The sequence below is a fragment of the Amblyomma americanum genome, chromosome 1, assembly GCF_052857255.1.
Source record: "Amblyomma americanum isolate KBUSLIRL-KWMA chromosome 1, ASM5285725v1, whole genome shotgun sequence".
Lineage (NCBI taxonomy): Eukaryota > Metazoa > Arthropoda > Arachnida > Ixodida > Ixodidae > Amblyomma > Amblyomma americanum.
In genome coordinates, this window is record NC_135497.1 from 260,030,488 (window position 1) to 260,174,666 (window position 144,179).

A 144,179-nucleotide genomic window follows, 5' to 3' on the forward strand; every position below is an offset into this window, starting at 1 on the left:
CATTCCTCTAAACAGAAATTTAGATAACTTTGTAGGCATGATAAACGCCTTTCAGGTCTCTTGCCGGTGTTTCGTCGTCCTTGAAAATCACCTTTGGTACTCTGTCGCTAGGAATTTCAGTTAATCTAGGACACTGCCTTCAACTTACTGTAGTTTCTGTGCTGTGAGCTGAATTGAGAGGTGGGTCACATGCTCAATCAGCGGTGGGAACACGACCTCAGCACAGTTCTCCTTCGGGATATTGTATGCCTCCAGCAAGCCTTCCACTGACCCAAATCACATGGGCACTTCACTGTCTGCAGCAAATTTGGGAATGTGCCTGATAACAGCTTGTAACACCTCAAGGGCTCATTCTTTGGAGGTGCCACATGCTGACTTATACAGTTCCAAGGCCCTTAACTTTGTCATGTAATTCGAGTTGCTTGGTGAACCTTTTGCTATATGGGGACCTCAGTGCTCCAATGCTACTACTGCCAACTTTGGTGCTTTTACTCTCCATTGCCCTTGACATCTTATCTTGGTTCAAGTAGCCAGAGTTATATAGTGACGCTAGTTGCAGCCGCATAGGAGCTATCCAGAAAAGCAAGCCAGGGAATACACTTGAATCCAATGTCAGGATCCTTGTTGGGCCGGAATGGCATTGGACTTAACACTGCAATGCTCGATACAGACCTGCACACTCACATGCGCCCTGCCAATGGCATTGCTCAGGGATCCGGCCTTCGGTCTGCTGAACTACCTTGCCTTTAATGCCTTGATACCCTTGGCGAACCTTGCTTTGGGCCAGCTGGACTTGCTTGTCTTATGTATTGGTGCCTGATGCTTGATGCACCTGCATGCCTGGAAACTTCTGGAAGCACCACTCGTAGGTCTCTCTTTGGATCCACTGGATTTGCAAGTTGTCTCGACCTCCAAGTGGTGGCTTGGTACACCACTTGGGTGAAGATGCCGGATGTTTAAGAACTTGCGATGAAACAAAGACTTCATGCATAACTATTTGCAACACTTACAAAAGCTGAGATCAGGTATGACTATCTGTGGTCAGTCCAGCCAACCACTTCGTAATTCACACATAGGATGCAGCGTCCCATACTATGTAGCCAGGCATGCCTTGCACCAAGCAACTCGCCGCAGTTGACTGGACTGGATATGTGACACCAAGCAGAAGGGCCTCGCGAGATGTGCAGCACCAAGTTTAAATAACCTTGTCACCCTCTGAAAAGAAATAAAAAAAACAGCACAAGCTGTCATGGCGCCACTTTCATCGGATGTCGGTCGTCACAAGCGGCCTCAGGACTTCGAAGTGACATAGCTTTCCCAACCAGTAAGCCGGCTCTAACCACGGGCTACTTTTGCCCGGGCATTCTGCTTTTGAGGCTATGGGCCAGACGCTTCACCATCGTGAGAGCACTGGGGCTGATGGGTCATGCTAGTTTGGTGTGTTGAGGCAGCTGTCGTGCTGATCCATGAAAGGCGTGCACCTGTGCACCCTGTCACATACACAAGTGTGCAAAGAAAGAATAAGAAAGAAATAGCGATGCCCTGAACCTTGCAACCTATTTATGTGTTACTGCTCACAAAAGCTGTGAAAGGATCACCAGTGTCCAGAGAGCCTTTCACCTTTTAATAATCACCTTAAATTTTTGTTTGCAATGTCGTACCTGCCCGATAGTATTGTCCTGCCTTGCACAACTGTATCTAATATCTCCTCCCAGTTTCCACTGTTGCAACAGTGAAAAGATTGGTTGCTTATTTGCTTGTTGTGAGCAGCTATTTAAAACAGTGTGAAGAATCAGCCTACAAGGGGCATTAAACTCCTTCTGTGGGTCAGTGAAATATGCTCAAAGTATCACTTAAAGTGGTTGAAATAGCTCTCCAAGCATCTTCTTAACTCTTGATTTTAGGCAATTTCAAGTAGTACTGCTATGTGCCTCTGTGGTGTTCTGCAGTAGAATTTTTAAGTTAATTTTTAAATTTAATAGAAGTGTGGGGCTTGAGCCCCAGTTATGTACACTGTTTTTAATTTTTCATTCAGTATTCTGTTTTAAGCACTATATACTGGGTGTTACAAGGAAGACTTTAAATAATTTTCGAAAATAGGTTTTTGAGGTACAAATATGGGTTTCACGGCATGGTAATGCCACGGTTGGCGGGCACCAGAAAACCGGTGAACCATATTAACTAGTAGGCTGGTTAACAACTTTTAATAATTAACTTTTTAACTGTTAGAGTTAGGCACCTAGTTGCAGTGAAGGTCGTGATGATTTGGATGCCTATTTGAAGCAATTTGAACATGTGGCACTGGGCAGGGTTGGCCAAAAGAAAAATGGGCTACGGCGTTGACCCTGTGCCTTGGCGGGGAAGCCCTCAGTGTATTCGGTCGGCTGTCGCCTGAGGATTCCATCGATTATGAGAAAGCTAAGCTCACTTTGCTTCAGAGATTTAGGTTTACTGCTGAGGGATATAGAGAAAAGTTTTGCCACAGCAAGCCTCAGGATGGCGAAACGTACTACGAGGCTGTTCAGCTTCTTTGACCGTTGGGTCGAGTTCAGGGAACGGGGACCGTGAGGCATCTGCATTTTTTGTACTAGCTCTGATGCGGCGCTTACGACGAATTCGCAAAGCACTTAGCGCCATCTCCTACTTCTGTTTGAGCGCTGACCAGCTTTCACATACAGCGTCGTATTTATCCTGGATTATCGCAAATATCACAAAAAAATCACCACAATGAAAACTAACATACAGAAGAATGACAGCCGCCAAATACTGCATGTAGCACATATCATGCACAGTTGGCATCTGCATCATACGTCTCAATCCCTCGTTAAAAAGAAAAAAAAATTTCCTTCAAGTGCTGTTAGCTGTACAGCTCGCAGAGAACCGATCAACTTAATTCTGGTCTTTTTCTGTGTGCTCGCGCGCCTGCACTATTTGATCTTCAAGAGGCGGAATAGCGCAGGACAAGCGCAGCATGGCTTGGATCATGAGCACTGTTGAGTATGCAGTGATTAGCTTCACCTAATCTACCAGCATACGCGCTAACACGTAAATGTGTCTTCGTCACTGTCAACAAAATCTGCATTTTCTCTCGAATTCAATGATATTTTCTATATGCTCTCGTCTTGCATGCCCATGTCACCTGCAGAAAACTAGCAAATTTGCTCGCATACTTACCACATCAATCGAGATCTTGTTTTGCCTTCATAAAAAAGAATAATTGACTTTCATCCACAGCGATATGAGGCAAGATAATACCTCAGAGAGTCCGAATAACCATCTCGGCAAGCAAACTTCCCATTGTGCTGCTGCCAGCACGCGCAAGCATGCCAGGTGAAGGGAGTAGCAGCGCTATCTATCGGCATCAGCGCGAATGGCTTCAGCGCACAGCCTTCCCTCGACCCACTACCCCTAATCTAGTACAACTATAGTGATTACCCTTGACGCTGGGGCTCGACAAAATTTGGCTTTTTCGACTAGTTACATGCACCGGAGGGTCTGCTTTGCCTACATGCTTTCGAAAGTGCATGTATTTTCGAACGATGCAGCCATATTTTGTCGAGCCACAGCAGCGAGGGTAATTTCGTTTTCAGTTTGGTTTGGTTTAATTTATGCTATGACTCAGGCTATGAGGGACACCGTAGTGAAGGGCGCCGGACATTTCGACCACCTGGTGTTCTTTAACGTGCACAGACATCGTACAGTACACGAGCCTCTGCGGTCGAATTTCCGTGGAGATGAAATTCTAGAGGTCCGTGTATTATGCGATGTCGGTGCACATTAAAGGACCCCAGGGGGTGGAAATTTCCAGAACCCTTCACTACAGTGTCCCTAATAGCCCGGAGTCACTTTGGGACATTAACCCCCATCCATGCGACGCGGTTCGGGTATCCACCGAGATGTGAGACAATTACTGCGCCATTTATTTTTTTCAAAAACCAATTTCTGTTGTATAGAAGCAAATGAACTGAAATACATTTTTTTTTTTTTGCTGCTCATCAGCTTACCGCATTTCTACGATGAAAGTGAAAGAAAACGAGCGGGGCTCCTGCGGAGTTTCTTCCGTGGGAACAGTGGTGTATAGAACTTAGTTTATGAGGCATGAGATGGCACTTCACTGTTATGTGGTTTTCAGACACCTTCAAATTTTGTCTGAAAGAGGGGTATTACTGTTTGTGCATTCTAGCTCAGTGCAGGAGTTTATAGCCGGTTTGTCGCGAATTCGTGACGTTCGAGCGCAAGAGGTTAGAGGAACATAAGACAAATTGAGGTTGGCTTGCGCCAATAGATTGCCACATTTGAATGACAAAACTTTCACTAAAAACGGAGGTTTTATAAGCAAGAAAAGGAAAAATAAAATACAGTCGTCTTCACCCCCGACTTCTCTCACAAGCTAATTGCAGTGCATCAAGGCAATTTCTTGTGTGCGGGTCCCTGAGGTTAGGCAACACGGCCACTCACTTCCATACGGTGGTCACAGAGTCCTTTTTGGCGCAGACATCACAAGTTTTAATCGAGTGGTAGGAAAAATTTCAAATCCAATTTGCTCGGCATTAAATGCATCTTTTGCTGTTGGATGAAAATCAGCTTAGCCAGGAAAGAGCCGCAGCATTAATTTTTTACTGTGGACAAAAGTCTGACGAAGTTGTCCTCGGTGTCCCTGTGATGAAAATTGAATGTGCGTAGTAGTCATTTCTACAATATTCACTTTTGCATTATCATTAACGCTATGGCCAGTGCAGCTTCAGCTGAGATGGTGTAAAGGGAAAAATGTGTCATCTGTCTCAAACAGCCATCATCTCCACATATGTGGCTACAGACCAGTGTGGACAGGGGCTGTACTACGTAACTGTCACAAATTCTGTCAAAATTTATTGCCAGTGATGTCAAAATGACGAAACAAAAAGACGCCACCGCTTGACACAACGAGGAATCAACCAATTACAGCAAGACGGTGCCCCGAGAGCCATGTTTTTCGCAGGATGAGGGGCCGTTGCTAAATTTTTGTAAAAAGGTTTAAGAAATATGCAGCGATAAAAGTAAACAATATTTTATTTTACCAAAACATTGTGTTTAAAGTCGGAAAATATTAAGAAAAAGTGTTTGAAGTTTGAAATTAAATTTGCTGGTGGGTAACTTTTGCTGCCGCGGGTATGCGCTGACGCTGGTAAAACGTTAAGCCGCTTTGTACGAAAGCAGCAGATTCCACGCCGTGTTATTGTTTGTTACGCGACGTCTGAAATCAAGCTACTGTGCGGTTGACCTAAGTGCGCAGAAAAATTTAAACGATTGCAGTGAAGGCTACGTGCCTGCCGAGCGAACTTGCATGGAGCACATAGTACGAAATCGACGAAGACAACTTGTTGAAGTCTGTGTTGTTTGGCTGTTTCGATCGATGACAAAAATGCCAAAAGGCGAGGTGTTGCAGTATGTGATGCATGGCTGTCTGTTTCTTTTCCCTTGGGAAACAGAAGACGACCACGAGGTGCAGTTTGCTGGGAAAAATAAAGTGCTTTGCCAGCATAAGCGTGTTTTATTTATGTGGCACAGAGGTGACTGCGGGAACCCACCCCTTCTGCACGCTAACTTTGCAGATTGCTTCCAACACCTGCCGCACGCATTTGCTTACCATCGGTTGTACGATGCCGACGTGCGCTTCGGTACCAACAGCAGCTTGAAAACCGCTGGTAGCAAATAACCGCAGTGCACACAGCACCTGCCGCTGCACCGACTGCACGCTCGCACGCAAATTTCCTCCCACCTCATCAGCGACTTTGTCGCACAGCCACTCCACAGTCTGCTTCTCCAGTCGAAAAAGGCGTCGAAACAGCTTGTCCGGCAAGTCAAGCATAATCAAATGTCTTTGTGCGCTCTCCTTCGCCGTTGCTCGCGCCGGCGCAGCCGCCTCAGTCGTATGGCCGCGTACACCGCCGCCATTTCCTGTTAAAAATGCAACGGTCAAATTGACCACCTCGAGGCTGTTACAAAAAACTGTCAATTAGCACTTGCATAATTGGGTGTGCAACGTCACCACTTCTGCCACATCCATGACGTAATCTGCAGCCACCCATGACGCAAAAAAGCAAAATAGCTGCCGGCCACGACCGACCAATAGGAGCGAGGCTAATTGACACCTTTTTGACAAGTTTTTGACAATTTTCTTAGTTGACAGTTGCGTAATCCGGCCCCAGGTCTACTTTGCGGACTTTTTCAAAGGCCCTGGGACTTCAGAGTGGCAGCTGTACGTTCTACTGCACCACTTTTGATCCTTCAAGATCTTTGATTTCCATTTTTTTAATGTGGTATTTAGAATGCATTTTCCTTGCACCTATTGGAATCTAGCACCTTTTGTTGGCTAGTCGCATGAGATTGTATTTGAAATAGTTTTGCTCACTAAGACAATGTAATGAACCACCCCTCTTTCAGTTTTCGGGAAAATGGAAATTGTAGTGTGCAACTGTAATATGGTTTATAGTATATGTATATATAGTGTATGTCTTGTGAATATTATGCATATGGATTTACCATTATTGTTTCAAGCTCCTCTTCTTTTTCTGTGAAATGTTTCCAGCTAGCCAAGCTGTTATCGCTGTTTTTGGGTTACTACACTTATTAGTCCGCCTTTTTTTATGCTTGTAAGGTAGTTATTTACAGCTGTTGCTGATGGTTTTGTTTGTGACTTTTTTAGAACAATGCCAGCCGTTTCTGCAAGCTGCCAAACGGTCTAAGACGAAACAAGGCATCAATGCAGAATAGTGGAGCCTTCCAAGATCCATTTGCCAGTGACGAGGAAGCCGAGAGGTCGGGTACTGGAGAGGACAGCACTTTTTTGGACGCCTTCATACCACCTCTGCAAGACTTTCATGGTGGCAACCACCCATTCTGTGATGAGGTGCTCTTCCCTCCACCTCCTCAGCCAAGACCAAGGCCTGGGAGGCCTCCAAAAAAGCTCACACTCACAGTGCCACTCAAGCCGGCTAAGCTCAAACTACGTGGCTGTCAACGGAGGCTTCAGCCTGGTACTGCTGACACAGACTGGGAAGACTGCAGCAGCATGAGCAGTACCTGCACCACCAGCACTGGCACCACAAGCAGCACCGGCACCTCAAGCAGCACTGGCGGCACAGGCGTAGACAGTAGCACTTCAGGCCAAGGGCCACTGCGGTGGAAGGAAGCACTTCAGAGCGCTGAGGCTGCAAGTGGTTCAAAAGGCCGCTTTATTGTGCTGGCCAAACGCATTTGTACGGATGGAAAAGTGCAGTACCTTGTAGACTGGGACATTTGTGGGAACAGGAGTTGATGGAAGGACTGTGTGTGGTCACATGACTTCCCCCACCCCCAATTTTTTTCTTTTTCTTCTCTGGAAGGTGTTACTGGTGTGTGCATATATGTGCGTGTCTGTCTACACCTTTCACTCGGTGGTGCATTGTGAAACTGACTGTGAATCCGAAGAAGCTGGTTTTGGTGAGACACCGTTGTACAGGCAGCTGCTGGAGTCTGCTTATGTTTTCTTCCTTCAAATGCTGCATTTCTGATGAACCACTAGATCTGCATGGATGAGTGAAAACAGTGGGAAAATGAAATGAGATACACAAAAGGATTCAGTTGTGAGAAAAGGGCATCCACTGCCAACTACGTGATTGAAAATGGGCTAAAGGAAACCAAGTGCTCAGAATTTATTTGTAAAGAAAAGACACCCCTGTTATTTGCCAGTTGTGTGGGAGTGATTTGAAGTGGAGTTTAAATGTAGAGTTTATTAATGTTGCATTATGGATGACTTCAGAACGATTCCAGAGATGTTGGTGCTTCAGTTTGTTGGTTGTTTCTCGTGGCAGCACATACTTTCATTGTCAGATAAATTGGCTTCATACAGCTGCCAATGTAAAATAGGAGGATCATTTGTTGGAGTATGTGCTAGTGACAGTAAATGTTTAAGCAAGGCCTGCCAGCTGTGGTAAAGTTAAGCGAACAACTTTTGTATGCCATTTTCTACAGCTAGTTCCTAGTTCAATGACAGGTTTGTAATAAAACTGAATTAAACCTACCAGATTTCTAGTGTCACTGCATAACTTAACATGTGTTACCTGGGAAGGATCCACTTTCTTCTCGGTGGGATACATGCATGACCTGCCATGCTTGCTTGTATGCGAGTTAACACAATATTTGTGTCAATCAGCGAATGCTTTTGAACTACTGAATGTGTGTTTTACATCTGCTGAAACACTGCCATTTTGCTTTCTAGGATTATACAGTCCTCCTAGTCTAATCTGCTCTGTAAAAAGAATTCAGAGTGGTTGTTTAGTTTTTTTTACAACTTACTCCCCTGAAACTTACTTTTTCATTTCTTCCAGTGGTCATTTTTTTTCAATGTTGATCAGTTTTCATTTACATGCATGCTTATGCTGAGGTACTAGTTACCAGATTAGGCTCACTGAAAAATTTTGGCATTGAAAATGCAGCAGCTATGAATCTTACTGTCCATCAAAGCTTCCCACAGAATTTGGCATTTCACCTAAAATGTCTTTTTGACATTTTATACTATATTGCTGTGCACTTTTGTTCTTGTCTGTGGTACAGTGTACTTAAGTGCTTTTCATTTGGTAGTGGATCTTGCAAAGTGTTGCACATGATTAATTGCGAACCAAAGAGTAAGGGACTCCATCTTATGTCGCTGGGTGTTTGCATCAAAGTGCTGTTATAGTGAAATAAAGTTATATTTACAAATTGCCTGCCCTCCAACATTCTCACAAGGCCTGTTGCGCAGTTTGCCTCACATAGCAGCTTGCTTGTTACTGATCATTGTGGTATATGGGTCCACATACAAGTACCAGTCACTCTGTGCCCAAAGTGTGTATGTGGTAACTGATAGTGAATATTATAAACACCCCATGCATGTCCTAATGTGTCGTAAGGCTTCTGTTATGGTTCTTCACCAGATATTTGTCATTTGCTGTGTACAGGCATGGCCGAAATGAGTGTGCAGCAACATTCCTCGTCTATGTCTGTTGGACAGGCAAGTTTAGTAGAGCTTGTAATTCGTGTCAAACAAGTGTCACTTGGCTGTCATGATGCCTCGCAGCAAGAATTACCATCAGTGCATGCGAATTTCCCAGTGAATTTGGTTTTTTAGATGTCAAAAGTATTCTCTTCTTTCTAACCAGCGAAAGCATTCATCATTTGTACAAGACTTCATTTTATCCATATGGAATAAAAATACACTAATTACAAATTTAATAGGAATACGTTAGAAAAATATTAACGTATATGCTTAAACGATGTATCCACCTAGCCAGATGACCATTTTTCAAAAGTGCTGCTCATCAGTGGAAATGGCAAGTGTTTCGGAGCAGGCTTTGTAGGGGGCAAAGGAGCACCCTAATATTTTGTAGCAGGATCCAAATTTTGAAAAATAAGGTAAAAACTTGGATTTGCACTGTTTAGTGTAATGATGCTTATTGCCTAGAAACACAGATACCAGTGTACAGTAAAGCCTCAAATTCAGACTTAAGGGACCAGAAAAAATGTTCGAATTATCCGAAGCCCGAGTAATCGAATGGGCCTCTAAAAAACCACCTAGGACAGTCCGCATCAAAAATTTTATTAGCTGGCAATGGTCGTCGTCTTTTGAGGTGATAACTACATATCGATGACAGTTTTTCGCAGTTCTTGAATTGCTTTCTGTATGCATACTGTCGCAAGTGTTGAAGCAGAATTGTTCCAAAATGGTATACACGGTGTTTCACCTAAGACTTTACACAATTTTTAAAAATAGGCTTTTTGTGATAGAAGAGCGCTTTTTATGGCATAGCACTGTCAGCGGTGTACTACATCAGAATACAGCTAAGACGTGCTAACTAGCAGGCTGCTTAACTAATGTTAGTTTACTTTTTAACTATTACTGTTAGGCTCCTTAATTATTGAGAGGTGTGTGGCCCACCGTAATATCCACATCAGTTTTTAGAATTTCGAAAACATGGTTACCGTCGGCGCTGTGGCCGAACAAATTTTGGCTACAGTGCACCAAAATACATGCGCTTTCAAGGATTTTGCAGGCAAAGCAAGTTCTCCAGTTCACATAACTAGTCGAAATAGCCAGAATTTGTTGGGCCATAGCGAAGAGGGTAACCGCATTTTCGAAATTTTAAAAACTGATATGGACATGAAATTCTGTGCATCGAGCTTGATGGTGGACTGGGTGCATGCTTTTTAGGAGTTGATGAACTGTTAGGAGCTTTTGGGTGGCCCCAGGGCTGGGTATGTAGGTCGGAGAGTGTTGGTTGGGCTAAGGCCTAGGTTCTTAATGATGCTGCGGCCTGTGGGGGTGGAGGAAAGGTGTTCAAGTTGTGCCGTGTGGCGAGCTTCTGTAAGCTCGGCTAGTGTGTTATGCATGCCTATGAGTAAGAGCCATTCGTTGAAGGTGTGTCGATGGAGGTTGAGTGCGGTCTTGTATGCTTGGCGAATCAGGGCGTTGATTTTCTCTTCTGCTCTCGTGAGGAAGCGATAGGGGAGCGAGTACACTATGCGGCTGACAACGAATGCTTGGACTAGGCGACAGAGGTCACGTTCTCTCATGCCCCTGTGTCGGTTGGCAATTCGTTGTATGAGCCGCACAGTCTGATGGACGGTGTTTGTGAGTTTGGTTACCGTGGCAGTGTTCTTGCCGTTGCTCCGGAGTAAGATGTGCACCACGTTTTGGTTCCCCTGCCGCCGGCACGTACCAGAGAGGAGCGGCACTGAGTGCACCGACTTCGAGGCTACTTTCCCCCTCTCCGTGAAAACGGTGTTACCCTTAGCTCTTTAGGTCACGTGCCTGTCTTTGCTCCCCTAAAGTCGAAGAGAAAACTGCTGCTGCTGCTATTTACCATGCGTGTGGTTATAGTGCCTAGAATCTACAGTATATTCTAGGCACTACATCGTAGTTTTGTCGTGGATGCTGCAGGGTGGTGTGCGTCCGAGTCACGGCGCGCGTTCCTCTTTTTGCGTTGTGCGGGCCCGCATGCATTTTGAGTTTGGCTGTGCTCAGCGATTACTTCATCGTGCACGATTAATCGATGTGTGACGCTGCAGTGAGCGACATCTTCGTAAAAGAGTCAACGGCTGAAAAAAACAGCACACGCCAGATCGTCGCGGCGCAGCTCATCATACGGATTCTTTGCGCCAGATTTCAACCGTGCATGTAAGTGACCTTTTCGTTTGGTCATACGTGTTTTTTGCCTGCCATCAAATTATGGTGTAATGAATCTATGGTGTAATGAATGAAAAACTGGTGTTCTTTCTAAAAATTTGAATTTTTTATTAATTATTGAGCAGTGCCTGGTTTCTCTTGCCTTTTCTAAATGTTCAAACTGCCCTTACTTCACAAATAAATTTATTACAGCAAAAATATTTCAGGCTTTGATTACACAGATTAGGATAAGTTACCATGAATTTTTTTAACAGATTGGAGATGGTCGAGCGCAACGTCTGGGACATTTGGCGTGGAATGACCCTTTGTCCTATATAAAAAGCAGCGCAGGACATTGGAATCTGATAAAAAACGCCCATATTACAAGGAACAAACGGGGAAGAATGCTGAATGGTACACCTTCGTCTCTTCTTACTGGTAAAACCTTGCTTTCTGTTTGGTACCTGTGAGCAAATATTCATCATTTTGACGGGACCGGAAAACACCACTGGTACCCCACATCCCCCTCCGACCTTCAAGGCCATATGCCATTTTGTGCACATAAGGCACAACCCCAAACTTCTGAGTCTCTCGGTTCTTTTTGCTAGCTTCCACGCCCGCCTTAACCCACCTGACCAACTTGTCACATGTGGTCATTATGAAGTGTTTCGGATACGCGCTGGCCTCGAGCCTTTTCACCTGCACTGAGACACTCTCTTGCAAGGTGTCGGAGCACGATTTACTTAAAGGGACACTGAGGAGAAATTGAAGTTGGCTTGTATCGATAGAATAGCAGCTCCTGATCACAAAAACGCCACTCTTACTGAAAACAAAGCTCTTGTAATGTAGAAAATAGCAAGAACCAAAATACAGGTGTCGCCGCCACAGGCCAATCTCGCAAGTACAAGCGTGATGACTTCCTAGGACAAGAGGCGCCACCTTGGAGGAATTTTCCTTACTTCATGGAAGCCACGATTCTCTGAGGCTGGCAAAGGAAGGTTGCGCACCGCACCGCTAGCTGTCAGAAATCACGGAGTCTGCGTTTACGTCACGTATCACGTCACTCCGTTCTGAGACGTCATAAGAGTTCCCCGAGTTTGAATCAGAGCAGCGGGAAAAACTTTTTCATCTTCGAATCCAAATTTCTTTTAAATAAATGCATCTTTCGCGCCCAGACAAGTGGCAACAAAGCCATGAAATGCCGAACTATCAGATTTTGCTAATAAAAAAAAAATGATAGAGTTCTCCTCAGTGTCCCTTTAAAGTACCTTGATACAGTAAGTGGAAATACCATTCTTTATCAGTTTTGAATGCCCCGAGGTGAAATTCAGTAACCCCTTAGGGGACTGAGGACTGTACGTCCAGCATGTGTGGCCCAGCCGGCCAGTCGGGGGCAGATCCAGGAACTGCAGCTTTCCATCTTTAGGGGTTTCTGTGGTAAACTTCAACCCAGATCTGCATTACTCAAAAATCTAGATTATTTTTGGCAGGCTGCCATCGCGATCAGAGCAAGCAGAAAATACAAGGTAATCATCAACATAGCAGTAAATATTTTGTGCGAGCCCCGCAGACTTGTCCTGTATATCTCTATCTACGCGCTCAAGGAAAATATAGCTCAAAACGGGGGCAACACATGATCCAATGCCTATTAGCATGCAGCGCCTTTTCTTTCTATCTTTCCTCTCCTATCCTTTAAGTCTCCTACTTTCAGCACGCGGCAGCAAGCGTGGCTCGGCTTGAGCCAGTAGGCAGGCCCGTGCTCTTTCCTCTTCCTACTTCCTTTCAACAACATCAGTCAGTCAGTCAGTCAGTTTTATTGTGTATCACCAGGGACAACGGTGAAGTGGCCTTTGTTGACGTGTGGCGTATCTGTACAAGCACTACGTATTGTTCTTGGTTATGTTCGTGCATGACAGGAAATGAACCCTGCAGCCACTGCTGAACCATGGGATTCATGTCTTCCGCTTGTCTGAAGAATGGAACCTGTGGTTGATCAAGGCAGGCCTGGCGTTCTGAGCGACCGGTACGCTCAGTTACTTCAGGATCAAATGAGTTGAACTCTGCTCCAGTTCCTCCAGTCTTCACATCATATCCAGTGGGGTGAGGAGCAGTTGGGTCATGTCCATCTTCACAACCCTGCTGCACGTCCGCGCAAGCATCCGGGCCTTGTGACAATGGTACAGCAGAAGTATCAGTATGGCAGCCTTCGGAATGTTCAGAAGCAAGGTTTCCAGAGTCGGGGGGGAAATCTTAAAAGCCGCTCTCCTTGGTGAGGATGGCGTGCTCAAAGGTTTTCGAACCGTCATAAGGTAAGGTTCTCCGGCTTCTTGGGCTTGTGCTATTTGATGATGTGAAGTACGAGAACCACCTTCCTTTGTGGCAGCCATGGGCAAAGGCAGGGCGACTTCTGCTTTCCTCTTCTTAAGGGACCAGGAATTGTTCGGTTCTTGCATCCCTGATAATTGCCTTGAAGTAGCGCAAGAGGGTTAGTTAATCCTCTTCTCCACTCTGTCCTTGTGCCTTGCCATCAGTTTCACTTGAAGCCTACAGTGGCGATGCTTGTGTGTTTTTTTAGTGAGCCTATTGTTTTAGTGTTTTTTAGCGCAGCCTGGCTCCGGATGCACTGCACCGTCTGCTCCTAGATTTTGCTACGACGTTTCGTCCTAGATTTTCTGCGTCTCTGACATCTTGTTTCAACTTCTCCTCGGTGCACCTTGTGTTGCTTGCTGCAAGTCTCATCAAAGTAAAGGTAGTACTGCGGCAAGCTGTGCGTCTTCTTGCTTGTGCTTTCACCGCTCTTCCGTCCATTTCCAGATGACACTGGCTTCTCTACATGGCCAGCCTTGTGCGGCAGGTGGCGTTGCCGCTCATGACAACTCCCTGGGGCACTGTATGGCCTGTCCCACACGTGTGGCTGGGAAAACAGACGACATCGTCACTTTTGGGGCCGCACTGTGGTGATTGGTGAAGTGACGCGTGTGGCAAAGTCACGATGTTTTCGTAGCGCCTGTACGATCTAGAAAGATGTACGTTGCAAGTCAGCAAGGAGCTTCGTGGCCGGCGATGTCGGTCGTACGGAGCGCCTATCAACTTCTGTGACCAACCACCCCGGCTGCACGACGACTCACCAGCGAAGAACAGTTTGTATCCCCGTTCTCGTCCGAAACTGAATGGGGGCGGCACAGTGGGTCCGTCCATGAAGAAAGGCCTCCACTGTCGGGGACCGCCAGAAGACCACAGTTGCGTTGGCCATAAACTCGCCAGCCAGGACCAAATCACGGGCGGCAGCCGGCGAGGAACAGCTGCGTGGCACAGCAAGTAGACGTCGTCCAAGATAGGCCGAAGCCCTCGGAGGGTCTGACGCTGTGGTATTCGTCGAAGAAATCTCTAGGGGAGCTCAGGTAACGCTCAACCTCAGCAGGGGCCAAGGTCGCGCCATCGCCACGGTACTGACAGCCCTCTGGGATGGCCAATGGCCGCATACGAGTGGTCGCACTGCCCATGGTCATCGCCGTGGAACTTGGTTATATGTCGGCCATTGGTATGGGCCACCTTATCTGCTCTATGACGGTTCGAAAGCCTTAGAGCACGCCATCCTCACTGAAGAGAGCGGCTTTCAAGATTTCCCACTTGACTCTGGAAAACTTGCTTCTGAAGAACATTCCGAAGGCTGCCACGCTGCTACTTCTGCTGTACTATTGTCGTATGGCCCGGATGCTTGTGCGGACGTTCAACAGGGTTGTGAAGCAGATGGGCATGACCCAACTGTTCCTCACCCCACTGGAGATGATGAAGACTGGATAGCCAGATATATTCGCCCAGACCATCTGCAAAAATTTTAGAAAGAAACATCCAAATGACACAAATCAACATATTTACATATAGCCTGTTCGTTTTCCATATATCTAACTGAATATTCATGGTTCTTAGAATTGTATAATCATTTATAACATGTACCTGCAGCAGTACTGAAGATAGTCACAAATAAGCACTCATCAGGTAATGAGAATAACAACACTGTCCGGAATAAAGAACCTTGCAGAGCTACAATAGATCCTTTGCAAGTCTCCAAAAGTCAGCTTTCCTGCATAGCAAAAACCCTTTTGCCACAGTGCCTTGGGTTGTCCTAGGCAGTGCTTAAAGTCTTGCTCCATCAAATGGGGTTCTCTAATGATTTGAGCACAGCTGGAGAGGCAAATAAAGAGGGAGACAGAAAAAGCAGCTGGCCGCCTGTTTTACACATCGTTTTATACAAAGGTAAGAAATTATTTTTTAAGGTGGTTGTTTGCTCAGTTTGTCACAGACCTAAAACAAACAATTCCCATGCTCTGAAAGTGTGCTTGTTGTTGTGTAGACTTGAAGCTGAGCGGCCAGCTCTGGACTGATTTGTGGGGTGAGGGCACAGCTTTCCCTTCTTTTCTTGGCGAGACAGGAGATTTCAAGACATTTCAAAGAACACCAACGTGACTTGAAGAATTGCCTTGTGGCTTCCAACATACTATCGGAGCACCAACAAAGCGCAGGCCATATTATTCACGGGAATCCTGTGCATATTCTTGCAAAGATACTGTATCTTTATTGTGCCTCCCAATGGAATCCCTTCATACATAAGCGATGAGCCAAGCGATAAACCGGACACAGGGTAATCTGTCCGAGACGGAGGTGCACGGAGTGCACCATCTTTTTCCTTCATAAGCAGCGGCTAATCAACTGCTTCATGCACTTGTAGCGACACCGAAATGTCAATACATCTTCCTTACTTTGACATTCTTGGCGAGTGCTTGTGCAGGTGTTCTTTGCCTACAAAGCAGTGGTTCGGTAGAGCTGTGCTTAATCCCTTTATCGTGACAGCAACACATAGCTAAAGCAGGCAAGTAGGGCATGCAGCAAGTATTGATGTCACCCTGTACCCAATTCCTGCCCTCAAAACTGGTCAGGCCATCATGGTGAAGGGATTCTCCTTCTGCAGGGAAGCTGACTCATTACTTTTTCAAACAATTCACAGTTTCATAAGTAGAGTCCATTCATTGATTCTGTCATTTGTGCAGCAAATGCTCAAATAACTTGTTCAAAGAAATGCGTTCACTGATAATATGTCAAAGAGTGTCAAAGTAGAGACCCAAAAGCATTGATAGTAAGAAAACCTAAGGACATTTGCTACACTTCACAATAATAACAAGGACAACCCACACATCTGATTACGTCACATTACAGTTACTGCAGCCAGCAGCATTCACAATGGCAAGAATTCTTCTACTCGCATGTTCATAGCAAAACAGTAGCCAAGCTTTTCTGTTGCAACTACATTCAGCTGTTAGGGTTCTTTAATGTGCTACCACTGCCATCATGGGCCACCATACACTGATGCGCAGTTTTATTCTTCATTCACTTGCAACACTGGCTGCTACTAGTCGAAAAAAAACTTCTAGAGTTGTAACATTCCCCTCTGAACTGGGACACTAGTTACATTTCAATTCACAGTTCAAATTAGGTTTTTCTAATGACTGTAGTATGCATTATTGCAGCCAGTAGAGAGAAAAACTTGTTCTCTCAGTCCACTAGACTTCAAAGACCTCGCCTGAGATCGCAACTGCATCACATGAAAGGTATATGGGATATGTGGTGTCTAAAAAATTCCACAGCCATACACCAGCCATGACAGATAACATAATGCAGAACTCCGAATTAATTTTAGCAATCTGGAATCTGTTAAAATGTGTTGACAGAGCAGAAGCGTTTTTGCTTTCTGTCTCGAGCAAATGCAACCTCTGTGGCTGAGATTAAATCCAATGGCTTTGGGCTTGGCAGATGAACACCTCAGCCACTGAGCCACCACATGAAAGGATTTTAGAAGACTGTATATAGACTACTCGCCCCGGACTGCACCCAGCTTTTCTGGAGTGAGGGCAGGCTTTGCATGAGCTCCAGTTTGGTGCTTCCTATTGCAAGCTTTGCCTGTCATGCTCCTGTTTTTTATATCCTTCTCCTCCCACAGTGCTCTCATGAGTTGCTGTGCAAACATGCTGTCAGGTTTCGATTGCTACAGCCAAGCCCACCAAGGTAGACCTAAAAATAGATGAAAGCATGCATATAATGAATGTGTATTAAACTGTTCATTATGATTATCAACCCCACTTGCATCCACTACAGAACAAAGGCCTCTCCCATCCGCTTACAAATATCCTTGCCGTGTGTCACCGCTGCTTGCCACCATACACCAGCAAATTATCCCCCCTGCCCATCTGGCAGAATGCAACTGTTAAACATTTTCCAAAGACACTACTAAGCCGCTGTCAGTCACATACTTCAGCAAAATGACAAATTCTCACCGAGGCTCACCCACAAAAGTTTAGTCAACCTATGGGCTCACTCAAACTCATGAACTCGACTCATTTAGGCAGCACAACTCATGTGGACTGACTCAACTCACGGCTCATCCGGGGCCAGCCATTCATTATGACTCAGAACTCAATTCGACTCAACTCATTTGGGCTTACTCATTGGTTTCGACTCACAACTCATTTGGACTTACTCGTATTGACTCATGACTCATTTGGGCGCTCGATTCAACGCAAGACACACTGGGCTCACTGAGGTGCCTAAGTGGCACACCCCCGAACCAACTAAGACTCGCAACAAAGGGCATGAGCTCCGACTGCCAATATCAGAATTATACAGGTCTCAAAGTCTGCATGCAGTGGCCACAATAATGCTATAATGAAGCAGTATAAGTAAAACTCCACAAATGCAGCCTACCTTTCCATCAACAGCGCCAAACAGCTCAGCACTGGAACTAGCAGATGAAATGGGCTGAACAGCTGGAGCAGGCTTCTGAAATCGATTGCAAAAGCTCATTTAACAGTAACCACATTTTAAAACAACACACCTCTAAATGGAAACATAGTGTATCAGCATGCTGACTATGTGCATACAACTCTAAAGCTATGCTCTCGCAAAAACAAAATGCAGTCTTGCAAGCAAATTGTAAAAGGAAATGCACTGCATACAAGGACAGAAAGGCTGATATATACTTCAGCAGCTGGAAAAGCTACAGGCTAAGCTGATGAGCACTAGCAAACACGTATGTACAGATAAGTACACTTAAAGGAAAAATAAAAATCTGTTTCCAGGAACCCAAACAAAAAAACTTTAATAGCCACCGGAGCTATACAAGTACAGTGAGTGCCTTGATGAGTAGCACAAGTGCTGCCAATGCTTTTTCTTCACTTTTGTTTACGTTTTATTCATTTGTGCAAAATGTAAATGCTTGCTCGACCCATAACCAAAGGCTTGTTGAGGGTCAAGTCAGTAAGCAATGTTCACTATGAAGCATGCATGCAAGTGGCAACATGAAAAGCAGCGACCCAGATTCAACCTCGTCTGAAATGTTTCTTGCAGTCCGACTTCTCAGTCACATTTCAGCACTAAGGGATGGAAAACATAAGAACTCTGACGTCATACCACCAAATTTTTACAAAGTAGCAGTCTGTGTTTCTTCTCATCATTCACCTTATTCCACTTAAATGTTTCCCGAAATTCATTCCAATTAGCCAACTTCATTAACAGTTTCTTGATCCCTACAGCTAGCTATCAGTGTGATGTTGATTCCTTGGGGAACTAAGTCGAGCTATCCACCAGAACTGTATATTAAAAAAGGTTATGACTCTCTGCAGCAGTGAACTGGCTAAAACGCTTTCTTGCCGAGCACACAGTTGAGATCTGGCCTAAAGACAAGGTGTGTGTTTCATTATATTCTACAATGCTAACACATGAGGCATGATATGAACAACATAGACACCACAGCAGGAATAATCTCCTGTGTTCTCCCCTTGTGCATCTGTTTTGTGTAGATTCTCGGATAATCAATGAACTAACACCCATAGTCTAGTGACAGCATTTCAATGAAGATCAATGAATACATGCTTGCATGCAAGGAGATGTAAAATGTCCGTATGCTGTGTGTCTGCTGTATCCACGGTGCATGCAACGTTAACCCTCACATTCCACTTGAATATGTGCAATATTACAGTAAACAAAAGCGAAGCATGTTTTTAGTCTTACCCTCTATAGTCTAGGCTATAGTACCCATCATTCAGCAAAAAAGAATAAAAGCTTGGCATTTGGAAGATGCCCACAACATTACAAGAAAAGAAAATGGAGAAATTCTAAAAGTGCAGAAATCAAGTCTGTAATACCTTGGGCTGCACAATGCTGCCTGGATGCTGGGCAGATGCTGAAGGGTGTGGCACCCCTGACAGCCCAGCTGACCATGGCTCTTGTTGACCATGGCTTCCAGGTTTGGTGTCAAACGAAAGTCCTGAAAATAGCCCCGCAATCTCTTTAGTACACACATGATACAATGAGCCAGCGATTAGGATTCTTGGCAATGCAATTTTTTAGCGCAGCTGCTCCGCTATTTGAACCATCAGCCATCACAGAATACGCAATGCCAAACGGAGGAGGCTATGGGTTTCGGCTTCAGCAGTGTGCACAGTGATCTACTGCCGCTGAGCCTCTTCTCGGACAGTGCATTTCGCATAAGCTGCCGCTGCAGGTGCCACAGAGGGTAGGCTTTCACCTAATTTCACCGTACCCTCCTCCTCCACTTTAAGCTTGCACAGTAGCCTCCTCTTTCTCTGTCCTCCTCGCAATCTCTTTGCCATCACCGTACTTTCATTCCAAGCTGTGCTCCTTGTTCACTCAGCCATTAACAATAATGCCAACTGTGACACTGACACTCAACCCAGGAACGGGTGCCTAAGAGCTGCACTCCAAAACAAAATGGCAGAACCACAATAAAGTATGCTCCAGGTGCACCCACAGTATACACGCTGCTGGCACAATTATGAATGAGCCATATAGTTAACAGGAAAGCAAGCATGTCACCTGCTGTCAAAATAAATACTTTTCACTTCCATCACCCATATCAACACACTGAACAATCAGTGCACAAGCCAATGTTTAGCAAATGACTAAAAATGCTTGCAGAATTGCAGTGCAAAAGATGATGGTTATGTACAGCGTTAAAGGGACATTAAACAGAAATATCAAGCTAGGCAAGACTGGTAATTATTTCACGGCTACACTACTCACGTTTTTCTGATCAGAAAGGTGGATGCTGAAGTATGCTCAAAAGACATGATAATGTAAAGCAATGCATTAATTTCAACCATCTAGGGATCTTCAGCATTAAAGAAATCATAGGCATTTCATACATTTTCAGGTATGCCATTCCTGATCTCCATGATTCACCTTCACAACATAAAAATATAGCAAAATATAAAAATATATTAATGCACAATTCAATATATTATAGCAATAACTGTGAAAGTAAAGGAACTGAAGAAATTCTACAACTGCAGAAATACGGTCTGTGATACCTGAGGCTGCATGGTGATGCCTGGTTGCTGGGCAGGAATGGAAGGAACCATCCAGCTAGGCTGCACATCGCTCACTACACTACACATGCAGAAGGGTGTGCAACACCCTTGATGGCTGAGCAGCAAAGACAAGCTCGCTGGGAGTGGCCTCAGGGCTTGGTGGCACAAAAATGTCCTGTACAGAATGCCCTAGCAAAATGTTTATTATACACAGCAAAAACAAAGTGACATAACCACACAAAAGTGTGCTCCAGGTGTACCCATAGGAGACACACTGCCTGCACATGCGGTATGAATGACCCATGCAATAGGCCGTCGGTCATATATGACTGACGTTTTGAACCTGCGACCAAAAATTCAAGGCTGCACTCCTGGACAAGCTGCTCCATTGAGTTTGCTTCTATAACACCATTACTTTGGTTTCAGTTTTGTTTTTTCATTTTCTAACACAAGGGGGCGACATGAGAAATGAAACTTTGGGCAGATGTAGTCCACCCGTCACTGATCATGGCGTCTGTTTCACACTGAACATTTTTGTTGGTTCTTAAGCTCTTTCCTTTTTTTCTTTTTTTTAGAGCAGTAGTGGTGAGTTAGACAACCATGTGGAATGGTCAGATTTCAGTTTCGATTGCAAGACTTCGTCCCAGAGGACCGGGACATCAATGTGTGCTTGCGCGTTTCGTTTCGCTGTTCCCATGGTATTTTATGCAGTGTGTTTGATTTTTAAATTACGAGAGTGGTTTTATTTGTTGCTTTAGGGTCTTTGCAACATACTGCCAAGGTATTTTACCAAACCTGCCAGCAGGCTTTTGATTATAATGATGTCAAGGAAGGCCACGCCTTCTTTACTATCAACTAAAAATTTCAAAAATAAAGTAACAAAAGTAAACAGAAAAAAGTGGAAACTGCAGGCGCTGCTGCAAAAAAAAAAAAACTCAGAACAAGTGTAATGTGTAAAGCCACATCCCACACCTACCTCCACTTCATGTCATCACGCGACTTTCTCTAGTAGCACAAGTCATATTGCCTAACTTGAAAGGCCAGGAACGTGCAATGTATTATGTACGCAGCTGAAAAATCGCAAGAATGATAGCTAAGATGATGTGCAACATTCTGCATACTTTTAATTTTTTTTGTAATCAATTTCAGGCTCAGTGCAGCAGCTTATTTTTGTTTCACTTGTATTTTTTTTGTGTATGTGTTACCAGCATATCTAACCAATAAATTTTCACACATAACTTGAGAATTTTTTTGTTTCGAAGTATAATCAATAAGCTATAGTTTGATACACTGCAATACACAGTGAATTTATCAGTTCTTGAAGAAATAATTTTATTTTAGAGCACTAAAAATTGGTCATTTTTTCACTGAAAGGAAAGAGTTAACAGGCAAGCAGGCATGTCATACCATGCTCGCATGTCTGCCCACTGCACCTATCATAACACATCTACAACAGCGAGAATGAAATGTGCAACCTTGTGCTCAGCAGCAAAATACCAAGGTCACTCCACAACATCAGATAATTAAGAGCCCTCAGTTTTCTAAGGAGCGATTACAAAAAAACAGCTAAGCGCATGTATTTTTTTTTATGGGGTTTAACCTCCCCAAAGCAACTCGGGCTATGAAGGATGCCGCAGTGAAGGGTTCCAGATAATTTCGACCACCTGGGGTTCTTTAATGTACACTTGCATCGAACAGTACACGGGCCTTTAGCATTTCACCTCCATCGAAACGAAACCACCGTGACCAGGATCAAACCCGCATATTTCGGGTCAGCAGCTGAGCACCATAGCCACTGAGCCACCACAGCGGCGAAAGCACATGGACGTAACAGTCTCGGTCACTTCTGCCTAACAGGTCACATTCACCTAGCTTTCAAACTGGCCGCGGTGGAGCAGGCAGAAGTGCTACACCTCTGCCTGCTCATCTTGTACAGTCATCCGCACACTTGTCTAAAGCGCTCGAGCAGCACACTCTGTGTTGTGTTTATGCAAGCTGCCACTCCTTGGCAGGCCAGATATAGTTTTGAAAGATATGTGGAACTAAACACTATCCCACGAGAATGTGCAAGCATGATACGGCCAAGTTTCGAGCCCCAGGCCACTTGTAATAAAGACAAATGTACCTCCCAGAGCACCATTCCAGTGCTCTAGACAGGAGTGTGGACGAATGTACACCTTCCAAATAATAGTTCTCGTATGTCCGCTGATCCATGATAATGCAATATGTGCCCACCCTTTAATACTGTACATGCCTCATCTGTCCTAACCTCACAAGCCCTATTGACATCCCATTTAATACCTGCTAGTTCCTCGAACATCACTACTAGGCTAGCTTCATTGAATAAGGCTCTAGAAATAAACGCTGCCAGGTTCAGTTTCCGAAGACAGCCTGTCCGGAGCCTGAGATTTTTAGCACAGTGGAGGTCTGCCTGCTGCCTTGGTCAGTTGCTCCGCAGCTGTTGGGCACTGAGGGCAGAGGGTTAACAGGCATATTCGTATAGGAGGTTGTGGTACCAATTACTACACCAGGGTGGCCAAATCCTGTTCTGGTGAGAGTGCGCATTGTCTGTTCTGGTCACCGTGATCAGACCGCACTCCAAGCCTGGTAATGCAATTCCCCCGATATGCCACTTCTTTTATCCAGTGGAGAACTGCACGTCACCCAAACTCTGGACTTCTTGCAAGCTAGGTGGATGCTCTAACTGTATGCCATCACTGCATTTTCTACATTGCACAATATTTACATATTAAACATTAACAGCAGTACAGCTCTTGCATTTCTAAAGCAATGAACTGCAGAACAGCCCTCACCCATAAGGCGGCATGGTGCAAGTTTATTTCTAACCACATGCCAATTTAGTCATAACCCTAAAGCAATGTGATACTTTACAAAAAAAAATGCAATACTCAACAATACCAAAGCAGGAACTCAAAGCTTTCTGCATTAAAAATTTGTTGGCAGAATAACTATCAGCCAATACAAAATTGAACTTCTACTTTTAATAGACTATATTTACACTGCACACAAGCCTAATTTTGCTGTGGTTTCTATAGAAAAATGGCTAAGCAGCTTAATATACACATACCTCATCCTCTTCATCCAGAAATGGTGATGGTCTCCGATCCATATTACCGACATCATTCTGCAAAATATGAGACTACTGTGTTATTGTTATTGCAACTGCGACTACTTTCAATACAAACTAGCATGTGACATTGTGTCAGCAGGCTCAGTGCCACGACAGCCATTTTACAAACCATTTGGCTGCCACATGCACTTTGTGACATGCCTCAAATGTCGCACCCTGCACTATGACCAGCTTTTTTTGCATAAGAGTTCCTCCACCTCTGAGTGCAGAGCCTTTTCAAGAGGGCTTCAACATGCAGGTGACTGGTTCAGCACATGTTTGGTGAGAGGAAAAGGTACAGCAGTGCAAACAGCATAGACTACTCATGATGATCTTGTGAAGATATGAGTGCTGGTGTCGGCCAGTTTCTGAAAATTTCCATCAAACTTGGTGACACTAAAATTAAATTGTGCGAGGGCTTGCTCTCACACTTGTGAAATAAATGCAACTGAAGGCTAAAGTACTGCTACTTGGAGGGGTCAGCCCAACATTTTTTCTTCATTTTCAGGCTCTTTGAGCCGGTAGAATTTCAGGCATTAATGTAGCTCTACTCATGCATGCTGATTTTTCTTATCTTTCTCGATGGTAAAACATAGTTAACGAAAGCACTGATTCCTTCAGTCAGCTGCAGCATCACGGGAAAATTGACAAGCAGCAGTCTTGGCAATCTGTTCCTGGGCCTCAGCTAACCATTTTACGCTACGCAGCTTTTTGTTGCATGTTGCCTGCATGCACAATCTTCATACTATGCACTGTAGCCAAGGAGAAGCAATGGGAGTGTCAGTATTCATCTGGTTGTCTCCATTTCAGTAGCCAAGTATCGCATGCATGTACTCAACTGAAACAAAAGAGCTCACAAACTGCAGGAGAACTAGTGGTCCGTAAGTATGACGGACAGGATTCCTTTCATGCATAGGCTCAGTAAACTCAGCACATATGCCGTGGGATAAAAATAACAGAGGCAAGCACTTCAAAACTAACAAGCAAATTAATTCCGACTGCCTAGCTTGCCATGGAGTTTTGTGCATAAAATGTAATGTGAGAAGTTGGGCAACTTGGCAGGTGTTAATCTCAATAGAGCAAGAATAAGACTACCATCATTGTCATCAGCCCGACTATGCCCACTGCAGGGCAAAGGCCTCTCCCATGTCTCTCCAATTAACCCTGTCCATTGCCAGCTGTGCCCACCATCTCATCCACCCACCTAACTTTCTGCCGCCCCCCGCTATGCTTGCCTTCTCTTGGAATCTGCTCCGTTACCCTTGCCTTCGCATTACATGCCCTGCCCACACCCACTTCTTCCTCTTGATTTTGACTAGGATATCATTAATCCGCGTTTGTTCCCTCACCCACTCTGCCACTTCCAGTCTCTTAACGCTACACCCAAGAGCCAAAGGTCTCCGATCCAGACTGTACTACTTCTACTCGGGCTGCTTAAATTTGATCCTCAAAGAATGCAAAACGACTACATCGCCTTGTTTCTGCTCAGTAATAGAATATGTACCAACAAGCCCAATATGTCAACTTCCAACTGTGCATGCGTATGGCAGCATTTTGTAAACCACTGGTTTTTGAAGGTGGAAGCAACCAGGTAGCCCATGCCAAAAGTTCAAAGCCCAAGGTGTTTGCTTCTGGGCCATGCCATGTGGCTTGTTATGCATCGCCAGTGTTCCATATCTCGTGAAGGTGATCAGACAAAATCTCGTTCTTGCTCCCCCAAAGGCGACACTTATAAGGATTCTACAAGAGCCCTACTGCTTTATGCAAGTCTCTGGCAATCTATACAGTTCGAGACACCTAATCACCACTACAAATGACCACCAAAGATACTGCTGTTCGCTAATTCGTTTACCATCTCCCATTACACTGCAGTGCCAATAAAAGCTCATGAATACTTATGACAGGAAAACCTAAGCAAATAAAAAAAGTCTAAAATAGCTATAACCTGCAATGAACTGACACCATATTCTTGTGCTTTGTATCTTTAGTACTTAACGTTAGTACAAGCTGTTGGCGAGCCACATCCTGATGTCAATTTTCTACACAATAACAGACAGCAAAAAGCCACCTAAACATTCCACACACCACACTACGTACTTTGACAGGCCGCCTTGAACTTGCTGGCTCCTTGGCGTACACCAAGGCCTTCTCAAAGGACGCCTCCAATGCTTCTGCAGAAATCATGGGCACATATCAATGATGCACCGGTTTTAACAGAAATGTGACAAGCAACAGAATTTGCGTATATGCACATGAGGCATGCAGTATTCGGAATCAAATTTAAAGGAATACTGCATTAAATTTTAGACTGTCTAATTTTGCACTGGAATGAAGGCTGGCGTTCCTAAGTCGACTGAAACCATGTCATTTTTTGCACAAAGCCAGCGGAAAGTACTTTTTTCCCTCATTTTTTTCCTTGAGCTGGTGCACCTGGTGGTGGCATCCCGAACTACTGCTCCTTGGAAGCTGTGACGTCATGCGTCTCCTTTCCTCCGTGCCCAGCCGGGCCAAACGGCGTGCACCTGCTGCAGCTCTGTGGACGCTAGGCGCGACGACGTAGGGGACGCACGAGTGCTGCCACTTTTGTCCACAGTCCTTTGAGCCCGAATTTGATCCACGCGGCTGTCAGACCAGTGAAGAGTGGGGGGTGCAAAAGTATTATTCCGCTAGAGGTTGTAACAGTATTGTGGCGGGGGAAGGGACACACCATGTCATGTCTCCTCAAAAGATGCTACGCTGTGAAGAATGGATCCGTGTGGCGCTGCTAGCCTTCGCGACAAACCTTATAGGTCCGAATTCTTATTGCGGAAATTTAATCGACAGCGAATGCGACATAAATCTTTCTTTACTACGAATACTCATCCTGAAACGACAGTGCCTTAAACCTGATGCTTTGCCGTACATTATGTCACGTATACTTGTGAAGGAGACATTCTTGAAGACCTAGAGCCAGGCAGGAGGAAGCGTTTGTTGTCGTTTTTGTCCTCTATATGGTGGTAATGGCGGTCAATTAGCGACAGCGCAAGCACTACATAGTCGTCTTGCAGATCAGCTGTGCACAACCTCACAATAGTCGGTGGCGATATTCCCTAGGAAGTGCAAAACCGAAAGCATGACAGCCGCCCTTTAGCAAAAAGGGGACCTAAACTACATGAAAATTACACGTAACTTATAAAGAACGCTGCCTACTACAAAAAATTTGCACTTTGTAGCGCAAGTTAGTGCACATAATTACAGAGAATATGAAGGCTAAAAACGGGGCAGCATTTGTTACAGGTGTATTTTCATTGCCAAGGGACCGTTCGTAAATATTTTTGCTGGTTCCAGTTTTTTTACTGATTCAAACAACTTCCGATAGAAAATCATCTCGGATGCGACGCATAACAGAAATACACATTATAAGCACTCTCATCTCCCCTATTCCGAATTTGTAATACATTCACCAAACAAACCGTCTGCATGCCATATAGGTATATGTATGCTTGAACGAGTAGAAAAACAAATATATTGTGTAATACTGTTTTCACGCGAGCATGCGCCAATGAAGGAAAATTGAGCGGAGAGGTTCATCGCTCATACCCGAGACCATTGGAAAGTAACAACGTTGAGAATTTACAAACAGGCCAATTCCACAAGAATTGTGCACCTGTTCGTGCGAGTCACACATGCAAGTCTGGCAGTGTAGTAACAATGCTCCAATCACAAAAACTGCGTGCTGCATAATTTTTCTCTATGCGAATGCAATTATTAGCTCCTTTTTTATGTTGAGCACTCACTTCGTTGTTCCCACTGCTTGCGTGATTGTATAAGTCCTATTTCAAGTCTCCTCCCCGCCCCATCCTAGCGCCGTGGCTGCTTTTCCTGCTGCTGGAGCGACGAATGAAGGTGATGCCTTGATTTACCTTCGGCAAAGGAAATCTTTTAATATCTAATGCTGGAAAACTTGTCAGGTCATATTAAATTGGATTATAACATCCGCAGCTACCACTGCGGGGCACATGCCTGGGCGACATGTTATCCTCCAGGCTCATTTTACTCGTCGCCGCTCAATGAGGCGTCGAGGTCGTAGCCAAGGTAATTTTGACATCTTAGTGATATAATCGTTACTCCCTCTTTCGAGGCTGTAACTTTCAATCTGGTCCACATTTTCATGGCGCCAACTCTGAGCTTCCAGGCGCGATAGCTCAACCAATGCCAGCACGGTGCGATGGGAGCAGACTGCCACGAGACGTGTGACATCAGGCACTCCTCCCGTCTGGGCGGGCGGCAACCAGTGCGCGTGCACAGAACCTACTAAATAACACCATCCGCGCAAAAATACATGAAATAAAGACTGCAGCTTGAGATAATCACACCTTCTGAATCCAATTTCGGCGATTTGACAGAAAGTTGCAATTTAATGCAGTATCCCTTAAAAGGAAACTAGAAATGCTGGTGGTAAACTTTGGTACAGGCATGGCACCGGTACTCTGATTAAAAATAAATACCTAATCAAATGGAATTAAAACTTGCTGCTATGCAGAAGCCGAAAACTTTCCCCCTGCTCTAAAATGTGTATCATAAAACTACAGTTCAAAGTTATGCCAAGACGCACGGTACATATGCAGTCACCCCATTGATCTGTCTTCCTGCAGCAAGTGTGAGGCTAACGCCTGCATCTTTTCTATATCACACTACTTCCATATTGCAAATGAATACCACGGAGACCTGTCATTATGCTCCATTATTTACAGTCGTCAATGTCAACCACTCCTATTCATCCCTTGTGATGTATGTGCTCCTGAACAACATTTTACGCTGATGCAATATGTGCCCTGGCAGCAGTAAGGTCTTGCTCGTTGTCCAACATCTATGCTCCACTATCTTCTCACAGCTTCATAATGCTCCTACGACAGGTCATGCTAGCATATCCCTAATATATGACAGTGTGCCCAAGAGCTGCTTATGGCCTGGTCTCCACTTCTCTGTCTGGAACTATGTGGCCAACTGCGAGCTTTGTCAGTACTGCAAAAGCCCCCAATACTGCCTTCGAGATGCCTTCAGGTGACTGCCATCATGGAAAACCCATTTTCACGTGATGATCTCAGTCTGCTTAGGCATCTTCTAGTGTTTTAGTGGCCTAGCAGTTTGGAACCCGCTTTGCATTTAAGAGGTGCAGGGTTCAATCTCCAGAGCCCTGCGCACCGCCAGTGACACAATGGGCATGAGCTTTCCCCAGGCTTGGTGCTCACCTTCTCTAGGGTGAAATGCTTGGCGAATGAGTCTTGGGACGCCCCTTGTGTAGAAAAAATTGCTGGCTGGTTAGCATTGGTAAGCATGAAATATTGTGCGAAAGCACAGTATTTCATATGTGTCCACAACTGCCACGTACCTGAAAGCGCGACAGGTTTCCACTGACCCAGGTTGCCACTCATGCGCATCTTCAACTTTATCATCGTCAATGGCAATTTACCTAAAGTACGCCGGCGGTGTACGCTCTAGTGCCACGTTGCTGCAGCAATGTTGTTAAAGCCAACCTAGATTGTTCTAGTGCTGCATTTCTGCCACAATGCTGTCTACAGCGACACAGGCAGCACACATTTCTCTGTCACTGCCGTCACATAGGTCAAAGCGCAAATATTAGTTTCATAGCAGTATTAGTGGACGAAGAAGATGGTGTGCAATGCACACTGTGAGAGTGCGCTGCAGTTTAACACAACGCGTGTTTGGTTGCGGTGATAGCCTAGTGCTCTCGCGTAGTGGCCTGCGAAGCTGGTGTGTTCGGGACTCCCAGTCGTGGATAATGATTTCATTTCGTTTTAACTTAACACTGCATTGCTATTGCAAGGCAACGGCACAAGGTCCAAAGATGAGAAGATTCTTGGTCGGTACTGGTGAGCATATGAGTGCTTTCGCACTAAAAATTACCTTGTGCTGTGGCACTCATAGGCCAGAGCTGCCCTTGAGCAATAACCATTCAGCATTATCATCACCTTGTGTTCGCCTCGGGGGAACAAATGGATTGCAAATGTATTCAGCCACTGAAGGACGATGGAGCGACCCGAGTCGACTAAGGACATTTTTGTCTCGAAAAATGCCTCCCTCTGTAGGCAGTTCCGTGCATTATCATTACAGATTATCTCACTCACTCATTCGGCTGTCCAGGAAGTCCTGCAACCTATTGTTGCATTGCTGCTCATCCTGCCTACGTTTTTCAGCCGACTCTAGCTCCTTCTCAAGGGCTTTAATCCTTTGCTCTGCATCATGAAGCAGCCTCTTAGACACAAGCTCACAGTCATCATCACCGCCCGTGTCAGCTAGACTCAGAATACTGGGCTTTATGCTTTTTTTTCATTATCTTGGACATCACTGCCTTTTTTGTAGCTGCCAACTTCTGTTTTTTTCTTTTAGGCCAACCTAATGAGTAGGAAAAAGAAGATGAAGGAAAAAATATGTGCAGGAAAAAGAAGATGAAGGAAAAAATATGTGCAGTATCTATATACTATACCTACAGCATGCTGCACATTTCGTTTAGGAATGAATTCCCCACCTTGGAGGGTGCTGTGTGCTCGTGAGAGCTGTTGCCATCAAAAACATCATTTGGGACAGCCTTATGGTGCTTAGCCATCCTTGTTTCAAGGTCAGCTTTGGTCACTGTGAAACAGCAAAGTACAAACAAGCAAGCAAGAAAGACTTCAAGTGGGAAGTAAAAAAATAAAGACCCCCATCTTTCTGCTCTCTTTCTCATGTGGGAAAAGTATTCTTAAGCCCTTTTCACATGCAGGTGAAAATTCTTCTGATTTCTGCCGCTACAGCATAAAAACCTGTTTCAAGTGGTTGCAGCGGTTCAAGCGGCCACAGCAACGAAGTTCCAACACGTTGAAAATTTTTCACCACACCGCTCAATCGCTTGTATGTGAACTGCCTATATGCAACCCCCGGTTCAGGCGGTCCCTGCTAATGAGGTTAGGTTCAGTGTTACCACATTGCTCAGTTACTTGGCTTTTCCCCTCTTCGCGACACGAAATTCCTTCTTTTCCCACAAAATATTTCTTCCAAAATAACAGTGTTGGAGTAAGTAGCAGCAAAGAATACATTAAAAATAAATGTAAAGCCCAAAAACAATTAAGCGCCCCTCTGAGCCCACATACCCAACTCGAAGAACTACAACCAGAAGCTGAGGAAGCATCATTATTTGCAGTGAAAACTTCACCTTGCTTTTGTGCTTATGATCTATGTGACAAAGTTTATTGTGGAGAGTCTGTTTTTACTGTAATTATGAATACTGCAGATGGAACAAATATGACGAGGACATTGGATTTGGACATTTCTTGAGATTAAAAACTGTTTTTGAACTTAACAAAATATAAGCAACATTTTCAACTATATGCAAGAGGCAGAAAAGAAACATGCTTGAGAAATTTTTAAAATTACATCTCTGGGGCTTTTTACGGGCTCTCCCTAGGAGCCTGTGGCTCCTGCGAGAGAGTAAATTTTATTGAACTTATAGCTCCGTCTCTGGAGTTTTACGGTTTGCGACATGTGCACAACAGCCACAACAGTAATGACATGTGTGTACAACTGATTTCTCTTCTAAACTTCCACAGCAGTAAAGACAGTGAAGGTTCTTTAAATTTGGCGTTTAAATGTGTGCATAATTTAAATGTACTTTTTCACTTTGGTTCGGTCAAGGAACATTGGTATGTCTTCGAAATTCACGCTTTGTGCATCTCATCGAGGCACATGGAAATCAAATGCAAGCTCTCACCTAACGAAATACAGCAGCATACACTGGGTGTTTCGCCTAAAGTGTTCTGAATGTTTAAGAATAGACTTTTTTGAGTTAAAAGAGTGATTTTATCATAGCATTATTGTCAGCAGTGTAGCGCATCGGAATACAGCTAAGACTAGACGACTAGTATAGGCTGGTTAACTAATATGGAATAGTTAACTTTTTAAGTATTACTGTTAGACTCCCTATTCTGGAGAGTTGTGTTGCCCAGCGTAAGTAATATCCTTATCAATTTTTAGGATTCCGAAAACGATGTTACCCTTGGCGCTGTGGCCTAAGCGTTTTGGCTATTTCAACGAGTTACATTCACCATGCAGAGGGGTTGCTTTGCCCCCAAACTTCTTGAAAGCGCATGTATTTTGGTGCGATGTTGCCAAAATTTGTTGGACCACAGCACAGAGGGTAACTTCAGGTTCGGAAGTGTCAACTGATATTGATATTACATACAGTGGACATACCTCAATGCATAAGGAGACTAACAGTAGCAGTTAAAAGGTTTACTTAAGCAGCCTACTAGTTAGCACGACTCTGGTGAACTACAGTGCTGACAATAATGTCATGATGAAATTAATTGTTCTTCTGATTCATAAAGCCTATTATAAAAATTTAAGAACGTCTTAGGTGAAACACCCGTCATTTCGATTGCACAGATATTCTATATACAGTATTGTGCGTTTTTATCGCTGACACTTTCAAAAATTTCCCCACCTCAACCGCTGGCTCGTTTGCGGTGAAACTGCACACAGAGCTTGCGTATTATGGTAACTTTTGTATCGTAGCAAGTTTGACAATGGTACTTACTTAGTTCAGGCGCACATGATGCGAAAATGTAAGCGCCTACGAGAGATCGGCGAGCCAAAACCCGCAGACGACGCTTTTTCGCTGAGAACCGACAGTGGCGCCATCTGTTTTCGGCAGCGGAAAGCGTTACGACTAGGCCGCCGAGGCGAGCGTTGCAAGGAGCGCGGGCCCTTTGAATATGCCGTTCGGCATTTGCGTCTGCTTCAACTGAAGCGCTTACAAGATTTTCGGCTAATTGAGCGGAAAAATATCAAAACAACTGATTTAAAAAGGCGAGCCCGCGCTCCTTGCAACGCTCGCCTCGGCGGCCTAGTCGTGACGCAACAGATGGCGCCACAGCCGGTTCTCAGCGAAAAAGCGTCTTCTGCGGGTTTTGGCTCGCCGATCTCTCGTAGACGCTTACGTTTTCGCATCATGTGCGCCTGAACTAATTAAGTACCATTGTAAAACTTGCTACGATACAAATGTTACCATAATACGCAAGCTATGTGTGCAGTTTCACCGCAAATGAGCCAGCGGTTGAGGCGGGGAATTTTTTGAATGTGTCAGCGATAAAAACGCACAATACTGTATGTACTATACCACAACTAATGTTGTGTAACCAGGTTCAACGCCCGGCTGCTCTAGGATTATCTTCCGCAGCCTAACTTTTCAATTAAGAGCAGTATCCGAAATAGCAGTTTACCGTGATCGCAAAAAATTTCCACATTTGCACGTGGCATTTCCTGCTTCGGTCCAGAGCAAAACTACTTCTTTTGTTAAAACGCACGGTCGCTCAAGTGGAATGTCACTAGGTTGGAATGACTCAATCGCATTCGATCTCCGACCGAATGTGTACTCTGGACACCAGATACGCAGCACAAACAATCAACGCAAAAAAATAGCATGCGCACTGCCAAAGTTAGAGATTGTGTTTACTTAGTTCTGCTAAAGAAATATTCATTTTTGGTACGAACCTCTTGACACTAGAAGCTGTCGTGTACAGTTATTACGTTCGGTCCCAGCAGCAGCCCACGGCAGCAGCCGGCCGTGAAGTAGGGCCTTTCCCGCGACCGCCGATCATATTGGGTTGCGTGTTTCTTGTTATTTGGCGTTTCATGTTCGTTTAGCTCGCAAGTACTTAAAATGTAACTGAGCACTTCACCTTTTGAAAGTCATTTCCACGCTCCCGGTAGCTCCGCGCGTCAGCCATTTTGTTCGTTTACATTTATCAAATTTGTGGTTGACTTTGTACTTGGCTTGGCTTTTTATGACTAATGTGCTGTACAATTACCGGAAATAATATTTCAAGCTTATATTATTCTAATAATAATAATTGGTTTTAGGGGGAAAGGAAATGGCGCAGTATCTGTCTCATATATCGTTGGACACCTGAACCGCGCCGTAAGGAAAGGGATAAAGGAGGGAGTGAAAGAAGAAAGGAAGAGAGAGGTGTCGTAGTGAAGGGCTCCGGAATAATTTCGACCACCTGGGGATCTTTAACGTGCACTGACATCGCACAGCACACGGGCGCCTTAGCGTTTTTCCTCCATAAAAACGCAGCAGCCGCGGTCGGGTTCGAACCCGGGAACTCCGGATCAGTAGTCGAGCGCCCTAACCACTGAGCCACCGCGGCGGGTTTATATTATTCTACAGAAATGTATTCACCCGCTTTTGAAATGCGACATAACAGTTTCAAACATCTTTTATGCGCGCTGATGTCTGTCAATTGTACTTTTTTTTTTCGCTTACCGAATGACATTCGATGCATCGAATGACATTCGGTTGGAGGGGGGTCCGAAGGAGATGCCGAAGGTGCGGTGAAAGTCGTCTGCTTGCGTTGCTTTGCTTGACTATTATCGCAGAAAAAACAATGCGATCTCGCAAGCGGTGGCAAAAGTTTGAAGTTAGTTGAATAACTTTGCGCAACTCCACAGTTTTACAGCGAAACACCACGTGTACAGCACTAAAACATATTTATGCGAATATAGCAAGCTACTATTAAAGCGCTGCGCGCACTGCCGTCACATTATTCTGGCCAATATGAACGAAATCGGACATATGCAGGGGGTAATGAACTCTGTTATCAATACAGGAATGGTTTTCCGGGGCTTGCTAGATTGGTCTTTATACTAACGTCCGAGAATTAGGCTAGCAAAACAGTTTGGGGAATAATTTACCAGTATCGGCTGATACACATGCAAATTTTCAGATTTTTCTCGATAGCAGAACTCAATGAGTGCCTGAAAGAGATAAATCCGTCATGCTAGTATCATTCCATACAGGATCGTTTTGCTGACATTCCTGTCTGTTTTAATGCATTTCATTCTGACATGCATCTGTGTGTACGACCATGTCTATCGCAAATGTTTGTATTTTACAGTTGTGTGTTTACTCTATGTGCTCGAACTAGCCAGTGTTTTGTTAAGTAAAGGGATGAATTTTTGCCCTACGTTTCTCTCTCTCCTTCCGTGTAATAGAACAGGTGTCTAGCTAAATGTAACCACGTTTTTAACAATTGAAGGAGTGTCCTAGGCGCGTAAAATGGGTTCAGTACTGCTGAGGGTCGTGTGGCCTACTCTGCAGTATCTATTCAAGGCAAAACTTGAGTTTCAGTCCGGTGTGCTTATATATGACATTGAAGTGACCTTCGCACTTAGCGATTTCATAGCTACAGACTGAAGAAAACGAGGACAAGCGAGACAAACAAAGGCGTTTGTCTCGCTTGTCCTCGTTTTTCCGCGCCAATAACTTCTTCAGTATGCATATTGACCAACTAGCCCAACTTTCTGCTCTCATAGCAGCAGCTTTAAGTCAGATGACAAGCATATTTTGACTATGGCCAATGCGATAGTGTCTCCAAATTAGACCCGGGTCGTCCGAAATGTTGCCCATCCCACACCCGAAATTTGACCTTCATTGATTTATAATAATAATAATAATAATAATAATAATAATAATAATAATAATAATAATAATAATAATAATAATAATAATAATAATAATAATAATAATAGTAATAATAATAATTGGTTTTGGGGGAAAGGAAATGGCGCAGTATCTGTCTCATATACCGTTGGACACCTGAACCGCGCCGTAACGAAAGGGATAAGGGACGGAGTGAAAGAAGAAAGGAAGAAGGAGGTGCCTTAGTGGAGGGCTCCGGAATAATTTCGACCACCTGGGGATCTTTAACGTGCACTGACATCGCACAGCACACGGGCGCCTTAGCGTTTATGAGGGAGCATTTTTGCAGCTAAAGCTGTAATTGCTTAGTACAAGCCACTCAGCAGGATCAATTTAGGATGCACAACGGCAACCGCGTAGCGCGCGTAACGCTTTTTTGTAGGTGGGTGACCACCGCCGCGTACCTCAAAGCGCAATAGAGGTGTTCACTGACCCAGGGAGCCAGTTAAGCGCCTTCGCTGTCCTCAGAACCAACGGAGTCTGGACCTTCCGCTGGTTTTAAGAAAAGGAAAGGTGCATAACTGCCTCAATTTGTAGGTGGACACCACCGCCACCTCACAGCCAGATTGAGGTGTCCACTGATCCAGTGAGCCAGTTATGCACCTTTCCTCAATACGAACGGAGCGTTTAGACTGCGAATAAGACAACACCGGTAACCAGACTACTTGTTTCGTGCAAGCGGGCCCTGAAGCCTCGTGAAGTGTGCCGGGAACGCGATCGAACCGAAGACCGCAAGCAGAACAAGGCCCAGTATGCACGTGAGCGTAGAGGCGCCAAAACGGGCCTGTGAGACGCCCAATGGGGCGCTCACCTGTCAAACGTTAAAATTGGCCTGCCACTCCAGATCTCGCGGCCGCTAATAATACTAATAATAATAATTGGTTTTGAGGGAAAGGAAATGGCGCAGCATCTCTCTCATATATCGTTGGACACCTGAACCGCGCCGTAAGGGAAGGGATAAAGGAGGGAGTGAAAGAAGAAAGGAAGAAAGAGGTGCCGTAATGGAGGGCTCCGGAATAATTTCGACCACCTGGGGATCTTTACGTGCACTGACATCGCACAGCACACGGGCGCCTTAGCGTTTTGCCTCCATGAAAACGCAGCCAACCAGCTTTCGCTGATTAATACACTAAGCCGGTAAGGTTAGATCTAATCATTTGTACGCAATCCAAAGGATCGAGTGGAATTGGAGGGAACAAAGTTCGAGTGGAGAATCACGGGCTTCCCAACCCGATAGTAGCGAAAAGCAGAGCTCTAAAATGCATTTCCTTAGCTTCAGTGTTCGTGAACCGGTTTATTTAGGGTAATACAAATTGCAGCTAAGACGAGTATTTTAATAGTGTCCTGGAAAATTTGTATTATTGAGATTTCGCTGCGACGTTGTCTTTTTGCGCAAACTGTTTTCGGCAAACTGTTTAATTAAAATGTGCATGTATGCAGCACTACACTAACAAAGACTACTAAGTGTCGACATATTTTTCCTATTGCAGGACCGACTTGCACATTCATGTTCTAGACAAAAACGACCGTGTTATTCACACGCCGGAAGTTCTCGACGCAGTGGACTCCAACATCAAGCTTGTCCGGTTCCAAAATCCAGAGTTACAAATTCACAATGTCCTGGCAAGTACACGCTCCTAATCTTGCCCCTTTCTATGTTTTCATTTCCAGCGTGAAAGAGCGTGCAGAGCTCCACACACTTGCGAGCGGCCTAGGGCTTGAAATAATATAATATCTTATAGTGCACGCAGATTTGTGTAAATCGTGGCTTACTTCTCACTTCTCAAAAGGCTAATATCGAGCCAAGCGGGCAACGATGAATGCCACGAACGTGCAACGAAGTGCGCCGTTCGACAAGTGCGCGGACGTCTGTGCATAGCGTGTATATGAGGGGAATCCAAAATAAGAAGCGTGGAGAGACTTTTTTTTTCTGTGTGTTTGCGTGTAAGACAGTGTCCATATGTCGTAAACTGTGGCGCAGCCAGCAAGAGTTGGAATCAGCAAACAAGAGTTCGACCTGGCTTTGGCAGTTCTGATCGCAATGCTGGTGGTGATATTTGTCGGCGTTGTGACCATGATGGTCTGCTGTACCTGCCTGAAGTCGTGGTAAGCTCAGCTCAAGAATGTATTTGTTCTGCGTGAGGGGGGGGGGGGGAGTATTTTCATGAGGGGGTTCAGGCCCTCCCCCACCTGAATTCCTGCCTTGTTTACATTTTTTTTTTGCAGTAACCTAACTTACGACCTCCGCGTTCCCATGACGTCCCAGCAGGAAATTACACGTTGAAGACATCTCCAAGTCTCTAGAACAAGCATGAATTAGAGTGCTAGCCCTCATTTTGGATTTCATAGAACAGCAATTTTAATAATAAAAACACTCTGGCGCAGGTACTAATTCGCAGTAGCAGCATAAGCAGGGAGCTGGCTTCGCTTTTCCTTTGTTAAAAAGTGGCAGAGTTCATTAACGTATGCGAAGGTTTTCCGGGAGTCCCCATCACCGCCGTCTTTGTGAGTCGGGTGTGTCATCACTCAGCGGGGCGCATGAAAGGGAGGAGACCACCGGTCTTTGTCGTCGCGAAGTGGCTGGTGGGCTGTTCGGCTCTTCATTGTTCGGACCACGGGTACGGAGGGGTGAAGGGAGGAAGTTGGCGCGACGTTCAGCAGAAAATTCTAAGAAAGTTTAGTATGAGCAGAGTCCCTGCATGAGGTAGCCCGCTCCTGCCGTCACGGAAGCAAAGACCGTTTCCTTGCATTTCCTGCTTATAACCTCTACTGCGGTGCTACAGAACGTTGACAGCGGTCCCCCCTCTCTCGGGGCCATCTTGAAGTCAAATGGCGATATTCCAGAAGGGGGAAACCGACTGCACAAAGAATGCGAGAGTGTCGTCTCGGAACGGGACGTCGTGGAAAAGCACGTTCTGCGAACTCCTCTCCTATTCAAAAATTCAGTCATCAAAATTGGCGGACGAGGAGGCTTTGCGAGTCCGCAGGACGTTACTGGAAAAGTGGTTAATTACAGTGGCTATATATAAAGAAGCGCTTGGGAAGGGCCTTGGGAGTCGACCTTTAGGGAGCTTGGCGGAAGCTTGTACCGCGATCAAGGAAGGCCGGCGCCGTTTGTCAACCTCCGTGGACAGTTCCAGCCTCTTGGGGGGCTTATTCGGGTATGCACCACTCTATCTGCGCTTACATTATTATTATGTAACAGTAGCTTGGTTTGGGCTAGTTGGTAACAGTTCTTAGAAAACATAGCGCAAAAAGGACACTGACGACAGAGAAGTGGACAGGAGTATGCCTGCTTAGTCTTGCTCCTTTTGAAATAGAAAATTCGTTAGACATGCAGGTTAAATGCAATCACTGACAGCGCTGCAGGTCATCATTAACCACAGCGGTGGACTACTATGTAACAGAGAACCCGTGGTGCTTGTTTTCTTATTGCATTGGCTCCGTCTTATTTTCAGCCAAATATATTCTTTGTCAAAACACAATTCATATTTCAGGAACATTGTTTTGCAGTGCGTGCAAATAGCATAAGGCGTGCTTATCCGCAACTGCAAATATTGAGCTCAGATATCCCGTTTAAGAACCCTTGACAGTCAACATGACATGGTTCGTGCTTGAGCCGTGTGGTGGTGGTGGTGGTGGGGGGGGGGGGGGGGAATTGATGCAATCTGAGCGATGTGAAAAAGACCCTCGCCCTCACCATATATTTTGGTCTTTGGAGATGTTAAAGTTTCAATTCAAGGCTTAGGAGTAAACCATATAGTCAGATTACTATTAACCACAGCTGAACGTTACGAAGAAACCGCGCTGACGGACGGGACGGAAGAGGAGACAGACACCAGACACCAGCGCATGTGTCTGTCTCCTCTTCTGTCCCGTCCGTCAGCGCTGTTTCGTCGTACCGTTCAACATGAACCAACCAGCCAGACTCAGCCCTCTCCTTGGACCACAGCTATACACAGGCCCTAAGTTGACGTATGTACATGAAACCTGACTTGTCATACAATAAATTTCCAGAATGAAACAAAAGCACAGTTCGAATTTAAAATGTGATTAGTCGAATTTCATGGGGAAAAATCATAACTGCTAAAACTGTTTTCCATTTGGTTACGGCTGGAACCAACTGGAAATTGTTCCATAAACCAGTTGGGAACTTTCGCATACATCCATGTATATAGTTTATTTAAATCTGAAAGGCAGGTATTGTGACTCAAAGCGGCGCATGGGCTATAAGAGACGCCATAGCAAAGAACTCCGTATTAATCTTGGTCAAATGGGTACACTGTGCGCATACAACCCACAGCCCATGAGCGCTTTTGCAGTTGCTCTCCATTGAGATGCGGCCACCATGGCCTGGACTCGATACAACATCCTTGGGCTCAGCAGCCTAACGCCATAGCTAGCTAAACCACCGAGTGGAGACATGAAAATGTGAGGTTATCTCATACATCATAATCAAGTATCCTCAAGGCACATACTACCATATGTCACAGCGATAATTTTTTCAGTTAACAAGCACCACTGCATCGGTGCCCATGTTGTGCCGGCTCATCTGCATATCAAATCCAGCAACTGAAATCAGCATCTGTGACCCACTAGAGATGGTTCACAACGACAGCTCGCCGAAAACCGCGCCGTCCGCTGCAAAGCGGACAGAGTGGGCCGGTACCGCTTCCTCCCTGCACAGGACGCGAGTCGGCTGTGGAGAGTGCATCAAGGCCAAATATCTTACTGCAGCTTTGCCCAACGCGATGTACCGTTTGAGTCAAGTCGATGCGAAGATTCGTTGAGAATTACGCAGAGTCCAAGAGACACTCAAGGAGCTCTTGCAGACACCAGGTTCAGTGACCGAAAGCAGCAAGGCTATTTTTAGAGGTTACGATCGGCTTTGGCAGAAATTTGAAACCTTGTTAGGTTATCCCTTCCCTTACGGCGCGGTTCTGGTATCCAACGATATATGAGACGGATACTGCGCCATTTCCTTTCCCCCCCAAAACAATTATTATTATTATTGTTAGGTATCCACAATTCCGTAGCCTTCTTTGGGCCTTGTGAAGAATTAGGAAGGGCTCTTCAGAGCTCAGGACTGCACGGTAACCGAGGGACTCTCTTACGCTTCGCCATTGGATCTCCAGTGTAGCATGCACTAAGCAGGAAGCCAGACATTATCCTGCGACAACTCTTCGATGCGCGCTGTCCGAGAACATAGGAAATGAAGAACCTGCACAACGATGCCACAGGATTTGCAGATCTAACAACCGCCACAAACCCGCGTTTTGCTAAGCTGCTTTTCCAAATCTTCATTTCATTCAAGCAGCAGCTTTGAGTCCAACCTCGAAAGGCGCGCGAGCTGTCGCGCGCCGTGCAGCTTTGTCGAGATAAGCAAACCAAAACGTGTGTTCTTTGCCCGCGTGAGACCGCAGCCGCGAGTAAAACGTGACGAAAGTGAGCGCACTCGCCCCGCCGACCAGACACAAGTGGAAGACAAGCTGACCAGTCAAATCTAGCTGCAATCCAGCTATCATCAGCCGCCGCAAACATAACGAGACATTATCTCGGAAACAGCGCCCTACACTTCGCGGCGCTGGCGTCAGTCCAAGCAGGTCCTGGCCACGCTGCGGAGCGTTCGTGTTAAAGGGACACTGAGGAGAAATTGAAGTTGGTTTGTATCCATAGAATAGCAGCTCCTGATCACAAAAACGCCACTCTTCCTGAAAACAAAGCTCTCGTAATGTAGAAAATAGCAGGAACCAAGATACAGGTATCGCCGCCAGAGGCCAATCTCGCAAGTACAAGCGTGATGGCTTCCTAGGACAAGAGGCGCCACCTTGGAGGAATTTTCCTTACTTCATGGATACACGAATATCTGAGGCTTGCAAAGGAAGGTTGCGCACCGCACCGCTAGCCGTCGGAAATCACGGAGTCTGCGTTTACGTCACGATAACGTCACTCCGTTCTCTCACGTCATAAGAGTTGCTGTGGCATCATAAGAGTTCCCTGAGTTTGAATCAGAGGGGCGGGAAAAACTTTTTCAACTTCGAATCCAAATTTCTTTGAAATAAATGCATATTTCGCGCACGGACAAGCGGCAACAATGCCATTAAATGCCGAACTATCAGATTTTGCTAACAAAAAAAAATTGATAGAGTTCTCCTCAGTGTCCCTTTAAGGGTGCTGACGATGGTACAGCCGTGAGCAAAAGTGGAGAGACCACGGCTCCGGGCGCGGGAACGGCTGCTGGGACGCACCGCGGCGCTGCTATCACGCACCGCATAGTCACTAGAACGGGAAAAGTACCGCAACCAGCGGCCATATTTGGTCCAGCGCCGCTTGCTGTGCACGCTTATCTCGGCCCATAAGAGCAAGTGCTACGTAATGCTCCGGATTATCTGTGTGCCGGCGGCCGCGAGAAAGAAGCGAGCGGACCATTTATGGCGGGGAATGACCGCGTCACCGCGGAGAACGAATCGGGAACGCGCGCGCGCTGGCCGGCCGGCGCGGCGGCGAGAGAAAACGAATGCGGTACTTTTCCCGTTCCAGTGACTTTAGCAACGCACGCTCGCTGCGAGAGTGCCCGGGTGACTTGAAACTTCACCCTCGCTCTCGCGCGCGTGCTTATCCCGCTTGATAAATTTCTAGTGCGGCGTCCGGCTATTCTGCAGCTGACCGTCGCGACGAAGGGGAGCAAGCATCGCAAAGCTCCTGAGTTCCGTTTTCGGCGCGCCTTGACGGCTATGCGTCGATGCCGTGCCTGTATCGGCATGCTGTTGGAAGGCACGCGCGGCTTCCCCACGACTCCCGAATCACTAGGCAGAGACGAATACATCGAAGCGTAAAATGCAAGGCACTGTGGATCCTCGCTTCGAGCACCGCCTTCAAATAAGCATTAAAAATGTTCAGAGCCTCTTTATTGCAGTAAGAAATAAAGGATTTTCACGTAACATTCATCTAATGCTGTTACATGAATGCGTGTGTGCGTGCGTCTGTGTGTGTGCGTGTGTGTGCGTGTCTCCTTTCTCGTGTCCCGTGTAAGCGCGCTGTTTTTCGGTGAGATCATGTACCAACTGGCCCGGCAACTGTCCTTAATACATGGTAAAGTTGCCATTAACTGCAATTACATCAGTAGGTCGTAGGAAACGGAGGTAGAGCATCTGTAGAACACGGAGTTCTATCACACCAAGCTTTGCGATGCTTGCTCTCCTTCGTCGCAACTGTCAGCTGCAGAGTAGCCGGACGCCGCACTAGAAATTTATCAAGCGCGATAAGCACCGGCGCGAGAGCGAGGGTGAAGTATGACGTCACTCGGGGCACTCTCGCAGCGAGCCCGCGGCGCGAGATAGCAGCGCCGTGCGGCCTCGCAGCCGCTACCGCGCCCGGAGCCGTGGTCTCTCCAAATCCGCCTTGGTCTCTCCACTTTTGCTCACGGCTGTACTTCGCCCATCTTGATTGAGCGTTACTGATTTCAGACAGTCACCTTTGCTTTCGTGGCACTGGAAAGCAGGATTATGTACAGTCTTTGCCCAAAGGCAACTGAGCAGCCGTGCCAGCAGCCGGAGTAGGCTTGCAGCTGAATGGTGGTATGGTTCCCGGCGCTGGCAACTGCTTCCAGGTGCGCAGTAGCACTGCACATATGCTACCCGCTTACTCACCATCCAAGAAAGGATAGCGAGGACGTGCATATAGCTTACATCAGCCAGTTTACACTCTCAGCCAGGGAGCAGGGGCTAGTGTTGGGGGATCGCAGCACCGCCCCTCAGCTGCAAGCCCGTTTTGGCTGCCGGCATGGCTGCTCAGTTACTTTTGCCAAAAGCTGTACGTATTGATGTGGTTTTTATGAGGCGCCTCTTCAGTATAACTTTGCAACTTTGGCCGCTTATACCTTGATGGTGATTATTTCCATGACGCAAAAGCAGCTGCCAAAGAGTGCCTTAATTGGGCTTGCAGTACGTTCTTGCGAGTGGGAGTCTATGGGGACTAAACCATGCACCTCCTGCATATGAGGCGGATGCTCAAACTACTAGGGAACTGCTACGACATGTGCACATTGTTTGAACAAAAACACCTCAGGAACAGGGACAAGAAAGATGCTTGTCCCGTCTTCTTTTTTCTTGTCCCTGTTCCTGCGCTGTTTTTGTTCAAGTATGTACCAACCCGCCCAACTCGCCGTGTTACTGAAGTTCATTTCTTGTACATTGAGCCCTGTTCTATGTGTTAATCCCGCTCTATTTAACAACCAGGGCGCCTTAGCGCCCCTAATGGCACTGTTGCTTTTAAAGCGCGCAAATCCTCTTGGCATGCTAGGCGTGCTCTACAGCGCTTGTCCCGTCTTCTTCTTTCTTGTCCCTGTTATTGTGCTGTTTTTGTTCAGGTATGTACCAACTCGCTCAACTCGCCGTGTTACTGATGTGCACATTGGCCAACTTAATTGTGACTACACTGATGCTTGAAAGGAATTGATCATATTTTGTGATCCTGAAATCATGATTATGGATTGTTTATGGCTGAAGAGAATCTGTGGCCAAAGAGCGCCATATGTCACAAGGTATTTTTCTTCTACTCAAGGCGGGGTCAAAGACCCATTTCCCAAGCATTTCACCCTAAATAAGCCAAGCACCAGACCAGGGGCAAGCTTGTACCCATTGTATCACCGGCGGGTACCCGGCGGCACTGGGGTGATCCTGAAATGGAGGCATATATTGTACATGCACTATATTGAACAAGCTTCTATTCTGTGCCTTTGCATCTGCAGCTGTGACCACATGCTATCTGCCCAGTTTGATTTAGTGTACTGATTTCCAATTTTCTGTGATGCTGAAATGAAATAATATTGTAAATATTGAACTACCTTCTATTCTATCTGTTTGTTTGTGGCTCAGTGCTTGCTGTATATGTGTTTTTCCGACTTCCTTTATTTAGACTGCCTTCAAATGATTAACTCTGAAAGATTCACTCGCTAATTCTGTTTTTGAAGTGCTTGGTACTACATTAATGACACACGATGTGGCTGCAATAATGGAGGCATGCTGTAACCATGTAGTGCCTAAGCATCATAAGGACAATTGTCATTGTCTGCCATTGCACATGAAATGAAAGCCTCACCTTGTGAAAGTTATTTTTCATTCAGCACACCAATCACTAGGGTGCTGAAATCCGGCCAAGTTACATGTTGGTTAACATACTGTAGGCATCATGATGCTATAAACAATCTGGTTCAGAGAAAGTTACTGATTTACTTGCATTAATCTTGATTTAATTTACCTTCGTGATATGTCATAAGCTAATTTCGACAATATTCATGTCGCCCACCCTGCACTGACTTGGTATTTACTTGTCGTACAAGCTTCATCATACATCATCAAACTGATATCGCTCACAAGTGATATCGTGTCCGATTTTGGGATTGGTCAGCAAGATGAAGCATTCATCACAGAAGTTCTGTCATAAATCATAGATTATGCAATGATATCGTGTCTGACTGCATGATATACAATGCAATCTGAGTCGAACATCATAGATGCTTCGTCATAAGTCATATATTTTGTATGATATATCTTTCATCTTCAATGAGTTGTCATACAGTTTTATGATTAGTCATAAAAATACTGCCAAGATCATTGTTCATAGGCATAGACTTTTTTCATCAGGGTGAGGAACTGGAAAAGAGTTCATGAACTCATTAGATCCTGAAGCAGCTGCGTGTACAGGTCGCTCAGAACGCTAGGCCCGTCTTGCTCAACCACAAGTCCCATTCTTCAGACCAGCGGAAGACATGGATCCCATGGTTCAGCAGTGGCTGCAGGGTTCATTTCTTGGCAGAAGCGATGCAAGCAGCATGCACTAACGTAACCGAGAACAAAACGTAGTGCTTGCTTTCGACCCGATTGCAGAGACCAGTGGTGACGGCAGGTTGGCGGCTGCTACTCCTACTGCAGAAGAATTGGAATCCTGGCAGAGAGACAGTATTAATGCCTTCGACCACTTCTGAAGATGATGTGACAGTCGTGTCCGAGTGCTTCCCCGCTTGACGAGGTGCTTCCTGGCAAAGCAATGTCCCATGTGTGTCCGGTTCTGCAGAGTTGGTAGAGGTACTAACGGTCCGGGCGGCAGAAAACACGCAGCCGTCGCCTATTGCTTGCCTGTCCGTACCCGCCATGAACAATACTGCAGGCGGTACACACGTGGACTGCTTCACTGAACATGTATACACAGCGCTGTATATAACATGGTTGATGCGGAGACGAGGACGCCAAGAAGCAGATCATTGATCACTACAGCCTGGGAAGACTAAACAACCACCTTGTGTTGGCATGCAGCATGGAGATGCTCAGAGAAGCTCGTGCCGCTGTTGGTCGAAACAGCGCCGAGTTGAAGGGCTCGATCCGCTTGCTGCGAAAGTTAGCAAGGCTGTGCTGGGTGACACCGGGGGTGTCTGGTACTGATGTGGAGATTATGAAACTACGATTGATTGATTGACTGTAAAACATTTATTGCGTCGAGAGCAGGTTGCAGGGGACACATACGAGATGGCCGCCAGCCCATGGCTTGCGGTGGCTTGCGCTCGATTGGCCGTACTTGAATGTTAGGGTCCGAGCTGACCAGCACGGCCTCCCACCGCTCGGTAGAAGGGAGCTGTATCAACTCCGCCGGAGGCGGATCATTTGCGCAGTTCCAGAGGATGTGGTCGTATGTGGCCCTTTCACCACATTTATGGCAGTTTGGGTCGTACTGACCAGGGTAAATGAGGGTAAGCACTGCCGGATTCAGAAGGGAGCGTGTTTGCAGTCGGCGCAGGTAGCTTCCTGCGCTTTTGTTAACGATTTGTGGGGAGGGGGATACGCGCGCCTCTCCAGCCTAAAGTGATGGGTAATATCATGAAATGAGATCAGCCCGTCCCTGTGAAATTCGGGTCGGAGGATGCGCTCACTGCCCGGTCTACGAAACCTCGGGCTTGCGCGTGAGCCGCCTCGTTCCCTGGATTAGACGAGTGGGCCGGGACCCAGATCAATTCAACTTCTCTAATCGGAAGGGGGGCGTTTCGAAGGATGCAGAGTGAGGTAGATGTGATACGGCCCTCGCGATATTGCGAATGGCTGTTTTGGAGTCGCTGAATATAATATCAGCACGCGTGTTCGCTATAGCTAAGGCTATTGCCGCTTCCTCCGCCGCCTCGGAGGAGGTGGTTTCTATCGACGCGGCCGCCAACGGGGCGCCGTTCCCGTTCACAGCAACCAGTGCAAACGCTTTTCTCTGGGTTTGCCGGTATTCCGCTGCGTCCACGTACGCCACATTGTCGTTCCGGCCGTATTTGGTGTGTAGGGCACGAGCCCTCGCTGTGCGTCGGCCTTCGTGATGCGCGGGGTGCATGTTCTTGGGTAGGGGTTTAATCAAAAAAGCTTTCCTGATGTGCGTGGGTAATTGCGTTTTCTAGTCCCTCTCTGGGAGCTGTTCGCACATCTTTAGCGTGTATAGGATGACCCTTCCCGCGCTCGTACGAGTGAGTCGTCCGAGCTGGGAAACGAGGTGCGCCTCGCACAGCTCCGAGAGTGTGTTTTGTACCCCAAGGGCAGCAACCTTTCCATGGACGTATTGTGCGGGAGCCCAAGGGCCACCTTGTAGGCCTGCCGGATTGCAGCGTCGACCTTGTTCATTTCCGCGAGCTGCAGTTGCACGCAAGAGAGGGAGTAGATGATCCTGCTCAGCACGAAAGCCTGCACATGTCTACATAGATCTTTCTCTTTCATGCCTCGTCTTTTGTTGGAAATCCGTCTGATTAGCCGCACAATCTGATTGACCGTGGCCGTAAGGCTGTTGGTTGTTTCGGTGTTTTTGCGATTGCTCTGTATGTACATTCCAAGTATGCGGATGGTTTGGACCTCCTTGACCGGAAGTCCTTGCACATATACATTCAGAGGGGTCGGCGGGGCCAGGTTTGCGTTTCTTCCGCGTGGCTTCGCCCTAAGAACCAGCAGTTCCGATTTCGAGTGCGATCATTCAAGGCTCGCCCCCGACGCGTAAGTTTCAATTATGTCAACCGCCTGCTGCAGTGTATCTTCTATTTACCCGTCATTCCCAGTGGTCACCCACAGGGTGATGTCGTCCGCGTATAACGTGTGCTGCAGCCCCGGCAAGGCGGCGAGATTGGGGGGTTGTGTAATGAGTGCAAGGTTAAAGAGGAAAGGCGAGAGCACCGAGCCTTGTGGCGGGCCTCGGCTTCCCAGAGGAATGGGCTCTGATTTGAGGCCACCTAATGCAAACTCTGTGGTCCGCTCGGATAGGAATGACCGGACGTAATAGAATGTCCATTCTCCCGGGTATATTTTAGAGAACTTGTGAGCGACTGGCCGTTGTAGAGAAGGACGTTGAGCATTGTGAGAGTGTTGCTAGGGCGAGATGACTGAAGTGAAGGCCTCCGGAGTGTAATAACAGCTTTTACCCATTAAACATATAACTGCTATAAAACGTCTTCAAACAACTCCAAACATCTAGCAACGTCTAACCCTAGATTGAAACGTTTAAAAACATCTCAGCAATGGAGGTTTATCCACAAACATTTTAAAAACATACTGACAAAAGAGGTTTATTCACAACCGTTTTAAAAACTTCTCCAAATATACGTTTTCCACGCAACGTTTTAAAAATTTCTCTGACGAGAAGTTTATTCGGCAACGTATGCAGGTATGATACTGCAGGTATGAAAATTCTCAGTGTAAGAGAAATTTGGAAGGCGGCCGGCCCCTGCAAAGCAAGCATCCTGCTACTTCCAGTTTTAATGCCAAGCAAATTAGTTTTCAAGAGCGTTAGCTCTTACTCGTCACGTTTCGAGATTTCATGGCGTCAGCTACCACCATGAGATCACAGCGCCATCTGTGGGAGCAACTACTCATCAGGTTTCGATATCTCGTGCGGTCTGCTGCTACCTTGAGATCACAACGCCATCTGTGGGAGCAACCAGGAGACAGCACGTCTCGCATTGAAACTTGTAGCGCCATCTATAATAGCATTGTCGAAACAACCACCTGCCGTGTGCTAATGATGACGTCACGGTCCAATATCGAGGATAGAAGTGGACCTATGTGAGTATGACGTTGACGTCAGGGGACGAAATGGCGGCATAGTTTCTATTTCTCGAATCCAAGATGGCGGCCATTAAAATTGGTTGTGCCCTCCCATTCCTTTCCCCCCTCACGTCAGCAAAATATGACCCGCTATAATGTGAACGCGCGCAGTCCTCGGGCCAGCACGGTGGCCGGTTTACTCCATATGGGGTTTTCCGCTTTATATATATATATATATATATATATATATATACTGGTGCCACATGGGGGTCGCCATTGGGGACAAAATTGTGGCCCACCTGTTTGGCGCTGTTGGGATTCAGGTAGCGTGACTGGGCCGGAGAAGAGACGAGGACGATCGAAGGAAGACAACTTGGAAAACTTTACACAAAGACTATTTACATAATGTACAAGTAAGGGCAATTGAAAGTGCTTCACAGTAAAGAGAGCTTCTTAGCAGTCGGGAGTCTCTGGTATCTCTCAAGAGGGGGGCTCTCCTCTCGTACCAAACCAGCAGCTCGTTAAATTCTCTTCGTATTCCCGAGATCTCTAGCTGGGGAATACAGTTCGAAGAATGATGTCCCATCACATGATGGCACTGATGGTACCACCCACGGCAGGGCGGTCCTGATGTTCTCTCGTAGCTCGGTCTAGGGAAAGGGAACAGGACCCGGTCACGTTGTCGTCCGCGCGGCCTCCAGGTGGGCGCGCACGTGTGTCCGGACCGCGCCCATGTGGACCCGGAAGGCACCTGCGTGACACAGGAATGCAGGCTGTCTCCCAACAGGGGTTGAAAGATCTTGTACTGATGACCGGAACGCGGAACCTCTGTCGAAGGCGCGGCACTCGGGCAATTGTTCAACCCCAGCGTGACTGAAGAGGACAACACTGATCTTGTACTTCGTCGTCTGATGACCGGAACAAATGCGTGGGGACGCTATTATTGTCGCTGCACCCGATGACCTGTTAGAACACGTGGGGACGCTATTATCGTCGCTGCACCCGATGACCTGTTCGAACACGTGGGGACGCTACTATCGTCGCTGCTCCCGATGTTCCTGCAGCCACGTTTCTTCCAGAGGGCTCATTCACCTTCGCGGCGATTTTCAGGGAATCCTCCCCCATGTCCAACTTCGCCGAACTCAACAGCAGGAAGGGAGCACGAGCACAACAGCACCCACGCCGCCAGATATTGCGCCCGGAAGATGAACTGCTCGCACGTAGCTCGGCTGACTGGGCGTGCCAGGAACCAGATGCTCTTTGGGAGTCTTCGGATGACCTTCAGTGCCTAAGCTCGGCGTCGCTTCCCCTCATCAGATGGCCGTTTTGGGAAATTCTCTGCAATGCTGGCCAAAAGGGATCACAGACGCCAAACCACACCTGACAAAAGCAAGTGCCCTCGAAGCCCACTCATCCCGCCAGACCAAAACTCAGGGTCAAAACTGCACTTAGCTAAAAACTTCAACTAAAACTTGAAGAGATCAAATGTTTTGCCTGAATGAACACATGGTGTCTCCCGACGAGGAGTTTAGACATGGCACCTGTCCAAGGCGTGTGCTCCCGCTCGAGGTGCACACGGAAGGAAAAAAATTTCGCTAAATGAAATCAGGCTGGTGCTTAGAGGGCACGCGGTACGGGAATAAGTGACTGGTTTTGGCCGACGTGGCGTTCAATTTTGCCCGCCCCAATACTTCAGAGTCAAGGTACGTTACACCACTCGCTCTCACTTATCCTCGGCCGAAAGAAGGAAAACGTACTCCTAGGTATGTTACCTGATTATGAACAACATTACTGCAAAGAAAGTGGGAGATATCCGCTCTCCATTAGGAATTGAAGGTGAAATAAATCTCCAAAACTAAAAATTTGGGGAACATCCCTTTTTGGTAAAAATCTTTACCAGCTAAAAGGCTCGGCTTAGCCCGTCGACATTTGTGTGGAGCTTGCCTTTCTTGTAGCGAACCTCGAAGCTGTCATGCTGGAGTGCCAGGCTCCACCTCAGTGGACGACCATTTTTGGGCGACCTATTGTGCAGGCAAGTCAAAGGGCAATGGTCCGTTTCTACTGTGAAACGGGATCCGGAGACGTAGCATGCCAGTTTGTGAATAGCCAAAACGAGGCATGCGCATTCTTTTCAGACGTGCTATACGCCTCTTCCCGCGTGCTGAGCTTGCGACTCAAGTAAAGGACAGGTCGTATGTGCCTGCCATCGCTTTCCTGGCAAAGAATAGCGCATAACCCGCGGTAGCTGGCATCACATTGTATGATAAAGGGTTTCGAGAAATCTGGCGCGGCCAGTATTGGGCGCTCGCTTAGGGCCGTTTTCAGACTCTGAAGTGCCTTCTCTTTCTTTTGGTCCCAAGAAAGATTAATAATAATAATAATTGGTTTTTTGGGGAAAGGAAATGGCGCAGTATCTGTCTCATATATCTTTGGACACCTGAACCGCGCCGTAAGGGAAGGGATATAGGAGGGAGTGAAAGAAGAAAGAAAGAATAGGTGCCGTAGTGGAGGGCTCCGGAATAATTTCGACCACCTGGGGATCTTTAACGTGCACTGACATCGCACAGCACACGGGCGCCTTAGCGTTTTTCCTCCATAAAAACGCAGCCGCCGCGGTCGGGTTCGAACCCGGGAACTCCGGATCAGTAGTCGAGCGCCCTAACCACTGAGCCACCGCGGCGGGTCCAAGAAAGATTGGTAGGCTCACCTTTTCTCTGCGCGTCTGTCAGGGGGCTGGCTAAATCAGAGTAGTCCTTTACATAATGCTGATAATAGCCTGCTAGGCGAAGAAAAGCCCTGAGTTCCGATTTTGTGGTTCGGCGACGGTACTCCACCACGGCAGCCACTTTAAGTTCTGCAGGCCTGCGTTGACCTCGTCTAACCACGTGTCCAATATAGTTCACTTCGGCGCACCTCAGGTGGCATTTTCCCGCCCTTACCGTTAAACCAGCCGCAAGCTGTTGGCTCAACACAATACGCAGGTGTTCAATGTGCTCCTCCCAGTTTTGTGAGAAAACGGCCACGTCGTCAAGGTAGGGGAGAGCGAAATCTGCAAGTCACGGCAGCACTTGGTCCGTTAACTTTGAAAAACAGTACGAAGCATTTTTCAAGCCGAAGCTCAACATTACAGGGCGAAACGTGCCCGCGGGGGGACATCAATGCTGCGTACCTGCTGGCGCGCTCAGTGAGTGGCACCTGCCAGTAACCACGAAATAAATCCAGTGTGGATACTTATTCTGATTTAGCGACTGTTTCAACCCTCTCCTCGATGCTCTCGGAATGGGGTAGGTCTGGTCTACTGTGATTGAATTCAGTCTACGGTAGTCCACGCAAGGTCTCGGATCCTTGCCTGGAACCTCTACAATAATGATTGGTGACGCACAGTCACTTTCGCAGGGCACTATGACGCCAAGTTCGCACATACGGCGGATCTCCGTCTCAATGATTTCCTTTTGTCTTGGAGAGACACGGTACGGTTTTCTCCTGATCGACTGTTCTCTGGACAGCTGAATGTCGTGTTCGATGAGGGTTGTTTTTCCTGGCTTGTTTGAAAACACTGCCTCAAAGTCGCGGACGGCGTTTTTCATGTCTCCTCGCTGACTTTCCGTCAGTCGTGGCTCTCTGTCGATTGAATTTAGCAGCTCATTCGCTGCTTGCTTGTCCTCATGAGGGACATAAGGTATGTCTGAGATCTCTTCCTTTGGCATGTTCAGCGCCATGTTAACCATGGCCTGGCGCTGTACATAAGGCTTCATCAAATTACTGTGGATTATCCGATTGTGTTTGTTCTTAAATTTTACCTCATAGTTGGTGTCCGAAAGCTTGGACACCACCTTAGCTGGCCCTTCCCATTGCACCTCAAGCTTGTTTCCTTTTAACGGACGCAGCAACATCACCTGGTCGCCAGATTGAAAGGTGCGCTTGCGTGCAGATTTGTCGTAGTACACTTTAGACAGTGACTGCGCTGCTCTGACATTTGCTTCCACGATTTCTTTGGTTTTCGCAAGTCTTTCCAGTAGCTTTAGAACGTATGGCACTACGCACTGCAGGGGTCCTCTCCGTAACCCTCCCATGACTCCCTCAGCATGCGCAACGGGGTCCTCAAGTCACGCCCGTAGACTAGTTCAGCGGGGCTAAATCCTGTTCTTTCGTGGGGGACGGATCTCATTGCAAAGATTGCTGCTGGAATGCAGCCTTCCCAATCTCCCTTATGCTCAAAACACAGAGACCTAAGTGTCCGCTTTAGCACTGAGTGCATGCGCTCGGCTGGATTTGACTGAGGGTGGTGAATGGAACTGCGGATTATTTTAATCTTACACCGTTCAAAGAACGTTGTTGTCAAGCAGCTTGTGAACACGCTCCCGTTATCGCTTTGTATCTCTGCAGGGAACCCCACGCGAGAGAAAATTGACAAAAGGGCGTCTACAACACATGCGGAACTTAGCTCCTTCAAGGGAATGGCCTCGGGAAATTTGGTTGCCACACACAGTGAGGTCAGAATGTAACGACAACCAGAGTTGGAGGCTGGCAGCGGGCCGACAGTATCTATTACAAGACGCCGAAATAGCTCTGTAATGATGAGAACTAGTGCTATGGGCGCTTTCCGTTTATCCGTCGACTTGCCGACCCGCTGGCAGGTGTCGCAAGATCTAACAAGCTGTTCCACATTTTTCCAGCAGCCAGGCCAGTAATATTCGAGGGCTAATCTAGCTTTTGTTTTTTTTATGCCCAGGTGGCCCGCCCATGCTTTTCCGTGTGCGAGCTCTAGAAGCTACCGCCGGTACTTCTCAGGCACCAGGAGTTGCTCATATGCGCGTCCTTTTGAGCCGCAGTATTTCCGGTACTGAAGGCCTGATTTTTCGTGAAAGCTGATGTTCTTTCTGGCTACTCCCTCGCTCACCTTATTGCTTAGAGCTCTTAACGATGGGTCGTTTTTCTGCTCTGCAATAAGTGCTTTCCTATCAGCCTTAGTCAACTCCTCCAACAAGTCGAAGCAGGTGTTAAGGGCGAACCCTTCGCGTTGGTTCCTGTTGCCTCATTCTCTACGGAATCGGCAGTTCCTTGGATTTCATGAGCTACCGCTGGTTCGGGAACGCCTTCATGGTCATGCTCATGCGGTTTAGACGGATCAGTTTTTCTGCAAGGATCCCCCGGCTGGTCGGGAGAATGGTTCGGTGCCTGCTCATTTATCGGAGCGCAGTCGAGTTTCTTTGCGAGCTCTCGCGCTCGAGAACGTGTTAGCTCCATGCAAGCCAAGCCCGAGGTGAAATAGAGGCCTTTCTCTTTCAGCAGCTGCTCGGATTTGTTCGAAAACAAGTAGGGCAAGTGTGTCGGCAAGCTTGCGCTAACTGCCGCTTCTGTGTCTAGCTTGCCAAAAGTCCCCTCGAGTCACCTTCGCTATAGGCAAGCATGCACTCTGTTCTTCGGCGACCTGCTCAATCCAGGCGCATTCGCCGGTGTAGTCCATGGAGGAAACAAGAACGGGTGAGCAACATCCATGGTAGCCGCTGAATCCCACAGTGCTCTGAATTTCTTGCCATTTATCACCACGTCCCGCATGTATGGCTCCAGCAATTTAAGGTTTTCCTCCGACTCTCGCATGTCCGCGAACGCCATTTTTTGCTGTTTGCAGTTCAATGAGATGTGATCCTCCTTGTTGCAATTATAGCAGACGATGGGCTTTCGCGCTTCATACGCGCGAGCTGCTGGTGCCTGCTGTTACGGCGAATCGGTTGATTTGGGTGACTCAATCTTTTTTTCGCTACCTCCTCCTTTTGATCCCGCATCCTCTGTTCGGTGATCCCGGCGTGCTGGTGGCACCCTTCGGTCGGGATTCTCTTTAAATAGGTTTCTCCCTTTCCTAACCTGTTATCGTACCCTGCCTTGCTTTGGAGGTTTCGGCGAACGTAATACTCGTCTGCGAGCTGTGCCGCTTTGTCTAGGTCTACATCTGTTAGCCTATCTTGCAGCCATATGCTCAGATCTTCTGGAATCGCGCTATACTACTGCTCTAGTGCGATGCACTCCAGTACCTTGTCATGACTTCTGTGCTCCTCAGCGGTATTAAGCCACTCGTTTAAGTTGACTTTTAGCCGGTACACGAAGTCAGTATGCGACTCTCCGCCTTTCTTTGCCTGCCTGAATCGCTGCCGAAAGGCTTCAGCAGAAAGCCCGTACTTTCTAAGCAGTGCGCTCTTTACCTTCTCGTAGTCATCACACTCTTCCTGTGAGAGGTGAGCAACCACTTCGGCCGCCTTGCACGGAAGGAGAGGAAGTAACTTCTCCGACCAAGCGCTCTTGTCGATGTGCACCTTCCCGCATGCGCGTTCGAAATTTACCAAAAAGAGTGCAGCATCGCCTCCCACGTGGTATGGTGAGACGAGATCCTGCAATCTCTGCCTCCCTTGCTCCTCCACCGAAGCTACAGGGCTAAGACGCGCCATATTCCCTCCGTTCGACGCGATTTCGAGCTCCTTCATTTTTCGAGCATGTTCTCTCGCTTTTTCCTCTGCCTCACGGACCTCCAATCTCTCTGAGCCAACCGAAGCTCTTCTTTTTCTTTCTGCTCGCACAACTCCCGTCTTTTCTGCTCTTCTTTGCGTCCAACAATCGTTTCCCAAGCCTCGTCGACCTCCTCAGTAGTCACCTCCTCCGGCCACATAACCTCGAGAATTTCTTTTTTTCTTTTCGCAGAACGTGGCGAAATCCCCAGCTCCTGGCAAATTTTGAGCAGCTCCTGCACTTTTAACTTCTCCATCGTGAGTACCACCATGTGTTAGCAAGCCCACTAAAACAAAAGCCCTAGCTTGAAGTGCACAAAACAGTTTCCCTAAATCAATTTCCCAGACAACAGGAATCCGCACCTAGCATCTGCCTGTGCTAGCACGGTCTGGTGAAATGAACGGAAAACATTGGGCACTCACCCTGCCAATGCATAGCTGACGCCCGTCAGTCCCGTAGCTACCGAGGTCCGTTGGAGCCGGTAACTTCACGTGGACGTCCCACAGCTGCCATCCAGTTGTTGGGATTCAGGTAGCGTGACTGGGCCGGAGAAGAGACGAGGACGATCGGAGGAAAAAAACTTGGAAAACTTAATACAAAGACTATTTACATAATGTACAAGTAAGAGAAATTGAGAGTGCTTCTCAGTAAAGAGAGCTTCTTAGCAGTCGGGAGTCTCTCCCAGCAAAGGGTATCTCTCAAGGGGGGGGGGGGGGGGGGGGGGGGCTCTCTTCTGGTACCAAACCAGCAGCTCGTTAAATACTCTTCGTACTCCCCAGATCCCTAGCTGAGGAATACAGTTAGAAGAATGATGTCCAATCACACGATGCCACTGATCGTACCACCCACGGCAGGGCGGTCCTGATGTTCTCTCGCAGCTCGGTCGAGGGAAAGGGAACAGGACCCGGTCACGTTGTCGTCCACGCGGCCTCCAGGTGGGCGCGCACGTGTGTCCGGACCGCGTCCATGTGGACCCGGGAGGCACCTGCGTGACACAGGAATGCAGGCTGTCTCCCAGCAGGGGTTGAAAGATCTTGTACTGATGACCGGAACGCGGAACCTCTGTCGAAGGCGCGGCACTCGGGCAATTGTTCAACCCCAGCGTGACTGAAGAGGGCAACACTGATCTTGTACTTCGTCGTCTGATGACCTGTTCGAACACATGAGGACGCTATTATCGTCACTGCACCCGATGTTCCTGCAGCCACGTTTCTTCCAGAGGGCTCATTCACCTTCGCGATGGTTTTCAGGGAATCCTCCCCCATGTCCAACTTCGCCGAACTCAACAGCAGGAAGGGAGCGCGAGCACAACAGCGCAGAGGGCTCGGAGTGGCGGCAAACGAATCGGCATGATTCGGAGCACAAAGTTGTTTGTCGAGTTGAAGCCTGGTGTATGTGAGGGATTCGTACCGACAACCTTTGGTCCTCGAAACCGTAATGGGGGCGACCTCCGGAGGGCCGTGGCGGGTGAACCAGTGGTCGCCGAGGGATCCGGGTGGTACGAAACGAATCGTCGTTTCGTGATGTACACATTGGTATCTGAATTTGTCGAAAGTATAGGTGAAAACGACTTAGCTAACGCTCATTTGATTTCGCATTTGCGAATCATTCTTATTTTTTTTATTGGACACATATAATAAACAATGGCAGAGACTGATGAGGCGGGTTTTCTTGCCTCATTTGCTTGTGTATTTGTGCTGCAAAGGGCAGCTGCCTGCCTTTGAAGTTGAGCTATACTGCACATATCTGAGCAAACAAAATCTGCAGCTCTAAAAAAGCATGACCACTAAACCTAATGAAATCCCTCTGGTGTGGTTTTACAGGGTTATAAATATATAGCATACTGATCTTGAGTCTATAGGCTTCATATAAACAGCCATTTCCAGAAAATAAAAATGTCTAAATATGTTCTTAACAAGTTCTTACGAAGAAGTTTTATAGATATTTTTTGGCGGAGCATTAGCAGGCATATAACACCTCTTTATGCCTTCTGGAACGCACTGTATGCGTGCATGTTCCCTGCACTTATAGCATTTCATTGTTATCTATATGAACTGCTAAAATGAGTCAGCACGTTGTTTCTGTGTATAAAAACTAATGTACCCCGAATATATTTAGAAAAGAATGCAGTAGCGTTTACCACGACCATTGCAATAAGTGCTAAGCACTGGGTCTTCTGAATTTCATTGCTTCTAATCTCCCGCCATTTCGTGCGGTTTGCTTCATGCTCATCTGATGACGCTTTCACACGTACAGGATGGAAGATGGTGAGGACAAAAACAACAACAGCAGCTCGTACAGGCAGGATGTTAAGATTTTTCCGAAATGATTGTTCATCTGAGGGAAGTGCATACGAACTGACCGACTTTAAACTGGAGTGGCACTCCCTATTGGGTATGTGCTTAGCCTTACCTCGCCTCTATAGTGCTCTGTTGCTCTGTTTTTTTGCGATGTGTTTCGTGGCGTTTCCTAAGAGATTTGTAAATAAGTTAGTGTAAATTGAATATATTTTCAATGTAATAAATGCCATGCTTAAAAAAAGCTGTGGCGATGGCGTAGTGATCTGAAGCAGCGGCCAACGGGGCTGATTTTTAGCGCCGCCGCGGGTTCGGATCTTGATGCCCCAGCTATGATGTCTTTTTATTCCTTTAGTGTCTACCCCAGTGCGATGCCGGATTTCCGCTGCAGTGAGGCTCTTATGCTGTCGCTTAAAATAAAACATTATTCAGACCACTTGAAAATCAAACGGGTCGCTGAAATGCAGCATTTGGGCTGGATAATGGTAATCACTAACTCCCCGAGCCTGGAGTGAAAGATTCCCGCGGATGCCGTTTTAGTGCCCTAGCGCTTCCACTCCGCCGAAAAATGGTTGTCTGTCTGTCAGAAGCCTGCTTCTAGCACGTGGGCCACCTTGTTCGCGTGAAGTTCTGACGTCATCACAAGCTGCCCACCGGATTGTGAGCAAACTGCTCACCGCGGCAGTTCAATTAATGATTAGTCGCGAGATATTCCTCAGGAACAGCATGGGTCTCACAAGCCCCACCGGTGGCAGCATCTGCCATCGCAGGGCAGTGACGCGTAGCGCTTAACCGCTGCACCTCTGTGCCAGGAGCGGAATCAGGGCTCTCGGGGATCTGTGAATGCAGATAATGACCAATTCCACCGCAGTACAAGTCTACAATGATGCAATATCACGCAAACTTACATCATATGACATATCAACCAAAGTAAGCCATCTCAGGTCAAGCAAAATCATAGAAAGTCAAGATAAACCACGCAAAACCAGGGCTAACGGTGCTAGCGCACAATAATTCGTGGTTAACCCCAAGCTAAGCCGCCCGTGATTTTTTTTTACTTGCACGTCTACACATTACCAAACGCTGAGTGTTAATTCCATACCACGCCAGCAAGAAATTTGCGTGGTAAAATCAGGCGCATGGTTACGTGATCACACGTCTCATCAGAAACAGAATTAAACCAAAAGATATTCCTGTTATTTGTAGATCAGTCCAACTTTTTTTCTTTTTTTGGCAAATCGTACAATGCAAGACGGAGCGACCGATGATTCAGACCAATGTGGTTAAGCTGCTGCTTTATTTCCATGGCAAGACAGGGGTTGACTTTGCCCACTGTATACAGTGCGGCACCGCTTTCCTATAACGCAGTTCCAGCGAAAATAGAAAATAGAAAGACGACGACTGTACTGAACTACTCACAGTGTGGATGAAAAAAATTCCATACTAACGACGTCAACAGGCTTTGATTGGACAGTGCGATTTTGTAGAAGCATTTTTTGCGCTGCAGCCAATTTTTTGAAACCTCACTGAGCTGAAATCAGACTTTGTTCCGAGAACAAGGCTTATAGAACTTGGGAATTCAACAGCCTTACTAGGTATAATTTCTACATGTTTTACTCTATATACACACTGATCATCTGACTGGCTCGGGGCTGATAATGAATATGTTGACTGCCGTACCACGGTTGCTGTTGGACCGGCGGCCACCGGCAGGGCCCTGCTAGTGCACCCTTGGTAGATCACTAAACAGGGCGTTTCGCCTAAGCATTTACACAATTTAAAAAAAAAAGGCTTTTTGAGTTAGAAGAGCGCTTTTGCTAGGGCACAAAAGAATATTTCAAGGGACTTGCAGCCGCGGTGGACGTCAGTAACTTTGAAAAGAATGCATACTGATTTAGTATTCTTTCTGCTTCTTGACAGTGTTTCGTTTATCCGGCGCTTTAAGAGCCGGTGCGAACGGGAGGTACTATAGTCGCACACAACTGTGCACTGAAGGTCCGCCTACATTCAGGACCTGCGCACACAATTTCTCGACGACAAACAAGCCGTCCCTTGTTTTAGAGCGAAAGCTCCTTCCGTACAATCTCAAGGTCATGTGGCTATGAAATTTGGCCTTCAAACCAGGAGGAGCGGAGGCTTGGCTCTGACGTCATGCCACGTGACTCGCCACGCCTCGCCACAGCTGCGTGCGCTGAGCCGACGGCGCTCGCTCGCCTCGCAACTATCGAATGCCGTGACTCGCAGCGACACGCCACAGCTGCGTATTCGGAGCCGCCGGCACTCTCGCAACGGCTGGAAATCGCGTGACGCGCTGTTCTCTATATAAAAGCGTGTTGCGTGTGCTCACCCTCACATCGGCGATTGTCCGGACCCCGTAGAGTATCTGTAAAGCCTGTTTCACATGGTGCGACGGGAACGAAAAATTACGGCCCGGTCGCACTGCCGTTGCAACGGTAATCGCAGCCGCTGTTTCACATGCCAACGATTTCTGTCGGTGCCGTCGGCACCCTAGCGTCGGTGCGGCCTTTCAGTGGCCGAAAATTCTTCGGCTGCAATAAATGTCAAACATCGTGGCAGGCGTTGATTTTGTAATCATGAGTAATAATATTGAGCCGTGGTGTATTATTAAGTTCAATAAGACGTTTTCGAGATTTTCCTGTCATGTCGCTGAACTCCTATTGGCTGACTACTGTGGCCATCGCTGCGACCGCACCGACGCTGCGACAGTGCGACCAACTTGTTGAAAGTCTGTCGCAGTGGCCCTGCGACGAGAATGACGCGCATTTCTGTCGCACAGCGGCAGAAATCGCACTGCGCTGCGGCAACAATCGCATCATGTGAAACGGCCTTTACGGGTCCAATTGGACTTATTTTTTTGGAAATGTGGCGGAGAGTTTGAAGGATGCTTCACTCCCGCCACCGGTTGGCCCGGTATTGCACTGCCTCCGGGATCGGCCTTGTCTTTAGCGCGTCTTTTCTATCCTGTCTTTCTATCCCCTCTTTCATCCCTCCTTCTATCTGCACGTGGTAGAGATTGTGGCTCGGCTTGAGCCAGTGGGCAGGCCTGTGCAGTTTCCTTTTCTTTCTTCCTGGCGACAACTTCTCTCTCTCTCACCCTCACACAAAGCCATGAATGAGCAACGCGCCGGAACTATTGCTTCGACTAGGTGTCGTCGCCGGCAAGCGGAATCTGATGGCCTTTACGATATGGAACGTCGTCAGATTGGATTGGCAAAAGAGAGAGGAGCGCGAAGCTAGACTCGAGAAGCGAGCAAGAGCGGAAACGAGCAGCTACGGCTGCCCGTGCGTCTGCTTCGACCAGTCCATCAACCGTCGATGGCAGTCAACCATACGATTCGCCTGGCCCAGTGTGTAAGTGCGACGAATCGATATGCAGTATAGTTTAATCAAAGCAAAACCATGTGTAGCCATGCTTAACAGATCTTTCGCTCGTCTTACTATGTTCAGACGGGTTGAACCACAGCAAATTTTTTTTTGTTACTTAGAAAAGCAAGCTGACCATGAGACGAAAGGACTAACAAAAGAATTTTGATGCCTCTGGCTTGAATAATATCGTAAAACATTAAAAAGCTGATTTCGTTTGCTGTTGTGAGTGGTCAGCGAAGCACTATAGGAAGCCGCGGACCATGACCAATTGTTGTCAACTGCTGTTTCTGTGAGTTGTATCCTACTATACCTAAATGCCTACTGTTGACACATCGCAGTGAAAAAAATGTGTTGGTGCGGCTTTGCTTTTCCTGTCGGAAAGGAAGTTCGCTTTTCTGTATGAGGGCTCTGCAGCTAAGGTATGCCTTGACTGCTTGTGTACATAAAGAACTCCGCCGGCTAAGGTACTGCATCCTTGACGCGAAAAATTCAGCGAAAAGCTTCCCCGCGCTGCTATTTAAATTTTGCGAGCACACTGTTCATCCATTAGCACACGTTTAGCAGGCGGCAGCTCCGTCGACGGTACTCCCGAACATACGCTGCGTTCATCTGGCAACGATGCTCGGCTAGCGTCTTCGCTTTCCGCCTCACATGCAGCTGGATTTTGCCGTAGCCGACGTCTCACGCCCACGGCGAATATCGTCCGCTGACGGTCTTGGGTCTCTGCCATCGCGAAGGAGCTACACTATTGATTTCCCTACACACCCCCTTGTTTTTCTCTAGGCAGCCTTGATTCGTAACGATTTTGTTTGTTCTTTTTGCACACGTCGGGAAATTTTGTTTTATAGCGCCGGAAGAAGGGTACGTACGTGAAGGAACACATCGTCCATACCCGGATTATGGTGGATGAAACCAGGAAATAAAAAAAAGTGAAAATATTGCCACCTCTCCTCTACCCTCAACAATCAACCTAATATAACCCCTGCATACGCACGCTCCCTGCGCCCTCTTTTCAAGCGTATTAAATCCTGATGCACTACCTAATTCATCCCATTGTGAACGAGGCTCCCGTACGAGAGCCGAAGGGTCGTTTTGGTGTTTTTTGTTTTTACTTTTGGTCGGCGTCCCCCTTTTAAAATTTTATTATGATTGTCCGAGACCAGACGAGTTTTCGTCCAACTCTCGACTTTATACCATCTATCAGCCTCGTAACAAGCTAATTACAAATGAAAATCATATCCCCTTCGAGGGAAAAGTCATTGATCGAGTTATGTCTCATAAATTCCTTGGTGTTCATTTCCTCAAAACCCTTATTAAATGATCTGTCTATACTAACCATATCCGAACTAAAATATCCCGCTCAAACTGGCAGAAAACATATTGGAATTAAGTACGAATAAACCAAACTATATCATCTATCAGCCTCGTAACAAGGTAATTACAAATTAAAATCCTATCCGATTGGAGGGAAAAAAGTCATTGATCGAGTAATGTCTCATAAATTCCTTGGTGCCAATTTCCTCGAAGCCCTTATTGATTGGGCTGTCCTACTAACCATGTCAGGACTAAAATATCCCGTTCAATTGGCATAATTTGTAGATTAAGACAAGCCTAGTTTGCCTACAATAGCAACTATACTACTCATTCGTACAATAACATTCAATACTGCCTGCTCGTATGGGGGACTATAAATTAAAGAAAAATAGCAGTGGTTGAACGCGGACACACGAAGTTTGTCGAGCGGCAGCTCGGTTTTGCTTGGTTTGTGAAAGGACGAGACCATTGGCTTTCAGAGATTCTGCTTTTTTTTCTTCGTACGTAGACTCTCGCTGTATCTGTCGTCGAGCTCGCTGCTGTTCGCGCCGCTTGGCGTGGGTGCGCCTGTTTCCGTGAGCCCGCTGCCTAGAGTCCAGTGACCCTACCGCTGCCTAGTCACTGGAAGTTCCAGTGACTTTACCGATGGATGGATGGAAGGATGGAAGGCAGGAGCGTTCCCTTTGAAACGAGGCAGTGGTTGTTGCCACTATGCTCAGTTTTTATTTCCTTTATTTTTGTTTACTCTGCTGTAAGTTGTTAATACAATTCGCCATTTCCTTTAAAAAAAAAAACGTCTTCCATCACTTTAAAACTTATGTCACCTCTCTGCTTTTGTGCCACCAATCCTCCAATCGCTTTTTGCTAATTTCCACCGCAGATTTATTTACATGACTATTGTTATCTCTAAACCCTAAGGCCTCAGGAAGAGTGATTGTGCCTGCATCGACGTCGGGATGGATGGCATCGCATTTTAGGATGAAGTGTTCGATTGTTTCTACAGATTTACCACACACAGCACATGTTTCATCTTCTTCGTTAAATTTGTTTTCTGTAGCCGCGCCACATACCGCTGCCGGGGCGCCAGCGCCATCTATTGAGAGGCGCTCTTCTAGGGTGTCTCGATGCGCTATTCGCCCCGGCTGCGCCGGGCGCCCCAAGCGGGCATTTTCTTGTTCCTTCGTTCTTGCGCAGTTCGCCACGAGCGGGGGCCTGACCTTGGCAGCGCTTGAAGGTGAAAGTGACGGAACCAGCTGTTCTCTGGGTTTAACGTTAGGAATAAGGCTATCGCTCTAGAACTTACTTAGACAGTATTTATATGTGCTGCAGAAAATGGTATTGAGGCTTATATAAGAGACGTCCTATCTTTGTCATTTTTAATTTATTAATTTTTTAATTTTTTTTTGGGGGGGGGGAAATGGCGCAGTATCTGTCTCATATATCGTTGGACACCTGAACCACACCGTAAGAGAAGGGATAAAGGGGGGACTGAAAGAAGAAAGGAAGAAAGGGGTGCCGTAGTGGAGGACTCCTAAATAATTTCGACCACCTGGGGATCTTTAACGTGCACTGACATCGCACAGCACATGGGCGCCTTAGCGTTTTTCCTCCATAAAAACGCAGCCGCCGCGGTCGGGGTCGAACCCGGGAACACCGGATCAGTAGTCGAGCGCCCTAACCACTGAGCCACCGCGGCGGGTCTATAGCAGAGATTTTAAGAACAAAATTTATTGTCGATGCAAATTTAAAGATTGCCATAGAGTATATTAATGATTTAAATTCTATTTTGCATATGTATTTGTCTTCTATTGAAAGAGCACCATGTTTTCTTTATGCTTTGTTTGAAGTGGCATCTTGACAAAATTTAATGAATTGGGCTTAGCGTGCTGTATTGATGTTCTTGTACTTGATTATGCATTTTCAGCAAGCGTCAAATATTGGGTGTGTGAAAGGGGGTGGTGCTTTTTTAGGCAATTCACTGCCTTTTCTCCAATCTCATATACACTTGTAGTTGTCAGAACAAACTTCTTATCTTATCTTATAGATTAAGCAAACAATGTCAAGCACGAATCTCTTGAAGGCCAGCATCTCAGCCGAAATTCTAGTTTTTGTCACTCGAAATACGTCTCTGAACACAGTCCGAGGAGTCAAATTCGTCGAGAAGGTTATGAGGCCCAGTGCATAGGAAAGTCTTGAAATTTTCGAAGAAAAGAACGTCAACGCATTAAAGTTAAGGATCATTCACAGTGTCTGATATGAGATTACAACCGACAGAAGGAGTCGAGTCGCATATATCAAACTCCCAGTATATCGATAGCTTGGCGCACCAAGATATAAGCTGCAACCGAACGCCTGATCGTTTTTTGCAGGGGAATTGAAGTCCTTCCTGAAATAGTAGCCGCCGGATATTTCACGCGCAGAGAGCGACATTACGATCCTGACCACCGACGGGCTTCTAATCAGGATACAATCAGAATTTTCACAACAATGCTACTTGCGCTAGGTACGGGCCGAGGTGGGCAAATGCCCGCATTTTTACCTTTCCTCTCTCACCCTCACTTCTGAATACGCGGCCCTCCCTCACCCTCGCCCTCATTTTGAAAAGTTATCCGGCCCTCCCTTACCCTCACTTCGAAAAATGTGCTGGCCCTTCCTCGCCCTCACATCGTTGGCCCTCCCTCGACCTCACCCTCACTAAGAGTCGTTTTAAAACTCGAGTTATTTTTTTGTAGTCGGCAACTTCTGGCGATATTATTGAGTAATAAACACATAAGACAATCCATCAAGACACTATTGGACGAGAGGCTAGATGCTTATATTGTTGTGTGTGTGTTCGTGTACGTGTGTGTGTTGTTTGAGCTAATACGTGAGTCCAAACCGAGACAGCTATGAGTTGAGACCCAAAATGTCACTCTGCCTTTACTTCTGGCACGCACTTCGTGCATACATGTGCCCTGCACTCATAACATTTTATCGTTATCTATAGCACTGCTAAAATGAATCAGCGTGCTGTGTGCCTGCGTACAAAAACTAATGTACACCAACAATATTTAAAAAAGAAACAATACCGTAGCTGTTACCACGACAATTACAGTAAGTGCTAAGCACAGAATAGACTAATAACAAGGAAAGTTTGTAGGTCGCTTAATTGCCATTACCCGATCACATTGCAACAGCACTGGGTCTTCTGAATTTCACTGCTTCTAATCTCCTGCCATTTCGCGCAGTTTTCTGCATGCTCGTCTGATGACGCTTCCATGCGCACGAATGGAGAGATGTTGAAGACCCCGCTTTCAAACTACAGCGTGAGAGACGCAGTTTAACACGCGTGAACGCGGGTACGTGACGAAGGCGACGACATTGCAAGTACAGCTCGAGAGCTTGGCAGTTCATACAGGCAGGATCTTAAGATTTCTCCCAACTGATCGTTCATCTGAGACAAGGGTATGAACCGACAATCGGAGTGGCATACCCTCTTAGTGATGTGCTCAGCCTTACCTCACGTCTAGTACTCTGCTGCGCTGTCTTTTTGCAATATTTTCCATGGCGTTTCCGAAAAGCTTTCTAAATAATTTAGTTAATGTGAATAGAATATATTTTAAATGTAATAAATACCATGCTTTAAAAACGCTGTGGCGATGGCTTAGCGGTCTAAAGCTGCGGCCAGCGGAACTGATCTTTTAGCTCTGCCGTAGGTTTGGATCTCGCTCCCCCGGCTAAGTTTATTTCTTTAGTGTCTTCCCCCAGTGCGATGCCGGATTTCCGCTGCAGTGGGGATCTTATGCTGTCGCTTAAAGTAAAACATTCAGGCCACTTAAAAATCAAACTGGTCGCTAAAATGCAGCAACTGGGCTGAATAATGATAATCACTAACTCCGCGAGTCTGGGGTGAACGATTCCTGTGGTGGCCATTTTCGTGCCCTAGCGCTTCAAACAGGCCGAAAAGCGGTTGTCGGTCTATCCGAAGCTTGCTTTTAGCACGTGGGCCACCTTGGTCACGTCACGTTGTGACGTCATCACAAGCTTCCCACCGGATTGCGAGCAAACTGCCCACCTTAGCAGTTCAATTAATGATTAGTCGCGAGAGATTCCTCAGGAATAACATGGGTCTCATAGGCCCCACCGATGGCAGCACCTGCCATCGCAGGGCAGTGACGCGTAGCTTAGTCACAGTACCTCTTCGCCAGGAGCCGAATCAGGACTTCCATGGATCTGTCAACGCAGAGAATTGCCCAATTCTACCGCAGTACAAGTCTAAAATGATGCAATATCACGCAAACTTACATAGTATGACATAGTAACCAAAGTAAGCCAGTTCAGGTCAAGAAAGAGTTTAGCAATTCAAGATAACCTTGCAAAACCAGGGCCAATGGTGCTAGCGCACGATAATTCGTGATTAACCTCAAGCTAAAATGCCTGTGATTTTTTGCTTGCACGTATACGCATTATCCAAACACTGAATGTCAATTCCCTACCGTGCCTGCAAGAATTTTGGTACATAAAACCAGGCGCGCGATTACGTGGTAACACTTGCCACCAAGGACAGAAATAAACTAAGAGATGTTCCTGTTATTTGGAGAGCAGTACAACTTTTTTCTTTTTTAGCATCCCGTATAATGCAAGGCGGAGCGAGCGATGATTCCGACCAAGGTGGCTAAGCTTCTGCTATATTTCCATGGTAAGACAGTGGTTGACTTTGCCTACAACATTGCGGCACCGCTTTCCTACACATCAATTCCAGCGAAAATAGAAAGATACGACTGTACTGAACTACTCACAGTGTGAATGGAAAACGTCCACTCCAACGCCGCCAGCAGGCTTTGATTTGATAGTGGAATTTCGTAGAAGCACTTTTTGCGCTGCAGCCAGTTGTTTGAAACCTCACGCCGAAACCTGACTTCGTTCCGGGAAACAAGGCTTAGAACTTTGGAATTCAATAGCCTTACTAGGTATCATTTCTGCATGCTTTATACTACACTCATATCATCTAACAGACTCAGGGCTGATAATGAAAATGCTAACTGTGGTACCACGGTTCCCATTGGACCAGCGGCTACCCGCACGACCCGACCAGTGCCTCCTTGTTAGCACTATACAGGGTCTTTCACCTAAAACTTTACGCAATTTTTAAAAGTAGGATTTTTGAGTTGAAAGAGCGCGTTTTTCGGCATATCATTCTCAGCGGCGACGGAGAAGGCGTGTGGCTCCTCGCCTTTCGTGTTCGCCACGTGTACCTCTAGACTGCAGAAACTACGTCTTCCAAGGAAACCTTTTCTCTAAGAGCTACCACTCTAAAACGGGGATTCATAACGGGCTGCACAGAAAAAAAGAGTTAGCCGGTGTACGGTTCGAGCCATCAACCTCGCCCTCAGACCGGGCATATTGTCCTTCCTCACCCTCACCTCATCATGTCTTTCCTCCCTCGCCATCACCTCATCGTGTCTTTCCTTCCTCATCCTCGTCCTCACGAATTTTCATGCGCCCATCCTCCCTCACCTCACCGAGAGAAATCCTCATGAGTTGAGGATGAGGACGCCCTCATGAGGTCTCGCCCTCGTGAGGATGCCCATCTCTGGGTACGGGCGACGGGGCTACTTTTATGACTTTCAGACGCATTTCAAAGCGTTGTGTGAACTGCCAAAGCCATCTCAATTCAAGACGCCCACCACGCCTCCCAGTCGCCCCCGATGGTTCAGCTCAGAACGAAAATTTGAGCTCGCCCAGGGTCGCACTCCTCCCAAGCGCAAGCCCACGCCCAAGCCAATATCCCAGATACCACCCAGGGCATCGCCCAGGCTCCACGCCCAGCTCAACTCCAGCTGCAAACACGGTCCCAGAAAATTTTCAGTGTTCGTGCGATGTACGCGGCGTGTTTTTTTTTTGGAGGGGGGAAGGGTTAGAACATTGGAAAAACAAAAATTTCTCCGCCGACACTGCCTCAGTGTTCAACTTAAGAGCGTTAGCTACGGGAGCTTCAAGTGTTTACATCGGTGTGCTCACCAAACGTGGGGAAGACCAAATCCAAACATCCGCTGATGTTTCCCTTCCTCGGCTAAGACACAAGCAGCGCCATCTACCTATGGGTTTTGCACTACTATTACGATTTACAGCAACCTGCGCTATATCCGGTATATTTCTTCGTTATATAAGTTAATAAACCTTATAAACCTGTGAGTCACAACACTACGAATCGTTTGACACCATCCGGAACTCCCTACGAAAAATGGTTCGGCCGTAATGGCCTACACAGTTTGGAGGCGGAAAGGTCGTCGTTGCGAATCCCACATATGTTGTGGGCTTCGTCTCAGTTATAAACTTCGTCCTCAGGAACATGCCAAGTCATTTGACACCACTTCGAACATTCTGCGTCGTACGGTTGGCCCCCAAATTTTATGCAAATTGTGGTCCCGGGAGGGGGGGTCCCACTTTGATGGCCGCTATACTGGCACGATCGAAAGTATAGGTATGAACTGAGGCGCTACGCGCCCACTGTTGCTATGTCATATAGTGTGGTCACGTGGTAGCTGTATTGGTAAATTTGACCTTCATTGCAGAGAGACTCGTCCTTGACAAACGTAAGTAGTAAGAGTTAACGCTCTTAAAAGTGTATTTTTGAAGCGACCAGAACGTCTAACAAGCCAAGTGAACAGCTATGACAGCTGCCACTATACGGCGTACAAAGGCACGAAACAAAAAGGTTGAGATAAAGCGGAAATTACGCGCACAGCGTTTCCCAAGTGCTCAATTCGAACAAACAATCATAAGCGACAAAGGCAACGCCACTGCAGAAGCGAGCACGCGATAGTAACGCTCTCAGTATGCATGATCGCATATTAAAACTGTAGCATAGCGAGATGCGTTGCGTATACGATCCGCTTGCGCGGGGAGTCACCTGAGCCTGCGCAGTCGCAATTCTGGGTCTGCGCCCTTCGCTAAACGTTGGGCAGCGGATCGTAGAAGCACATCACTCTATGCTGAGGTTCTCTGCTCGTAAAGCTCGCATCTGCGGCGAAAAGCTATGGGTGTTTTTGCGATTCAAACACCGCATACATTGAAACTGACGATGCAGTGTGGGTGTTTCGGTGCTCGTATCTTCCTTCTTCGTCCAGCTCTATTTGCAATAACAGGCAGAGAATGCAGCTCTGTACAACTGTTTTATTTTTCTCAAAAATTCACCTTAAAACACACACACAAATATATTTATATATGTATTCATAAACCGTTAATTGATGGCAACGAGTAAGCATCTATGGCAGGTCATACGCTTTGCGGCAGCTCGATGAGCGAAGATAGAAGTAGCGGGGGGCAAGAACAACACAGTATTTGGGTTTTATTTATTCTTTTTCTCGAAAGGAACCACCGCAGGAGACTCTAGTAATATGCAATAAATAACTGGTAAGGTGGGAACGGCCATCACAGATTAATACATATACACTTACCAGGTGCAGTTCTGGTTGGGCTCACATAGGCGCTGGGCCACTTCAACACACGCGTGTATTCGAGCTCTGTTTCAGTCTTGGGGTCTTGTCCCAGACTCTAAGTGCCAGCGCCGCCTGGTTGCCGATTCTGCATTCCGTCTCACACCAGTGGAAGCGCGAGGCGGTGGCTTTCGCAAGTGCATACTGTTCTCTCTCATTCGCTCGCGAACCAGCCACATAGCATTTCTCGTGACAAAATAAGCCTCGATAGATCGCCCGCAAAGAAATCCCAAATAAACAAAACTCCCATGTTATGCACGCTCACATGTAATGCCGTGCATTTTCTTTTGGTGAAGTGCATTTCTCCTTTTGTGAGCAGATCCTTTAAGGTGACGACCCTGTCACCTTTCTCGAGAATATTTTAAGCTAAGCCGGAAGTTTGACTGGGACCTGTTTCAGATGCGCTATGAAGGCTGTCTTTTAAAATGCAGTCACTCACATCGCCCGAAAACAAAAAAAAAATAATAATATACAACGCTTCCCTTCTGGAAGATCGCGTTTATCTATTACTCATTGGCACAACACGCGAATAAATATGGTCAGGCATAGCTCGGAGAGCATGCATTTTCTGTGAAAAACTGTCGTCGGTTGGCTACGAAAATTCCATATTAGTTTTATTTAAAGCAAGATGAAAAATGTACGTCTGAGGTAAAATCTGATCTGTGTGTGTGTGGTATGTGTAATATATGTATGTATATATATCCACGCGCGTGAGCTGTTTGCGCGTGTGTCCATATGTGAAGAAGAAAGAGAGATGTCGTTTATGTACATACAGGGTGATTGTTTAGTGACCGCATTTGAGAGAAGCTGCAGTTGTTTCGCGAATCCCGTCTCCGCTGCGACTCAAGCTCCTTGTACTTTCACGAAGCCATTACGAACCAGCTGTACATCGAATTAACTAGTGCTTATGTTGCAAATCAGAATACGATCACCACACATATCTGTCCAAAATTTGAAATAGTCATGCAGATCATTTGCTATCTGCAGTCGAAACTGTTCGTCGACCATGCTAAGAACGGGCAGGACATGTAGTCCCTAAGACCTGGCATCGATGTCGCATAGAACAGCCTCATGGTAAAGTTCACTTTGCGATGTCATATACTGGGACGCTCCAGGAAAGGAAAAAAAGAACGAAAGGTTGGCCCCCTGCGCCTCCGTCAGATCCGTGAAGGGTGTTTCGGTAAGCTTCGGGCCTTTGAATGCATATTTAGGCGAGGTTAGCGGAAACATTCGTGATGAATATACTTGTGGTCGCATCCTCGAAGAGATATCATTCTCGCCGAAAATTTTAACTTCACAAGGCACGGCGCCAAGATGAGGTCGAGGGAGACACTCACACGGCGCAGTCCTGAACATTGCGTTGCCTTGTCAGGCTTAAATTTGCTAAGCAAACTGGCCTTTCAACTAAACCTCCGAAATGAAGATATTTGCGTATAGCGATCGTAGCCACCCCCCCCCCCCTTTTTTTTTAAGAGGAGTAAATCTGAATCAACTAAAGAAACATACAATCACCGCGTATGAGCCTGTGCGTGTGGTGTGTGCTGGGGAAATATAGTAGACCCTCGTCAGGAAGAGAACCAAATTTTCATAAAAGCGGGAGCACGTCATGGAAAATGAGAGTCTTTCATGAATGAAGAAGTTATCGCTGTTTTATAAACCTCATGGTCGAAAAGAAATCTGCACTCATGGTGCATTACGGCCCATGCGTATAAAATGAAATAAAAACATTGTCAACAATAAATGAAGAGAGTACTCTGCGGACTGTAAAGAGCGCTCCGTGCGAAGGTCTGGTAAAAGAATACAGCCTGTCAGGATGTCGCATAAACAAGTATAGAGTGAAAAATTCTCCCTTACGCAGCGGTGCAGAAACGCTAACTGAATTGCTTGTGTGGGTATATTGTTGTTTCAGTGGCTACTGAGAAGAGAGTGAACCTAAATTTGGCCCGAAGACGATAAGCCTCGCGGAATCGGGACTCGCTGTGAAATGGAAAGATCACGCCCTTGTGGAACATTTCTCAAGCGAATACTCTCGTCAGCGTAAGCCTGCGCACAACCCAGAAAATATTCAGCACTGACTGGAATCGTCAAACACACGCAAGCACAGATTCACACATATGCACGCTCAAAAAATATATATATATATGAGGATGACACTGTTTCAGCTGCTGATTTTCCGTAGTAAAGAGTCAGTATCGCGGTGGTGGCGTCGTCGTTTCTGCATTAAATAGCGTCCTATAGCAACTCAGCCACTAGAACGGGCTCGTTACTTTTATGAGAGGGGCTTGGTTCTTGGAAGAGCCTTCCTTCTGTCGGTGTGTTCTTTCCCGTGGGCCTGAACGTGCTGAACGGGGTGCTGTCGCCGGTGGGCCGGGCGTCGCTCGAGTGCAGCTCGTGGTACTCATGGCTCTGAAAGACGTGAATAACGAGACGCGTGCAGTAGATTCGTGAGTGTTCACGCTGTAACGCTTCGGATTGATCTCCAGCTGCCTGCATGTCGTTCTCATTAGCCAGAGGCCCTCGCAGCGTAATATAATTCATTCGCCATGTTAAAGACAATGCAACTCATAAACGTTTCTTGGCTCTGCGACTGTTAAGTCTTCTCCACTGCTTGTCTCCCGAAGAAAGCGCTAGGAATTCGCCACTAGACCCATGGCCTCACACTTTACGACACAAAGCTGGGTCTAGCTTTTCACGGAGAAGTGGGGAAAGTGCCGTCCTTTTCAAAAGGCCTCTGACCACGAGACCTGCTGTTGGTCTGGTCCGTGCAGTGGAGCACCCCTATCATTTCAGTGCTCAGAAGGCCGCTTCCTGCCGTCGCAAAAATTATAGCGCTCGAGATGTCCTACGTGCCACATTGCCGGGCCCAGATACAAACTAATAATGTTTCCTATGCTCGACAACTCGTATTGAAGACATTTCACGGTCGCCAGATACCGTCGCTTCTGTGGCGCATCAGTGCCGAATATAGACCCTAGTAGAAATCTGGAAGTCAACTTCTCTGCAAAGCAAAAACTCTTTCTCCGTGGCAGAGTGGCTCGTCCTACGGGCAGAAGTTGGGTGCAGCGCTGGCAACTTCTATTGCGAGCCCTATACCCTGCACGTGTCTGGCGAGCAGAAGTTGGCACAGCTGCGCTTCATATCCCGTCGCGACTGCTGCGCACGGCAGGATTGTTGCACCTGCCAACCAATGGCTTGCCAGAGCTGTACTTAATCCCTTTATCGTGACAGCAACACACGGCAAAAGCATGCAGCAGAGACGCGCAGCATTATTCTAACTCCAGATGTCTCACGCGCTGCACCTAATTTCTGCCCCCAAAGCAGGCCGGGGCGCCATGGTCAAGGGGTTTTCGAGGTTCAGGGTTGCCGACTTCTAGATTTCTGCAACCCACCCATCGTGTGCGGCGGCGCAGCGTCCGTATGCGCCTTGGCTGTTATCGCTGAGAGCAGACATCACACTGGTCGGTCACTGTGCCTGCGTATCGGCTTCGGAGGGAGGAGAGAGCGGCCCTCACCTCGGCGGCGTCCGGCTCGCGCTGCCTGCGCGACGAGGCCGTGGGCCGGTGGCTGGTAAGGGTCGAGTAGCCGTTCCGCGACTCGGCACCCAGGTGGCTAACGCTGTTGCGCCGCAGCGTTGCGTATACGGCACTGCTAGTATCGTCGTTGAAGTTGAAGGCGGCAATGTCCGCCTCCGTGGTGACCAGGTTGTCTGGAGCCACGCTCATGCTCAGCTCCTGCGGGTGCGCGCCGGCGCGGGATTAAGGCTCCGTGATGTGCATGCGGCGCGTGCGCATCCTTCGCTTGATGACGAGGAAGAGCGGGCGCATATCAGTACAGTGGAGAACGTGCCACTCACCTGCTCTTCGTAGATCTTGAGCTTCCTGCAGGCAAAGAGAGCATAAAAGAGAGGCTTTATGAGGTTATGCAAAGTGCTACGCAGAAGAAAAAAAAAGCTCTGAACTGACTGCATGCCGGGGAGATAGACTACAGAAACAGAAGCGAACTTACTGTTCGGTCCACAGTGGGTTTTCCCTGAAAAAAGAAAAGAACAGTCGTTATTACGGCTCTGCAACGCCAACTCTGTGTAGTATATTTACAAGGCAGCAAAGTACTCACGTAGTGGTCACTGGAGGGCTTTCATCATGGCGTACTGCGTGGCAGTTGTTAAATGTTAGCCTGTCACAAGTTTGTATTCTCTTCAGAGTAAAAAAGAGGTTGAGAGTGTGTACATACCTAAGGCTTCCTTTGCTTTGTAGGCATACCTGAAAAGAATAATTTAGAAACTGAGTTAGCGAGAAACATATGCATATCCTGCCGATGTCCACAAGGAAGGGCGAAATGGACACGTGTCATTGATTATTTGTCAGTTTACTCGTCTAGTCAACGGTTCGAGTGTGTGAAAATGACCATAGACATTATCATTATCACATACCTAGTTCTATTCGTGCTTATTTGGACAACAGTAGGCAGTTATGGCATATAAAACTTGCTGCACCAATTTTCGCGCTTTTTGTAAATGAACAGCAAATTAAAATCTGCCTGCACATCTGCATCCAGAGGCATTCAGAACTCACTGACGCTAACCAAATGCCATAAAAGGTTTGGGTAGGAAATATGCGCCGTCAGTCCGCTACACGCGAAAATTACTCTGCCAGCTAAGAGAAGATGGTAGAAGAAAGAACTGTCACGCAGAACAAATACATTCTTGAGCTGAGCTTACCACGACTTCAGGCAGGTACAGCAGACCATCATGGTCACAACGCCGACAAATATCACCACCAGCATCGCGATCAGAACTGCCAAAGCCAGGTCGAACTCTTGTTTGCTGATTCCAACTCTTGCTGGCTGCGCCACAGTTTACGACATATGGACACTGTCTTACACGCAAACACACAGAAAAAAAGTCTCTCCACGCTTCTTATTTTGGATTCCCCTGATATACACGCTATGCACAGACGTCCGCGCACTTGTCGAACGGCGCACTTCGTTGCACGTTCGTGGCATTCATTGTTGCCCGCTTGGCTCGATATTAGCCTTTTGAGAAGTGAGAAGTAAGCCACGATTTACACGAATCTGCGTGCGCTATAAGATGTTATATTATTTCAAGCCCTAGGCCACTCGCAAGTGTGTGGAGCTCTGCACGCTCTTTCACGCTGGAAATGAAAACATAGAAAGGGGCAAGATTAGGAGCGTGTACTTGCCAGGACATTGTGAATTTGTAACTCTGGATTTTGGAACCGGACAAGCTTGATGTTGGAGTCCACTGCGTCGAGAACTTCCGGCGTGTGAATAACACGGTCGTTTTTGTCTAGAACATGAATGTGCAAGTCGGTCCTGGAATAGGAAAAATATGTCGACACTTAGTAGACTTTGTTAGTGTAGTGCTGCATACATGCACATTTTAATTATACAGTTTGCCGAAAACAGTTTGCGCAAAAAGAAAACGTCGCAGTGAAATCTCAATAATACGAATTTCCCAGGACACTATTAAAATACTCGTCTTAGCTGAAATTTGTATTACCCTAAATAAACCGGTCCACGAACACTGAAGCTAAGTAAATGCATTTTAGAGCTCTGCTTTTCGTTACTTTCGGGTTGGGAAGTCCGTGATTCTCCACTCGAACTTTGTTCCCTCCGATTCCTATTGATCCTTTGGATTGCGTACAAATGATTAGGTCCAACCTTACCGGCTTAGTGTATTAATCAGCGAAAGCTGGTTGGCTGCGTTTTCATGGAGGCAAAACGCTAAGGCGCCCGTGTGCTGTGCGATGCCAACAGTTGGGCAAGATGAATCTGCTCACACTGAACTGCGTAACAGCGCAATACAAGGCGATGGCGGAGGAAGAGCACAAAAAATGGTTCGCGCGCGCGTGTGAGCGTGCGTGTGTGTGTCTGTGCATCTATGCGTGTGCGTGTGTGCTTGTGTGTGTGCGTGTATGCGTGCGTGTGCCTTGCGCTGTTGGTGTGGTGTTTAAGATTCCGTTCAAATGTGGGTCTGTGTGCATAGGCCAAACAGGGCGCTGTAAATGACAGGCCCAGAGAGCATGCCAATTCCCTGGGCGCAAGTGGCGGCTCAAAGCTCTCTTTGGATTGCCTTAAATGCAAACACTACACTGACAGGAGTAAGAAGAAGAAACAGCAGTGCCATCCTACCCGCCGCGGTGGCTGAGTGGTTAGGGCGCTCGGCTACTGATCCGGAGTTCCCGGGTTCGAACCCGACCACGGCGGCTGCGTTTTTAAGGATGCAAAACGCTAAGGCGCCCGTGTGCTGTGCACGTTAAAGATCCCCAGGTGGCCGAAAGTATTCCGGAGCCCTCCACTAGGGCACCTCTTCCTTACTTCTTTCACTCCCTCCTTTATCCCTTCCCTTACGGCGCGGTTCAAGTGTCCAACGATATACGAGACAGATACTGCGCCATTTCCTTTCCCCCAAAACCAATTATTATTATTATGTGCTATCCTCTCCTCCGTTCTACGGTTGTTATCGGGCGAGCTTCCGATAGGCAATCCCGGGAAATTGTAGAGGCCCTCAAAAGTAGTACTATGGAAAGCTGCGTGAGTAAGGCATCAGCAGCCCTTCTCAAAAAAGAACTTGATTTTCTTCGCAATAGATAACCAGTTTTTGCTGTTCCTTGTTTCTGTGCTATTCCGCCAATTTCTGATAGGACGCTGCTTCTGTCTGTCCTTGATGCAATTTTTACTGTGCCTATGTGCGTGCTCTTTTTTTCCCACACGTGGTGCTCCGGATATTGCACGCTTGCGCCCTTTTTGTTTCTTAAGGCGGTGTATCGTTTCTGAAAATACAGTCGCAAGTTCGCGCTCGCGCGTGTGTGTGTGTGTGTGTGTGTGTGTGTGTGTGTGTGTGTGTGTGTGTGTGTGTGTGTGTGTGTGTGTGTGTGTGTGTGTGTGTGTGTGTGTGTGTGTGTGTGTGTGTGTGTGTGTGTGTGTGTGCGCGTGTGTGTGTGCGCGTGTGTGTGTGTGTGTTTGTGTGTGTGTGTGTGTGTGTGTGTGTGTGTGCGTGTGTGTGTGTGTGTGTGTGTGTGTGTGTGTGTGTGTGTGTGTGTGTGTGTGTGTGTGTGTGTGTGTGTGTGTGTGTGTGTGTGTGTGTGTGTGTGTGTGTGTGTGTGTGTGTGTGTGTGTGTGTGTGTGTGTGTGTGTGTGTGTGTGTGTGTGTGTGTGTGTGTGTGTGTGTGTGTGTGTGTGTGTGTGTGTGTGTGTTTCTCCCTCCCGTCCTGTTTTAATCTGCGCAAAGTTTTCCTGTGTTAACTTATCACGGTTGTAAACATCTTTTGTCCGATCCCTGCGCTGTTGTATCCACCTCTTCTTTTGTGCCGTCATTGCGCTGTTAATATGAAAGTACGTAACCAACTCGCCCAAAATATTGTATTATGACCCTTTCATTTCGTTACGATGTTGTCGATTGTCGTAACCCCACAGGCAGCCGTACAGGTGCGTCAGCTCCGAAAACGAAATGCATAACCGATGCTGTAATCCTGACTTCTTACCGCTTTGTAATGAACAAGATACGATCATTGTGTGGAGGCTGCTGTTAGGGGTCTGCTAGTTCACACATGCAAGTAGAGTTTGAGGCACGGGCTGTGGGTTCCGCGGTCTGGCGTACGACGTAGAAGCGGCGGTGCTGGATATATTGCGCTGATCTGCCCTGCGACCGGCACCAACTGACGCTGACGTTTGCCCGGCGACTCACTGTTCATGTGATCCACCATGGAAAAGCTTTCGTACCAATTCAAAACGTGCATACTGGCCAAGACACCTCGATTTTTGGCTCGTCCATGGTCGTGTCGTCGAGATTTCTCAGTACTGTCCCGCAAATTCAGGACACGCTTTAGTGCCAATGACAGAACTCGTTTGCGTGACAATTCCTGTTTCCCGTTGTAGGGGCTGGTTCTTTCAATGTTTGGTCTGGAACACTCACCAAGACTCACTGGCTGAAACATGGTTACTAGCGCTAAAACACAAGGGAGAGCGAAAAGATACCGACGGGACGCACGCTAGACATCAACGGAAGTTTATTAGAAGAATCCATTGTTGTGATAAATCTTGCAGCAGGCTTTACTTTCTGATGCCTTCTTCTAATTGATGTTACCGTACTCGGTCATCAATGTCTGCTGCCGCCTTGTAAACGGCTCCAGGGCCCAGTCAAGTTGTAGGCAGCAACTTTTAGCCCTGGAGACCGTCCAATATTCTGGTAAATAAAGATTTGAATTGAATTGAATTGAATTGAAAAGATGCACAATGCCCCTTCACGCATGCTCGAGAAACTCGGAAAATTTTCCCTTATACGCGATAGCACGCATTCGCCGCTACACACGAGAAACAAAACCAAAATTCACAACACGTTGAAGCGCGTGCTTTTTGCCGGCTAAGCTATTTCTTTTGTCGTGAGGGCTATTGACAGGGTGCTCACGCACTTGTCTCCTGCTTTTTCAATAAAAAAAAACCCCTCAAATATCTCTGTCTACCTGCTTTCCGAACGGAAGGTAGACAGGCAGACAGAGAGAGCATTTTTTAGCTCTAGTAATAATGTTTCAGCCAGTGAATCAAAAGCGCCAAATAGCCCGTCTTTCTTCTTTAAACATACTCACCAAGACTTGACAAGCTTTCCTTTGTCATTTACATGGTACTTGAGCTTGTCGATTACTACTGTTCCTCCCGTGGCATTTGAAAGAACACTGAAAAAAAAAGGAATATATAGCTAAGCAAGCATTACATCACAGCTCACGGAGGTAGAGACTGTGTCATCTTAACAGAACGGCACGTACGCTACGACTCTTCTTTGGTCCCGGTACACTTCCTCCGGAGGTTGAGCAATTATTACTCGCACCAGTTGCTCGGGCTCGTATATCCACACCTTGAGCAGAAGAACGAAACGCAAAAAGTGTTGGAGGTTAGTGGCCGCTTTGAGCTGTGGCAGACAATGAGTTTGTGAGTGTGCATGACCATGTTTTATAATCGTTGTCTGGAGTAGCACGCCAGGTACGTCAAGTATCTCCAGTCGCCATTAAAGTGAGCCTGCTACGTCGTAAAACGGTGAAGATGAAAGATCCCCTGCCGCCCGTGGTTACCCCTTCTATATGAAACAGTAGCGGGCACACTTTTGACACACCGCTCTGCCCACATATATACTACACGGCACTCCTCGGTGTAGTGTCTTTTGCAAAAAAACTTGAGTGCAAACAAGGCTCACAGTGGTGCATGCAATAAAGTTCTTAGAGAGCACAGCCACTACTAATTGTCCCAACTAAATACACTAACGAGGGCACAGCATGCGCGACTAAGAGCAGGAAAAATAATACAACACCAGAATATGGAGTGACTGACTCGTTTACTTCTGCACCTCGGCGTATACTGTATAATGCATTATCGCACTGGCTTTGTTCACAATTTCTCAAGATGCGCTAGCGTGTAGTTAAGTATAGGACACAAAGCAATTGCTCATTTCAGCGTTTCTTAGTTTCGGGGCGCACAAGGTGTGCCCCGAAACTAAGAAACGCTAAGAAACTAAGAAACACAAGGTGTGCCCCGAAACTAGGTGCGCTCAGTGGCAAGGGCTCGACTAGCGACACGTACCGAGCGATCGTCAGCCAAAGAATGCACACTCCGAGTTAAGAGCCAGTGGATGCAGGTAAGCTCGAGAGCAGAGGTTGAGCTTCACAGCTTGAGCTCATTTGGAAGCACATCCATAGCAGCACGCGGAGGGAGGCGGGGGTGTACCTTGAGCGTCGTGCGCGCAGCCCTGTGCGGTGGCGACGTCTCCTTTGCCTCGAGGGCCACGGTGAAGCGTGCCTGGCTGTACTGGGCCATGGGATGCGTGGCGCACACGCGGCCGTCTGCTGAAACGTTGAACGAGGCCGGAATAGGCCGGATGCCTCCCGTTGAGCCCGGCAGAAAAAGCGTCACGTGTTCGATTCGGTACGCAATGGCCGCGCCGTCCGCCGTCTCTTCGTCCGGGTCCCGGGCCCGCACCGTGAACACCGTGTCCCCTTCCACGGCAGTGAACCGCAGCCCTACAACACAGAGCCGCTCCACTGTGACTGACTGGCTTGCAGTACGTCTCTCGCAGCGCCGCAGTTCTTCTGCGCCGGTATACGCAATTACATAAGTATTCAGAGTATAACTAGGCTGCAATCTCACAAGTTGCACCTGCGTATAGTTTCGCCAAGGTTTTGAAATGGCGAATGACTCTACGAATCAACTGAGATCTGGTTGCATGTGGCCCAAACTCGTGGCGCTCAAAAAATAAAACATCAAAACAAGACATGAGGCATTGCTGCACGGTCTGAAATTTTATGGGTTTTTTTTCACAGACCTTTGACGACCTGATTGTGCGTGGAGAACAATCACATGGAGGCTACTTAATTTTTACATTATCATGCCGCCATCCCAAAGGCTACCAAAGTGGGGATAGGATCTCTGGGTTTTCACATTACCTGCATAGTACGGGGCATTTATGAAGACAGGGGCGTTGTCGTTTACGTCGTCGATGTGAACATTGACCAGGGCCACAGTGCGGTCAGACTCGCTGTAGCTCCGTATGCTGGGCGGAAGGCCATCAGCCTGCCTCTGCAAAGCCACAAGAACACGTCAAGCCTTACGTGCTATGTACTGCTCGGTGTGGACGCTACATGACGGGAACGTACCGTGTAGACCAGGTAGTCGGGGTTGCTCGTGGCTTTCACCACTAGTTCAAACAGGTCCTTGGATTCGCGGTCGAACGAGGCGTTCGAGTAGATGGTACCCTGCATCTTGTCTATCGTGAACTGTGTGTCCCAATTTCCATCTGCAGGAACCACATGCATCACTGTTACTTCAATGCCAGATACCTCTGATACTGCAGGCATTTGACTACAGCGTGGCATTGCGTCACAGCGTGTATTACTTAAGGCGAACGCGAACAGGAGAGTGGAAAGGCAGTACGCTACATTCAGAGACTGCCTGCACCCCTTCTGTTCCGTCATCGGCTAAACTGTTGCACTTTTTTTTCGAAATGCAAAACAAATTTGCCCAACGCTCAACGTTATGACGTACTGCTAGTACATATAAAGGCTTTTGCCAACTGTCAAGCATAGGTGCATGGGAACACTAAGGGCAGCAGTTGTGGCACGAAGGTCGGTGTCTTACCGATAATGTAGTAATAGACCATGGCATTTTCTCCGACGTCTTGGTCAATCGCCGTTACCCTTCCAACGGGAAAGCCGGGGTCTAAGTTTTCCTTGATGTGAAACACGTAAGGGTTCGTCGACTGTAACAGAGCAATAAATAAAATAAAATTAGGCGGACTACTCAGCTACCGAAAGAAATAAGCAACTGTAAAGAGGACAGTACCCGTGTGCGAGGAAACAAAGGCGCATTGTCGTCGATATCCTTCAGGACGACCGTGAGGAACCGTAGCGTTTCAAACGGGGCGGGAGTACCGTGGTCTTTAGCGACGAGCACCAGCTATAATTGGAGAAAGCGGTAAAAAAAATTACTGGACCTGCGACACGAATTTTCGTATTTCTAAATAAATCGCTGTTTCTGACCTATGGTCCCAAAGTTTTCCGATTTTAATGGGTTCGGTCCCGAACAAGCGACACACTTTTAATCTTTGTGTGCAGTGAGTCACTGCGAACTGAGTTTCAGTTCTGCTCTAAAACCTTCGTCGTGTCCTGGCTGTGCGCAACGAAGCCTTGCTGCAGAAATGCCTTCAGCTTGCTTCTCGCTTTCCCAATCATGCACTGAGCCACAATAAACGCGTGGCTATCTTTGTACGCACACCTTTAACGGGGTCCTGAACATCTCGACAAACCATTCGCGGTCAGTGTGGCACCTTCCGAGAGCGACTCCGTATTAAAGCAATCAGAATTTTTTTCTAAGGGGTTAACGAAAGCGGGGAGAAATTGAAGATGTAATTGCAGAGTCGCTCACTGCAAATTTCTCTGCATTTAGCCATCGGTTAGCCAAACCTCCTCCCCCCCGAGCTCTCCTTGGCCTACACCACTGGCGAAGAGACTTGCGCGGCGGTGCGGGATGTGTGAGAAAATTCGAGCAAGCTTGAGCACGTGACAGGCCACTTTCTGCCGGAGGTGTGTCATTCACTAAAAGAAGTAGGAGGGCTGTTGTTGACAATTTCAACAAACCACATTTGTTAATTTACCTGCCGCGATACCTCAGTATAGGTATGGCGCCGCAGGCCTTCTAAGGCCAAGGCGGAGGATGAAGTAAGTCCAAGCCATGGCAGCCGCATTTCGATAGAGGAGAAATACAAAAGACGCCCGTGCGCTGTGCAACGTCAGCGCACGTTCAAGAATGCCAGCCGCTACGGCGTTTCTCACAGCGTGGGTGTAGCTTCGGAACCTTACTTGTTAATTTGAATGGCATAAAAAATTACGGAGCAGTTAGGCGCACTTTAGTGCGACTTAATTTTCGGTATGTTTGTTTGTTCTGCTGATTTTGTGCCGACATCATCTCGACCATCGACCAGAAGCTGGCGCATGTTGGCATCTGTGAGCTGACGTCACTTCCCTGGATGCCCTCTCTTGTCTATGGGCTGCGAACAGCACCTCGCAAATCGGAAGCACGAGGGTGTGGCACCGTTGTAAGAAACACAGGAGAGCTTGACTTGGCGGTGCATCATTTCCGAGCAGGCCGTCGACCGTCGGGCAGTGTTACTTCGCTAAGATGATTCCGACGACCTCACTCTATCTGCTGAATATGCTTACATGTTACGCTAGAAGGCGGGGATGGTTCAGAGCACCTAGAGCTCCTATATATGCTCCAGTAACGAGCACCTTTAGCTCACGCGAATATCTTGCGACACATCAGTGTCTAGAAATTTCCAAAACAACCCCATTGAGGTCCGCTCTGCAAGCTAGCAGACAAATCAGGTCACAAAAAGCTACAAGGATGAATTAAACAACGAACATTAATTTCTTTCGTTCATGCCAGTAGCCTTCACATGTGGCTGGCGAGAGCACGGCACGATAGTCGAGTGCTTTAGAGCTCGGCTTACCTCGTAGCGCGGCCTGACTTCCCTGTCGAGGACGGCCTTGGCATGGATTTCTCCGGTAACTTCGTCGATGCGAAACTCGTCCGTTTCTGCGACGTTCCTGTCTCCAACTTTGAAGTAGTAAGAGATGCGCCCGTTGTCGCCGTGGTCCTTGTCCATGGCCTCGACAGTCATTATGATTTGGCTCGAGAGGGTCTGGTTCTGAAACGGACGTATTGCGTCAACCGCGCTATTCACTGTTTGATTTGGCTCGGCACTGTTTCGGCTTTCTTCAGCTAGCTATGACGCGTGTTTAGGGGATAACAACTGTCCTTCTGAACAATATCGTGTGCGATTGTGTGTGGGATTTTCTTACCAATGAATTTATTTTTGATACCGTGCACTCAACGCTGGACAAGAGCGATCACCTTCTATACTTCTTAAAGCGAAGACACGACAGTAGTACTATCGATCCTGAGCCAGTATAATGCAGAAGTTAGCAGTGAGGCACTACTGCCTATGCCAAGTGTCGACTGATCGATGTTTGCTACAACAGCGGTGCAGGGTGCTTGACTTATTTGCAAAAGACGAAAAGAACTGGAATAGAACCATTACAGAATTTCCGGGCCCAGAGGTCAGTAGCATGGCCGGAAAGGGAAGTGGACGACCACATGCCCTCATTCTAACCTCGAGCACTTCCACGGTGGCGTTGGGTAGGGAGGGTGTCACGAAATGTGGCTTGTCCAGATTTATTTCGATCAGCCTGATGAGCACCACGCAGTTGTCCGTGTTCGGTCCAGTGCCGGCGCCGTCGCGTGCCTCCAACCCGATGCGGTACTCCTTGCGACTGCTCTCCAGCTTCTTCACGGGGTACACGATTCCAGTCTTGGGGTTGACGGCGAGAACTCCTGCATAGGAACCGCGGGTTAGCGCTGACGCACGTGACCTGGCGGTCCTGAAAGTTGCTTCAAAATCCGCCTGATAGGTGGCGCCGCTGCCAAAATCAGTTGGCTGGAAGTGTCAGACTTTGCGCTGACATAATGCGCCGGAATATCTTATAGGCTAGTCAAGAATTGTTGACATCTCGATATGCAAGCGGCAGAGTTATACGCACTGCATTTTGGCGCGGCACGGAGAGCTCGCGCTAGGCCCGCCGCCATTAAAATCATGCCATCGTCATCTGTCATGTAGTCCTGTTTTCATCGCCTTGTCGTCATGTAACATTTGGTGGAGGTGCGGGGTGATCAGCACCATCCTAGTCCAGGAGTTTTGCCGTCCTACGTCTGCCATGGTCGTCGGTCGTGTGTTCCTGTCCGCACCGCCCGGCCGTGCCCCAGACCGCCAGACCAGAACCGACCTCGCCCATTCTGCCCCGTCCCCACGCCCCGACCAGAAGGCACGACTACTTGACGACGACGCCCCAACTAGAACCTATGACCCCACAAGCCCGAGAATCCGCCAGCTGTTCGATCACAGCCCCTGCCCATGCCATCCGGTGCGTTCATAGGTCTCGGCCGTCGGCTCAAGGTGACCTATGGCCCAGAAGCTTCCTCGACCCTCGCTCATCCGATCGTCGTCTGCTCATCTCTTTCACGTTACGTGACGGCAAGGCGATGAAAACAGGACCACATGACAGATGCCTATGGCATGATTTTAATGGCGGCGGACCTAGCGTGAGCGCTCCGTTCCGCGCCGCTACCCATTCTGTTTTCTTCTAGTGCGCGACAATATGATGCTGCGCCTCTTTGCCAGGAGAAAATGCGTGCTCAATCCAGGTTGAGGAAGGAGGCCGGTTTTATGTCGCAAAAATACACCACTACTGCTTTCTCCTCCTTCTTCCGTGGATGAACGAGGTCTTATCATAGAAGCATTTATTAATGGGCCTTGCTTTTCCACCAGGAAACAATGTAGTAAAAGCGGCAGGTAGCGCTCTGAAACTTCGGCAAACGAAAGCAGCAAGATGAAAATTGAAGGAATAGTTCTGAAATTCGTACAAAATTTTCATTTTTCAACAGATCGCTACCTCAAGCAAGGCAGGATCCCGGGTACGCGAAAAAAAAAGGGAAGGGGGAGAGGGGTCGGCCGTCGGTTAAATGCAAAGTTCACTAGTCTGTGATACCCTTTCAGATGCTGTGCTCCTCTCACCTACAGGAGGTGTTTGCATAGAGAAAAGCAAGTCCTGACGTTCAGGAGACCAGGATTTTGCTCAGCTTTATTTCATGTTTTGCGCACTTACTATCGAACTTCACTGAAAGCATGAACAATCGCGTTGATAAATGAAGTGACCAACGTTCCGATCACATGAGTGCAGAGAAACGAATGAGGAACGGGCCTTACGCCCTCGAATGCAACACGCTACAAGATATGATAGACGTCAGAAAAGCCAGAAGCGCACTGGCTGTGTGCATGCTGCTGAGAGCTCGGAAAAAATGAGCAAACCTTGGAAGGCCTGCAGGAATGCAGCTTTACCATACTCGAACGCTGTGCGCGCATGTCGAGACTACTTGCAAAAGTGCGTTAAGATTTAGATTGGCTTTTAATAGCGTTGAGCTCGGTAGCAAAGAACGCTTGCTAGAATGTGCTGTTGAGAACACGTTGTACTCCCACATGAACGTTTAAAACTGCTTTTTTTTTGTCGACGTTAACAGATGGGAGGAGAGCAGAGTGGGTTAGGGAACAAACGTGGGTTAGGGAACAAACGTGGGTTAATGATACCCTAACTGAAATCAGGAACAGGAAATGGACATGGGCAAGGCATGTAATACGAAGAGAAGGTGACCGGTGGTAACTTAGAGCAACGGATTGGATTCCAAGAGAAGGGAGACGTCGCCGGGAGAAGTGGAGAGCCACAGATGAGATTAGAAAATTTGCGCAGGTAGGTTGGCTGCAACTGGCCCAGGACAGAGCCAGTCAGAGATTATTGGGCGAAGCCTTTGCCCTGCCGCGGACGTAGCTTGACTGTTGCTGATGATGATTGTGGTTACATTAATGATTATGCTGATACAGCAGCATTTCGTACCGAGGATTTTTGCGCAATCATTATATGAGTCACGCGCGGCGCATGTGTAAGGCACACTTGTGCACTTGTATTTTTGACGGTCGTGTTTTCGCGATTGCAGGTATTTACTTCCATAAATAGAAGAAATCCAATGTCTCCAGAATGTTCCGTATATAGTCCATAAGCGGCACAGGTATAGTCGGTGGCATAGTCAAGGCGGCCTCTCTGATCATGCAGCTGCGAGCGTCCACTGCTAGCTTACCGTTTTCGTTTCCAGCGACGATGGAGTAGCGGACTTCGGCGTTGATCCCTTCATCCGCATCCGTTGCCGAAACCTGAACGATGCTCTGCGCAGACTCGAGCGGGCTGTTGGCGACGAACGAAGCCTCGTAAGTCTTTTTCGTGAACACGGGAGGACTGTCATTGTCGTCGAGCAGGGTAAGGTACACCTGCGGGGTTGCAAGAAATTTCTTCTTGCTTTTGTCTTCCCTGAAGTAGTGACTGCTAATCGGAATACTGTACAGGCGAGCCGTGTCCTATAGAGTAATATTTTTTCTCATTTTAATAGATAAAGAAATGTCTACTCACCGGAACGGAGACCGACCTCCTCGTCGTTGCATCGTTTCCCATGTCAGTGGCTACCACTTGAAGGGTGATTGCAGGAGTGATCTCTCTGTCTAAATTGGCCATTCCCGCGACACTTATCTCGCCCTGAAATTGTCAGTCATGCTTTCGGTTAAAGCAGCAAAGGAGATGAAGAACGAGTGAAAAGCAGTGGCAGTGCGCCCCACTTCCAAACCCCAGCTCATGAGTTAAGGCGGTCCCAGCATCGAGACGAAGACGAGGGACTGGCTAAGTATTAGGCGGCTGGTCCTGTTTTCCTTTTCTCCCTGTGCCTTTGCGCCTTTTGTCTTGTGTGGATAACGCACGCGGTGAGTTTGTAAATCTGAGGTAATGTCTACGCAGTCTCCCGGCCAGGGGAGCTCTCCCTGGTCGGCTTCCCTATCGCCTCATGAGATGCCTCTGGATGCATTTCAACGCTCCGGCGTCCGCAGCTTTCCTGTGGCGCTGGTGCCAAAGGATGGTATGTTTCTATCAAAATTAACAATCCAGGGCCTGTTCGAGCTGCTCTCCAGGCGGCCACTTCCCTTTATGAGGCAATCACTGAGGTAAGGCAGTTTGGATGTGGCGGGATTATATGCCGTTCACCAGACCTGTAGTGCGCAAAGGATCCTCTAAACTGCTCTTCTTTTGGGTCTCTTCCGGTAAACAGCTTCATTCTGTCTCATCTGGCCTGTACAAAAGGTTTGGTTCGTGGTGTGGACTCTTGCTTGTCTCCAGTTAAGACTCTCGACCTTCTCTCTGCAGCGGGTGTTGTTGCGGTGTATCGGTGTAGCCGGGAGGTGAACGATGTGCGGGTGCCAACGGAAACGGTTATTGCCACTTTTGCGGGCACTGCCTGCCCCTCAGAGATAAAAGTATGGCCCTTAATCTTCCGTGTAGATCCCCTTCCGTCTAAGCCACTGCGGTGCAGCAATTTCTGGCTATATGGCCATAGTGCTCGTGGCTGCAAGTCCACCTTGCGGGGATGCAAATGCGGCAATGACCATCCATCAAATTTATGTTCTGATCAAAACGAGAAGTGTTGCCTTTGTGGTGGATCTCACGCTGCATATTCCACGGATTGTCCTTCTCGGGATCATGAATTGCAAATTCTAGACATAACCGACCGCAAACACTGTTCGCGGCGCGGGGCAATATCAGAAACCAAAGAAAGCTCACGGCTATGCAGGTGTGTCAGACCGTTCAGGAGTGACACCAGATTCGTCTATCTCTCAGGCAATAGTGACTGCTGTGGAAGCCTCTATGGCTAAGATGGTTGACAGGATAGTGTACACTGTCACATAGTGCATATCTAATGCCCTGGCAACGCAGGTTACCCAGGCCATGCAAATTGGAATGACTTCTGCCATGTCAGCCATGCCTTCGTTAATGACCCAACATTCCTTGCCTGCGTTGTCTGAGCCCCAGGAACAAGTTTCTGCTGTTTCTACATTTCCTCGGCCCGCTAATTCAGACAATGTTCAAATTATTCATGATACAGAGATAGTGGATTCGGATACGCGAATCCTCAAACGCAGTGGATCCCCCATGTCTAACCCTTCTTCTCCACATCCTCAGCCGAAATCAAAGAATGAACAGAATGGCTCTAAGCCAAAAGAAGCTATTTTGGAGCAGGCAGTTGCTGCTGCCCGGATTGCTCAGCCATAGCAGTGTTAAGAGTTCTCCAGTGGAACTGTCGGTCACTTCTTTCAGCTTCAACAGACTTACTGTTCCTTATATCTCAATCCAGACATAATTAATTTACAAGAAACTTGGCTTACATCTGAAAAGCACTTCCATTTGCAAAATTATTATTCATTTCGACAATATCGACAGTCAAGAGGAGGAGGCTTACTCATACTAGTTTCTTTTAAATTTTGTCACAAGGCTAAGATTACTTTTCAGTCCTCTACTATAGACTGTGAGTTATTGGCTTTAGACTTTGAAATTCCAGGGTGCTATCGCTTTTCATTAGTAAATGTTTATTTTCTTTGCAGTGTGCAGGATACCAGGCTGCTAGATCTCCTGCTACTTAATTGTCAGAAGTCAGTTCTCTTGCCGGCGACCTTAATTCTCTTCGTGTGTCGTGGGGCTTTAGGACAGATTTATGTGGTAAGCGCCTTTGGGATTGGTTTATTGATAACCTTTCGTACATGAATTCGGGTTCGGCCACATTTCTTCGCGCACAAATCTTATTTGTGTTAGATTTAACTTTGACCAGCCCTAGTGTTCCTGTACTCAATTGGTCGACTATGGATTGTGGAACATCTAGCGATCACATACCTATCGTTTTTTACGTTAATTTCTGCTTAATTCCGGCGTGCTCTTAGTTGAGGTCATATATAAACTATGACCAGTTTCAGTCCGCTTTGCGCTCCACTCTTGCTTCAGCGGTTAATTCTGCTGAAGAGCATATAGCAAAAGACATATGCTTGGCTATTGAGGAATGTCGAAAGAAGTCGGAATTTTTGGTACGAGGGAACACTTAACCTAGATGGTGGAATGCATATTGTTCGCGGGATTACAGAGGCAGAAAGGCAGCATGGAAGAAGCTCTTACACAATCAGTGCCCGAAAAATTGGCATGATTTTAAGTTCGTTGCGACTCCTATTAAACGCACAATCTCACAAGCAAAATAAAATTATGTATCCGAGCATTTCGATTTTCTAACAAAATCAGGAAATCGTCGTGCACTTTTCGGATTGTTAAGATCGCGGAAAAAGATTCCGGTTTCATAAAATTCACCCTCACATGTTTTGACCCCGCAAGGAGCAATAGAAACAATTCATACAATTTCCAAAGGATTATAGCAGCGTTTCTCGTCTGTACTTCCTTTGCGCTCCGCGTTTGTGTCGTCAGTGGACCAGATTCAGCATGACCCCCTATTACCCTTCTCGAGCTTTCTCCGATAGTGTGCAGGTTACCAACTGCTGCTCCTGGCCCTGATAGGGTAACATCAAAAATGTTATGGATCCTCTTTGAGGAGTCCCCTACCTCCTTATTGCAGCTGGTTAATTCTTCCATCAAACATGCATGGATTCCTCCTGAGTGGAAAATCGCCAAAGTGATTCCTTTACATACTAACAATGGCGGTGGCTATTCTCTGGATAATATTAGATTCATTTCATTGACACCAAACGTGGTTAAGTTAATTGAAAGGGTCATGCTCCTACGTGTTTCGGAGTTTGTTGACCGCAAAAATATCCTTAGTCTCTGTCAAATTGGTTTCCGTCAAAAATGTTCCATATGGAATGCTCACACCGACCTTGAGAGTCGTATTCTTTTTGCGCGGCACCAAAAAATGCATGCTGCATTGGTGACATTAGATGTAGCCAAAGCTATTTGTTAAGAATTTGTTAAGAACTACCACTGGATCTCTTTTAAGATCTGATGATTACCTGCACCTGAGGTAATCGTGGAGCAGGCAATCATGCCATTCACGGCAGCTTGAGGTATCTCTATCAAGGCTCCGCTGCCGGATCCCACCCTTAAATTTTTATTTGCACAGGTCTGGGTTGGCGCTTAATCCCGTCTGCGTATTCTGTGGTGAGCACGAAACCATAGTCCTTTTTTTTTTGTCGCCGCTACACCATGATGAGAAGACGGTTTTTAGAGAATCCACTCCAACAGCTTGGCCTTTGATTGATCAGCCCAGTCTTATTGTCGTTTGGAGCCATACCATACTTTGGTACAACCACAAGTCTGTTTTTACCACCTTGCAAATTTTTGAATGGAATCAAATCGGCTACCCTGGTAACTTTTTTCAATGTTACTTTTATTCTTACAATTATTATTATCAATAAACCACTCGGCTATAAACATCAGTGTCGATCTCCTGCGTGCGTTATGCATTTCCCGTTTCATTTCGCTGTTCCTTTTTTTTACTCCTTCCTTCCTCAGCATTCCTTTTATTTTCGTCCAGGAAATATTTATCTGAAAAACTCTCGGTGCCCCCCGATTCTTGGCCAATCCCCCGTGTGGGCATGTGCCATTGTATGAGGGTAACAACAACAACAACAACAACAACAACAACAACAACAACAACAACAACAACAACAACAACAACAACAACAACAACAACAACAACAACAACAACAACAACAGTGCGCCCCAAGATGTTTCTCTGCATTAAACGTCACAGCGTCGCACATTGAGCGCCCCCCCCCCCCCACCCCCACCCCCTTTCCTTTACGCACGTACCCTTTTGTTGACTTGAAAGTCTCCGCTTTTCTCTCCCAGCAAGGAGTACGAAACGACGCCGAATTCTCCGGCATCGATGTCTTTCGCCTCAACTTTCGTCACGAACGTGCCTTGAGGGGCGTTCTCCTGGACTGAAGCCTGGTAAGCTTTCTGGAAGCGAGCAACCAGCGAATGATCAGTGAACGCAAACTAAAGTGAATGGTTTGCTAGACGCGCAGAGTTCTCGAAACGGCCAAGCATCCACCTGGCAGTGACTGCGGCCGGCCGGCACATCTGCAACTGCCAGGCACCGACGACTGCCGCTTGTAGCAGAACATGCCGTGTGCGAACTTTGAACGTTATGTACACTGTATCGTGATTTGGCGGCCCCGAAGTTGAAGCAATGTAGCTGGCGCCGGCAAATCAAAGTCCAAGCTATCAAAGAATTTCGCGCGTTAGAACGGTGTGCGATTTACCAGCATTTTCTCATCGTACCCTGGGCAGCCACGGCTGTCGAAAAGTGACGGGCGCCAGCCAGTCGCGAAGCATTCTTGAAAGCCAGATGTTTTGGTAGTTCGGTCGCTGATTTGCTGGCGCAAGATGTAACTTCCACTTCAGTACCGACAAATTGCAAGGCGGGGAATATCTGTGCTCAACGCCCGTGGTGCATTATTGTCTAGTTCTGCTGTGCTACAACTGCATTATGAATGCCGCTGAGTTTAATTGCTCTGCCGCATGCTTTCAAAATGTGTATAACCTGCTAACACTGCTCCTTTTACAACGTTCATTTCTGTGCCCTTTTCTCCTAGCTCTCACGCAGTACTTCAAAGTGCATCCATTTGAGCTGTTTGAAAATAAATACAGAGGCTCGGGCAGTTTCACCGCGAAGGCGGCATGTTCAAGGAAAGGACTGGGAATTCGCTCTTTTCGTAAAAAGGTGGATACGTTTACCGGAAGGTAAACAGTGCGATTTTGCACTCGAATAAATCTGCGAAAGCCGAATGCGAGCTGCTCAGGGAAGTTTTAGCAACAGCGATGTTGCCACCAAGTTACTTATATTTTAACTAGCGGGCACCAAGAGCACATTTACAGGAGAAAGATGAGTTCTTTTGGAGGGGTCTTGAGAAAATATTTTTTCGCTTACACATATATTTTCTATACACTGCTCTCATAACCAGGCTTTGAAAGTCTCAGCCGAGGAAATCTCGAACCTAACTTGCAGCGCAAAAAGTGAAGCAGTCAAGAAGCAATAATTTTAAGACGGTTTTAGTAAAAAAAAGTAAGAAACGAGTGCAGGCATACCTGCGAAAACGTCGGGTCGTTGTCGTTTATGTTGGTCACAGTTGCCGTCACCATTGCGACCGCTGACAACTGAGGAATGCCCGTATCTCTCACAACGACAGAGAACCGCAATTCTTGCACTTGCTCATAATCGACTCTTTTGTGTATTGTGACCACACCTGAAGAAAGAAGGAAAAAAGGGCGAGATGTCGCGATCAGAATAATGGACATTGTCGCTGGCATGTCTTCCGAAAAGCAAATTGCTTACCGGAAAGTTTGTCAATGGCGAAGTAAGGATTTTCGGGTTCGATAGAATAACTGGCAATGTTTGAGTCCGGGTCCGTGGCAACGAACGACGCGACGACGCTGCCGACGGGCTGCTCTTCCATAACACTGATGGACAGCTCCGGATGGTCGGGACTCCAAGGAGGCGGGAACGAAGGCGGAAAATCGTTGAGGTCCACTATAGTGATCACAAGGGTGCCTGGGGTGGTGAAAAATGGATGCCTGGTTGACAACTTGCGAATGTGGATTTACGGACTGTTTTGTTTTCTGTTTAGTTTACACTCTTCTCGAAAGGTGGATGGAAGAGGCGGTTGCACACTACCTAATCCAGTCTGGAGTGGCACAGCGCTGACGTCAGTCACCACGGTGGTTAGCATGACGACGGCTGCAGCTTCGCGGTCGAGCCTGGATGCCACTCTGATCTCGCCAGTGTCCGCGTCCACATCAAAGAAGGCCTAGGGTCAGCGGACAGATTTTAGCCATCAGCTGACACCGAGAGATACGGCAGGTTTCTTTTTGTGTGCTATAGCCGGCTCTGATTTCATCAATTCAATATATGACGCACATATTCTTCGCCAATATATGCCTCACATCTGTTGACGGGAATATGGTCTGAAATAATTTTACGAACGTTTGATTTTTAAGTGCACGGCGAACCCAAACGCGGTATCTGAGCCTGCACCTGGCATTACATGGTCTTGCCTTTTAACCGGACACCAAGCCATCCTCGCGGTAGATTAAACGTGAAAGCAGCCACATGCTGCATGACGTTGATGCAGGGCTTTGCATGGATTCCGACGCGTTGCTTCCACTGCCTCGAAATCCCGCGGCGTCTGTGTATTCTTCGCTGTGTTGCCTCGACACTCCTTTTCTGCACTTTTTGCTCGGTCGCGCATGTTAGCTGCTGCTTTTATTCAGCCCCGTCGGGATTACTCAGTGGTCAGGGCTCTCGGCTGCTGAGTCCGAGGCCGCGGGCCGCGTTCCGATGGAGGCGAAACGCAAGGCGCCCACGTGCTATGGTGGTCGAAATTAATTCGGAGCCCTCCACTACGACGTCCCTCATAGCCCATATACCATACCTCTTTTATCCAGTTTAAAGCTGGCTAAATAAACGTCAGTTTGGTACCGATAAGATGTGAGCAGTCACTTACTTTGTAAGCTTGAACTGACTCATTCACGTTTCTCCCATCTTTAGCAATGGCTGTCACAGGTTCCGCAATGCCGTACTTCAAAAATTCCGGGGAGCTTGCATCCGGATCTTTGGCCACAAGTTTGTAGAATCTGTAGCCAACTGGCGCCCCTGCATGTGCACAATGTTCTTGTTTTACTCGCAGTGCATACGGTGCATGTCCGGTGGCACCTTAAAAACAAGTCACAGAAAGGCCATCGCCTCTAGAACCATAAATCTGCGTCGACGAGGGCCATGCGTTACAAGAATCCACGGCTGCTTAATGTGTACCTTCGGACACTTGCGCTCTTTGTGTCGTCGGCTGAAAATATGGCATCTTGTCGTTGCTGTTCAAAATGTTCACGCTAAGCGTCGTCGTTCCTGTTTTTTCGGGAACTCCGCCGTCAATTCCAATAATCTGTCAGAGCCATAAAACAGAAACAAAACAGCGATGGTGGGTGAATGGGTGAGAGCACTCATAGGATGTATAAAAAAGACGGCTACCGGGTTCGTAAAACTGCGACCCTCGTTGAACATTTATCTTTCTATACCTCCATAATGTAGCTGCTTCGTCTATCGTAGTCTAGACGACTTGTGGCTGACAATGAGACGACTCCTGTACTGGCATCTATGGTGAAATCGTCGAAGGCTCCTTTCAAGATGCGATAGGTGACGTGGGCGTTCGCTCCCGTGTCGGCGTCCGTCGCAGAGACCTGTTCCACAAGGGTTCCTGTCGAAGAAGTGAGGGCCTGTCAGGGCCTTTCGTGATGGTGTATACGTAATCGAAGCATTGGCGCTGCGTATACGCCTTCAGTTACCTGGTGGCGACGCTTCCGGCACTGAAGCGACATAGCGATCTTTCTGGAAAACGGGACTGTTGTTGTTGGCGTCCTGAAAAAAAAAATCATGCTTACAGCATACGCCAAAGAAAAAAATCGTTTCATATAACAACAACGAAGCAACGTACCCTCACGGTGATCTTAACTATTGCAGTGTCGATGCCAGAGCCACCGTCAGAGGCTTGTACGGTTAGCGTTATCCTGTGGAGAGAAATGGAAATGCCGAAATTTGTACATATTTCTGTACTCGCTCGGTCAAGTATAAGAGCAAGGTATACCTGTGTTACCCTGGCATTTGCGCAACAAGGCACATTGAAAGGTACATTTGCTGCATGCCGATACCATTTGACTTACGTGTCCGTTCTGAGAAGGGAAACATCCAGCCCTTGGCGACTCGTGACTGTAATGTCACCCGTCTGTGAGTTGATGGTAAAGAGGTTGTAGCTGTTTCCGGAGACGATGCTGTACTTCACGAACGACGTCACGTCAGGATCCCGCGCCTGAAAGGGTAAGCTACGTAAGATATAGTTGTTGTAGCTGAGTACAGTGTGCTACGAGAATACATGTTAAGTTTTCCACAAAGAAGGAAAAAAATACTACCTCCCAAACACTTCATAACTCTATACCTTGAACACATTTGGCCACACTACAGTGCTGTTTTTTTTTCTCCACCGACACAAGTTCTTATATGTCAGATCTAGAACTGAAAACTGGTGTCAGGTAATCTGTGTGCCTGACACCTCATAGAAGTGAACACAGCAAGAGATTGGTGTGTTCTTAAGCGAGCAAAGGCAAACTTGCCAGGTAATATTTATTCTATATCCATGGAAAGCTTTATTATGAATATGAAAAAAAGTATTAGCTGATGTGCTAAATCACTGATACCACGCGCTTCACAAATTTCGAAATAAATGACTCCTGCTAATTTTGAGAAATCGTACCTGCCTAGTGGCGACTGCCTGTTTTAAAGGCGACATTTTTGTCAGATGTGCAAAGTAGTGTGCGACCGTGAGAGTCGGCCCCCCCTTTACATGCCAGTGACGCGATGCAGCTAAGCACAGTTTCTAAGTCGTCATCGCCGCAGACTGCACCAGTTTGCAGGTATGAGCTGAACGGATAGCAATGATTGCCCATGCCTGGACACATCAGAAGTCACATTTCTGTCGCTAAATGTGATAGTAATCACAATACTTTTTTCGTGTAAGTTGCGTCAGACGCCTACCTTACCCTTCGTAAGCACGTGCTGTTGGCTTTCGCCGGCCTTTGCTTGACATGCAGGGAAAAACCTGTGGACTCTTTTTCTACACAGACGATTGCCTGCTTATGCAACGTTATGCTTGACATGCCACAAAAGAAGCTGCCTCGCCTTTCATTCCTCTGGGCGCATCATTGAGCATCCACAACATAAGTTAGTGAGAGGGCAGTGAGAAGTAATGCAGGGAACCCACAGATCATGTGATCTGTGGTTGGTCGCAAGCAGCGTGTCAGAGTGGCCAGCAGAGAAGACGAGCTCCCCGAGGAGAAAACAGCGAGCTTGAATCTCGTTTCAAAAAAGGTTCTCTCGAATCAGGGTAGAGCCAGCATCATCATCATCATCATCAGTCGAAAAGTTGAACCGAGGGAGATGAAGGCTGTCGAAAGTATAAACGCGATTCTGAGACATTCAGATATGGCTCTCAAAGGCGAACCAAAGGCTTTTCAAAGCGAATTCTGCAGCTCGCAAAAGGCGCTGGAAGACATAGCACATGCGGCTTCAGGAGGTCTGGCGTTCTTAGAGTTACAGGGACACTGGAGAAAAATTTAAGCTGGCCAATATATCGATTGATTACCATGTTCCAACGAAAAGCCGGCTACTTTAACTGAAAACGAAGCTTACTTAAAGCTAGAAAGGGTTTAAAAAAATGCATGCCAGGTATAGCCGCTACAGACCGCTCTCAAAAGCAAACTGCGATGACGTCGTGCTTTTCTTGTTTTTCGTTTTTTTTGCGGATCTCTGAGCGCAGACCACACCGCACATTCGCTTACAGACGGTTATCATGGAGTCCCCAATGCACTCAATGTGACATTCTACGTCGTGAGTTTGAATCCCCGAGTGATGGAAACAAATATTCCATTTTCGACTTTGAATTTCTTAGCAACAGCTATGTCTTTTACGGCCGAGCGTAAGCCAGTAGAACCACAAAAAAAGCCAGACAATCAAATTTTACCAAGAAGAATTTGGATAGAGTTGTCCTCAGCGTCCCTCCATTGAGATGCAAGTTTGCTGCAGGGTGGCTACACTTGCCATAACATTTCGATGTACTGTATGCATTATCTTCTGCGAATTGAATGGGAACCTGTTGCACTACTGCTGTCAGCCTGCAAAGGCACGACTTTTATCCTTTACAACCGGCAGCAAACTGTTTTGTGCCCAGACAAACGCCTCATGAACACAAAACTAGCCCCACTACTTCCAGGTGCCACTGCTTGCTGCGTCCATCTTGCTTTTGAAATTTCTCCCAGAGTAAGCCAAGACCTGATATTTTTGGAGAAGCAGTCTCGCTTCCTGTTAGCCGCTCCTCTGCCGTGGCAGCGCTCGCAGTCGAGCACAGGAAGTGCGTACCTGGACCCTCAGCGGGGGGTCGAAGCGCACGTCCCCTTCGTCGATGAGCGCCGTGTAGAGGTGTTGCTCGAAGGCTGGCGGGTTGTCATTGGCGTCCGTCAGCCGCACCGTGAGCGGGACCACGGCACTCTGGCCGCGGCCCCGGTCGTCGGTGGCCTGGTAGGAGAGGAAGTACGAGGGCCGTGCCTCGAAGTCCAGGCAGTTGCCACGCCCGGGCGTCTCGCACGGCGCCACCGTCACCACGCCCGAGCTGGGGTCCACGTGGAACCTGCCGAACGCCGCACGAGAGAGAGGCATGCCGCATGCGTACGCTGCCGTGAACAGCTCATCTCTGAATTCTTGTCCAAAGAGCTCAGCGGTGATGCGAGGAGCTGAAGAAGCTTTATAGACGTAATATGGTTCTCAATCTGAAGCCGGTTCTCCATAGTATTATGTCATTTATGTCATTTATGTCATGCGGCAGAATGGGGGGTCACGCGCGGTAGTGCGGCATCAGCGATGACTGTTACACTGCTCCTTATAGGCTCAGGAGCCGAAAACGTTTCAGGGGCTTCCGAAAAACGGTAACTACACCACTCTAGTTTAATTCAAACTAGTATGTGCAGGTAAATTAACTAAACAAATCACAGTACGGCAAGTTCGTTTTTAACGTTTCTGAATTAAGCCGCTGCACGCATGCGGCAGAGCACGACATATTATTTGTTACTTCTACTTGCTTCTTCAGTATAGGTGCGCGGTAACCTACTTGTCTGCGCCGTTTCCAAGAAGAGAGTACATTAAACCGGACTCTCCGTGAGGGCTTGTGTCTCTGTCGGTAGCCTGATAAGAAACAAAAATAAAGTGTTCAACATTAAAACAGGAGGCAGGCAATGCCATCGGAATCCATCTGTAGCTCCTCTAATGTACGTACCACTATAGTCGTTACCACGCTTCCAGGTGACGCGTCTTCAACGACTGTTGCCGTGTAGCTCTCTTCTTCAAACACTGGGGCGTTGTCATTGATGTCGAGCACGTTCACTGTTACCGTGGCTGTGCTCGACAGTTTCGGATTCGTGAACGCTTCTTCTGCAACCACCTGCCAAGAAGACACACGTGCGCGCACAAAAAATCAGGGCAGCGCAATATATTGATATGCGCCAGCAGCTTTGAGCATAAACATGAATGCAATTGGGTTAGAGAAACGAGCATATGTCGGTGGTCCGTAGTTAATTTGAGCCTATTTATCACTTTCCTGTTGTTCCAACTGTACATCTTGAAGAATCCGTCTCTCGGCACACACTGCCTCGCGAAGCGTATCGTACTTTACTCACTTCGTATGAACAGAATGACGGCAGTGCACATCACGTGCCTTTGAGGTTATAACTGCCGGTCGTTAGTAATAGCCGCATCAGTGCTTAGAATTTCGAAAACGCGATTACCCACACCGCTGTGGCTCAAGAAAATTTGGCTGCATCGTGCGAAAATACGTGCGCTTTCGAAAGCACGCAGGCAAAGCAACCCCTCCGGTTCACGTAACTAGTCGAAAAAGACAAATTTTGTCGAGCCACAGCACCAAGGGTAATCGCGTTTTCGAAATTCTAAAAACTAATATGGCTGTTACTCACCGGCCACAAATCTCTAATTCCAACTAGGCACCTAACTGTACTAGTTAAAAGGATAATTATTAAAAATGAGTTAACCAGCTAACTACTTAAGACGATTCACCTGTTTCTGGTGTCCGCCAACACTGGCAACACAATGACGCAAAAGGCATATTTTTACCCCAAAAATCCTATTTTTGAAAATTTTTGAAAGTGTTCGCTGCAACGCCCAGAATGCAGCCTGAAGCTGCTACCGCGTACCCAGAAGGGTCTATGTCTCAGTAGCTGTGTCGTTTACCCGTTTGCGTTCCTTACTACGTCACTTTGACCGCTGTCATTTTTGTGATGACAGCTTTCAGCGTGAATAGATTCCCGTTTGCCCATTTTAATTCAGCTCCTAATTCGGCAGATTGCGACAGTTGTTGCTTTACTTTTTTAGGCAAGTTGACTCGCTCCATGCAGAGACAAATTGGCGCGTGATATTTGCTAGCACCAAAGCTGCCGGAAAATCGTGTCACAGTTTCGGTCTCTTTTCGATGTTGTCAGCGCGTACGAAATGGATGCTGTTTCTTGTGCATACCAACAAGATGAACTTTCGTTGGTTTGGATTCTCGTAGTCCAGTGGTCCTTTGACAATGCGAATGCTCACAGATGTTGAACCGGTTGCGATGGTGGGCTCCACGGAAAACATCCCCGATGAATCGACCAGATTTATATTAAAAACGGAGTTTGAACCCTGCAAACGAACAAAGGAAAGTTAGTGACGCGACAAGCATGCTATGTATCAGAAATAGTTATTTTTAGCGATATAATACGCTTTAATAGTGCCACGTTATAGAAAATGTAGTTTTATCCGTTAGTAAATTTCAGCACAGCGAGTTTGTCAGAGGCACAGGGACAGGCGGGACGCCTGCATTTGAGAGAGTACTGTGTTTATAAAAATGTGTGTCGCGAAATGATTATGAGGGCGTTGGTGTCTCTCGGCCATCTGGTGCCGCTTCAGTAAGTTTCTTGTACGTTGCGTGTGAAGCGACTTTCTTATTCCTGCCTGAGCACTGAGGTTCATTTTTCTTAGGGGTCCCTGTCAGCACTGTTGCGCGCATGAAAGCCCACACTCCTGTTTTCTTTTTTTTTGCTTTTATGGTGAAAAGGTCGCATTGCGTTTTTATGGAGGAAAAACGCTAAGGCGCCCGTGTGCTGTGCGATGTCAGTGCACGTTAAAGATCCCCAGGTGGTCGAAATTATTCCGGAGCCCTCCACTACGTCACCTATTCTTCCTTTCTTCTTTGACTCCCTCCTTTATCCCTTCCCTTACGGTGCGGTTCAGGTGTCCAACGATATATGAGACAGATACTGCGCCATTTCCTTTCCCCAAAAAACCAATTATTATTATTATTAGAGCTGTGCGACTTGGCCGCAGCGACCGCGGGCGCAACCGCAGAACACGTCCAATGCTCACCGTATCGGTGTCCTGGACGAACATGTCCAGGTTGGGTAGCGGGCTTCCGGGTGGGATGTTCTCATTGACGCTGACGCTGTAACTGGGCCGGCTGAATGTCGGTGCCTCGTCGTTCACGTCCTTCACCGTGATGGACAGCGCGGCGGTCGTTGACGCGCCCGGCTCGTCCAGCAGGCGGTCGCCTTCCACCTCTGTGGCCTGCGCGCCATCGGGAAGAGGCAGCTATTGGAAGGCTTCCCCGAGTGCTACAATGTCGGCGTAGAACTGATCTCCACAGTGTCGCTTCGAGTCCCCGCGCAAAGCGGCCTCATGTTCACCGTGGTCACAAAAAAAAGGTTACCAACATGTATAACAACAGCAACAACAACAACAACAACAATAATAATCATATTTTATCCACCTTGCAGCGCACGTAAGTGCAAACCAGCCCGATTAAGCGTTGTCGCTTGGACACGGGTGTGAACAGACACGTGAATACAAGAATGAAGCATCTCAAATAAACTGCAAGAAACAGTTTATACGATATCTAATGAGTTCTAAACTGTACCGGTGCGAGCTTTTAAATTGCTACACGCCGTAGACCCGCAACCGCTAAGAATTCCAGTATACAACTTTTTCTGGAATTTTAGAGCGCAGAATAGCATGCGCTGTTCTCCTTTACGCTATAAATGCATTAGAAAGCTATTTCATGCATGACATTTTATACAAAGGCGGTAGGACGTGTTAAGTATGGCCTCACCTAGACTAAGAATATGTATTCCAATCAACATTTTCTAGGTTCAGAGTTATGCCAGCAAAAATAAGAAGTATGCATGCCCAAGGAAGACATGAAGACGCCCAACTAGCGCCTAGTTCCTGAATAGTTAAAAGCATCCATATGTTAGCTACAATCCGAGCTATTTCGCATGTACACCAATCGCAGCACTCACTTTGACTTTGACAGTGACCACACCGTTAGATGAGCCCAGTTTTTCCTTGTCAAGCAGGTTCGCAGTCATTATAACTCCTGTGTTTTTGTTTACCGCAAAGAAATTTTCGGGATCTGAAAGCAGGTAGAAAGAAAAACAAGTAAAGAAGCGTTACTTATTATTTCGTATAATTAGCAGCGAAAAGCATGCGTTAACTTTACTGATTACCATGCCGACATTTCGCTCAAAACTTGGCTCAGAAAGTGCCTAGCATTTGTGGGGCTGGCGAGGCGATGGAGCAGGCCCTTTGAGCAGGCGGGGCCGCCGCCGTGGCTGAGTGGTTACGGCGCTCGGCTGCTGACGCGAAAGACGCTGATTCGATCCCGGCCGCGACGTCCGAATTTCGATGGAGGCGAAATTCTAGAGGCCCGTGTACTGTGCGATGCCAGTGCACGTTAAGGAACCCCAGGTGGACGAAATTTCCGGAGCCCATCACTGCGGCGTCCCTCGTAGCCTGAGTTGCTTTGGGACGTTAAGCCCCATAAACCATAAACCATAAACCTTTGAGCAGGCGTGGAGCTCACAAAAGTGACACGATGCCGGATTCATGAGAGAATACCGCGAGGTGCCGGAATATCCAGCGTACCAGCCGCGTTGGCTCAGTGGTTATGGCGCTCGGCTGCTGACCCGAAAGACGCGGGCTCGATGCCGGCCGCGGCGGTCGAGTTTCGATGGAGGCGAAATTCTAGAGGCCCGTGTTCTGTGCGATGCCGGTGCACGTAAAAGAACCCCAGGTGGTCGAAATTTCCGGAGTCCTTCACTACGGTGTCTCTCATAGCCTGAGTCGCTTTGGGACGTTAAACCCCCATAAACCAAACCAAACCGAACATCCAGCAGCTGAGCCTGCGCTAAATAGTGCCGTGCCCATTGCAGCGGCGTAACACACAACCTAACGAAAGGAGCAAGCAGCCGCCTTTTGTGCACTCGTAATGCTTTTCCACACCGCCTGGCTGCGCTTATCGGCATGAGCATACGCGCTCTGTCGAAGCCACACGTGGGCGTGCATCAGCTAACAGGCTATGTCGACAGTAGTTAGGAAAGGAATGTTAGCCAAACGAACGCCTATAATGGTTCAGAATGCGGTCTCGCGTTTGTATCGGCCTAAGCGACTGACGGCAGCCATTTCTATAGGCGCCCAGTAGAACAATTTCAGCACCGTCTGGGCACTTCATGTTGCCGATAAGGCGCTTATCTCGCGGAAGCAGATATTTAAGATGGATCGTCTGCGTAACCTGGCCATGTTGGACCACATATAGTCCAGCTTCGTCTTCATCGGACATAGTTGAAGGATGAAATACTTTGAGCGAAATGCCGGGGGACAAACTCATCATCGCCGAAGCCGCACGGTGGGCCTTTGTCCACTGCGATCTTCTCACGTAAGGCAATCGAGCTAATGAACGCTTGGCTACCTCGTCGGCGTAAGTCTGAGGAAGCAGTTTGACTTGTCGCACGAGGCGGCTAGCTGCAACGCGATCCTGCCACACTCACGCAGCACTTCCTGGCTGTCAATGGATACCGGGTGTCGCAAGGAAGGCTTTAAGTTGGTAGTCCGAATATGCCTCCACTGATCACCGGAACCTGTCGCCACGTGCAGATGAGAGGTTTTACGCGCAGCAGAAAAGCTATCAGAAGAAGAGTTGTCAGTTGAGACTAGTGGTGGGTATGGGGAACTTGCGCTGAAGTTTGCGGTGCCGATTGCAGCGCCATAACACAATGCCTAGCGAGAAGAGCAAGCAGTTTTGGGTAGTACTCTTAGTACTTTTCCACGCCACTTTCAGGCGCTTATTGGCGTGAGCCTCCGCGCTCTGTCGAAAGCGCACGTGCCGTGCGTCAGCTATCTGGGCTACGCCGAGAGAAGCTAGGCAATGAATGCCGTCAGCCAAACGCGGGTGTCTAATCGCGCAGAATGTGTTCTTGCGTTTGCAGCGGCCCAAGCGGCTGACAAAAGCAGTTTTGAGTCACCGAATGGAACAATTACAGTGCCACCTTGGCAGCGCAGGTTCCCCATTCAAGAGGAGGGTCGGTGCCGCCACCCTCCCTTCCCGTTGCTGTACACTCTGAATGGTAAGCTTAAACCAGGACAGGCCAGACATTGCCGATGAGCATCTGTTGCTCTTGGTATTTTGCCACATACGGGTTCATTGTTTTTGCATGTTATCACTATGTGGTGCCCACAGTACCCCACTATAGGGGGTTGGAATTTTTAAATATGAAATGCGCGCGCTTACTTGAAACGAGAGAGTAGCGGATGCTCCTAGGAACTCCTCTGTCGCCGTCGATTGCTTTTACTGTCATCACGTACGTCCCCTAGAGAGGTACGAGGAGAAAAAAAGAGGCCCGATTACTTCGAGGAAGCCGACAAATACGTTAGCAGCACTGCTACACGAAGTTTTATCTGTAAATAGTAGTAATGTGAAGAAAAATACGCAGCCGCTTTGCGACCATTTTACGCTGCAGATCTCTTTTCTATTCACGATATTCCTCTGGTTCGTATCGCTTCGTTCCTGTGACTTTTTTTTTAGTATCCTATAATCTCTTGGCACTATCTTTAAACCTGTGCCTCAAAAAATTTACGTCGTAGGGGCTGCACAGTTGTTTTTGCAGCATATGTCCTTGCGCCTTTCTTTAGCTTCTAGCATCTAATTCTAAACTAGCATCTACAACCTCTTTTTATTTGTTATTTATTCGAAAATACTGTGAGCCTGGTTTCCAGGCTCATACCGGAGTGGGTTGTACCGTTTCGCTCACCATAGTTTCGTTCACCGCGTTTTCGTCCACCTCAGTTCACCATATGTTTATATACTGCCTTCAACTTACTACGGGGACATCTTCACTGACAATGGCCGACATCGAGCCAAGAAACACCGGGGGTCGATTCTGAACGTCCGTCACTTTCACAACGGCTGTCGTGGTGGCGTTGAAGGAACCGTCCTGAGAAGAAAAGAAAGGTGCATTTTTGTCTCGTATGTCGACAGCAAGCGTTCTTCTGTTGAACTAGCAAGGATAGGCACCAATCCTCACAGTTGAAAAAGATAGACACAAGAAGACACAATAAAAAGGGGCACCGTACTGAGCTTTCAATGCAAATTAAGATGTCTGAAACGATTCGGAGCCCTTGAACATGAGGTGTGTCGCATTGCCAAGACGTAGCTTTAGCGCATATACCTTCTTTATCTTTTAATGTTTTCAGGCAGACACACAAAAATGGGTGCTTCGACGAGAGCGGGTGTAGACAGTGGAATGTATGACTCACATCCGCTACGAGATTCACTTCGTACACATGACGGACAGCGTGGTCCAACGGCTTCCGCAGTACCAAAGATGCGTTCAGCTCCTGGGGACTAGACATTGTGACCACCACAGAGAACGTGGAGCAGGCTTCCGGGACCTGAAACATGGCAAACCGCGCTGTGCTATCTCCAATAGTACGACAGCATGGTGCAAACAGCGTTTATAATGGAACTCGCCACCTGAAAATAGGCGTATTGTGCTGTTTCTCAAAGTCGCCTTTAGGGCAGAGGCATAGTCTACGCCCGGACAGTGTATGAAAGATCGTTGCACTAATTTAAAAAGACGTCATTCATTGCGCCAGGCAAGTACTGCTCAGATCGCCCGACATCGTAATGCTGACTGGCCGCTAAAAGCCGCTGTCCACCGCCTGCCATCACAACGGCCTTGCTCTGTACGTAGAAGTAACTCTGCCACAGAGAAGCGCTGCTACTGTATGGGCATGCTATTACGCGCTCACTCAAGTCGGCAAAAAGAAGACTAAAATATGTCATGCAAGTATACGATTGGTGCTTTCCGAGAGGGTCCTCTAGGGAGTACAGCGGTACGCTGAAGGGAAACATTGCAAGTCTTAAGTATGCAGCGCGTTTTCTTGGAAGCAGTGCTCGCACACGCCATAGATAGAGCCGCGGTATACTGGTACCTCACCCATGTTCGACCAAAGCTACACAGACGGTCACAGAGGCTGCACGCGTGACCGAAGTGTCTTTTCGAAATCCACGTCCCACTGTGCTCGCGATATGAACGTGAGTGGCGTTCAAACGTCCTTTCCCTCAGATACTGGCTGTTGTTGCTGCCGCTGGGTGACAGCAGCGTGGACACGTACTTTCGTACGCTTTGATCCTGTAGAGGCACGTCACCCTTTTATTGCCTAATTTGCTCCTAGCGCAGGCAAGTCAGACGCCTATCTCGCTAAATGTTGTCTACGTCTCATTTTTTTTTCCTTTCTTGTTGTTCCTCGTAAAACTAGGTCTGCTCTGGCGGTTGGTATAAGTAAGTTGCACGCATATATATACTTACATTGTTGTTCGGGAAGCACTGAACTTGGAGCACGTTCCCTGCAGAATCTAAGTCGGTCACTCTGATGTTGGTCAGGACCGTGTGTCCCACTGGCGCATCCTAGAAGCCAAACGGTTCCAATTCAGACCACATTCAGAAGACAACAAAAACATGAAAAGGCGCCAAAGGAATCGTTTGATAGCTCTCTTATCTACCGAAAAGCGATAGCCGCTGACCCACTTGCATCGCACTTCTCGCAGTACATGACGAAAAAGCGACGACATGCAACGGAGGACAGCAACCAGTGGTGGAGCAAAATGGTAGCTATAAAGCAGTTTCTGAAATAAACAAGGTTGTAACTGACTTTTCCGTTGACCAAATGCCTAGGCGTTACTTTCATCGCTAATTTGAACTGTACTGTGCACGCATAGTATATGTTCACAATGTATGTGCATAGCTGGTGGCCGGCGAAAGCGTTAACGGCACACTAAAACGTTTTATCACTGCAAGACAAATTAAATCATTTATCAAACATTGCCTGTATATCTTGACAATAGCCGCTCACGAGATCGCACTAATCACTTCTTACTAAAGCCCCAAGTCACCCTTAGATGGTGTGTCAGCGTATACGTACTCCCCGCCTACAAGAATCTTAGGGATACTCCTAAATATCCTCCATTCCATGAAAAATAAAGCAGCAAAATGAGTAACGCCATTTTACTTCCGCTATCAAAGCGCGCCCATGTTGAAACACTTAATTGATCTACCATAGTAGCACGGATGCGCAGAACATTCGTCCACTTATATTTTTTTATTTATTTTTTCACGTGCTGAACGACTGCAGCCCGCCAATTTCAAGGACTCATTTTCTTCCCACGCCCCGCACACCAGCACTTGTCTATCTGTTAAGCAATCAAAGTTAGGCCTTTCTTAATTCGAACTCTACCAATGTGTGCATGCCCAAAAATTCTGGAAAGAAGCATTTTTCAACAGGAGAGAGTTGATGTACGAAATTTTTCCATGTACTGTAACATTTCACTATAACATTAAATATATCCGCAGATCTTCCGTCGGCAGGCTTTAATTTTTTGGTATTAACGTTTTTGCTATAGTCAAAAACATTCCCCATTTGTTTTCTATGCCACTCTTAACAGCTCGATGCGAGGGATGGAAAAAGTTTGAAAGAGTTTGCTAACCATCAGAAAAATGGACCATTTCCTTCAGTGTTTCCACAACAGTACCTTACATTATTCTGATATCCAAAATTTTTGTCCAAGAATGCTGGACATGGTGAAAAAATGCATTGCCTCCCAGCCCTGCCACATTAAGCTGTTTACTGTCTGTTCAAGCAGCCTTGTACAATTCTCCAGTCAAGCAGCTCTGCTTGCGATGACGTTATATTCCGCCGTTTGCCACGTGTGGCACTACGTTGCTTTGCCCTCAGTCTGAGTAATATTTTCAGTTCATTTGTTTAGTTTTTCTTTAGTTAGTATAGCTTGAATAACAGCCGTATCTCAGTTGGTAGAGCGCCGTCATCGAAATTCGGAGGTCGTGGGTTCGGACCTTACCGGCGACATGCGGCTGTTTTTTCTTCTACTTTCTAATCATTTGTCTTTGAGATAAAAAAGTGATTACAATACTAATTTTGCCCTCGATCAACCCCAACAACAAAAATAAAAACAGCGTTCAATGACTGATGATTCCTTCCTAATTGTACTTATTTTTCTCGTTTTGAACTTTAACTGCAGCGGTCTCGTTATATTGCACTTAGTCCCCCCCCCCCCCCCAAAAAAAAAAAAACAATGCAACGATCAACAGATTCTATCAAGGAATGATATTCAAGAGAATTCTCTCTGCCAGACTCTGCACGCTCAGAAAAAAAAAATCACGCAAGGTATATTTTAACCAGATGTGTTTAGGGTAATCAGCCAAGGTGGTTTAAGGTTTGAAGGAACAGTTACTCATAAGCATGTATAGCTGTTGTAAGGATGGCGGTGTATAGCTAGAGCCCTTCGATTTCGGGTGAAGCTCAATTAAACTTGATTCTTGCACCCCGAACAAATTTCTTAAAAATGGGGTTAAACATGATTTCTCCCCGAAAATGCCCCTTCTAGAGAACACACATGAGCAAGGGAATCAATTGCTGATTAAGATATACGCATATATGAGAGGGCATAGAAAAGGTACCTTTTCCTGGGCAAAACTGAAGACAGCGCACGAAATTATCGGATATCTTGTGCTTGTTTCAGAGGAGTGTTCGTTCAACTGATGATCTCAAACCTCTTTTAACCCTTGTTATTCATGACGTGGCTTAATTTGAGCATATGTTCTAAAATAATTTGTAGAAGCGAGAGGCCGAAATACCGGCACTGACCAGGCATTTATCCAGCATCATGTATCGAGTGCTACCCACGTGCTAACAACGTCCTACTCCAGTGCTCCTGCCTGTTCAAGATATCCCCTGTGATGTTTAATGACTGTTTTCGCAGTGAACAACACAGGCAGGGGTTGCATGCACGGGAAGTTCTGCGTAGGAGATTGAGCAAAGTAGGGTATTTTGCATCCCCAGAAGAACGAGCGCTTGTAGTAAATTGTCTTTTGCGGCAAAAAAAAAAACGACCCGGAAAAACCCAAATTATGATTTTTTTAATGATTAACCCGATGTGTACCCGAATTTGAACCGAAAAATATCGCCCGATTTTTACCCCTCGATTTCTGGAAAAAATAAAACCGGCAAACGAAGGACCCCAGGTACTGCCGCGGTGCATGGTTCGGCGAGCATCGCTATTCTTGCTTTGTTCCTTTCTTTTTCGCACTCTTATACGCGAGCGGAGGTGCGCGTGGGCGCTTCCCATGAGTCAAAGTTGGAGACCAAGTAGGCCGTATGGTCCGTCGCGTCTCCAACAAGAGAGGAGGTTTTGCGAAGCAGGGATGCCGTGCGGCTGGCCCATGCTTTCGTAATCAGTCGAATCCTCTATTCGGTCCCTTATCTACCCTTGTGGAAACACGACGAAGACAAAGTTGAGGTAATACTCCGCAAAATGATGAAGAGGGCACTTGACCTTCCTGTGTCCACCTCCAATGCGAGACTTCTTGCATTGGGAGTGGTGAACACTTTTCAGGAACTCAAGGAAGCCCATCTCACAAATCAATACACGAGGCTAGCCCAAACGAAGTCGGGTCGGCACTTGCTAGCCCGCCTTCACATCCAACATGATTTTCACATTCAGGAGCGGGTCCGAGTGCCCGAACTCTGGAGACGCGCTGTCAGAGTTCGACCCCTCCTTACTAAGATGGACAAGGAGGATCATAGTGGTCGTCGTCAGGCTAGGGCGGAAGCCTTAGCGCACCACTATGGCAACAAACATGGTGTCTTTTACGTAGATGTAGCTGGGCCTACCCACGGGGGGTTGTACACGGCCGCGGTCATACATCAAGAAATACAGGTGGATGGGCTTTCCTTTCGAGCTCCAGGCACAACACAAGCTGAAGAGGTTGCCATCGCCCTAGCTGCTTCTGATTCAAAATCCAAACACATAATAACAGACTCGCGTTCGGCATGTTGCAATTATGAGGCTGGCTGGATAACTCCACTAGCTGAACGAATACTAAGGAACTGCAGCCGGGATACCGATCCTACACCCCGCTGCCAGGTTTGGACTCCGGGCCATCAGGGCCTAGCAGGAAACGAAGCTGCAGACGCGGCGGCCCGAGCACTCATTCACCGGGCGTTCCCATTGGCTCCTGAGCACCTGGAACCTGAAGGTAGCTACTTACCCTCCTTCAAAGCTATCACATCCTATTATAAGGATAGGCATCGCCTCTACCCCCCGGCCCCTGCAAAGGGACTGGGGAAAGCAAACGAACGCGTTCTACTCCGATTATTCACGAACACAATGCTGTGCCCGGCAGTACTAAAACACTTCGATCCCGCGTTCACTGGCAGGTGCAAACACTGTGGGGAGGTGGCTGACACCTACCACATGGTTTGGGCTTGCCAGCGCAACTCAGCTCTCTTCCCCCACCCCAACCCTACCAGAGAGGAATGGGAGGCGGCCCTGCTTGGCTGTTCGGACCTTCAGTCCCAAAAGGCTTTGGTAAGACGGCTAAGCTGGCGGCTTCGACCAATGGGGTCCCGGAATAAGGACTCCACCCATTGCGGGGCTCTTTAAAGAGCCTCACCTCTTTCATTAAATAAAGGCTTTTCACCACCACCACCCATGAGTCAGCCGTACAGCACTCCCGGCACTGGGATAATTGCGGGGTCGCTCACCCTGAAACCCCTCGACAGAAAACGTGTGGAGGGGCTTTGCCTCGCCACTGCCTTCGCACGCCGGCAGGGCGCCTGTCCCGTGTTCCCTTCAAAGCCAACCAATTATTTATTTTCAGCCCAACGTTTCTTCGAGACCAACTCGGTCCCTTCTTCAGGGGTGATTGAAATGCGAGACAACAGGGAGCGTCCTTCGCTTTCCCTTTGCTAACACGTGGCGAAGTCAATTAACATGCGCGGAGGGGAGCGTTCCCGGAGTCCTATTCACCGTCGCCTTTGTGAGCCGGATGTACCGTGACTCGACGCGGCGCCTCTTGAACGGATTACGCTCCGCGGCCAAGACGCTCACCTCTTCGAAGGTGATTCCGTGGTCGGTGCACTGGTAATGCTTTCCTTTCGAATTCATTGACCGAACGTCATTGTTGGTGTTTCCTGGTGCTGTGATCGAGAGTTTTTGTCTCGCCGATGTATGAGGCCGGGCACTTGGAGCATGGGACTTCGTAAATGACACCCTGTCGTTTTTCTCTGGGGACGCGGTCTTTGGGTCGCGGTAGAAAGCGGCTTCTAATAGTCCTCTTCTCCCCAAGAGTGGCAGGCAAGGGACGCCAGGTCGGAAGAGGCGACCTTCCCCCCTTGTTTGAGGAATCTGACTCCACTTCGAGGTCGTGATGTCGCTTTGGACCAGTGACATCAGAGTGCGATCCACCGTTTATTTAATACCCCTCAGTGGGTCTTTAAGGAAATAAAAAGAAAATGAAATGAAAAGTGACATCACGAACGCGCTTGCTGGTTTTGTTATTTTATTCCCGAGGTTAAGTCCTGTATCGCGCATCTTCAGAGCTCTCCCCTTTTTAACTGCAGCACTGGCTGACCGTGATTTTTAGCTTGTATAGCTGGTGCAAGGCGCGCCACTCTCCGCAGTTTGGGGCGCGGCGTACCGCGCTCGATTAGTTAGGCGGTCGGCTTGCCGCGGTCACCTCTTTCCTACTGCTACTGCTGTACACTGTTGTAAATAACTGTCTCTAAAGCCATTATTGCATCAAAGTTATCGACTCTCCGGTGTCCTTGTTGATCCAACGTGCCGAGTCACCCAAAAAACAACGCTTTTACTGCTGTATAACTTTCGTTTGTAGCCGTATGGCTGCGCTTGGGTGGATGCTAATGAGTAATTACTCTCCTACCTAAAGGTATATTAGGAATAACTACATCCGCGAAAAACAGAATACTGTTGTTTTTGAGTCAATATACAAACTGGCGGAACACTTACTTGAAGTTCTACTATGGCTGTAAATCTCCGGAGTTTTCATTTGATTCAAAACTCAATCATAAAAAAAACCTTCAATTAAGCCATCGGTCATTTTCACCCGCGTGATATACTCGCATTGGGTAATGAAATACATGTAATTGTCGTAATTTTGTCTTGGGCATGTTGGTTTAACCAGTGGCCCATGCCTAAGCCAACATGACCAAGTCGAGCAAAACACATACCTTCAGTAACGATAACTACCTCTGAATATTCGCCCATTAGGGCTTTTTTGGGACGACAGAGGTGACGTAGCGTGCGGGATTTGATCCCCAGTGCCGCCGGGCACCTTCTGGTTATACTACGGGTAACCTAGTGTCCGGCTTTTTCGGGGTGAAATGCCTGAAAAATCTGCCTTTGATCCTATCTTGAGTAGCGCGGAATACCTTGTGCAATGGCGCTCTTTGGCCAAGCTGCTCTTGTGCCATAGAAACCTACTCCGTCGTCGTCGTCGTCATCATTATCATCATCATCAAAGATTACGTAACAAATCAAATTACAGCGCGGGAAATACAAATTACTGCACTGAAGGGGGTTTTCCCGACAATGTCAGTTGGCGGCAGCTCCAAACAAACACTTTCTTTAATCCGTACATATACTCCATATGGTTCCCAGAGCAGTTCAGCCCCCATCTGTTCTCTCTGTGGGCACCATAAGGCAGACACACCCCACATCCTATACTCATGTCCTCAAGACAAGCCGTCGAACAGACTGCAGCTCTCTACCCAATCGCAGTGGGAGGCCGCGCTGCTCAGCTCGGACACGGAGGTTCAACTCCGAGTCACGGAGCGGGCCGAAGAGGTCGCCGAGCGACATCGTCGGTCGGCCACCTGGCGTCCGGCCTAGAAGAGGTGCCCACCGCGGGGAGGGGAACGTCACCCCAACCCGCGCCAAAGACCTTTTCTTTAATAAAGTTTACCTCCTCCTCCTCCTCCCGACAAAGAAAACCATCGAAACGCGCATGCGACGCAATGGGTGCAGGGTGGATACCCTGACGCATAGTTTTTGGAACTAAATGGGTGATTTATAAAGTCGCCTTTAGTGTCCACCAAAATATACCGGTAGTGCCGGTCATTATGCCTATGTGAACGCGTTATTAGTGTTCAGCGTACTCGCCGCTAAGGCTCAGTGGATATACGGCGTTTGGCTGATGAACACGAGACCCATATCTCACTCCGAATGTCCGAGTCACGTGACCGAGAGCAGTACAAAAATATGAGGAATGGTCTCACCTCTGATATCTTTGCCTCGTACGGAACATTTTGAAACCTTGGGATGTTATCGTTGACGTCCAGTACAATGACGCTGACTGGAACCTTGACCTGATAAAGAGATGGCAAGCATAAGATATCCTGGAGCATATTTCTTGCGAACAGTAGCTTTAAAATACTTACGATGTTATTTTGATCAAGTCCTCCAACAAAGTCTTCAAGGGTCACTGAGAATTTTAGTGTGTCTGTTACCTGGAATTAAATGCATTCACGGAATTTTACACAGCATATTTAAGTTTACTATTTTCAAATGTGCGCTCACTCCATGAATGTACAGAATGAGGGTCCCATTGTGAGACATTAATAAAAAAATTTATCATCGTCCTTGTGGGCCGTCTAGCACGCTAATTGTGAGGCTTTTACAGAAAAAAATCGTTTCGGGTTTGTTTTTTAGTTCCGCGCTTTTATTCTACTTATTTTACTTACATGCAGGTCATATACCGTAGTTTAAATATATGTGCCTTGGTAACGCACACAGCTTCCACCCTTACCTAATTGTACACCCAGAAATTCTGGGCAAGCGCATTTTTTTTCAGGGGGAAATTGTGTACGAATGCATTTTTTTTTTTGCATAGTGAAAGATTGCGTCTTAAAAATCAATATATCCGCAGATCCCTCCTCGGGACGCTAGTAGTTTTTTGCTATTTATTGCAAAAAACGCGCCCCGCTGGCTTTTTATGGCACTGTTAACTAAACTCCAGAAGCTAGATTTTGCAACGCATTGGCAGATTAGACCATTCCCATCAATATGTTAAAAACACGATCTTACAACATTCCGCAGTCAATTGCCTCGCAGTTCACAGTGATGTGCGAGAAAACTGTACTTGGCGTGTCGTCCTTGAAAACCATTTGCTCCGAAGACGATATTTCCTTGTTCTTGAGTACTGACGCACATATTCTACCTCGTAGTGTCTGCTGTAGTCTCATAGCGAAAAATACATTCGAGGACTCGCGCAACATACCTCCCGATCAATGTTGTTTATCACAGTGACGTCGCCGGTGCTCCGATCTACCGCAAGGAGGTCCGTTCCTTCAAGTCCGTAGTAAACTGGCGAATTTTCAGGATCCGACCCTTCCAGGCGAAATACAGATGTACCTACAGAGAAATTTCCAGTGATCAAGCCTCTTCGTTTGTCACAGCTTCCCTAGCTCTTTAATTATTCTGGCAGATGTTCGATGTCGCGAACATGACAAAGACTGAATTCTTCGTTTCTTGAGACATGCTCGGCCATAGAGCGATTGACACTTACCGACGGGAGTGTTTTCAGGTATCACAGCAAGGTCAATGGTTTTGGTAAACTTTGGCGGCAAATTGGCACTGGTTACTGTAAAAAAAATCGGGCGATTGCGGATCACGATGTACCCTTCTTCTTAGAGGAAGGAAATATAATACTATAAAGAGAATTAGTGTCTTATCGTGTGAATTCTAAATTGAAGCGCCACCTAACGTTTTTTTTTTGTATTAGAATGACAGCCACACAGGTAAGTGCACGCGGGAGAAGAAAGGCATACGTACGATGGACGGCCGCAGAGAGGAGCAAAAGAGCGAGCGCCATCTTTTTCTCTGTCCTGAAATGAGTCAGCAGAACTTTATTAGGCCACGATTTCAGGAGCTCACACGGGTGGCAAGACACTTCGCAGCGCATTGGAGTTTGACAGCTGCTTTTAATAATCGCCCGTCAAAGGTCTTGCCTTGTGACAACTATAAGCATTAAATCAAGCAGACTGTCTAGACAGTCGTGCCAAGCAAACTGAGAACCTTGCCACGCATAATCCACCCAGAAAAAGCATGTGCCCCACGGTCCCATAGTATTTCGGGCTAAACTGAGCACGAGAAATGTGGGAAGTGTACATTCTTTGTCAAAAATATACAGCCCAAGGGGTTTGCTTCCAAGCCGTGTAGAAGAGCTCCTAACCACATTTGACAGTCCCAAGCTTGGGAAGGTTGAGGACTTAAGTTCATACCGCCTTCTTGAGATGAGCGTCCCTGAGTATGCAAGAGGAGCCGCGTTGCAGGGCTCAGAAGCAGACCCCTTGGGCTGTATGCTTTTGACGAATACTGTACACCTTCACTTACACCACGCTCCAAGCAGGCGAGGCTTTCAAATATCATTGTGCGATTTTTATCAAGCATAGAGCCCTTCAACATGGCCTTCAGAATAGGCAGCAGTCGCACAAAATAGAACGAATGAGTGCCCCACGCTGTGAATTCGCGACTTACTGACTTTTAAGATTACAGAGGTGCTTACGAATTTTGGCGTTTAATTTTGAATGTGCACGCATGACTCAAACAATGAACAGATATTGCTTTCTTCTTTCGTTGATGAAGTCCAACAGGTAACGTTCAGCCTACTTTAAATGACATGGGGCGTTCGAGCCTCGCCCCATGTAACGCCCGAACGTGCATGGCAGCCGTCATTATTTGACATACGGGAGCTGTATACGGACGTCACAACATTCGTGTTGACAAAGGCCGCTGTATTGATTGAAAAAGCCCTTGAATATACAGCGCAGGGCACAATCCTGAAAAAAAAATCTCGTTATCAAATAAAGGCAATCCCTGGTGGCTTTTTTTTTTCTGAATAGGAATCTGTGGCCTATGTCATACAAGCCTACCACTGGGTTGTGTTGAGATCGAAAAGAAGGTATCAGATTTCATACTTGACTATTTAGGTTTATCTCAGACGGCTGCTTATCACGGGAGACCAAGTGTTGACTGTAACCGTATGCTCCTTGTTACAGGCTTTAGAGTTTATCTCGGTTTTAAACGTTATCACGATTGTTGAAAGAATGAGCACCTTCGACAGAACCACGCCATTGAATGATGCGAGGCAAAATTGAAGACATAACCGTCTGCTTCGATGCCTGGATTAACCGTAAGGCAGAACGCAGAAATGTCACGGTCGGGTCTTGTGTGAAAACGAACGATCTTGCGCCGGAAGCTTCACAATGACGCACGATCACATGTGTGCAATTAAAATTTGAAAACGAGTAGTAAACAAGTTAAAGTTAATCGGTATGCTAAGTTAGCGGGACGTATTAAAGAAATTCAAGGAAAAAGCGCGCTCAAATTAAGAACGCAGCCTATTTTGACGATCGCCTAGCCATGGATGTGTACGCACTCGAAAGTTTCGTTTCTGCATCCGTGAAAGCGAGTGCTTGATTCAGCAAGATCCCTGGTTCGTTTTAGCAATTATTGCACGATAACTGCAGCCACACGACCGTGACAGCCAGAGAGCCACTTGGTTGCGAAGCTTGCTCGTGACGCAGCTCCGTTGGCCAACAGCGAGTCTCTCTAGCTACGACCAAGGTTAGAGGCAAGAAAGACAAAAAAAAAAAAGACGCCTCCAACGTTTTTCTGTGGTCGTGAGAAAGTTCCCCACAGAGCCTCGCTCCTGCCGACTCTCGAAATAATTGGGAAATTTTCGCGTGTTTCCGCCGCGGCCCGTAAATGCAGCGTGCGGCCTTTCCGCGCGCGTCCACGGGCCGCGCACAAAGCGGCGCTAAAGGGCCGCCCACCCCGCTCTCCCTTATGCAAACACCGGAATACAGCGGCGGCCGTCGACGATTCCGTGTCACGAAGCTTGCCTCGCCGCCGCCATAAGGACCGGGGAGAAATGTGCCGGCGCTCATAACTTCTTCGTCGGAGGCCTAACCATTGTGGTTGGCCGTGATTCTGATTTTTGCTGGCGGTTCTCGGCCATTTACAAAGAAAAGCGAAGTACTATTGAATCGAAGCTTTCACGGCGGTTGTAGAACCTAAGCGCTCTCCTGCCCATTTGAGAGGTGCACTGTTAAGGTACAGTAATTGAGAAGAGCCTCTATCAAACTTCAGAAAGGTGCGAGCCCATTGCTTTTGCGAGCCCATTGCTTAGCATGCAAGCATACTGTGTAAGCAAGAAGTTTATGATGACACTTTTTTTTTGCGCAAAACAGGACGTATGTTAAAGCCTCCCCATTTTCTCGGCCTTTGACTGCACTTTATTTGAGCTGAAGCGCAGCATAGCCAAGTGAACGTGGGACATCACCCAATTATTCCGGTTCCTCGGTTTTCGTACTGCTGTTTGGCTGCAGCTCTAACAGAAGCCTTCCGACATAGATGCAGTTTCACCTTCAGCACAACCCTGTGCGAAAAGGAATGCAATGGAGTAGGCGGAGAAAATGCGCCAGCCTTCGCTACACTGAGCCACCTCCGCCTTCGCCTCGACCGCTCTTTTCACCCTCGGGCTGATAGCACCGGACGCGCTGACCATCAAGCCTGTTTTGTGCGATGACGAAAGTGGCTATTTATATTCCTCGCCCTTGAGAAGACACAAACTTGAAGTTGTTTTTTTTTTTCAATAAAAGCTGCAAGGTTGAAGCGGAAAGTAACAAAAAAATGAAAAGGTATGGAAAGTTACGAGGCATACTCAATGAAGTAAGGAAAACTTGAGGGAAAATTGGGGCTCGTTTGAAGCGCGGGGGTAAGAAGCGTTGCTGTCTCGTTAAACCTCTTCGAGAAATTCAAGTGCTGACTTCGGGCTCAACTCTTTGTATATTTTTCACGCATCATGAATGGAGAGAGAAAAGGAGATCAAAAACTATGAAGTAAAATGAGCGCCCACGGTGCTTGAATAGTACTAAACTCTCCAGGCCGCAGTGCTGGAAGCGTAGTTCAGCGTGAGTCCAACAGAACTCTAGCTATCGCTCAAGCTCCCCAGTTCTGGTACACTCACGCTCTCATTCTCTAACTTTTCGCTGTTGAGGATTTCAGATATGACATCCAACGCGATATGGGCGTTAGCCATCCTCATAGCGAACCTTACATTACAACGCTCACTGACCTATCGGAACCCTGGCTGACGACGGGATAACGGATTCGACCTTCCGCCGGGCGTTATACTTCACCGTCGCTGCGCAGCTGCGTCTGAACTCGCGGTCATGCGTGGCGGCTGTGCGTGCTACTCTTGCGATGCGAGTCTTTCCCGATCAAGCGTGCCAAGAGGTCGCCCTCCGACAGGGGCGCGTCTCGGCTTGCTGCTACCTGACCGCTTGTGACGCACGGCTGCTCTCCATTCCGCGGCCGACGGAGCAATGCCTCGGCACTCCGTCGGACAGCAACCCCCCCCGCGACTGACGCGTGTCCGCCCCCAGCGTGCACTCGGTCGCCAGCCTTTGACGTGCATTCGCCACGGTGTCGTGTCAACAGGCACCGACGCTGTTACGTAATAATGAAAAAGCCGCTGTTGGCCCCAATTACAAACCCAACGTGCCAGCCAAAGTGGATGCCTGGCAGGCGAGCTAAATTCCTTAAAGCATGAACGTAGAAAGAAAATGAAAACAGCACCGGGACGAAATGAAATTCCGACGGCTGGGGTAAACGAAGGCCCGATATGGTGGGCTTATTTCACTCTTCGCGCTAAGAGTCTGATTCTGAAAGGACTTGGTTTTAAAATGTCATTCATTGCGCGCGTGAAGTTTCCGTTAGAAGAGCTTATAAGCTAAATGTATGAGCAAGGGTACTGAGGATTGCTGGAGGTCAACAGCAGTCTACCATACCTTTGCTCTTACAGTAAGGGTGCATTGCTCTATTAAGTTCAACTCTGCAGAAGTTTTGCGAGATGAATTCGAGGACAATGTACGTACCACCCTCCAGACATGCTAATATGCTCGCTAGCGACTTCAGTGAGGCTGAAAAGACATGCGGTTGGTAAAAGTCACGCAGCATAGTCTGCTTTTTTTTTATCTGGGGCTTGTCACTTCGAACCCTGGGTCCAAGCTCCTGAGACGGAAGGAGAGAGGTGTCCAAACGACCGCGTGCCCTGAACGCGTGCGTTCGCAGCACAAAGCAGACAGCATACTTGCCGGTGCGCTGCGAGTCCGACCGCTTTCGCAGCCAGAACTTCCGCGTTTCCGGAGCGTTATTCCCACCAGCGGCGGCGCAGTCGCAGGGGCCGCCGGCCAGTCGCGCGGTGCCGTCACTTGCAGAAGCGGTAGCAGTGGCCGCACCGGGAGCGCTCATCGAGCGCAGCCATGCCGCTGTCGGTGCCTTGCCTCGTCGTCTACCCGGGCTCAGCGTTGCCCGGTCTCATCCACGCACTCGAGTCCTTGGAAAACTTCGAGAAAAGCTTGGCGGAAAAAAACGGCTGCAAGTCGCTTGCGCACTTTCTTGCTGAGAGATTTCTCAGGCCAACGGCTGCGCCCTCCTTCGGCTGGTATGGTGGCTGCGCGTCAGAGCCAAAAGCACGCCCTCCCTTCCCTCTCCTTCCTCCCAAACCTGTTTCTTCAGGTAAGCCGCGGCGGCGGCGGCGGCGGCGGAGGAATTCGTGCGCCTCCTTCCCCCCAGCTGTCCCGATGAGAACGGGGGAAGCCGTACGGCGCGCGATCGCGCGGCCTCCAGGACCGCTCCCTGGTCATTGCGGAGCGCCTCGGATAGCACGCGGCTCGCTGTCCCATTGACCCCCTGTTCGATGACCACGACGACGGTAAATAATAACAAGAACGCCTTGCGGCACTCGCCTTGCCACGAGGGCTGGGCACGCGTTTCGGTGTTTCGAAGACGACTGCTACGAGCCTGACGCGCTACTCTGGCCTCGTAATTGGGGCCTTGCGGGCGCAATCACTGTCACAAGCCTCGAGACCGCATTTTGGTCTCTAAATGGGCTGGCGTCAGCTGACGCTTTGTTAATGTGGCCAGCAGCTGGACTCTTTTCGTGGAAAGGCGACTCAAAACTCCTGGCAAAGCATTAATCGTTCGTTGCACTCTTTGTTTTGATGTCGTGAGCATATTGCAAAGAACCACATACTGTTCACATGTTTTTGGAGGTACATTTACTATGCTTCCCTGCGTAAAATATGCAGGGGAACAGAAGGCTTGAATCCAGCGTTTCAGCCAGCCACCCTGCATACTGTATCAAATATTGCTGGCACTGAAGTGAAGACTGCAGTTGACAGCACTAAATAAGCGGTCTAAATCCCAAAGCTGTTCGCAGAACAGAGAGATGCATGATTTTTTCGACGCTAGAGCCATCATGATAACCAAAGCGAAGGCCGCGAGCCAATCACGAATTCACACGCTTCGATAGTTGGAACGCTGGTCTGCCAGCTTCCGCTTCAGTTTCAGCAAATTGTAAAGCAGAGTGCAGGGTGGAGTCCGGAAATGGATATCAACAGCAACGTTACTAGTCTAGGCCACAGGCAGTGTCAGAAGACAAGGAACCCTCTCCATTACTTTCGCTAGTTCACGGCTGTGGTGGCATAAATGAACAACAATGATGTGTCTACAAGCTGCATATCAGCGACACTGTCCCCCAAGCACACTATAGTAGACCTTTTAATTTCCCCCAGACAGCACGCACATGCAGTTAGAACGCCTCACCATGTTCCATTTAATTTTGTCCGTGCCGACTGCAGGAAGTGAGAATAAAAGCGTCTAGTGAAATAAACGTGCGGCATTAAAATAATGACAACAGTGAACGGAAAATAAAACTATATGAACACAAAGTTCATTATCCAGAATACAGAAATTAGCAGCATATTGTCATGCACGGACTCTTCCTGAAAGGAAGCCAGGTTGGAAGAAAGCACCTAAAGCGGCAGTTAATGACAAGCGGTTGTCCTGTTGCTGAGTTCTCTTCACACATGATTCCCTTACTAGTGATGTCAACAGGGTTATTCCTGTTGTAGGTTCTTCCATATTCTTGGGGAAATGTCACCAAAATGAGAAACGACAGTAATTAAATTAATGCGATGGAACTGCAGTAATTTGATCACTTTTCAGGTCATTTGTAATGTAATGAATTACGTTCCAGGTCTATAGTCGGATACAACTCAAAAAAGAAGAAGCAGATGCCCCTCATAGGAGGCCTCTACAGCCGATGGCATCGACCGATTTCTATCATGGTGTGGTTAATCCGATTAAGCCATGGTTAATCACCTTTCATCTGCACCCCCCCCCCCCCCTGCGACGTCAGGCTAAGAGATTAACCATGACATCATGAGAATCGATCGGCGCCACTGGCTGAATAGTCTCCTTTGAGGGGACTTTCTTTTTATTTCCACAATACTGCAGACCCTCATTCGAGTCCAGGCAGGGAGCCGCTTAGCCGCTTGCCGCTTAGTTGTTCATGTGTATCCTATAGTAATTTAGTAATTAATTGAATTACTTTGGAGCGTTAAGTTAGCAGCAGAAGTAATTAAATGCGTTCGAAATTACTTTTATAAAAAAATGCACCGCTCCTCTTTCCGTAGGTAAGGCTTTGGTCTCTCGTTTGCCTGGTCGGGCATCTCAAAAAAGTAGGACGACGCGCGGCGAGCGTGGGCCAGTGGCAATGTGGCGATGTGCGTGGAGTCGTGAACAACTGCCTTGGCGCCAAGTAGAACGAAGACGAAGCTGTGTAGCTTAATTCTGACGCTGCATACTCACGTGTACTGCACATGCCAACACCCCACCGGGTAGGCAGCTCCGTTGCAACGACATCATGTACTGCACAGATGCACTGTGAGCGCTTGAGTAAGTTGTCCCTCTCGAATGTTCCATTTTGTACGCCTGTCGCCGCTCTTTCAAGAAGAAGTCGAGAAGGAGGTCTGGGAGAACGACGAATAGATCACCAGATTTAGTGCCGTGAAAAAGATGGGGAAGGCAACACAATAAGATAAGTCACCATTTACCGGATTACGCTAAAGAGTTTCCACTTCCTTGAAATGCGGTGAGTCTGCAGAAACAGTTGCGCGGTCACGCACTGAATAGCCTTCCATGTGCACGTTGTAATAGGGGGCCGCATCGATATGGCCAGAGCCACTCATCGCCTTGAGGAAAGCTGAGATTTGGGTGAGTTGGTAAGCATTCATGGTGGGTGAACAGCGCAACAAAAGCGGGACAAAGGCAAGACAAGCGTTTTTTTTTTTTTGCTGAAATCGATGGACCTCCCTTCTTCCGTGCTCTTCCTTTTCGGCAGCGTTGGTCGAATCGAATTCCAAAGGACGTCGGTGACGCATTCCGAAACTGCACACCAATCTAGGAAATCTCGATCCCGAGGACAGGCTACCCGCCGTTGGTCTTTGAAAAGCCATGCCTGCCTCCACAGTTCTGACTTGTAAATCTTGCACACCCTCCTTGTGTGGCTGCTGGAAGGCTCAAAAAGTTTACTCACAGCGAGAACGTCAAGAGGGCACGATGACTGCCTGACATGCCAGAACAGCACTCTGGCCTTGCAGACCCAGATTGCTATGAGGGAAACGATGACGTTAGGATTAGAAAGATTAAAGTTTCTACACATGTTAGAGCCCAAAGCACTAGAAATCACATTGAATAAAGCTGAGATTTGGGCGAGTTGGTAAGCATTCATGGTGGGTGAACAACGCAACAAAGTCGGGACAAAGGCAAGACAAGCGCTGTGTTTTCATCGTTTCCCTCATAGCCTGAGTCGTTTTGGCACGTTAAACCCACATAACCCAAACCAATCTTGTTCCAACGCCAGCCATTCGAAAATTACTTCTGAGTGCCGCCAAAAGAGGAGATGAAAGAATGTGCACGCATTGTTCAACCACGTATCGCGCAAAAGAAGCTTTAGAGGGAAAAAATGTATACTGTCCCCACTCGGCGCGATAACGGACCCTGCTGCCGCGCAAGGGTTACGACATGCTCGACTCCAGGAGAGAAAGCGGCGAGCCCGTCAGGATCGCACACTTTGTACAGCAGAATGCGAGGTCATTTGGCTTCGGCGTCAAGACCCAGAAGTGCGTAACGCTGAAGCCTCAGAAAAGAGGATGCTGCGTGAAGACCCTGCGGTGCGCGCCGTCGAAGCTGAGACAAGGCGGCTTCAGAGTCTAGGCCCAAAGGGCGTGCCGCACAACCCGAAGCGAGGTGGCGACCGAGGCGAGTGAAAGCCGAAAGAACCACGAAGGCGTTTCACGAGCGATTCCGGGACAACCTTTTTGGTTCTAGTTTCTAGCTCTGCGTGTGTGGGCGTATTATTGCCGTTGGCTTGCCACTCTATGCTGCAACGTCACTATAGATTCCACTTGTACAGTCGTCCGCACACTTGTCTAGAACGCTCGAACCGCGAGCTTTGGGTTGCAATTATGATCATCGTCGTTGCCTGGTGAGCCCGATACAGCTTTTCAAGGCACGATGAGTTAAATGTGTTCTATGGGAATGTGCATACGCTATAAGGACATGTTTCCAACCCTATATAGGCCACTCATAAATGACAAAAGTGTACTCCACGGTGCGCCGTTCCAGTGCTCTAGACAGGTGTGTGGATGGCTGCACATCTGCTGCCGCTGCATTTCGCGTTACACTGCAGTAACAGCGGTACTAATTTTTTGTACCTCCTGTTAAATGTCGCCTCTGCGACGCGCGGAAATGTGCAGAATACTGTTTTATTACCTGCAAAGATGCAATTTTGCAGGTACGTCCTACTAAGGGCACTTAGGAAGAAATTTGACTTGAATTTATGAAGCGTACGTGCAAAATATGAGGACAACTTAATACGATAATGAACCTTTTGATGCGATTTTATCGTCATCGGGCTGCATATATCCTGTGGAGAACGCCATATTGGACTACAATGCTGAGCCTATCGTCTCCCCAAAAACGCTTCTTTTATCTTACGATGGGCAGGCAAGAAGCTGAAGACCGAGCGGCAGTTAGTTTTCCGGGTCAGTAGCGGAAAGAGAGAGAGAGAGAGAGAGAGAGAGAGAGAGAGAGAGAGAGAGAGAGAGAGAGAGAGAGAGAGAGAGAGAGAGAGAGAGAGAGAGAGAGAGAGAGAGAGCAGCATTTCGTCGCACTGGAGAGATGCAGCGACGACGAGGGGAAGGGGAGCGACGAGAGCGGAAGCTCTGATGGTCGGGTGAAAACTCATGCGGCAGTCCTGCAGTGGCACTCGGGACTTGCTGGGCGAAAAAGCGGTCGCAGGTGCTGTGGGGTGGGACATCGGGAAACGACGTGGACAGTGGCAGGCAACTTGTTCAGGGATGCCGCAGGTGAAAGGAATACAGTTGGACCTCGTTGTAACGAAGTTGAAGTGGCCTAGCGATTACTTCATTATAGCCGTATATAGCCCGCGTTGACCGAGCTTCCAAGGGGAGTCTTCATTCCTTCGTTATATCCATTATTTCAGTATAAGCGGTTTCGTTACAACGAAGTTCGACTGTAGCTTGCTATTGCGTGCGTGCCACGGATGAAAGTACTGCGTTGCGCGGCGAAGAGAGCTGCCATATTCCGCGCATAGCATCGGAGTTACATGGACATGTGCAAAACCCCGCAGAGGGCGTGGGTTGATTTCGGCATATCTAAAATGCACAGCCAAGGCTGCCTCTATCTCAAGGACATACGCAACGAATGGGATGCTCAACTGGACTAGTACTAATCTGGTACCACTTCTGGACTGGTACTTGCCTTCCTCTTAATCGGGCTAATCGTCAAGAGGCTCCTGGAGGCCCGAAATGTACCGCGTGTGTGCGCTATGCAGCATTACTCTAGTTGACCCGCGCCCGCTATTTGGCCGCTCTGCGAGCAGTCTTCGTATGAAACTTCGTCGCAGAACATATCATGGAAGAGGATTTCCGGCGAAAGCCATTACGATGCGTTAGGTTACCATATAGAAGTTTCGCGGTTAGATTCCGCGATAATTCTTTCTTTTCTGGGCATCTCTGTCGAAACTGAATCGGGCGCACACAAGAGAATACAGCCTGGCGAAAGCTCCCCGGATGATCGTGCACATCACGCTCGCACTGCTGTAGCCTAGAGACAGGGCCGTGATGATGCGCACTCGAAGTTGAGGCGGCGGGAAGTCTAGTTGGCCAGGAAGCCCCCGAACTCGAAACAACAAAAAGCGACTTGTGTGTGCGTTGTATTTCCACTGCCTCGTATACTGTGAATCCTAGCTCTAAAATGGTGCCGAAATAGTGCGAAAGAACGGTTGCTCACGGGCTTTGCCACAGATATATCGTTCCGAGGCATCCTTAGTACCACGTGTCGCCACTTGATATAATTACAGGTAAAATATCTTCACCTTACGTTTACTCTCTAATCCATGCCTATTAATACTACTCCAATAACTTTCCTTCCCATCACTCGCTTCACTGTGCTTATCCTGATTTCTAGCCTTTAAGTTAACTTCCGAGTTGTCTTAAAGGCTAAGGAAGGCAGTACCGGCCACATATACGCCACCGTATTCTTTACCACATGCCGTATGTTCACCTCAAGGTCTGGATCTGCCGCGATTACGTGGCCTATAATGCTGTACTCCCTCACTACTTCCATTACTTGCTACTATCGCAATGTTACTACTTTTCCAAACTGTGCAGATTTTCTTTCGTATAATTCTTGTTAACTTTGAGGCCAACTGTAGCGCTTTGCGGGCCTGGGTTCTCGACTGTATCTGCCACAATTATTCCGGTGAGTGGCTTACCAGGACGACGCTACCCGCCATGTGGCTTAGTGGTGATCGGTTGCGGAGCCAAAGCACGCGGAGTCCAGTCCCGGCCATGGCGGCCATTTTTCGAAACATTCTAGTGGACTCTGCGGTCTCAGGGCATGTTAAGGAATCTCACGTGGTCTAAATCAAACTGAAGTCATCCCCAACGACGTCTCCCGTAGCCCATTTGCAGCTGTGGGGCGTTAAACTGCACACCATATATAATACTGCAGACGACACCTTCCGTCGCTGAGGCATCCTCCCTTAGTCCTTGGCCGGTCAAAGTTATGCGATTCCTAGCACTGTACCGCTAGCAGCGAGCTCAGTTAAAACAGTGCTCAAAACTGCATGAGCTACGCCTCGCATAAGGTACGGCTGTCTGCAATTCTGTGGGCACTTTCCCAGAACCCATGAACCACGTTAAGCGGTCGTCCTCGTTCGTTTATGCACCAGTACAAGGGAATGGCGATATTCTACAACAGTCAACTGCCGATGCAAAAGTAGTTGTCGGTAGTAGAGAAGCCACAACGCACACGGCGAAATTCTGAACCTGAATACCCCAGGTAAGCTGCATTCCTGCACGCCTGCATTCCTGCAGTGGGCTCGTCTATAGGCGTGCCACGAATTAGACCGCAAGCTTTTTTACGAAAGCGTCTCTTTTAAACGCAAGTCATTTATGAACCCACGAACCAACTTTTATGGCGCAAACCTTTAGAATTTTCTGATGTCCGGTTTAGCTTGGACAATGTTATCCAGATGGGCGCAAAAGATGAAGTAGAAGAGAAATGTGCAAGGTCCAGGTGGACCGACTCGCAAAGATGTGATGAGGATATTTCCACGTCTTCCGCTATTCAACGCATATGGTGTGCACAACGAAAACAGCGATGATCGAGATAGGTACAAGCTTGGAAAGAAGAAGATGAAACGCTGGGCTGCTGGTGTTCGCAGTCGACCAGGACATAAGTTCGGCTATTAAATGGCTCTACTTCCAGAAGCATACTTCCAGCATTTAAGCAGCATTAAGTTGCTTTCAGATTTAGCGAGTCAAAACAGTATGCTAATAAAAAAAGATTGATCGGGATGATTTCCTGGTGACCACAAGGTCGCGAGATCGAATACCAGCCGCGGTGGCCGCATTTCGATGGAGGCGAAATGCAAAAGACGCCCGTGAGCTGCGCAATGTGTCAGCGCGCTTTAGAGGATACCAGATCACCTAAATTAATCCGAAGCCCTTGACTACAGCGTCCCTCATAGCCAATGTGTCGCTACAGAGCGTTAAACCCCGCATATGCCCGCCGTGGTGGTTCAGTCATTACGCGCTCGACTGCTGAGCGCGAGGACTCGGGCTCGATCCCGGCCGCGTTAGCCGCGTTTTGATGGAGGCGAAACGCAACGCGTCCATGTACTGTGCGATGTCAGTGCACGTTAGAACACACAAGGTGGTCGCAATTATTCCGGAGCCGTCCACTACCGCGTCCCTCATATATCCTATGTCGCCATGGGACGTTAAACCTCATATGCCATATGCAAAACCCCGCATACCACATGCCACCCCATTTTTCTTGTCAGTGTAATTAATATTGGGAGACAGGAGCTGGCCATGAGGGCGAGGAGGGACGAAGCCAAAATGGAAATATTTATTTCCTTATAGTATATGCTCCCAGAGTTTCACTTCTGTGAGTAGTTTTGGACGCGCGGTAATTTGGTTCGAATCCCGGCCTCGGTTACCTGTGAGTGCTTTATTTTTCTCCATACATAAGCATTCTTTTTAAACATTATTTATGAAAGAAACAAAGAAAAAAGAAGGAAATCAAAGGAAATACGTTACTTTAAATTTGCCTCTTTATGCCAGTTTACGCTACTTTCCAGGGTTTCGTATCTTTTTCGCAACTTTGAAAAAAGTCACGTGCCTGGCAACACTACAGTGCAAACAAAGATTACAGTGGTGACAGTCCTATCCGGATCCGCGGCGGCATTTCCGCTTGGTACCGTGCTTTGACTTATAGTTCTAGGTTGTGGTGTAGAATCGCAGTGCTTTGTCGAAGGAGAGCGGATTATAGCGGCCAACCACCTCATCGACAGAAAAAGCGTACCAATGACTACTCCGAAAGCGTCGCCCTGTGCCTAGAGACGTCCGGATTTCATCGTGAGCCGCACCAGACCTCTCTCAAGATAAAATGCCTCTTCAGAGGGCCCGATCGACTCGGTGGGAGGCCAGTGACATGCACTACCGGCTTTTCTGAAACGTTTTCATTAAGCTGGCTCCGCATGGATAAATGTTCACTTTCGACTTTTCTGAACCGCTTGATGCAGTCGACTATGACTGCCTCATTAGTGCAGCATGAAGCAATGACAATGAGAAATGGGGAACTGGCTGCGCTTGCTGTAAAGCTGCGCTTCCGTGAACCTCGCTGTGACGCCTCCTGTGAGTGGCCAGCCTCCTCGGCATTGAATAGCATTGTATTCCGTGCAAGAAGCGGTGCTCACAAAGTGTTTTTTAGAAAAGTCAGTGCGATGCAGGATGCAGCAAAATAAGCCAAAAAAAGAATATTTTTTTAGGGGAATGCATGCAGGAGTCGATTTACGCTCGTACTGATACACACGAACCAATCTTCCCTCGCAGACCGATTCGCCGTCTGTGTCCGATGATCGACAGTTGTGTCTTGTGGGAAACCGGTGATCTCTAGAAGGGCAAGTAGTATCGGAACATTATGCGTGGGAAGTACGAAACCTTCAATTGAAGGGTCCAAAAAATAGCGCATTTAAAGGGAAGTAAGCGGTGAGGGGTTGGAGTTGGTTGACAAAAAAAAAGATAAAGATAAAGCCTGGCAATATCATCCCGTGATGCACTATTTACGTCTGCTTCTCCAGTAGGTTCGCCGTCTCCTTGCCCTCAATTACGTCGGCCCATCTGTGAGCATATTCGCTTTGACGTACGGCCATGCTGAGCGAGGTACTGTGAGCCGCTCGAGAACACTGAAGTTTTGTCCTCATGGCTTAATCGCCAAGGACAAGCGAAAACTGCAACGTATAAACAGCTGGAGATAATACCGAAAGCTCCAGGACAAGTTGTCAGTGACGGCGCGGCTACAAGGCGAAACACGAAACTCCGATCACAATGCACGATCACGCGAGATTAGATCAGTGACTGCTAGGTAAGTTTCTGATTACAGGGAAGGAAGAAATCGTACTGAGTGAAATGATCCAAACTACGTACTATAACCGCGGTCAGTTTTTTCCAGTGCTCAGGCTTTTTATACATAACACTCTCCGGGGAACGTCGCCTAGGATTCCTTCGGCAAGCGACAAAATGACACTGCGTGAACTTCTTAACAAGAAGAAACACAAAACGGAACGCAGCAAAACTCCCCCCCCCCCCCCCCCTTGACATTCGCTTTTTCGTTCTTTGTGTTCACTCGACGGAGTCATGGCTATACTCCGTCTCACAAGATGTTTGCAGCACTACGAAAGGTACAGCTCTCTCGTCCAATCAAGATGGCGCGCACTACATTAGTGTGTTCCTACGCGCCTGTGGCTCGATCCACCTGATGTCCAGGTGGCTTCTTTCTACCTCTATTCATAGTAGCACCGAGCCACAGGTGTTCCACCGCGCAGCGCCGCGCCTTTCCTCAAAATCCAACTTTCAATTTTCAGTTTTCTCTCGCTTCTTTCCGTCCTTTATCTCTTCCTTTACGATGCGGTTCGGGTGTCCACCGAGATATTGTCTTTCTTCTTTCCCTCCCTCCTTTATCCCTTCCTTTACTGCGCGGTTCGGGTGTCCACCGATATATGTGAGACAACCAGGGTACTGTTCTCATCAGTTCCTTTGTTGTCGCGTTGCAGTAAATTTCAGTAATCGTGTCATGTGCATATAAATTTATTTACTCCAGCGTGCCGAGGCAGCCGAGTGTCGATGGTGGCGAAATGCAAAACAAGCCCATGTGCTGCGCGAGAGGCAACGCACGTTAAACGGGTTCGATCATCTCATCGTCCTCATAACAACTGAATTCAGCACTGCTGGTTGTGTCGTCCTCCAGGTTGACAACAATGGCCGGTCCCTGGTCAACAACTTCGTCGATGATGTGGTCCAGTTTTCTCATCACATCTTCCTCACTGATAATATGCTGCACGTAATTCTTCCATTTCTCAACAGTCACTTGCGTGATGCCTTGCCAAACCAGAGGCTCGACGTCTTGGAGCTTAAACGTCTTGTTTTGGCTGGCCACGAAACCCTTGACGTCGCTCCAGACAAGCTCTATCGGGTTCAGTTGGCAGTGGTACGGTGGCAGGCGCACAACGAGATGGCCAGCAGCTTTAGCAATGCAGTCGACACGGTATTGCTCCCCACCTGTGTTCACATTGCTGACAAGCTGCATGAGCTCGGCCTTCACCATGCCGCTGCTCCACGCGACACCTTTTCCGGACAGCCAAGCCTGTATGTCCTTTTTGAGGCTACTCATCCGCGGCACTTTATCCTGCTTCACAGAATGATATGGCGCGTTGTCCATCACTATAACGCTGCCGGGTGGTAGTAGTGGGAGAAGTCTCCTGGAGAACCAGTTTTCGTAGTGTTCCCCGTTCATTTCCTCGTGGTAATCGCCCGAGTTTTTCTTCGCTCGGAAAACTTCCGCTGCGCCTTCGACAAAACCTTGCTCACTACCGCAATGCGTCACAATAAGCCTGCCACCTTTGCCACTGGGGTTTTGTAGACCAGTCGACAGTCCGGATCGATGCGCTTGGTGTGCAGATTGGATGGTGCAGTCAGTCCACACTCGACTTCGCGTGTGGCCGGCGTTAACCCACGTTTCGTCGGTGAAGAAAATAGGCCTACCCTGGCGTCGCAGCTCCGCTATCTGGCGCAGGTACCGGCGGCGACACTGCACAATGTGCGTCGCTTCGATTAACATCGCATTCCGAGAGCGCTTCTTATATCGGAAGCCAAGTTTCTTCAACATCCTCTGCATTGTCGCTGCGGACACGGTCGGTAGCGTTTCGTCCTCTTCGAAATGCGCAACCACCTTCGCGATAGTTGGAATTTCCCCTCTCTGGAAAAAGGTGTGTACCACCCTTCGCAACACGCTCAGGTCAAAATCGTCCAGCTTCTTCGTCCGCTCGCGGCCTCTTCCGCCAGCACGCTTCTTCGGTGACAACACTCGGCCCGCGTTCAACGTCTCCGTTGTCCACTTGTAAAGCGTTCGCTCGCTCACCTGCGTGAGTTTTGCCGTCCTCTTGATGAGCGCATTTGTACTCCAACTGCCCCCGCACTCGACGCGAAGCGCTTCAAGAACATTTAAAGCCACCTGCTTCGCCTGCTTGGGGAAACAGCGCACTGTCGGTGTAGAGCACACAGGAGACACAACAGACTCGTCCGACGCCATGTTGGAAAGTGGCGACGCATCACTACCTCGCAGCAGGCCTCCGCAGAGCTGTGTCCGTACGGGCTTTGTCTGGTAATTTCACCAGTGATTGAAACACTCCCTACCATTTAAATATACCTGTCCAAATCATGTTTTTAGTTGCAATGCTTATTGTTTTGATTAATAGTCATACACTCCTCAAATATTCGAGGGACTATTTTCTGCGTTTCTGCAGCCCTGATTGGACGAGAGAGCTCTACCTTCCGTAGTGCTGCAAACATCTTGTGAGACGAAGTATAGTTGAGAATAGAGCTGTCATTTTGCAGCGCACGGGTAACGGAAAACTACAGCGCGTTACTATATATGACGTACCTGAATCCACGACATGTTCACACAGGCTGTCAGGTGTCAAGGAATGATCGGAAGTTGCGACTAGGTTAGTTCCTGTGGCACTGACTGTTCAAAAATATTCTAAAGTCGCAAGTTGCGACATTATAGTGGCTGTGCTTGGTTCAAACGTACGCCTTCAGCAGAACTGCAAACGCTGAGAATTTTTTACGCGTTCAGCCGTGGTGAGTAATATTTACCTTGAATGCGGTGGAGGGTGCGAGTAAATTCGAGGGGCCCAACTGCTGATTCGTCGTGTGAAGACTGCAGAATTTCTGCCGGCAAGCTTTCAGAAACAAGAAGGCAAGCGGGATTTTTAGGCTCGACGTTCTTGTCCAGAACATCGTTCCGTAGACAGAAGTATTATAGTCCCTTCCTGAGCTTTGTTGGCGGTGTGGCACACTTCCAGGAATTCGGCAAGGTTCGGGAGCTGCTCTTGCGCGAAGGTACTTCAACTCACAAGTCCTCGAAAGGCGTCGTCCTCTTGCTCATTCTGCGGTGATGGTTCTACACGGACTCGCGAAAGATGTGCATCAGAAAGCTTCTGCCCTACTTTATAGACTGCTGTGATATGCCAACTCTTGGAGCTGCAGGTCCTAGCGAATGAGCGGGCCTGACGGATCGTTAGGTTCGCACGACTTCACGAAGCATGGTTCGTTGACTAGCTCATATTGTCTGTCTGCAAGTAAGGGCGAAATTTTGACGTAGCTTAGGCGATTACAGGGCACTCGTATAATGGAGGAATGCATTCTTGGCCTTGCGTGCTAGATTTTAGCCCACTTTTGAGTCCAGGGCCCAGAGCTCCTGCAACAGCCTCCTTCGTGAGACTAGCAGCATGTTGAAATAAATAAATAAATAAATAAATAAATAAATAAATAAATAAATAAATAAATAAATAAATAAATAAATAAATAAAAAATAAATAAATAAATAAATAAATAAATAAATAAATAAATAAATAAATAAATAAATAAATAAATAAATAAATAAATAAATAAATAAATAAATAAATAACAGTAAATGGCACCCATGCATTTAAAAGCTTGCATAGTGTACAGGTCCCTCTAATATGAAAGGGAACGACCAGTTTGCTAAAAAAGGCGATTTTTTTCTCTACTAAAGTTGAAAATGACTTTTGGCTATTATACACAAGTAGAAAAACTAGTTAGAAAACAAAAAAGTCTGCTGGTCACACATAATTATGCAGTGATCATTCCAAAGCCACGTAGTCCCATTCACCTGTATGGGCAGTGGCGGAATGCGTGGCCAGGTTTCCCAAATACGTGGCCAGGTTGACAGGTAGGTCCCATCATCAGGGGCATGTGGCACGTACTCAGCACCTGTGCCCGATGTCATAGGTTGAGACGACAACCGAACGCGCAGAAAGTCAAGAGAAGGCTTCCAAAAAAAACTAGTGCATCACAATGATGTAAATCGGTTCCAAGATAAGCGCCATTGACCGTACTTGAGGCTGTGAGAAGCCTTAAACACTGCACATGTAACGAAGCAGATGCAAGAGCCGACGATAGTGTTCAACATATGGCATTCCCTGATAGGAGTTTCTAAGAAACACGGTCGTAGATGAGTTAAATTAAAAAAAAAAGAGAGAGGAAGGCGGCGACGTATCCGTGGACCATTAAGCCGTGCTCCTGGTTCTGGAAGCGGAACTATTCTCGGGGAATCAGCCAACACTGCTCTCTTGTGAGGTGACCCGTGTAGAGCTTAATTTTGCTACTCGATGTAGCGAATCGCCCAGTTCAGACTTATATGTCTGGTGACCTGAAACGACCAAGGAACGCTAACAAATTGCGACACCGCCCGTACAAAACGTTATGTAAACTGGTGTTCGAGACATCTGAGAGAGACGTCGTGGAACCAACGTCGTCATGGGCTTTAGAAAGGCACGGCCCAGAAAAATTCCCCGAGGCTCTCCGCTGATAATTCCTTTGAGTAAGCTGACGTATCCTGCTTTAAAGCTTTGATTTTCTTTTTTTTGTACTTTAGGTTGGACTTCGTGTTTTACCTAACATGTCAGCGTAGTGGTTCATTTTTGGGAGAACAAAATTTGAGTACCGTTCCTTCCGGTCACTCTCACACCCAGAGGCGTATTGCTTTCTGAAATAACTGAAAATTCAGTTAATGTTGTTTATGTAACTTTTGAGCTGCTGGACATACATGGAACTTCGAACGCGACTTAAATGGCGGTTATATCCGGGATCATGCGAACGAACAGCGCTAGCCGGTCCACATTCATCATCATCGTGCTCATGCAATAGTCGCATTTGATTTTAATGGTGCTGCCACGCAAGAGTGTCTGTAATTGTGTTTCTCTTTTGGCAGGGTTACAACGAGTCTTTTGATGTGTGAGAAATGTGTTGGCACGGACCTGAGCACCTTGTCATGCAGTGCGTTCGCGGGCATTGTCCCGAGAGCGTTCGTTTTCTGTACGATCGGCCACACATTTCTGGCTCTGGCCTCCCGCATACGGCCTGTGGTCAGAGCGCGACGCTTCGCCTCGTCTATGTGAGCGGTGGGAGGGGGCTGCTGACCAGCGATAACCTGGCGGACCAATGGGTCCCCATCCAACAGGCCCACGGCAGTTTAAGACAGTTGAGCCTTGAAATAAGGACCCAACCCATAAGCTCAAGCAACTCCCCTCCGGTTCAATAAGGCTTTTCCTCCTCCTCCTCCTCCTCCTCCTCCTCCTCCTCCTCCTCCTCCTCCTCGTCTATGTACATTACTGACCCTACCGCAACGCGAATGATGTGAAATGCCGCCGCTGGAGGCTTTATCACAACTGCGGTGGCTGCTGCTGAGCAAGCGTGCGAGGTGCTGCATCATCCAGTCGTTTTGGGATATTTTCTTGAGAAGTGTTTCAAGGAGTTTGACGGCGTCTTTTTTCGGCCCCGCACCTTGCCTGATGGCAAATTTAGCGCGAGGTTCGGGCAACGTGCATGGCATAGGCGAGTGATCGCAGACGCTCGATGTTGACGGCGGTCGCTTGACACATGGAGGGGAAACTTCGCTCTAACTTTCCGAAGAGTGGAGCAGTCGGAAACGACTCGTACGTAAATATGACACACACAGAGTCGCCGTGTGTGCGTCCTAATGGCAAGAGATGTAAAAGTATACGAGCGCGCCAAGAGAAACTAGCGCGATTGCGAAAAGGCAGCTTGATTTGGAACATTCTTTCTGCACATTGAACCAATCGTGCGAAAGCACGGAGTTGCCTTAGAGCGGCTTATGGCAATTGTCGCTTATGGTGACTGCGGCTGTCGACACTTGAGTGCGCCACGGCAGCGCCCAGTAAATGTAGGTCGTCTGAGCGCGGGATTTTCAATGCAGGCGCTCATTCCAAAAACTTTTCTGAGTTTTGAATGCAGCTGAAGCTACAAAAGTGAGTCGTTGAAGCTTTCTCATGGCAACCTAAAAGTTTTCTAAAAGAAATTTCTCATGTATCTCCGACACTTAAAAATAAACCTTATCTAGCTCCCCATTTAGCCAGGCGGCCACCTTCAATCAGTACCTCTTCAGAATTAGTATTTCGGATGCGCATTAACCCTGTTTATCACTTTATTCAAGTTGCCTGAACGAGCCTGTATATGCAGGCTCGTCATTGCGGCTACCAACAAGCATAAGTAATCTGGTTAAAAATGATCAAATAATCCACTCATTGAGAGAACTCATGGCAGAGTGTGCCCTCAAAAGGAACTCAGCGGCGGCGATAGGGGTACGAAAGCTGGCACTTGTCGGACAACATTTACCGCAGCCGCAGCCTGCACAATATTTAATTGTGGCGAAAAACATTCAGGCGAACCGCGCGCCCCTCCGGGAGCAGTCCTGATCATCGCAGAGATAGGCATGCATAATCACGAGTCTTCGGTAAAAACACGTAACATTAAGGGGAAATTCACAAAATCAGTCGCGTTGTGCAGCCATGCAGAGCATGGTCAGGCCTTACGCCAGACAGCCGTAGGAAAAACACCAATAGAAAACGTAAGCACGCAAAACTTTGCGTCTAGTGTGCGGTAAGGGCATGAACCGTTTGAGTCAACGAGGACTAGCGGTTTGAGCATATTGATGACAGAAGACGAATCGGCTTCTTGTCCAATCCACTAAGTGGATAGGCACGCATGGAATCATATGAGGCGCTACGAACTTGGTGGATCCTTGAACGAGGTGTCCCACGCGCGCCCTGGTTGTGCTCTGGCTGCGCGGACAGCTGGAAGCGAGCAGCTCACATGCCAGGAGACCGTACAGGCACGTCTTACGATTTGTTTTCGGTCAGGTCACAAACGATCAACGACGTCTTGAAAAGAAAAATGGAAACCTTGGAAAGGTGCACACGCGCTATCTTAGATTTATAAGGGTCTCTTTCACCGCTGGATACCTTACCGATGCTGCTGGTAACGTCTGTAACACGCCGGGCCCGCTAGACTTTCCATGTATTCAGCAGTGACATCAAGCATCTGCACTTACATTCATGAGCATGCATGATAAACAACTGCTGGCCATAACTCGTCGAAGCGAAAGCTTCATTTACCACCTCTTGGCCCCGGCAGCATAATGCCACCTATGTAGAGAGTAGGAGCAAAGGCGAAATGTTGTGCAAGAATTACGTTTTCGAGGAAAGATACAGCGACGGCCTTGCACAGTTCTTCATACATCGGTCAGCGACTTGTGAAGATGAAGCGCTGCGCAGGCCCTTCGCCGTTGGTCTTGGACTTCTTCAACCCTGATGCTGGATATTGTTTTGCATGCGCCTAGGGACCCGCTCCTGGAATTGGAGAAGTTTTCATAACGATAACTCATTAAATTATTTTCAGTGACAAAATTGAGGACCTGTACAACGCATGAGATCATGCAGCTGATGCAACCTTGGTATGTTGGCAAAAGACGTGGCACGCACTCTGTGGCGTCCATGTTGAAATGGACTACAGCTCCGGGACAAGCACTTGTTGAGACAATGATGATAACTTAAATATTGCACATGTTACCTCACTGAAAGCTGTTTCAGTGCGTAAGATTCCTAATTCCCGATTTGTTTATACCGCCGCGCTGGGAACTGGCAGAGCTGTTTCTTGTTTGTTTCAGAGATGGCGCGACCATCCAGAAAATAAGTGATGTTACTTATTCGGACGAGAGATGACGCGAGCTTCCTGCAGTTCCTCGGCAGCAGCGCGTGTTTCGAACCGCGATGTCACTCGCAGAGGGAAGAGTTTTTACATCCATTTCCGCCTAAAAATAACCATGAATATCTGTCGAGAAATTTACCATACACACGATTTTTCCGCCACAAGTGAAGCGCGAGATGCTTGAGGATCTGATGCAACAAGGTGTTTTGCCATACCGGAGACTGGCTCTGGTACCGAAGCATAGGCGTGCACGGGGGGGGGATTTTGTCCAGTATTGTTCCCTGCTACCACCCAGAGCACATGAACAATGCCCCCTCCCCTTGTGGAGTAAGACCTGTGCACTCCTATATCTAATATAGTAACACATAATAGTGCCTGAATGTAGCCGAATGTTCCAAATGTCGCCAACCGTTGCGCACTAAAAGACAGTGTTACCTGTGCGTTTCCTGGATTACGTCATCAGAACGTCACAATAAACGTGGCGTAGTCAAATGCTTACGTTCATTCAGCCTCATTCATACACATATCCTATCCATGTGGCATAAATGACTTTGTGTTAATTTGCTACATAGAACATCTTCAAAACGTTCGTGAGGGAACTGTGGCATGTCAATAGTCATAGTCAGTCAAGCTAATGAAGTATCTACAGAGATGAAATTACAGTAATGAAAACATTTGCGCACATTCTTATTCAGAATAACGTGAATGTAATGTCTCATGCCCTGGTAATACTGCAAATCATGGTAAAGGCGCATATGCAGCGCAGCACAAAAACTTGAAACAGTTGATGCAAACAGCAATTTAAGTAGGATTACGTTTTCGGACAACGATTATAGCGTAATGGCTTGACCATAGGTATCAATCTGTTGTCCTCGAAAGGCAAAAGATTGCTTAGCAAAACATTTTATTTCAAACACTGCCACCTTTGAGCAGTTGCCGGTTTCCGGCTTATTTACCAAAGTCAATTTCATTATGAGTATGCTGTCCAGTGAGAGTTGCAGAAGACAAGGAATGAAGCTGTTGGGCGAGCTTTCAGACTTTCTTTCTCATACCGAAATTTAAAATCTGGCTTAGAATGATCTACAGGTGCAAAAACCGGCTACTTTCGGATGTCCTACAGTTCATTGTACTGTTTAACGTTCTTTTGACACATTCCGACTTTTACACTCATTCCAACTGTTACAAAAATGTGACAAATTGGCTGCTGTATTTTGCCGCAACTTCTGTTTGTAATGTTGCCAGACAATCAAGTAGCGGATGTTATCATTTTGCAGGAAGCGTTACCGGCTGACATTTGCTAGCATGCAGGTAAGGCTTCAGTAATAGCTTACATTGCATGAACATTAGAACCGGAATAGGATCCCGGCTTCCAACATGCATGTGTTTTGCACTGACCCCAATTTTTTTTACTACAAAAGTTTAAGGAATTCGTGGTGCAAATAGAACCGCCCTCCCCCCTTAATCATCCGCTCTGAGAGTTCCGTAAATTTCCCCCAAGCACCATTGTGGATTGAATGTTGGAACCAGTCTCTTATGTCGCAACTGCTTACTAGTTCACTTTAACGTGCAGGGGCTAAATACTTTCGCAATGGTGAAAGGCCTTTATTCTTACCAGCAAAATAGGCTATAAATTGGAGGTGACACTTAAGCTTAAGGGTACGATGCGATTGCGTAATAAATTCCCATATATGCAGAATGTCATTCCCTATTTTACATTCATACATCCCTGGGAGTCCTCATACCCCTCCTGGCGCATTGGCGCAGTGGCGCAGTGGCGCAGTCGCGCAGTGGCGCAGTGGTGCAGCAGTGGTGCAGCGCCACAGCCCTGCGATGACAGGTGCTCCCAGCGGTGGACCTTGTGCACCCCAGGTTGCTCTTCCCGAGCGACCAATCATTAACTGCCACCTGCCACGGTGGGCAGTTTGCTCACTGTCCGGTGGGCAGGTTGTGTTGACGCCGCAAGGCCACGTGACCTAGGTGCCCCACCTGCCTCCTAGGTTGCTTTCGGGGCACGACCTGCCGGAGTCATGCTCGTGATTTTTCGCTCACAACACCGACACCGGATTTTCTGGACAACGAGGCTTTTAACCCTGTCGCATTAACACTGACGCAGCGCTACCGAAAATCCTGTCACAGGGCGCAATGTATTCCAGGAGAGCAACATGGGCGCTCCTCAGTTCTTCTTTTATCAGGTGTTTCCGAAGCAGGTATGTCCACCTGATTGAATCTGGGTATTTGCCTTCAGAGAAAAATCAACAAAAATATAATGGCGACCAAACAAAACAAAATTAACGAGGGTGAGAGGGAGGGCCTCAGTCCGCTAGCCAACGTTTCGACAACTTGTCTTCGTCTAGCTAACGACAGGCACTCTTGTCGAAACGTTGGCGCGACGACTGAGGCTCCCCCTGTAACTTTGTTCAGTTTGTTTTGTTTTGTCAAGAATCCCATCATCCTGCCTTCTATTTAATAGCGACCGCAGTATTTTTTGCCGCATGCAGTGACAGCGCGTGCTAATCAGTGCAGCGCAGACTATACAATATGAAGAGCGCATACGCTGCGTGCACTGACCACGTGATCGGGATGCGACCGACGAGTGGGCGCTCGGCGCTTCGGTCACGACAGGCGGCGCTGACATCGAGAACGTAGTACGTATACCGTATTTACGGCCAGCTGCACGTTTCCCGCGACAGCCTGAACATGATCCGTGTAGTCACGTCTGGAAAAGTGAGACAAAGGGCGCCGTGCAGCCGCAGTGATTCCTCACTACAGAGGAGAAGAGAGGAAGGAAAAGGCTTCGCTCGGTGTGCCGCCTGTTTTGGCTAACGTTACTATATTCTAACAAAAGGCTCCAGTTAAAATGCCATAAACTCTTTATCTTCGCTGGAGCCATATGAGCAAAAATAGCACAATGCCTTCAATGGTCATCACTTTACCACAGGTGAGCAGTAACCTCATGCATGCGTTCTTCAGTTAAAATCAACGCTCGTTCGTATACTTGTGAGATTAACAGACTCGCGTAGTACGACCGTCCGTTTGTAACAAAATTTTCAATCACAAGCTTGCACCATCAGGTTTTTTTTTTTTTCGGGTTCGGTTAGAGTTCGGGTTCACGCTTTTCGCGTTCAGTTCTGGATTCGGCCACGGAGCGACATTCCGTTCCGACAGGACTTGTCGGGCTAGTTGGTTGATCATAATGCAAAAAAGACGAACTGCGCAACAAGAACACGGACGAAAGGGAGGCAGACACACACTAACGCAGACTTACAACTTTACTAAAGGAAGGAATACAAGGCAAATATATATAGCGATCCCCAACGCACTTCAAATCTGATCAATATGGCACGTGACAATCTGCCCAGGCGATAAACAGACCACACAAGAACCAACCGCTTACAAGATAATCTCATACCGGGCCGGCCCTTTCTATGAAAACAGAAAGCGAAGGAACGCTTAGCGACAGTGCACACTTGAGAATTACGCGTTCTGCAAAGTAAGGAAATTCATAACAAAAACCACACCACTGTAGCCATCTGATACCACTGAAGCTCAAACCGCTTACAAGCGCAGGTGCTGACACCAAAACCAAGAGACGAAGCACTCCCCCTTTTGAAAGCAAACAAAACGGGAAACAAAAACAGCCACATCGGTCATCGTCAAAAACAAAAAACAGTGAAAAAAGGCACCACGTCAAAAGGGTAAAAAAACCATGAATCAGCTCAAGAAGCTACGTCACAAAAACAGGAAAATAGGCACCGAGTCATTTAAAAAAACAAAAGATGAAAGACGGGACAACAGTTTAAGACAACAATGGTTTTAAAAAAGGGGGTTGAATGAAATCCAAAGCGTAGGAAAACATCTCAAACCATGACAGAACCGAAACAAAACTGAGATCTCTAATCAAATGAACAACGAAAGCATCAAACGCAATCAGGAGGCACTGCTCAATCACCAGGGCACAAACAGGCCACTAGGCTACACATGCCCCCGCAAAAACGAAAATTCTTTGGATGATAAGGAAATGGAAGCCTTGCTAACACAGTTGTCCGTGGTGCCGATGTAAAAAGTTTCGACGACGAGACGCTCCCATTTGTCATTCAATCTGGCCAGAAATTCCGTCTTTTCGAACCATGGTACACAGTCCCGTTGCTTCATTTTTGTGCAGTCCGCACAATGCTTAGCCAAAAACCCTCCATCGTTGTTTGCCACGCTCAACCGGTGCTCCCTTGCTCTTTCATTAAAGCATCTGCCGGTTTGGCCTATGTAGACTTTTCCGCAACTAAGGGGAATGCGGTAAACAACGCCGGAAACGCAATCTTTGAACTTCCTTAGATGTTTGATTTTGCAAGGGGTCTTCTTAGTGTTCTTCATCATCACGCACACCTTGGACAGTCTGCATGGAGCCGAGAAGACAACGTTGACGCCTCCTTTTCTCGCCACTTTCGCACAACATCAAGAAAAATATGCTAATTTACGCCGAGAGCCGTGAAATAAAATGAACTCAGAAGCTATGTAAATCGGCTATGTATATGTTAAAGTCCGTCTGATCAGGTACATAAGGTGGAAAGCTGGTGGATTTTGCATCCACAAAAGCCTCCACCCTGAGCAGTTTCTGAGACCCCGTCGCGCGAGTAATAGGTCTCCCCTGAAGCTCGTGTCAGCCGGGGAATTCCTTCTACGCAGAGTACGTACTTACCCGGGCGCCGTCAGGGGAGCAGCGCATGCGCCCTCTGCGTTGCCGCACACTAGTGAGAGAGGAAGCTGTCCTGTATCGGCAGCGGTGTACGAATACGGTTTATTTTCATGTTTGTACAAAACATGGGGAGATGGAAGAAAAAGCTGCTGAACAGCAACTTGACAGGCTCCCACCCCCCTTGTTTACACAGGCAATAGCAGCTCATACAATATACATATACAGATCAGCATACACACACACAAAAAAACACGTTTTGATGGATATATTTTACATCACTAAAATTGGTGAAAGACAATTTCCGTGAAATGTATAGGTACGAAACGCAGTGTAAGTATGCATGATTGAATATACTTTAAAGATTTGAAAGAACAGCAGTTATAAAACCAAATAGAAGAATTAACAGGTACACAGAGCATACAGATCAAAGCTGAGAAAAAAAAATTCCATAAAAGGTAGTGCATAGGTAGTACAATTGTTAGTTAGTTAGTTATATTGATTTTAGTGGCGCAAAAGCAACTATGGCTATGATGCGCCAAACACAAGGTTAGGTTTTTGTTAAATGTTACACTTTTTATAACTAGAGTTTGTTTAAAACTTTGGCTTCATTAAGAAACTTAAAAATACTTGAAAGATCAACCAGTGCTTGATCACCTAAAAGCAACTTGGGGTGCAATGGGATGTATTCATTGTAGAGTGTTGTAAAATATTTTTTCCTCAGTTGTTCCAGTTTTGTACATGAAATTAAAATGTGGTTTACAGTGAGTACATCGCCGCACATTTCGCAGAGAGGTTTGTCTTGTTTTGTCAGTTAGAAGTTGTGTGTAAGGTGTGTGTGCCCAATGTGTAGCCGACATAAAATAACTTCAGTGAAACGTTCTTGATGTCTACATGATCTCCATTCTCCTAAAACGGGTTTTATAGAATGCAGTTTGTTGTTTGCCTGTTCTTCCCATTGTTACGTCTCGCCTACCTACGACGCGCGGTATAGCCGGCGCGGATGCAACGGACGCCGCGGCTTCGTTCATCGCTGCCGCAACGCCTCCCGCCAAGCGCGTCCAGGCATGTTTCAGTGCCACGTGTCGTCGTGCGTGCGTGTGTGTGTGTGCTTGTTTTGCCCACGCTTGTCAAAGCGCGGCAGCCGGGGAGAGGAGCTCCTCAACTGGGAGGCGAGGAGGTCTGACCGGCGCCGGCCTGGCGGACGCGCCCGTCACGCCTGAACATGTTCAAGCGTCGCCGTATCGGATGACTCTTCCCAAGCCGTTCCCTCTTGCCCTCGACTCCGAGGGTATAAAAAAAGACAGCTGCGCCGGACGCGAGGGAGAGCCTTCGACTCCTTCCTTCGAGTAACGTGGTCGCCCTGACCGGCTGCTCTTTTGCGATGCCAGAATAAACTAGTTGTTCTGTTGCCAGTCGACTCTTCCTTTGCCGGGACCTTCGGATGTTTCCAGCTTTGCCCCAGGCCGCCAGGCCAACGCTACCCTTGGGGCTTGAAACCCGAATGCAACAACTGGTTGCCAGCGGTGAGATCCCGACAACGGAGGCCAGCAGCGAAGATATGCGTTCAACTGTATGCTGAGCAGCACAACGACCATCCGGGAGCAGTGCAACGAGCCCTGTGTGATGACTGGTTGCCTGCAGCGGAACGACTGCGCTGAATTCTTGGCTGCGAGGTTTGGTGAGTGCGGGACTTTCTTCTTCTGAGTTTTGCCAGGCTTTTGTTAGTGTCAGAAACAGAGCTGGTAATTGTGGTTGTCGTTGCTGCCGGGTTAGTTTGCGGCAAGACAATAGTAGGCAGTAGAGAAAGCAGCATTCGGAGCAGCCATGGATTTGAAGTCGTTGCGCAAACCGAAATTGCTGGAGCTTGCAAGAGAGTTGGGTCTTGATGTCTCAGACAAACTCAGAAAACCAGAACTGCTAAGGGCGATTCTTGAGTTGGAGGCTGAGGATGACGAGCTGTCGGAATGCCTTGAGACCATTGAGGAGAGGGAACAAAAAGAGAAAGAGGAGCGCGAACGTAAAGAACAAAAAGAGAAAGAGGAGCGCGAACGTAAAGAACAAAAAGAGAAAGACGAGCGCGAACGTAAAGAACAAAAAGAGAAAGAGGAGCGCGAACGTAAAGAACAAAAAGAGAAAGAGGAGCGCGAACGTAAAGAGCAAAAAGATAAAGAGAAAGAAGAGCGCGACCGTCAACACGCTTTGGAAATGAAGCGTCTCGAGGTAGAGATGGAACGCGCTCGTAATGGAAGTCAGGCACACGGTGCAGGAGAACGGGTATCGTTCAAAATGACTGACCTGATGCGGCCGTTTAAGCTTGGAGAGGACATTGGTTTGTTCCTGGTTAACTTTGAGCGAACGTGCGAGAAGCAGGGGTTCTCTCGGGAAACGTGGCCACAGCGCTTGCTCACTTTGTTACCCGGCGAGGCGGCCGACGTAGTCGCTCGCTTGAAGAGAGAGGAGGCAGAGGATTTCGACCAGGTGAAATCGAGTCTGCTAAAAAAGTACAGGCTGTCAGCGGAGGCGTTCCGTCGGAAGTTTCGGGAAAATGAAAAAGGCAGAAATGAGTCATATACAGAGTTTGCCTACAGGCTTATGTCAAACATGCAGGAGTGGCTCAAAGAAGAGAAAGCGTTTGGTGACCACGAGAAAATTCTGCAGTGTTTCGGGCTGGAACAGTTTTATAGTCGGTTACCTGAGAACGTGCGGTACTGGGTCTTGGATAGGCCAGACGTTAGTACAGTGGCTAAAGCCGCCGAGCTAGCCGAGGAGTTTGTGACGCGTCGGGCTCGCGGAGCTAAGGACGGTCAAAAGGGTGAATTTGGCTCCAAGTCTGAGAGGCCGAAGTTCACACCCATGAGAGCAAGGGGGGACACACGTAGTGCGGATGCGAGTGAAAGCAGTCCGACCGAACGTAAGGAGACGGCGGCAGCCGAAGCCGAACGCAGAAAGCGGTTCGAGGCGAGGCAAGCGCGCGTGTGTTATACGTGCCAGAAGCCGGGTCACTTTTCGGCGCAGTGTCCAGAAACAAAAACAAAAGTCGTTTTTTTGTCATTATGCAGCACTGACGAGAACATGAAGCTTCTCGAGCCTTACATGCGAGACTTCCTCGTGAACGGGAAAGAGTGCCGAGTGCTTCGTGATTCCGCAGCTACAATGGATGTAGTTCACCCCTCTTACGTAGAACCCGATATGTTCACGGGCGAGTGCGCATGGATCAAGCAAGCCGTGGAAGCTCACAGCGTGTGTCTGCCCGTAGCAAAAGTGCTCATTGAAGGACCTTTCGGAGCAATTGAGACGGAGGCAGCAGTGTCATCTATGCTGCCCCCCCAGTACCCGTACCTATTTTCGAACCGGTCCGATCACCTCCTGCGCGAGAAGGGTCTTTTGTTTGGTGAGGCTAGCGTTCAGGCCTTAACCAGATCGAGAGTTCGGGAGCTCGCTGCAAAGGCGGTAGTTGCGGGGCCGACGTTGTCGAGCAATGAGAAAGGGTCGGAGGCGCAGCAAGCTGATATTCAGAGCACGTCCGAACTGAATAAAATTGAGCCTGTAGCGCTGAAGGCACCAGGTACTGGAGAGGAAATGCCCGACACGGGAAAATTAGAAGAGCTATCTACAGATTTGCTCATCGCGCCTACGTCCGATGGACTTAATAGGTTGCTAAAAGTCAGCCGGTCGGCTTTGATAGCAGAGCAAAAAAAGGATGGCAGCCTAGAAAACATGCGCTGCAATGTCAAAGAAGGTATCGCCAAGAAAAATGTTCGTTTTGTGGAAAGAGGTGGGGTCCTGTACCGGAAGTATCTAGACCGCAGAGGAGTCGAGTTCGATCAGCTGATCGTGCCTCAGTGCTACCGTCAGGATCTGTTGCGCTTGTCGCATGGCGGTTCGTGGTCCGGACACCTAGGAGTTAAGAAGACTAAGGACCGTCTCTTGCAAGAGTACTATTGGCCAGGGTGTTTTCGTGACGTAGAAACCTTTGTGAGGACATGTGACACCTGTCAGCGGGTTGGCAAACCAGGGGACAAATCGAGGGCGCCGTTGAAGTTGGTACCTATCATTACGGAGCCTTTTAGACGGCTCGTTATTGATACAGTGGGACCTCTGCCGGTAACAGCCACGGGGTACAGACACATTTTGACTGTGATCTGCCCAGCGACAAAGTTCCCTGAAGCAGTGCCGCTTAAAGATCTCAGCTCAGTTGAGATAGTCAATGCACTACTGTCCATATTTGCGCGAGTTGGTTTTCCTGCGGAAATCCAGTCAGATCAGGGCACAGTGTTTACCAGCGCTTTGACGACAGCCTTTCTCGAAAGGTGTGGGGTAAAGCTGTTACACAGCTCAGTGTACCACCCACAGTCGAATTCCGTTGAGAAGCTCCACTCCGTCATGAAGCGCGTGTTGAGAGCATTGTGTTTTGAGCAACAAAGTGATTGGGAGCTGTGTCTGCCTGGGGTGATGTTTGCATTAAGGACCGCGCCGCATGCGGCTACGGGGTTTTCGCCAGCTGAGCTGGTGTACGGTCGCTCGCTGCGGTCTCCGCTTCGCATGCTTCGAGACTCGTGGGAAGGCAGGGGCGACGACCCAGTCGTGGTCGAGTACGTGCTTAGTCTCCTCGAACGCTTAAGAAGGGCACAGGAGTTGTCAGGTGAAGCAATGGCAAAGGCCCAGCAGAGGGCCAAGGTTTATTATGATCGGACAGCCAGGGCCCGTCGTTTTGAGGTGGGCGATGAGGTGATGATATTGCGCACATCGCTAAAAAACAAACTCGACGTGCAGTGGGAGGGCCCAGCACGGATTGTTCAAAAACTGTCGGATGTTAACTACGTGGTGAGTCTGCCAGGAAAACGGAAAGCACAGCAAGTTTACCACTGTAATCTGCTCAAACCCTATAGACAACGGGAAGCAGTGGTGTG

The 144,179-nt window shown here is 47.6% G+C and overlaps 3 protein-coding genes across 4 annotated transcripts in view; 1 reads left to right on the plus strand and 2 right to left on the minus strand.

Moving 5' to 3' along the window:
- The window catches only part of Pcl (polycomb protein Pcl), a 101,377-nt gene extending 88,555 nt beyond the window's left edge, over positions 1-12,822 (plus strand). Inside the window, exon 17 of the mRNA XM_077649113.1 lies at positions 6,686-12,822. Coding sequence (XP_077505239.1) covers positions 6,686-7,297 — 612 coding nt within the window. The 3' untranslated portion in view covers positions 7,298-12,822. The remainder of the gene's footprint in view (positions 1-6,685) is intronic.
- A 133-nt stretch (positions 12,823-12,955) lies between these two features.
- Positions 12,956-33,228, minus strand: LOC144115004 (uncharacterized). Its single transcript, XM_077649114.1, has 8 exons — positions 33,200-33,228; positions 30,201-30,304; positions 25,769-25,842; positions 23,630-23,686; positions 20,542-20,716; positions 19,357-19,478; positions 17,918-17,992; positions 12,956-14,988 (listed from the first exon to the last, which is right to left on the minus strand). Exons 2-8 carry the CDS (start codon positions 30,276-30,278, stop codon positions 14,934-14,936), a joined length of 636 nt encoding a protein of 211 aa, XP_077505240.1. The 5' UTR covers positions 30,279-30,304; positions 33,200-33,228; the 3' UTR covers positions 12,956-14,933.
- Positions 33,229-69,512: 36,284 nt separating this feature from the next.
- On the minus strand, positions 69,513-117,497 carry Cad87A (cadherin 87A). 2 transcript variants are annotated; one of them, XM_077649116.1, is made up of 45 exons: positions 117,144-117,497; positions 112,816-112,868; positions 112,550-112,624; positions 112,262-112,395; positions 111,423-111,491; positions 111,261-111,350; positions 104,477-104,575; positions 103,422-103,556; positions 102,986-103,099; positions 102,397-102,475; positions 100,130-100,242; positions 99,201-99,398; positions 98,322-98,477; positions 97,072-97,236; positions 96,907-96,980; positions 96,162-96,429; positions 93,914-94,059; positions 93,688-93,760; positions 93,539-93,611; positions 93,272-93,450; positions 93,012-93,138; positions 92,704-92,852; positions 91,875-92,007; positions 91,536-91,751; positions 91,289-91,446; positions 90,008-90,157; positions 85,793-85,915; positions 85,467-85,653; positions 82,894-83,114; positions 82,231-82,428; positions 80,565-80,678; positions 80,361-80,481; positions 79,880-80,019; positions 79,670-79,802; positions 78,954-79,246; positions 78,002-78,090; positions 77,825-77,911; positions 74,420-74,552; positions 73,939-74,063; positions 73,452-73,480; positions 73,335-73,368; positions 73,227-73,250; positions 73,075-73,099; positions 72,734-72,952; positions 69,513-71,627 (listed from the first exon to the last, which is right to left on the minus strand). In XM_077649116.1, exons 2-45 carry the CDS (start codon positions 112,853-112,855, stop codon positions 71,454-71,456), a joined length of 5,682 nt encoding a protein of 1,893 aa, XP_077505242.1. In that variant the 5' UTR covers positions 112,856-112,868; positions 117,144-117,497; the 3' UTR covers positions 69,513-71,453. The 2 variants fall into 2 exon arrangements, with proteins under 2 accessions (XP_077505242.1, XP_077505243.1); XM_077649117.1 differs by having other exon boundaries at positions 73,939-74,059; positions 74,416-74,552.
- Positions 117,498-144,179: the final 26,682 nt, after the last annotated feature.

Coding starts and splice junctions, on each gene's coding strand:
- Cad87A (XM_077649116.1), bottom strand. CDS start 112,855: ATGGCGCTCGCTCTTTTGCTCCTCTCTGCGGCCGTCCATC. Junction 99,399..100,129: donor TGGTCACTGTCAAAGTCAAA/GTGAGTGCTGCG, acceptor GATGGCGCGCAG/GCCACAGAGGTGGAAGGCGA. Junction 93,139..93,271: donor GAAGCAGCTACATTATGGAG/GTATAGAAAGAT, acceptor TGGCTCTGACAG/ATTATTGGAATTGACGGCGG.
- LOC144115004 (XM_077649114.1), bottom strand. CDS start 30,278: ATGGCTAAGCACCATAAGGCTGTCCCAAATGATGTTTTTGATGGCAAC. Junction 20,717..23,629: donor TTCTGGATGAAGAGGATGAG/GTATGTGTATAT, acceptor CATTCTGTACAG/GACATTTTTGTGCCACCAAG. Junction 19,479..20,541: donor GCATCACCATGCAGCCTCAG/GTATCACAGACC, acceptor GGCTATTTTCAG/GACTTTCGTTTGACACCAAA.